The sequence below is a fragment of the Anguilla anguilla genome, chromosome 2 (assembly GCF_013347855.1).
Source record: "Anguilla anguilla isolate fAngAng1 chromosome 2, fAngAng1.pri, whole genome shotgun sequence".
Taxonomy (NCBI): Eukaryota; Metazoa; Chordata; class Actinopteri; order Anguilliformes; family Anguillidae; genus Anguilla; species Anguilla anguilla.
This window is the reverse complement of record NC_049202.1, coordinates 7,719,215-7,845,821: the sequence shown is the minus strand read 5'-3', so window position 1 is coordinate 7,845,821 and position 126,607 is coordinate 7,719,215. Positions and strand designations below refer to the sequence as shown.

General features: G+C 46.9%; 2 protein-coding genes across 7 annotated transcripts in view; both read left to right on the top strand.

Moving 5' to 3' along the window:
* The first annotated feature begins 15,698 nt into the window (after positions 1–15,698).
* On the top strand, positions 15,699–70,482 carry LOC118221605. 3 transcript variants are annotated; one of them, XM_035406825.1, is made up of 33 exons: positions 15,699–16,657; positions 19,071–19,172; positions 23,501–23,662; positions 29,982–30,128; positions 31,533–31,724; positions 32,159–32,245; positions 32,740–32,858; positions 33,161–33,275; positions 33,889–33,966; positions 34,715–34,830; positions 38,550–38,712; positions 43,479–43,615; positions 43,740–43,833; positions 45,185–45,307; positions 45,649–45,789; positions 46,286–46,497; positions 48,247–48,349; positions 49,513–49,689; positions 51,930–52,082; positions 53,482–53,699; positions 55,172–55,355; positions 55,470–55,619; positions 55,906–56,271; positions 59,846–62,023; positions 63,208–63,345; positions 63,847–63,921; positions 64,310–64,396; positions 64,932–65,023; positions 65,365–65,450; positions 65,760–65,796; positions 66,532–66,716; positions 67,243–67,380; positions 68,834–70,482. In XM_035406825.1, exons 1-33 carry the CDS (start codon positions 16,133–16,135, stop codon positions 69,088–69,090), a joined length of 7,137 nt encoding a protein of 2,378 aa, XP_035262716.1. In that variant the 5' UTR covers positions 15,699–16,132; the 3' UTR covers positions 69,091–70,482. The 3 variants fall into 3 exon arrangements, with proteins under 3 accessions (XP_035262716.1, XP_035262715.1, XP_035262714.1); XM_035406824.1 differs by having other exon boundaries at positions 15,700–16,657; positions 32,162–32,245; positions 43,737–43,833; XM_035406823.1 differs by having other exon boundaries at positions 15,700–16,657; positions 43,737–43,833.
* Positions 70,483–109,410: 38,928 nt separating this feature from the next.
* The window catches only part of LOC118221215 (signal-induced proliferation-associated 1-like protein 2), a 110,413-nt gene continuing 93,216 nt past the window's right edge, over positions 109,411–126,607 (top strand). For 2 of the 4 annotated variants that reach the window (XM_035406067.1, XM_035406066.1), the window contains exon 1: positions 109,411–110,219. The gene's annotated coding sequence lies outside the window, so the exon portion shown is untranslated. The remainder of the gene's footprint in view (positions 110,220–126,607) is intronic. The other 2 variants (XM_035406069.1, XM_035406068.1) reach the window with 1 other exon arrangement.

Genomic DNA, 126,607 nt, shown 5'->3' with positions numbered 1-126,607 from the left:
TTTTGTGGGTTGTATATTAGGGGAAATACATCTTTAGCTCACTTCGGAAAAATGTTGACTGTGGCATAGAACAGGGTTTCTCATGAAAAAGTTAAACACATATAATCATAACAGACTCAGGAGGGCTGACATAATTGTTGAAAATGTGTAACAACAAGTACTTCTGTTACGTTTGTATATGTGTAGTAATACAGTATAAAAATGACCTAAATGTCAATGCTTTCCCGCATTCATTACTTGCTAATTCAAAAGCAAAAATCTGATTTTAACTGGTATTGCATGAGCCCAGGTTGCAAAAGTGGCGTAGAAATTTATTGAATTCCCTGGCATCGACCCACCAGAAAACCAACAACCACATTTCATGCTATTTATGAAGTACCTTCACATCGTGAAAATGTCAGAATACATAGGGATGTAAATTCACATCGTGAAAATGTCAGAATTGCCTTGTTTTAGCCCAAAACGATTTGCAATGCCTGTCTTATAATATTGCAAGTACACAAGTACACAGAACCTTGCTGTATAACTACCAAGTCTGAAGTTGTTATTGTCCTACTAAAGAGGAACGCAGCTGAGAGAGGAGCTGAAGTATGATTGACTTTTTGAAAAATGAGTTATTCATTCACACTGTGGGACAGAATGTTCCTTGTGAGGAGGCACATACTTTCCCAAAAAACGAGGAGGAAATTCTTTTTATTACTGCTGAATTATGGTAAATTTTCACCTTCTTACCTTGATGAGATCATGCCCATTGATTTCCAAAACCTTTCTTGTCATGTACTTGATCTGGAATAACCAGTGCCTTAAGTTCAAAATAATATTGCAGGAATTGTTTTTCATGGAATGAACAAAAAGGCCAACCATGATTTTCAGGACAGATGCGCTACAAAAAATGTTCAGGTTAAATTTTTTTCTTCCTGCAGAATAATGTAGGAATCAATTACAGGTACATTTCACCCTGATATCTGGGAATTTAAAAAAAAATTTACACAGTGAGTTGTCAATGCCAGGAACGGTTTGCCCGGTCATGTAGCAGAGTCAGACATCCTCGGGGTGTTCCAGCCCAGGCTTGGTGCAGTGCTGGATGCTCAAAAGTTTGTCGGTAATTGGTGAACCTAGAGGGGCAAAATTGCCCGTTCTCATCATTAAATAGTCTTACGTCCATACGCTCTGACCCACTGTACCAGGAGTGGCCATCCCTGGACCCGGTGAGCCGCAGGGTCGAACGGTATTTGTTTTCACCAAAATACAACAACCACTTTAGAGCCTTGGTAATCCGGTGAGGTGAGGTCACTGAGTAATTGCCCGCTTTAAATGACCAATTAAGTGCTGAGTAACAACAAAAACCAGATGACCTCGGGGCTTTTCCGAGACCCGGGTTGATCTCCTCTGCACCGCAGTATTTCACCTGCGTATAAAACTTATCAAAAACCATTATTATAGTACGAATGTGTTCTGAGCACAGTTTGGGTCCTTACACAAACGTAGCATGCTCAGAAACACAGTCTGAGCGAAGTGAAACGCTGGTCTGAGACTTTTCGCCGGTGGTCCCCAAATGTTCCAATTCGCCAAACATCACAGATTGTTCTTTCCCCCACCATTGCCCTGTGAAACCACAATGGACCGACCGAACTTGCCATTTCACCATTCAGGCCTGCTTTAGATGGACTCATAGTCTCCCTGCAAAAAAAAAAAAAAACAAAACAGTTAATTTACAACAGGATACTGGAGCGATCGGGCCCAGTCCTATGATAAACTTCTGTGTCCCGCAGGAAATTTTTTATAGGTTTTACTGAGTGTGAGGTGAATCATGGATGGGCCTGGTATTAGGGATAAAATAACTTTTCTCCAAACATCCTCTCACACCAAGCAGCAGATGTCTTCGAATCGCTCACACTAACCAGTAGGGCCACGCTTTAAAAAAAAAACGATATATATACTCCTGAGGGCTGGGGGAAATACTGACCTTCAGAAGGTTTATAATAAAAATGTGGTGGCAGCTTGGCGCAGCTCGTAAGTTGAAGAGTTTGCTAATGGAAGGTCCCAGGTTTTACTCGTGGAGGATGCTTAGCCGCTGCACCCCTGAGCAGTGACCTCCCTAAAATAAATATCCAGCTTCAGATGTATAAGTAATATATCATGTGTAAACCGTCTCCATGGATACGGGAACGTTCCATGGAAATATATGACAAAGGTGCATTTTTTTTTCCCACAACCTCGATGTCTGGTTACAATTACTTCCATGATAATTCATATGATTATATTAAAAATTAAATCATTCTAAATTATTTCATTTCGGCTAAAATTCTACTAGCTGAAAAATATTTAAAATAAGTTGTGTGTAAGAGGAAAGTTCCCCTGTTCAGAGGAGGGTAGTGGAAATGTGTACTTGGAAAATCTTTTTTGTTATGTTAAGGATAAAATATTGAATAATAACTATTCCAAGAAATACTGTGTTTTAGACAACGGTTAATACAAGAGTTCATAGACAAAAAATGCAGGGAATTTCAATACGCTGCCTTCCAAAATGGCAATGTGGCGTCCTTGGCTTCATTTTGTGCAAAATGTCTGAACCAATCAGCAGGCCAGTGGGCTGGTTTTCTGAGGATTCAAAAGTTCAGACCATTTAGATCCATACATGGCTGGAATCCCACGCCCCTCAAAATCACCTTTAATACAGAAACCATCTGTGACTCTTGCGATAAGGGCACTTATGATGCCATTTAGTTGTCAGCAGTGAATGAGGGTCACCAAACGAGCACCTCATGTTCACTGAAGATCCCGTAAACACCAATGATTCTCAGAGAAAGCAGATTATAAAACTTACACAGATGGACCCATTTTCACAGATTGAAGGCCTTAGTCAGATGTGCATCTTTTGGCTGTCTACAGTCCGTATTTGGTGCAAGTACAGCTGTGGTTCAGGTCACACTACACCAAGTACGAGTCAGATTTATTGTGTAATAACTTGCACATGTATCACAGCCTCTTGGCTAAAACCAGCCCATATTCTTTGGCCATGGGTCTGTACTATCTTTCTTTTTTAAATGTAGAAAAAATTTCTATTGAATATAAATTCCTTACTCATGGCTTCATGAGTAAACCTATTTTTAAAGATCCTGTGCAATAAAAATCATAACAACCAAGAACCAAAGAAGTGAGTTTTTATTCTGAAAACAACCAACTATCCACTATTGTTTATTTAGAGAACATGTGTTATCATATTGTGAGTAATATGGCTTTTGCATTTGAACCAATCAACAGTGCCTCCATTTAGAGGGCTTCCAATCAGAAGTAGATCAGAAGTGAATATCCATTAAAAAATGGACCTGCCTTGTCAGAACTCTAGCACTGGTGTTTAAAGATGACACATTTTACATCAAAAGGATATTTTATTATTTTCCTGCAAAAGTAAGCATGCACCTCTATCTTGTGGCTTAACGAACGCTTTACATGTTGGAAAAGCGAACGTTTGAATGCAGGAGGTCTGTAATTTCGGATGTATGAGAGGATGACTGGGTGCTGCTGTAATGTATGTGGGCTCAGAGCCACTGGCAGCTGCTGGGTCAGACAGGACGGGGCATAATTCCATCATTGTGTATGTTCTCTGCGGTTGGCATGGAGATGGGATGCCTACCCAGTGAGATGATGACTGACTCCTAGGGCACAAGGTGACATCATCCTGGCACGATCAGACCTGGGTCAAGCACAGCTTTGAAACGGTTTAGGTTTTTAGAAGGGGGCAAAATTTGAAAAGCAGGTCCTAACATTTTTTATTTTATTTTATTGAAACAAGTCATAAACCAAGTATTAATTACAGACATATGAATTGTAAAATAAGAATTTTGTTCTGAATATTGATGAAAATTAATCAATGTTCATTTTTTTTTACAACTGTCAGCATTCTGTGGATGATTCGCCGGTGTGTAAAAGCCTTACAGAATACCACAGCGTGCCTGGATTTGTTGCGGAGTGTAAAGCCTGACCGGCAGGCGCTGTAGGAGGCCTGGTTTTTTGCTTTGATTCCCATCTGACCTCCATCTTGTCTGGCTGGTCTCAGCCTGGGAGCACCCGACCTGACAGGGCGAGACGTTCGCTCCCCTTTGACCACGAGCTCGGGGGGGGGGGGGGGGGGGGGGGGGAATGAAGCCTGCAGCCAAGGCTTGGAATATATGTGTGCCTTCCTCCTAGAACATCATGCAGGCAACACAAGGTCCTACAAAAACCTTCAAGAACAGGTTCTCAAAGTGAGAAAAAGACACACCAACCTAGAAAAACAGTTTTCTGTACAACCAGCTGTAACACAGCAAATATATTTCACCAAATCAAGCGATATACTGGATCTCCATGTATGGTAAAATATGTTTTTTGTTACATAATGGTCTTCTTGTCCAGTGTTCAGTTTTGGTTTGGTGCTTGTGTCTTTCTCATTGTGTCCTTCGTTTCTATGGTGACCCCAATTCCTTTTTCTGCCTGGACAGGAAACATCGTTTATAATAGGAAACAGCTGCTTGGTTTTGCTGCCACTACATGTTACCAAAGGGCTATTTCCCTGGACTGGCCCTCTCTGTCTTTGCAGACTGATATTGAACAGGGATCGGCAAAACACTTCAAATTTTATAAACCACTTGATGTTCACTTACTGCTTGTAAGGATACTTGCAAAGCAGTCATGGCCACATGTAAGACCACACACACTATGGTTAGGGGCTTGATTTACTATGAGCTTTAGCATGTGCTAAACCTTTTTGCACATGCAAAACCAATAGCATGGCCAGCGATTGGTCATGGTATTTGTTTTGCCCCAATCATTTGGTTGTGTTATTAGTTTTGCATGTGCAAAAAGGTTTTTAGTAAATCAGGCCCTAAGAGTTAAATCATGTGTCTGCAGGCCCCCTCCTGGACAGCCAAGAGGGTGTGCTGGTTTTTAATTCTTACTCAGCGTCGTGAGTTAATTGATCTATTAAAGACTTATTTCTGCGGGTAACTCACTTTACCCGGCTTCCTGGATTTGACCACATTGCCGAGATTCTAAGCTGAGAACAAAAACCGGCCCGGTCCTGCGGCTCTCCAGGGCCAGGAGCAGGTGACCCCCTGGTTTTAAACGGAAGGGTGACTTTGGCGTGCGCACATCAAATTCCACCGAGAATAGCACGCTTTTCCCAAATTTGCCAGGGGGGCGAGTGAAAGAGCTACGGCCATGACGGGCAATGTGCGTTGCCGGGCAACTCCCCGCATTCCTGCCCCATGAATGAATCCTGCTTCTGAGTCCTGCCCCTGCTCTGGAAAGGGCCTGTAGTGCTCCCGCCCTCTCACACCTTGTTCCTGGCAAATTCTTAGGAAATGTCATCACCTGACACGATCATGACTATATCTGCAGTATATACTCCTCCATCACTCTCCCCAAGCCTGCGGTCTTTTACATTTACAGGCTTTTAGCGGACGCTAAACGCCTGTAAATATCCAGAGTGACTTACACAACTTTTTTTTTTTTACATAGCATTTACATTGCATCCATTTATACAGCCGGATATATACTGAAGCAAGGCAGGTTAAGCACCTTGCTCAAGGGTACAACAGCAGTACCGGGGAACCTGTGACCTTTAGGTTACAAGCCCATTTCCTTACCCGTTATACTACACTTCCGCCCCTACGCTCTTCTGATTCTGGCAAACTCACTGTCCCTTCTACCAGTCTCCACTCGGTGGGTGTCCCGGCCTTAAGCTCTGTGGCCCCCAGGCTCTCATTGGTCCTTCCTGCAGGTCAGAGGTCAGATCAGCTGACTCTCTACATACCTTTAAGGTGAAACTAAAAACACATCTGTTTTAACGGGCCTATAATGCAGTCTTTCTGTTTTTTTTCTCTTTCATTGTCTGAAATTAACACACTTCTGAATATGTCTTCTTGTCCCATGTTTTGTTTTGCCAATGCATATGGTAATTTTCCAGCATTTGCAGTGCTGTGCAATGCTTTGAGCATGGGAAAAGTGCTTTCTACATAAAATGCATTATTATTTTTTTTAGTATGATTATTATTATTATTATTATTACCTCATCACAACCATCCCATTCATGCACATTGGAGATGAGACGTGTGAGCATGGGAATCAGCGAATAGAGGATGTCCAAAAAACATTTTTTTTAAAAACAGAACAAATTTAATCAGAGAAAAGTTCTTTGTGCTACATAGTCTTACACAGGATCCATGGGGACCTAGGCTGGAATTTATGAGATTAGTTTGTGTCTGGGTCAGTTCAGCTTGATTCATTTAGCTAGGGAGAAATTATTTATATTCTTTTCAAGACAAAATAATTCTATCCCGCTGTAGCCGTGCCAAAAGTTCCCCCTGGGGTTATCAGGAGTTCTGATAAGACCAGAGGACCATCTGCTGTGGAGCTGGCGCAGCGATCCGAGCCCACGGTGAGTTGTACGAAATGGAAAATGGTGTTTGTGTTCCATTCAGCGTATGTATTTTTTAGTTACGCCCCAATATTTTTCCAGCACTTGTTTTTTATTTAACGTGGTATAAATTGACCTCGATGCCCCGTTCCGCGGAAATCGGCACGCTGTCGGCTTGTCCCGATTTGACGCTAGAACAAAAGCGTAACGCTTCCATTTTTGCGAGATTGGCAGGTCGTTGTGGATGAGATCATCTGAGAAAGTTCACTTTGACGTCGAGAAAGCCCGAGGGCGATTTTTAGACGACAATAAAAAAAATAAAAAAAACTGTTATACAAATGACTAATACCGCCAGCGGGTTTCGACGTTATCTCCGACAGTCTGCCACCTGTGTGTTCTTGTTAAGTCGTGTTTTGATGAAGAGCCCTAAGGGCCCTTGTGCAACGAAGCCCGACTTCTGTGTCCAACTAACCGTCCAGTCTCCCGAGAGTGACACTGCAGAGGAGGAGGGACAGCTGCACTCTTAATGGACATCACTCCTGTAATGTCAGGGCGTTGGGTGTGATTGCTGTGGCTCCTCCGCAAGGTAATACCACCGTGTACCAACATCACCAACCGAGACAAAGATGTTCTGGGTGGAGGGGGTGGAGGGAGGGAGCGGATACAATGTCTGGGCCCCTCCACAAGTTAATAGGTGACTGCCTATGTCGCCTAAGGCTAGAACCAGCTCTGTACTCGACTTCCAACTGGCATTTTTCCCCCTAATAGAAATTCAGGTGACAGCTAGTTGTAACAAACCGTCTTTTTCTTTTTGTTCACACGTTATGAAACGTTAAAGCAAGAAAATGGCACCCTGTGTTCCCCTTAGGTCTCATTGGCGTTTGAAGACCTGAGCAAAAGTGCGCTGCCGGTTGGTATGCTTTGTGATGACCAGTTGCACGGTTTCTCATTTCGGTGCACCCAGGATTCATGGGTAAGCATTAACTCACCTTTCGACCTTGAAGGCAGACCCTTATGCATTGTAACTGGCAGGTACGTCATCCTACAAGTTGCAGGCTGGAAGGTGATGGGCCATACACTTACCCCACTGAGATGTCCTGCTTTGAAATTACAGTAGCATCACCAGGCAGGATAATAACAGTAACTGCTTTCATTACACAAAGGGGAAAACAATGATGTCGGCTCAGTGTGGAAAACTGCGGTACTGTGTGCAGGATCAGTAAGCAGAAGCTGAGAAATTAGTTTTGAGTTGGTTGATTTCACTCAGTGTGAAAAGATGAAAACAAGACAATGAATTGTAGCAACGGTCAAGATTCAGTCTGAAGTATTGTGTAACCCGCCAGGGGGTTGTCACTGCAGGTTAATCTCCTTGCTATGTGACTGCAGTTTTTATTACGTATGCCAGACAGTCCCACTGATTCTGAAACTATCGCTTTCCAAGTGAGAATTGGCTCTTGTGTGCAAAACCCTGCAGCCATTTTGACAAAAGAACATCATTACACAACATATTACAAAGTATATGATAAAACACAAATCAACTGGCAGGAAACTTAAGATGCAAACTTCTCCACTTTATAACTGCCTGTTTGGTCGGTTGTTATGATATTTTCCACATTGTATAGAAGAATGGTAAACCACAAGCCTGGCAATTTAGCTGTGCATAATCTAAATATATTCAAGCAACTGATACATGTGTCTCTGTAAAGCATGTATTGTTTTAAAGGGCTAGTAAAAATATTTCTTTCAGCTGATATACACCATTTACTGTAAATAATGTGGTTTCTCTGAGCTATGGAAGAAAATAAATATCAGCATGACGATGGAACTCATTACTTCTGGTATTTCTACAAATAGCAATTTATCATATGGAATTACACCCGCAACGAAAGATTAGAGTCATTTGAAATACTTCTCTGGGAACAAAAAACAATGAAAACGTTGATTTATTTTTCAATCAAATTCTAAAGTCAGAGATCAATGTAGCTGGTGAAACTTCTTGGAAACACAATGACGGAAAAGGTCTCCCAAAACATGTTAATTCACTCCCTTACATCCCCTTCCTGTCCAGTTTGATTTCCCTCAAAAGAGAATTGAAACCTCTGAACTGATTAATTAATCGGTTAAATAAAAAACATTAAACAACAGTGCGGACAGCTGCAGAACTGCTATCTGTGACTATCCTGGAATGTAAATAAACAATGTACACAAATGTATAGCGTAATGAGTGAACATCAGCTGTGAATATAAATCATGTTATGTAAATGATTTCCCCAGTTAAATAAACTTCACACATGCTCACACTTGCTAAGATCATTATCAACTTCTGGAAGAGCATCCAGCATTCTGTCTTTCTTGAAAAGCTCTCTCTTTCTCACTTCATTTTAAAAATGAAAAAATATTTCACACTTAAAGGTCAGTCCTGATGGTTTTTAGAGTGTGCGGTTGTAATGATGGAAGAGAATCCATATAATTATTTTCCACCCAGATATTTTTATTAAATTCTCCCCTTGTCTCTACCAGCATCTTATTTTATAGAGGCATGCTTATGCACTAGACTTTTTCCCTATATACACATAAAATGGATATACTGTAGGCTATATACATATATACTGTATATATACGTCTCCATTAGCACAGTAATACCCATCTCCATTAGCACAGTAATACCCTCCTCCATTAGCACAGTATTACCCTTCTCCATTAGCACAGTAATACCCTTCTCCATTAGCACAGTAATACCCTTCTCCATTAGCACAGTATTACCCATCTCCATTAGCACAGTAATACCATTCTCCATTAGTGCAGTAATACCCTTCTCCATTAGCACAGTAATACCATTCTCCATTAGTGCAGTAATACCCTTCTCCATTAGCACAGTAATACCAATCCCCATTAACGCAGTAATACCCATCTCCATTAGCATAGTAATACCCATCTCCATTAGCGCAGTAATACACATCGCCATTAGCACAGTAATACCAATCCCCATTAACGCAGTAATACCCATCTCCATTAACGCAGTAATACCCATCTCCATTAGCACAGTATTACCCTTCTCCATTAGCACAGTAATACACATCGCCATTAGCACAGTAATACCATTCTCCATTAGCGCAGTAATACCAATCCCCATTAGCACAGTAATACCCATCGCCATTAGCACAGTAATACCCATCTCCTTTAGCATAGTAATACCCATCTCCATTAGCGCAGTAATACCCATCGCCATTAGCACAGTAATACCATTCTCCATTAGCGCAGTAATACCAATCCCCATTAGCACAGTATTACCCATCTCCATTAGCACAGTAATACCATTCTCCATTAGTGCAGTAATACCCTTCTCCATTAGCACAGTAATACCATTCTCCATCAGTACAGTAATACCATTCTCCATTAGCACAGTAATACCCATCTCCATTAGCGCAGTAATACCATTCTCCATTACCGCAGTAATACCAATCCCCATTAGCACAGTAATACCATTCTCCATTAGCACAGTAATACCCATCTCCATTAGCACAGTAATACCATTCTCCATTAGCGCAAAGCACAGCAGGCACAATGAGGGGCTAGAACAACCGCCACCGCCTCTCTAATTTCCTGCCGCCGTTATTCACCGCGGGGTCAGCCTTCTCTCCTTCTCAGCGGCGCGTGTCTAAACAGCCAGGATGACCTGATCGCCGTGGTATTTCCGTGGAGGATGACATCACCGGGCCCCGCTCCTCCGCTCCTCCCGCGGAGATAAGACAAGGAGCCCTTCAGAAGCCGCGAAAGAGGATTCCGCGGCGACGGTTGCCGCGGGCGCGGGCCCGGCGTCGTCGGGGGCTCTGTTCCACCTGCGTTCCTTCACCCCGGCGGCGAGCCGATCGCATTGCACAGGTCTGACAGCATGAGGTAAAGGTGTGACAAAAAAAGGGGGGGGGGGGGTGAACTCAGGCCTCCAGGAGCCCAGAGGGGGGAGGGGTGTGTTCTCTGTAAATCACTGCTGATGGGGAAGGATTGTGTCACATAAATGAATGGGGAATGTGTGTGTGCGCTTTGTTGCTTTCATCCAGGCTCTAAACGTGTGTGTGTGTGTGTGTGTGTGTGTGTGTGTGTGTGTGTCTCTTTTTGGAGACAGATAAGGTTGTGTAATCTGAAGGTGCTTATCCAGGGCAACTTACAGAGCTTCAGTTTTTACGTAATATCTATTTTTACAGCTGGATACTGAAGCAATGTAGGTGAAGCACCTCACTCAAGGGCACACTAGCATTGCCCTAACTGGGAATTGAACCAGCAACCTCTTAGTATAAAGCCCAGTTCACTAACCACTGCACCACACTGCACAGACATATAGTAGGGGAACCGTAAGCGTGAGAGAAGGCAAAGCAGTCACCAGTGCATCACACTCCTTAGAGTAACAGCGATGGAAAAGTAAAAGTTCCTGCTATTTTAAACTGTTGGATGTGCAGTGACAATGCCAAAAGAGCTGTGCAGATACAGCAAGCAAAACCTGACCTTTGACCCTGCTTTAGAACCCTTCCTGTCTATAACCCTGTCTATAAACAAAATGCTATATTATGTGCTTAAAAGATTTATTTATTCTGGATTTTCTACCCTGACAATTGTGGATCTTAGGCTGTGTGCTAACATATGCACTTTCTAACCTATGTGTTAACAAATACTCTTTCTAGCCTGAATGCTAAAATATGGACCTTCAGATTTTTCCTTGATTTCTTGTAAATTTGTTCACAAATGTACCAAGAAATTTGAAGTTATAAAACGCGATCGAGCAAAAATCACTCCGAAGATATTCCTTATAGAGCCTGGATGGGCTGAATGGTCTGCTCTTGTCATCATAAATTCTTGTGTTATTATGTTCATGCTACAAGTTCCCCCATCTTGTCACGCCTACTTTTTGGCTGAGTATGAGAAAGGAGTATTTCATCCAACTGCCAGAATGTCACTTGCTGAGTTCTTTGTTCACACTGTTTAAGAAACTGAAGAGCTGTTGAGGTACAAGCCAAAAGTGATGAGCTAGAGAGATCGGAATTCGAGATTGGCTACATAGGTGCATAAACTACAACTATACGGCTTGACAGTTTCACTCGAGAAGAAAAAAATAAAGAAAACACATCTCCTTTTGTTTGCTTTAGCAGTCATTTTTCACAAGCTTCCACAGACTGCTGTTTCCAACCTTAATGAGCCAGATTATTGTCTTTTTACTAAGTAATACACTGTTAGCATTTAGCTTTTGGTTGGACAGTGCCTTGTTATCCCTTCCATTTATGGAAGATAATGAGAGATCGGGTCCAGCCAATTCTTGCTTTTCATCTTGCTGTCATTGGCCCAGAACTAAAGCTCAGTTGAATTATGAGGATCATGTGTAATATGACACACATATTTTGTTCTTTGTTGGAGTGGCATCCACAGAAGTTTTTCTGGGCTGATACTAATTTGGCAAGTTTGCCCAAACATTTCTGCTGGGTTGAACTTACACTGACATTTCAGGGAAGTTTGTTTATTACACAAGTTAAAATGTCATTTTCCCATAAACTGTAAACCAAGCCAGCAAGCATACAGTACCGACCCGCTGCCCACCGTCGGCCCACGGTCGGCAAAGCCGCCAGTCCACCTGCTTTTTGTAAACCGTGGACACTAGTGAACAGTTAATGCAAAACAGCAGTGATGATCATTAAAAGAATGCCAAAATACATGATGGATGGTCTTGATGCTAACCCTGACCCTAACCTCCCCTAACCCTAACCTCCCCATCTCAACTCAAAGCCCAACACTAGGCTTAAAAAAAAAAGTACATATTAGATATTTGAAAAATGAGCCTGTCTTAATTCGATTGTCGTTAGTCCCCATGCATAGTCACCTTTACTTGACATGGATACCAGAGCCCATCACATGTTCTGATGACTCAGTGGGTTCTACTGTATGTAAACCGTCTGAAGAGAATCTTGTGCACATTCACCGTTAATTTTCGAGAGGTTTCTTCGAAGGTCACGTCGCCGAGAAAGAAAATGAAAAAATCCTTTCAAAAAAATTGGAAGTACCGGTGACATTTAAAATGATTAACGGTAACAAATTTTTGAATTTTATGAGGCTGTTTGTAAAGCGTGTCTGAGATTACTGAAATACCGATCTCCCCTGGAGTTGCCACTGACCTATCGCTCGCACGGTGAGTGATCTGCAACCCTGGCATTATGCACAGGGCCCTCCCAACAGAAGCGTTTCGCAACAATAAATCCTGACATGACCTCACCGCTAAAACAAAAAGCTCCCACCTTTACTTGGTTATGACAGCGCAGGAGGCCAGGAGGGCACAATTAGGGCCAATCCTTTTTGAGATTTCACAGCAGCCTTTGTTCTTAACCGCATGGCCCAATTGGTTCATTTAATGCAAACGGCAACAAGAGGACAACAAAAGACACTCAAACAGCACGTCCTGGGGACACGTGCGAATCTTTGGATCCAGGCAGAATTGATTCAATTTCATGAAATGTTTTTAATAAATTCATGAGCTACAGCAGGAGGCTGGATATGGATCCTCGGTGAACACATTTTACAAAGGTCAGATGTAGGAGTGAACCAGCACTGGCGTATGTAGCCGTTTAAAAAACAAAAATTAAGCCAAGCTGGCCCTCCAGGACTGGAGTACTGCATCCCCGAAGTAGATTAGGAACTTGTTCTTGATTACACCAGTAGGTTTTGAGGGAGACAGTGAGACCCCAAATATTTTCACATGAATTAATTAATTGCTAGGCTAGTTAGTATGCATGTGAGCCCATGTCCTTGATCTTTAGATACGGTGTGAGGAAATCGGGGTACGGCGCCCGACAAAAGAGTTTGCTTATTAAACGTGGCATCGGGACCCGGAATCAACAGGACCGGTTCCTTCGGACATGTCGATTCAAAGACGTTCAATAGAAACCTGTGCTGGTTTTCAGAATAAGGGGGTCATAATGGTGCAAACCCAAAAATTAGCCGCTGCACAGTTTGTGAGGAACCGCATATGGAAGGTGTTACAGTGGCCGAACCAAGGTTCAACAACAGATTGGACACCTGGTTCTAATCAAGCACAGGCTACAGCATCTACAAACTAACACAGTTTAATTTGCTACGTGTTTGTTTGTTTTTTTGTCAAATCTTTATCAAATAATGTATAAATGAGGACCCAATCTTCATAGATAATGATAACATTACACGTTCTATTAAATAATCTGAAACTCAAGAAATGAAGCCAGAGTTGTACATTTTAGGCAATTGCCTTATTCCAGTCTGAATGCGTTTAATTCAGATGCTGAGCTAAAGCTCAGACGATGATGGGTTTTTTGTTTTTTTTGAGGAGAGTCTTCACAGAAATACTGCTTATTTTCTGCAGAACCGTCACCCTCCGCTTACCGTAAGGAATGCTCTAATGATGCTCTCGCTCGAGGGGGGAGTGGGGGGGGGGGGGGCTCGGTAGCCAAAGATATCGATGAGACACCGAACATGTGCCTCTCCGGGCAGCGACATTAAAGCGTTTTTTGATGACCCCAGCCTCCCGAATACCCCGATGACTCTTCCCAGAGTGCAACGGCGCAGCTGGAGGGAGAATATAAAAAACAAGCAGAGATATCTCCATCTCTCTGCGTGTGTGCCAATGCGCAAAAAACAGCAGAACTAACAGAGGAGATACATATTTGACTGCGTTGCAGCTGATTATTTTATGACCCTCAGCCGCGAATGTCTATGTTTTAATAGACGAAAGTAAACAAATGAAACGAATCAGTATCGCGTTATGTAACCGCCTCTTTTTTCTTCTTGCCATGAGCCTCATAAGAAATGAGTTATTAAGCAGATATTTGGATATCAGTCACATTAGTCTCTCTCTCTCGTATATTTCTCTCTTCAGTCACTACTGGGCTGTTGCGGGGGTGTTGTGTGTAGCACAGGAGGGAGATTGGTTTTTTTTTCTTTTCGATGATAAATTTCTGTGTTTTGCATGTATTATAAACTGATCTTTGCACTGGTGGTAGTAGTTTAATAAAATTATCTTTGTCTCTCTCTTTCTCTCTCTGACTCTCTCTCTCTCTCTCTCTCTCTGTCTCTCTCCCGTGGTGAATGCTTGCTGTTCTGCGCTCCTGCAGTCCTACAGCAGTCCCAACTCAGGGACAAACGCAGATGGAAAACAAATCTGGAGCTCTGGGCTGTTTGATTCTTGCGGGTCCTCTCCTGCAATTTACAGTTTTTAACAGCACCGGTCGCAAAATAGGAGAGGTACAGAGAGAAAGAGAAAGAGAGAAGAAAGAGTTGGGGAGAAAGAGGGGAGAAAGACAGGGTGCATTTTACTGCTTTAACAACACAACTCTTGTGATCCACACACAGTAAAATTCTATCTGAAAATTACAGAGAGACGGAGAGAGGAGAAGAGAATGGGAAAGAGATCAATATGTATTAGCAACACTTTTAAGTTTTCTTGCCTCACAACTTGCCTGTAAAGCACATTTATATTTGGAAAATGAGAGAGTGACAGAGAAAGAGAGAGAAAAAGAGAGAGGGAAATAGAGGGAGGGAGCGAGACAGACAGAGACAGAGGAGAGAGATTATGAGGGCAGAGGTAAGTCCCAGCAGTGGTGTGTGTTGTTTATGTTGAAAGGCATTACCTCATTCTCAAACAGCTCCTGCCGAGAACGGCCAAAGAGGAGCCGCTGCCCCTCTCTCTCTCTCTCTCTCTCTCTCTCTCTCCTTCACTTCCAGTCCCTCTCTCTCTCTTTCACACTCTCTCTCCCTCTCTCTCTCCTTCACTTACTTACAATCCCTCTCTCTCTCTCTCTGTCTTTCACACTCTCTCTCCCTCTCTTTCCTTCACTTACTTCCAGTCCCTCTCTCTCTCTCTCTGTCTCACTCTCTCTCACATTCTCTTTTGGTCCCTCTCTTTCTCACTCGCTCTCTTTCTCTTTATCTCTCCTCAACTGAGCCGCACTACTTTTCCCCCTCTGTTTCATTTAGAAAAGGGGGAAGTTTACAGCCCCCTTTTCCCTCTTCGGTCCTGTTTCGCACATGCTCTGACAGAGAGCTGTGACTTCACTCCACTTTTCCTTTTTTACACAAAACTCCCCCCCCCCCCTCCACACCCCCCGCACCCTCCCCCCTCCTCCTTCCCTCCTTTTTGTTTTTTTTTCTTTCTCTCCTACACGCCGTTGTCAGGCAGCGTGCCAGCAGTTAGTCCCTCTCTCTCTCTCTCTCTCTGTCTCTCTCCCTCTCTCTCTCTCTCTCCGCTCCTCCCTGCTTATCGCGGCGCTCGGTAGCGCATTAGCAGCCCTTGGACCTTGCGGCTTGACGCGGGGAATCGCTCCTCGGTCACGTCCCGCACCGCCAGCCCCCCCCCCCCCGACCCCCCACCAGTCTGGGGCCCAGACCGACCGCGGCGTTCCCGGGAGGAGGCCGTCTTATCCCGCCCCGCGTCCGCGTCCGAAGACAGAGTCCGCACCGACGCTGTCCCAGGATGAACGAGACAGAGGACAGCTGAGCTTCACCCGGGCTTTTCATTTTTTAAACATTTTTATTTTCACTCTTTTTAAAAAAAAAAAATACCCTCTTTGGGATGTTTGCAGACAGACAGGGAGGGGAGTGAGAAGGAGGGTTGAGAGACAGGGCAAACACTTCTGCTTGTTTGCTTTTCTGAGGGGTTTTACTGTATGGTATTACCTCAGCTTTCCAAAGCAGAAAAACTGTGATACCCCTCTAAAAAAAAAAGAAATCATGTCAGAGAGCATCGTCAGGAAGATCCAGCCTTTTACCATCGGGACCAAGCTGTCGGTCCCCAACGTACCCAAATGCCCGGATTTCGAGGACGCCTTTTTACCCACGGAGAGCCTGGACAGCTGCAAACTTCAGAACAGCCTGAACGACCAGGTGGGCCTCTACCTGGGCCAGTCCCAAATGCAGACCGACAGCCCCCAGCTCTCCCCCACAGGCGAACCCGCGACCACCAGCAAGGGCCAGACAGACGACCCCACCAAGGAGGACAACCTCAACCGGAATGGGGTCTCTCCTACGTCTTCCTCTCGGTCCATAAAGAAGATAACAATTTCGGCGAGCCTGGAGAGTCCAGGGGACACCCCAGACCTAGGGGGGGACTGTCTGGTCTCCGTGGTTACCTCAAAACCAGAGAGCATCAACATCAATAACAACAACAACAACAACAATAACAACACGGTCGATGCCAAGCCTGTTCCCAGGATTGTTGGAGTTAGCTGTGAGAACACTCCCAACTCCCACCTTAAGGTAACAGTGAATATTTGTATTTTTTTATTATTTCTATCACTGGTTTGAGCTATATAACATTTCAGATCTGTTTCTCTCCCCACAAAGGCTCACATAAATGAAAAGTGCATTCTGAGTCATTAAAGCTTTAAAAACTTCACTTCACTTAAGCATCTGTACACCCAAGACAGACACATCCGTCACCCACTATTGTAATGGACTCTTTTGACAAAATAAAATAAACTGTCGCTAATTAGCGTGGTCCTGTCTATCCGATGCTATTAGTGTAATGGGAAGTAAGCAACACTGGGTATGCCATAAACAATCCATTTCAGGATAATTTTCACTGCCAGGGTTAGGACAATGTATTTACTGCCCTGTCACATTCAGGGGAATGCCAGTAATTTGCAAGCAGGTATGCAATGCATTTGGGCAATTTCTTCAGTTTGACATGGATGTTTTTTTGTTTCTTTTTTTTAAAGAAAAATCCTTTTTAACAGTTAATAATAAACAACGTTGTATTAAATAGCACTTTTTTTCTGCGTTTTCTCCCGAGGCTCCATTTGGTTAAAAAAAAAACCAAACAATGACTTTACATGGAATGCAAATAGCAAATAAATACAGGACAATACTCTCCATTATTAACCCTAAAGTGTTGTTTCCCGTTTCATTGGCGAAATAAAATTACGTCTCATGGAAACAATGGGTTGAGCAAAGTAAGCAGCAATAGTGCATAATGGATTAAACATGGCTGGGACCATCCACGGCGCGAGCAGCGGGAGAAAGAGGAGCGAGGCGTCTGTGGCGCGCGGTCTCTCTCTCTCGCATCCCCAGCCTTTCACGCGCGATTGGATTCCAGGTGGTAGCATTTTTCATTGTTCGCTGCTAGACTCATGTAATTGTAAATCCGCACGTGGCGCTCTAATTCGTTGCTTGTTTAAAATTATCACCAGGATAAACCCCGTTGATAAAGCGTACAGATGGATCTTCCTCGGCAAAAAGTTGTCCCGTTAATCGCTTTCACGTGAAGCCGCCAGGCAAACACCGTGCGCTTCTCGTTGTTCACACAGCCCAGAGCCGTTGTCAGAATAGTCTGTCCGGAGTGCCCGCAACAGAGAACAAGCAGTCTTCCCTACGTTCATCACTCCTTATTGATAATTGTCTAAGCAAAAAATAAAAAAAATAAAATAGAACACTTTCTGGGCTCTTTTTTGGGTCGTAGTTGCGCGTTTAAACGTGTTGTGTAACTACGTTTAATTGAAACTTAGATCTGCTATGAAAAGTAATCATGCATTTTTACACATTAGCCTACATTAGTATACAGCGCAGAAAAAAAATCCGCAATAAAAACAGACTTTCATTTTTTGTTTTTATTTGAGATATTTGAAACTAATACTTTGTTGAATGTATTTCCTGTTAAGTTGAAATCCCACTTGTTGATTTTTACGAGGATTCTAGGGTAGCTTGTTTTCATTAGACAGCTTTGCACACACATTGACATGCACACAAACACACACAGTGCAATGCTGGGTGGTTAGTGCAGCATCTAAACAAGTTTCCTGTGCGATCTGGAAATTAGTCATGTTTGAAAATTAGATCAATATGCTTTGCATTTTATTCATTTATTTATTTATTTTTGCAAGAAAGCGCGTTAATTGGAGTGCCACAACGCAAGTTTGGTCGGAGGGTTGCGTCCCATATTTAATATGTTCTTCACTGCAGTCCATGCATTCTCGATGGCTCTTTAGAGCGGTAATAAATGAACACACGTTTTAACACAGGCGCGCGGAACATCTGCCTGCTGCTGAACCACGGAAGATTATCCGACAGCGTTGCAATTATTCCCACCGTTCCCAGCGATGAGGTCATCGCAAGAGCTTTCATTATGCAAGACAAGGCCACATTTGATGCGAGCTGGCTATATCCAGTTACGCCGTGTCATCCTGCTCGAGTCAGTTTCATAATTAATACGTTTTCAATAATAATAGCCATTCTATGCTGCAGAGCACATCTGTGTGGGGGAGAGATGAATTGAATGTCTGTAATCAGCTCCTTCCTGTCTGCTTGCACGCTTGGTGACTGAATCAATCCAGACACTTCTCATTGTTACTGAAATCACCCCTTTGACTTATATACGCATTTTCCCGTCAGTGAAATGATAAATGTGCATCGAAAAATAGCTTCCTCCAGATTTCATATATAGAGCACTGTAAAAGGTTTGTGAACTGAGAATAATTTACGAATTGTACATCGTTCATGAAATAATTAATTTATGTAGTTTTTATAAAATGTGTTACATTCTTTAGTTTCAATATTGATACGTTGTGTGTATTTAAAGCATAAGTCTTACATACAAAATTGCAAGACTTTTTAATTGAAATGAGTTTTAATCTAATTTGGCATTATATCTGTTAAATTTTATGTTATTATGTAGGTTTTGCTCAGAAAAGACATCACTGCAGAGGACAAAAGAAAGGACATAGAAGAAGGACCAGAATTAAAAAATTTTGGGGACACGACCACTTCCATTTGTGAGGTATTTATTCTGCCCTCCCTTATCGCATCAAATGTATTCACTGTTTTGACTGTATGGTCCCTAATGGGGCATTCTATCTTTGCTTTGTCCCTTTGTCATAAAAATGTGTGCAAGTGCACAACAAGTTTTTCACTGCAAAATAATTCATATAAACCTTTTTGAAGCTGTTGAATTATTTGGTGTATTGTTTTGCCAATTTTTGCAGAATATTTCAAGTTTGGTGGCTGTCAAAAGTGACAAAAATGTTATGTAGCACACAACCAAAGTAAAACAAAACACGGAAAGCACTATCTATGCCTAAAATGTGGTCCTTCGAGTTCAGAAAAAAAGCCTATTGCAGCTAGATTGAAATAAGCCCTTTATCCACATTTGTCCAGACTGTCTTTTTGTAATTATAGAGTGGCCACTGAGTTAATGCCTGATGTAAAAAATGAGACGACAAATGAGGATCAGATCAGAAGTTTTCGTTTGGTTGTTTCGTGTTGGGTCAGCCCTGGATTCGGCCCAACGCAAATGCGGAAATATTTTGGCCAAATATGAACACACTGCGTTTCGAGCCAAGAAAGCTTCTCATGGAAAGTCTAGTGTTGCCAGTGGCTGTAAACTGGGGCCAGTGCTGTGGTGCCACCATTCAGTGGACTGCTTTGTACTTCCAGAAGGTTCTGGAAGACTGATTTCATCTCCCAGAACTCTCCTTCTGTCTGTAGGGTTGCCACATGCCCGGTTTTTGACCAGAACAGTCAGTTTTTCTAATTATTGTGGTCCCGATCACACAAAGCAATGTCCGGTCTGAGTAACTGATCACAAGAATTTACTGTTAGTTTGTAGTGAATTTTGGTCAATAATCTGTTCCTATAGCTACCTCCCCCTAATCCCCCCCCCCCCCCCACAGCAGCACCCCCCACCCCCCGACTATCATCAGTCCCAAACCTGCACGCTGTCCTATTTTTTTTTTTTTTTTACAAATTTTCAATCTGGCAACCCTATTTGTCAGCACTGAAGGGGTTTCTGCTCACAGATACTGTAGACCCACCGGATGCTCAGCTGCACATTCTTAACATCGAGAGTTCTGTCTCTCTCTACCATTGAAGCGGAAACCATCCCATGATGCAACCATAGAAAAATTTATTAACAGGCGTGACCAGGCACAGTACTGTGGAAATGGATGCTATGTCCTGTAACGCTACGTCAGAAACTCCAGTTACCCACAAGAGCCTCCTGTAGTTAAGAAGCAGAGAGGACAGAACTGACACAGGAGTTGAATATCTAGTGAGTGTAAAGAATCTGTGGTTGAGCTTTTTGACTACGTGGATGAAAGGCACCATATCTCGCTGGCTCTTGACCCACCCAAGGAAGCATCAGGTATAATAGATACTACACTGATGTTGGTCACTACACAGCAAAATACTCAGTGTTAAATCAACTCTTACAGAGTACATGTTGTCCCTATTGGACTCATATGTGTTCTGTGAGAGTTGAATTATCGCTGGACGTTTTACTGTGCACTTATTCTTGTGACAGGTGTGCTAATGAGTCCATCGGTGTTCCAGTGGCAGTTAATTTTGAAAACCTTCTCTCAGGCCACTTATTCTACATAATTCTGCCAGTTAGGCACGCGGGGCCCTCTGTGGAGGTTTAGCGGGGACGTGAAAACCGTATAAATACGTCAAAATGACCTCGAGGAATCCTAGCAGGCAAATGCGAGGCCAGACAGCTCGCATGCGTCTGAGCCCTGGAAAGCCCCCGAGTGATTTGTGAGCTGGCGAACCTTCTTGCTTCGGAAGCTTTGAGTTTTTGGAAAGGTTCCGGTGTCTTCCAGGTAGGCTCGGCATCTGTGGGTATGATGTCATTTTAGGACCTGTTTTATTTATTTCCTTTCCTCCCCTGATTAAGGTCTTGTTTACAAACTTTTCTTGAAAATTTCAGAAAATGCATAAAAGTCTTTCTGCTTATATCCGCCCTCATTAGACTTTTAGATACAGCCATGAATCACTGTGTGTGTGTGCGTGTGTGTATGTGTGCATGCGTCTTTTAGATACACCCATGAATCACTGTGTGTGCGTGTGCATGTGTGTGTGTGGTTGTGTGTGTGTGTGCATGTGTATGCGTGTGTGCATGTGTGTGCATGCTTGTGTGTGTGTGGTGTGTGTGTGTGTGTGTGTGTGTATGTGCATGCCTGTGTGTGTGTGTGTGCACGTGCGTGTGTGTGCGTGCATGTGCACAAGTTCAGCTATAGCCAGCTGTGTATATGATAATGGTCTCTCGGAATTTAGGAAGTGATGTCATGTCCGTGGCCGCCAAAACCTAACTGGCCAATTATTTTAAGTCCTGAATGCAGTTACACAGAAATAAAAGAAGTCCAGCAGTGTGGTTTTTGTGGAGGTCCAGGGCTAATTTAGCACAAATAAGTGCTGAACTTTGATCTCATTTAATGGTAATTTAGCCAATCATAGTGTTGTGCCAGGGTGCTCGCATGATACAGAGAGCATTTCTTTCTTCGTATTGGCTGCTCGGTGAACTGCCGTCTGAACTCTGCGTTTCACTGGCTCTGAGGTTTGAGGCGTTCGTTCGGGCCGCCCCTCCAGAGGGAGCGATGTGTTCCCTCCTCGTGGAAAACAGGAGGTCGGGGAGTACGCAAGTGTGTGTCAGACACCCCCGAGGGATTCAAAAGGAAGCCAGTGATACCCCCTTGCAGAAGCCAGTGATACCCCCTTGCAGAAGCCAGTAATACCCCCTTGCAGAAGCCAGTGATACCCCCTTGCAGTACCTGCGAGTCAAAGTGAACTGTGGGGGGGGGGGGGAAAAGCTGGGAAATGATTGTTTAACGTGTTCCTGTTTTCTTCACCCTTTGAAATAACTTTGAAATAACCATTTTCCTTACAATACTAAAAGTTCAGTCGTTACTGGGACTAATGAAGAGCCTCGTGTGGTAGTAACAGGTAGAACACTTGGCTCAGCCAAATGTGTTGCGTTGGATTTCATTTTATTTTTGTTGATTAAAAATATGCATTGTATAAAAGATTGCATGCAAATTTGAGGCCAGAGGAAAGCATTTTAAAGCAATACTGAAAACACTTACTTCTAGTGTGGTTCTCCATGGAGAAAAATACATCAATACAGAACTGAAAACCCTAAACGCTAACTCAGGTTACACACTGGGTTCCCGAGGCACTGTCATTGTACCCTTGAGGAAGGTACTTACCCTGAACTATTTCCATAAATGTCCAGTTTAAATGTCCGGAGAAATGTAAAATGTAAAAATGCGACCTGTATAAGTCACTCTGAACAGCAGCATCTGCTAAATTTAGGTGTTTTCTCTCTCCCTCTCTCTCTCTCTCTCTCTCTCACAGACACACACATACACACACATACACACACACACACACACACACACACACACACACATACACACACACACACACACACACTGCTCAGAAGAGTCAGAAATTGCTTGTGGGTGCCCACAGTGGAGATGATGTCATTCACACATTTAAAGACGTTGTTATTTATGCCCCAGTAATTCGCTCCACATGCTATGTTTTTATTTGTTTGTTTTTGATCATCATTTTTACATCAACATCGTTTTATTTTCAGAATGTCCACAGGAGTAGCAGACTAATTAACCGTGTGTAGTGTGAGCACATCAAACTCAGATCTTCAGATCTCAAACTTCAGATCTTCACCGTTCATCAGGGAAGGGGGTGGGGGGGGGGATGGGGGGTGGGGGTTTGCACATTTTGCGCTAAAGATCAGAGTTAATCAAATTTCACACTGACATGACACAACCCGCTGCAGAAACACGTTCTTCAAATGGAAACTCCCCAAAATGTTCCTTCCCCCAAATTACTCCTGAATATTTTGGGACAGATGATCTGGGCCCATGTTCATAAAGCGTCTGAAAAAACTGATCATAGAAAAGCGCTCCAACTTTCAAATGCTTTATGAATACGTGTCCTGATCATCATACCTCTTGTTAATAATAATAATAATAATAATTATTATTATTATAATTGCATTTATATAGCACTTTTCTCACACTCAAAGCGCTTTACAATGATGAGGGGGAAACTCGCCCAATATCTCCCATTCAAGTGCTAACCAAGCCCATGCTGGCTAAGCTTCAGCCATTCGGCAGGAGCCGGGCGCATGGTGGCGTCATTGGAAAAACCCCTTGTGGACGACATTGCTGATCCATTGAAACTCCAGCAATCAGAATACTCAAGCTCCTCACACAAAGCCTGTCATGGGTAACTGAAGGACACATCTGAAAGTGAGAACACAGACACTGAACCAGTGTTTTTTTTTTTTTTTTTTTTTTTTTTGGACAGACGTCTCCGCCCAGAGTCCCGTCGCCGATAAAAGACCTGCTGTCGAAAGAGCGCCCGCCCTGTGGAACCTCGGAGGCCCCGCCCAGCTCACGGCCCATCCCCGCCAACACCGACTGCAGCTACACCCAATGCAACACCCTCTTCAACAGGGAGGTCCAGCAGGTATTGATTGACATCACTTTCGGGCCAGTTAGAAGCCAGCACTGCAATTAAACTTTCATTTCCCCAGCCTTGGGGTCCTGGGGAGCTGCAGGGCATTCTGGTTTTTGTTGTTGCTCAGAACTTAATTGATCAGTTAAGGCAATTTATTGCATGGCTTACTCACCTCACCTGAGTTTCTTGGGTTTGAACTGGTTGCTAATTTCAAGGGTGAAAACAAAATCCAGCGCATCATGCAGCTCTCCAAGTCCAGGGTTAGGTAATGAAATAATATATCTTTTGGTACACCCCTGTCAAATGTTCCTTGAAGGCGAGAGTAAAATATAGCTTTTAAACATTTATGGATGCCAGATTGTTTTATGGACAAATATACTGACTATAAAGTGCATGAGTGCATCTCATAATTTGATGTTTGTGGTACAATAGATGGATGCATAATGGTACATTTGTTTTCATTTATGATTATTTGTGCACAGAATCACAAACTGTACCTTTGAAGATTATGATGTAAATAGGAGTTGTAATGGGAAACACATACAGTCTCTGAGCATCCAGCTGGCAGCCTATCCAGTAGCTTGCATCAGCTCCCTTTGACTACGAATGAGTCATTCACTTTAACCCTTTGAAGGGAAGGTTTTTCGGAATGTTTTTGGAAAGTTAGTGTTCTAGAACTCCATTGACTTCAGTAACCGGTAGTGATTGCTACATCAGCATTAGAATTTTCGGTTAAGAAGATTCTAATCACATATTTGTGACCTCGCGCATTAAAGGTTCGAAGTGTATCAGGCTGAGGTAAAGAACAGACCTCGCTGCTTGTGCACTGCGAGTCGGAGACGAAGCGCCTTTCTGCACTTCTGCCACAAAAACTGGCAGTGGGGAGACAGCCGTTCCGCGAAAAGCAGCCGCGCTCCGTTTCGAGTCCGCGACAAACGCGGGAGCTTTGTGCACACGGAGAGACGTGTGAGGAAACAGGCCGTGCGCCTTCCCTGGCCCAAGACAGGAAGGGCTTCTTCGTTTTTTTAAACGCTTTTAAAAAAAAAAAAAAAGAAGAAAACTTCACACTGAGCATGTAGGCAGCACAGGGGTGTGGGAGGGGAGGGGAAGGGAAGGGAAGGGAACAGCCACAAGAGAAGCAATTATTTGGGGGTGAGGTCATTGTTTGGCTCATTCTCCGCACGCCGCTGGCCCACAGGGACCAGCCTGGGGCCGCACAGAGCTCACGTTATCTCATCACCAGCGGTCTGACTTCAGCCTGCCGGCGTGGAGTCTGTCAGTCAGGATGGAGTGATTTTCCTCTCTCTCTCTCCTTGCTTATTTCTCCCTCTTTCTCGCTCCCTACGTCTCTATGTTTCTCTCTCATTTTTTCTTTCTCTCTCTCATTCTCTCTCTCTCTCTCTCTCTCCTTACTTCTCTGTTTCTCTCATTCTTTCTCACTCTCTCTCCTTCTCTCATTTCCCCAACTGATGGATTGAGTGAGACCAAACGTTTTACGTTAGCAGTTTGTAAAATAAGCGCAGCCGTTCTTCAGCAGTGCGGACTGTCAGTGCACGCGGAAAGAGCCGCCTCATGGTGCGCTGTGCTAACTGTGCTAAGCGGTGCATGGGGAACCATTCTGCATTGAGCGGGAGTGTGTGTGTGTGTCCCGGCTAGCAAACAGCGCCTGCAAACTGCCTGTGAGTCTGAGCAGCTGTAAGGTCCAGCCGTGTTTTGGGAATCGCCATGACAGCGTTCTGCCACTGCAAACTTTTCCAGTCAGGCCTCTCCTTTGGTAATCGGTCATTTTTTAATCCCCCCCACCCCCCCCCACCCCCCGCCCGGACAGTTTTGGTTACACCACTTGGATGCTATTTTCCTTTTGGTTTCTAATGGACTTATTCCCCCCCTCCCCACCACCACCCCCTACTTTGGGAACCACTGCACTAGCGGACAGCTGATGTGGAGCAGTGGAGATGAGTGTCAGCTTTAAAATGAACACAGAACTGCCTGTGGATGGTCCTGTCGCTAACAGACCACTGCAGAGCTGAACTGTAAAATGGCGGCGGGCCGGTCGGTGGCCATGACGATGACGGTCCAGTAGAAACATGCTTTTCCAGGACGTGTACTGAGTTAAAGTGGGAAGTAAAGGTGCTTTCACACTCCAAATTCCTTGGAGACCGAAGGATGCCCCCCATATTTTCTTAAACCATTCCGAATAATCATGAACGACTCACGCGCACCATCTCTGGCGGGAATCTCTTGAGCCATTTTTACGCTTATTCGGGATTCATCTCTTCATCCAGGCAACCAGGTGTGCGCTCCCAACCTCCGCCGTCTTTGCTTCAATCCCACAATGCCTCGTCGATGACTCACGGAGTCGCTTCCGTGGCGCCAGCCGGTTACTGGATCCGCAGCCGATAGTGTCACCGCGGTGAATCATAAGTGCTCCGCGCGCGGCTCCAGCGCCTGCAGCTGACGGACTTGGAGGATTCATCTGTTCTGCATTGCGTTTGATAAAAACCTTTTTTTATTTTTTCTTCTTTTTGACTTCCACGCAAGAATTCCCGAGCGTCGCCCTCAGCAGGATATCTGATGCGCTTCCTCTTTGCTCGGCCTTGTGGGTCATACAGTAAGGGGGAACTCTGGATGTCGTTTTGGAACACCGCCATTGTAGAAAGGGGCTTTATGGCTCCAAACGAGAATTCTGAACATGTCCCTCGTGTAAATTATTGACCCAATGTGGAGCCAGTTTATGAACTTGTATAGTTGGTGGGTGGGTATGTCAGTGTGCAGAACATTATAAAATCATGAAAGAATGTAATGTGGAGCGTTTTTTCAAACCCACCAGATTGCAACTTCTCATTTAGGCTCAGTGGTTTTTATTTTTCATGTGTGCATTTATTTATTTATTTATTTTACACATTTCAGTCTGACATTACGACAAGCTCGTGGAAAATGGATGTGCTGATGGAAATCCGTGGGAAAAGTTTTATAGCGCAACTTCTGTTTTTTTAAATATAGTGCACATCCTGGGAAAGTAAGTAAGCTGGATGAAGACAGGCCTTGCACTCTGATACACAATGTAAGCCCTAACTCTATACTTAACACAGGATGGCGGGAACCATAGCAATGTAGCGAGATTCAGTGACTCCAGACATTCCACGTAAGGTGTGCAGTATTTTTTAAATGAGCCCATTGTTTCAGAAGGGCCGGGGAAACAATGGCATTTGGAGCTTTTACTACATGGTTGTTATGACGGCGATCAGCACCATTGTAATGTGAGCCTGTGTGGAGAGATTGGAGAGGCCTTAAAAATTAAAACATCAACAGATGTTATTGACATTACTGGCAGGTTTCTGGACTGGTTTTTAAAAAGAAGGTCATGTTCACAGTAGTGTGCTGTTGTGAAACATTGCGTGGGGTGGAGTGTCATTTCTGTTTTTAAAGAAAATTGTGAATTTTGTTGTCTGGTTTTGCTGTGATTATTGCTGTTCAACCACCCACGATATTGCTGTACTTCCTGAAATAAACCTTTTTGGAAAACGTTGTTGAATCTGTTAACTGGTGACAAGAGCCATTTTTTATGTAAAGACACACAACAAAGCTCGACAACGCGGATATTAGCGTTAGCATTCCACGTGAAGCCAGTTTCCTCTGTTCTTGCTCACCTCTGAAAGGGTCACCTCCTTCTTTTCTTCTCCTGCATCTTGTCGAACCCAAAAGCTTATTAACATGTAGCTGTGGCCTATCTACAAAACTTGGGCCCACTTAATTCGTTCTTTACTGCTTCCCCCCCAAGCTGTTTTGGTTAACGTCTATGTGTATAAACGGTTAATAGCGACCGTGCCCGTTACCCTTAAAGGTCTCTGCTAAGCACACGAGTGATGTAATGGACTGGAATATTAAAAACATGACAACCTACGAAGCCGTCACGATCAGAGCGGGACGTTGAGCTCGTCCAGGCATGTCAGATCTTTCGTCAGAAAATGACTTGCTAATGACACGCTAATCTCGCCGTCACTCCTCTCACACTCAACGTTGACATGAAGCTAAGTTCTCAGGGAGTTCACGCTTGGAGGAAATCCAGTTCTTTGCTACCTTCGGTCTCCTTTCACTTATGTAATTGTCTGCTTTGATATTTTTAGTCTTGAAGGCTTGGGTGCACGGCCAAATTTTCTTCATAGCACATTTTCAGACAAAGATACATTAACTCTTTGAAGAACAGGCTTTTTGGAATGCCAAAAGGTCAATGTTTTGGAAACTCCATTTCTTTCAATTACCAGTGGTGATTGTTACATCAGCGTCAGAGTGTTTAGTTAAGAACATTCTAATCCCATATTTGGGATCTCATACTTTAAAGGGTTAACTTACATAGCATGGTGTGGCAGAAACCCGAAGAAATGAACTTCAATATAACTGTCACACATTTTGCAATTTTATCGTATATAATATTTTGATTCTTGAATGGATCTTTAAAAAGGTCACACTGTCCATATTTTTGTTGTTGCATCGCTTTTTGTAAAAGAGACATGTTGCATGTGTTTGTTTTGTGAGAATCATTTTTAAAATTTACTTGCATAATGTTGTGAGCGTGACAGTCAATGAAATTTATTCAAACTTTTTTTTTTTATTAAAAAGAACAAAAAAGGAAAAAGGTTATGTAATGCTTCCCTAAATGTAGTACTGCAGGAGCCAAAACCCATTAGAGTCAGAATGTTGGCTCAATTCTCCTCTGAGTTAAAGACCATGTACAATGTTTGTACCAAAAGAAAGGAGAAAGAAATATATATATATACACATATACATATGTGGGTGTGATTTGTGTGAGTTTTGCCACCTGTACTTCGTCCTTTTCGTGCGGCGAAGGCCAGAAACGAGTTTGAAAAGAAGCAGTTGTGTGTATTAGCCTCGGTGCACTTGCCAAAAAAAGCCTTAACCCTTCAAAGTGTACATTAAAATGGCTTTGAAAAATGGGAGAGAGTTTTGAACTAACATGTTTCCGAGAGTGTTACTCCTTTTTAAAAAAAAAAAATCCTCAGAAAACAGATGATAGATTACGCTGTCCAGGATTTTGGCCTTTTCGGCTCTTGGCAGAAGAAATTACGACGCAAGCTTACGGTTCGCACGTAGCATGCTCAAAAAAAAGGCCTGGTGTATGTTTAACCTTCCTCACATTCTGCAAAAGGCATATTCCACGCTGTTTGGGCAATTCAATATTTCCAGAGGACAGTCTGCAGCTGAAAGAAACACAGGAAGGTTTCTTTCTTGACCTCTTAACTGGACTGAAATGTTGCAGTGTCGTTAAAAATACGGCATCGATGGGAAAAAAAAATAATGGAGAGTTTCCAGCTTTAGAGTCAAAAAGTGAAAGAGAAATAGTCACACTTGGTCTGTCTGTTAGATGCTTGGAATTTGCTTCAGACAGCCTGTCTTGGTTACTCTGCAGGAGCTGGCAGATGTTGTCATGTACATGTCACGTAAGTTCCACCGGCTGTTGCTAACAAAATGCAATGTTTATTTATTCAAATTGACTTTTGGAAAAGCATTGCGTGACCCAGTCATTTGGTTCTACGATAGTTGAGGTCTTGGTGCCAATAGCATTAGATGGACTATGTTTATTGGAATATTCCTGCTTGGATGGAGAGCCTTGTAGCACAGTGCACTCTGTTGGATGTGCATCATTGTTTTTACATTAAACTGCATTACTGGATTTTGGCAGACGCCGTTACCCTGAGTGAATTACAATGAAAATACAAGCGCATAAATCAGGGTTAAGGTAAACAGTAACCCTAGAGGTGGGAGGTAAATACTTAAAAAACCGCAAATGTGAAAAGCTAGGATCAACTGGAAAGTAATTAAGCCTGTAAGGGAAAATACAAGAGGGTCACACAATATCGAGATGTGCAGCTTAGCAAAATAACAAGATCGCAATGCAGAAAATATCAATACGAATCAATCCATCCATCCTTTTTCTAACTGCTTAGTCAAAGTCAGGGATGCGGTGGCAACAGGGCAAGCAGAGCAGCCCAGACGTCCCTCTCCCACAGCGAGTTCCTCCAACCCATCCTGGGGGATTCCCAAGGCGATCACAGCCCAGCCGGGAGATGTAATCTGTCCGGCATGTCCCTGGTCTGCCCCTGGGTCTCCTCCCAGCTGGACGTGCCTGGAACGCCTCCAAAGGGAGGCGCCCAGGGGGCATCCTTATCAAGAGCCCGAACCTCCTCAACGGACTCCCCTCAATGTGGAGGAGCAGCGGCTGAGCTGAAGCATGCTCTGCAGGAGCGTGATTCATCGCGGCTGTTTTCCGCCGCCCGTTCACCTGTCGTCTTCTCCTCTCCCCTGTTAGGCCGAAGCCTGGATCAAAGGTAAACTGCAGGACCTGAAAGACGGCTGGGACGTCCAGCGCTCCCCCCTCCAGGACTGGGGGGAGGTCTCGCAGACCCTCCAGAGAGATCTGAAGGATTTCGAGAACACCCTCATACAGCTTAACCAGGTGAGGCTGCTGTTCGGAAACCGCCCCTAACGTCCAGATGTAAATCACTGCTTCCCAAATCATGTGTTGGGACCCACTGGAGGGTCCTAGTTCTGAAGGGCTATGAGCAGCCTAGTCAAGCTCATAATACCGTGAGGTTATGAGCAGCCAAATCAGGCTCATAGTGCCTTATGGTTATGAGCAACCTGGTCAGGCTCATTCTATCGTAAGGTTATGAGCAGCCTGGTCAAGCTCATACAACCATAAGGTTATGAGTAGCCTGGTGTGGCTCATAGTACTGCAAGGTTATGAGCAGCCTGGTTGGGCTCATAGTACCCTATGGTTATGAGTAGCCAAGTAAGGCTCATAGTACCGAAAGTTATGAATTGTCAGGTCAGGCTCATAGGTTTTGAACCTGGAAAGTAAGGCTGGGGAAACTCCACCAATGTCAAATTTATCACATTAGCTTCGCAGCTGTGCATGAGTCAACGGGGTGTCGTAATGCTCCTCTCAGAGCGAAGCGAGTGTATTATTTGGGGCTTTTTTTTTGCAAGCCGACAAAACCCAAAACCGTAGCCTTAGTTATAAGCTCCATAGCACACCAGGCATGTGTTTGTTTGAAAGCAAGCGATGCATGGCAACAACAATGAGAACACCTAGAAATCTCATCCTTTCCCCTCTTCGTTCAGCTGCGGGCGAAATCAGACAGCTGTCCTCGTTTTTTGTCCCCCCCCCCCCCCCCCCCCCCCCCGCCCTTCGTAGAAATGACGCTAGCTTTTTTTTGCAGCTTCCCAGGTTCCATGGAGAAAACGTCAGGGCTGTGTGTATTCCTCACCTCCCAGCGGGGTCTTTTGGAAAGAGCACATTGGCCATAATTAACCTTCTGTGACACTGGGGCCTGACGCAAATCTACAATATTTTTGTTTTCATTCTGCCGTCTGTCCATCGAGCAGTATTCGTAATGCGTCTTGGCTCGAGCAGGAGTGCTGGTCTAGGATCAGGTTCCTCTTGTCCAGCGGCGTCCAGTTTTCTGTGAAAAGGGCCGGTGTGGGCAAAGACGATCATGACGTGATTGACGACCATGATTTGCTGTTTATTTGAATCATAGTGCTGAGCTGAAACAAAAAAACTGCACCTACAGTGGACCTAGCCTTATCCACTATGAGATGAAAGGTCAAAACTAATCCAAAATCAGCCCTGCTTACTCTGAATCCTAGGATCATGTTTATAAAGCAGGGCTACCCAAACCTGTTCCTGCTGATCTACCATCCTGTAGGTTTTCATTCCAATCCCATGAAAATTAGGTACTCCTGATTCTACTAATTAGCAGCTCAGCAAGGTCTCTAGCTGTTGAATGAGGTGTGCGTTGTTAGGGTTGGAGTCCACATCCTAATCTTATATATTTTTCTCACATCCTATCTTGAGATGGGGGAGCAACTTGTCTGTGCGCAGAACCCGAACTCGGACCTGGTGAAAAAGCAGCTCAGTCGGCTCGAAGACCAGTGGCATGCCCTCAAGCAGATGGCGGCCAATCAGTCGAAGGCACTAGGCGGAGCCAGGAATCTGCAGCAGTTCAACAGGAAAGCTGATAGGCTGGAGACCTGGATAAAGGAGAAGGTAAGCTCCGCCCCTCCACAGGGAGCCAATGCACCACTATCAACTTTTGCTGTGTCCGAGGTCAAAGTCTTTTGGCCAAATTCTTTGTCCCAAGCTCTAATGTTAGAGACTGCACCTCGCTATATTTCGCTATATACTATATACCTATATATAGTGGTATATTCCACTATGTACCTCACTCTATTTCGCATCTTGAATGCTCGCTACAAGAGGTGACATCACCATGTGACAACATTCTCCATTATAGGAGAGGCAATTAGTTCCCTTAGCTGAAGACCTTCATCTTTATCCCGGCGAGATAATTGCGTCTCTTGTGGTGCGGAGCAACCGACAAAAGTCATAGTTTCCAAACCCGCAGCAGACCTGAGTCCATTATTCTAATGAAGGCTAGCTGTGCACAGGAACTCACAGGAACTCACTTTCGTTTGCGTCAGCAGGAAGAGGAGCGGTCGCTGGCGGGGGTTCTCGGGGAGAACGTCGACAAAATTCAGCTGACACGGAGAATCCTGGATCTGAAAGAGGTGAGCATCATAAAAAAAAGAGGGAAAGACAAACACCGGAAAGTTCTGTCTTGAGTGCCCTCGTTTCATTTAACTGTCTCTCCTTATGTCTCGCACTGTTATGGACGTTATCCAGAGGAAGCCAAGTCGGCATTCAGAGTGGCCTTCAAACATTTGTTTGACCTTACAACTGCTTTATCTTTTCAACAGCAACAATCTCGACCGTAAGCATGAAGGCCGTTAAAAAAAAAGGATAAAACATATAGGACAGTTTAAAAGAAATAACAATACAAGCTAGTTATGAGCTCTGGGGGCTTGCAAGTACAATGCAAACGGGATCTCTTGACAATTGATGCAAGAGTTTGCGAGAATTCATTTCAGGAATGCAAACAAGCTTCTTGAAGTGGATAAGAGGGAATTCACAAGGGCCCTGTTTACCCAAACCCTCCTCTAACACAGGAAATGTACCCAGAACGCAGCTACAACGATGCCTGTCTCTTGTGATTATCCTTTAGGACGAGCAGCAGTACCAGACCCTCCATGAAGAAATCAACCACCTGGCACTGAAGCTGGAGAAGCAGGGAAAGATGGAAGGAAAGAACATCTCCGTCAGAAGGAAGCACATCAACAAAATGTACGCCCTGCCAGACACTCATTAGCAGAGCTCTTGGGGGTGGGGGTGGGGGTGGGTGGCAGGGCTAGGTTGGCAGATTAACTGTAATGGACGAGCACAGTTAAATAATTTGTATGTTTTCGATCATCCAAAATTGTACTTGTGCAGTACTGGTTGCTTACCAGAGCGTGTGGATTGTCGACCGGGGCGGGGTTACATTTGGGACTCGGGGGGTGGGGGGGTTGCGGATTGCGTCCGTATATTGGACTGAATCATGCAGTGACCTGGTTGTCATGACAGCAGGCTTTGGTGTCTGTGTACAGGTGGCTGAAGGTCCAGTCACTTTTGAAGGACTACCATGAAAACCTCCAGCTAGCTCTAGAAGTTTCCTCCTTCTACCAGCAAGCAGACAACCTCATCTCTGCTATCAACCACAAGGTAAAAATATAAACCTCTTGCTAATATGTCTAGAATGTACCAATTATATCCCATCCAGCAAAACATACTGTGACCCCCAAGCAGTCTGCCATCACCACAGCAGATGACGGTTCGCCAGTGTCTGGGAAATCAGCAACTGCAGTGGCCCACTAGTGGCCATTTTAGAAAAGACGTGGGTCTCCAGATGTGGGTCAGCTGCAGTCAGCTGTTAAAATGATGCGAAATGGATGGCGAACGTCCTTGTCGCTAGCGGACTGACGTAGCGCTGGCTTGCAGAGCACTGGCGGGCCGACAGCTGGCTCTGACGGAGGTCTGATAGGTGTTTGCTTTCTGGCAATTCTCTTTTTATGAGATATTTAAAACCCAGAAAAGGCGACTGGTTGGATGTAACAAGCGCTTATAAATCAGCATTACGAGGGTGATTTATTTTGGGCGTTCTTGGTATGTGCTCTCTTAAAAAATTTTTCCCTTCAGTTCGTTTTCAAATACTTACAGACATTTTTTTTTTCTTTCTTTTTTTACACAACCGTGTACACAACAACATTAAATAAGATTTGGACGCAGTTCCTGTGACTTCTTTGGTGATTCACTTCCTCCATTTTGTTCCTTTTAGAAGAAAAGTGCTCCCTGGACACATGAACAAGAGAACTGTGGAGACAGAGAAATCAGGGAGATAGCCAGCCAGATCGCGGTGAGCAACAGTAATGCAACTAAACAACTTTAATCCCTTTATTTAAACTTTTTTTTAAAAACATATTTTATTGTTAGTTGTGTTTGGGAGCAACGTCTCATCAACCTAACTTCGGTCGACAGAATGAAAAAGTAAGCAAATGATCTAAGGACTGCGTTTTAGAAAAGTGTTCCTATTAATGTAATAATAGCTGGTTCTGTCTAGTAGCCAGTTTGGACTTCAGCTCTCAAAACTGTTTAAAATATGTCTGTTCCTCTGCCCCATTAGTAATTTGTGTTTGTTCGAACAGAGCTTGATGCCAGTTTATATACTTTTGTGTATTCTTATTCGAACAATAACTAATTATTCATTATACATGCATTTAAAAAGGGACTGACAGACCCATTGGAACACAGTGCTGCAGAATGCTTATATGTATTCACAGAAATGGAAAGGTTTATAAAGGACCAGAAAGCTGTCTGGAGAGAAACTCTGACAGGCCATTAGCAGTTCTGTCGGACCTGGATTTTGAATCAAGATAGTGTACGTGGTGCTTGGAGTCTAATCTTAGGGGGGGTCTCATGGGGGGGGGGGTCTCCCTGCTAGCCCAGCAATTCACTGAAAAGTAATTATTTTCCATCTTCATAACAACCGCGTATGGTTGACCTAATGTTTTAAGAGCATAAAGTGTATCTTGTTCCAAGCGTATAAATTCACTCCAAACATGTTGAGTAATTTCCTTCCCCCAAACCCCACCTCTCTTTCCCAGATGCTGGATGTGACTGCTTCCCAGTTGTCGAACCTCCACCCAACCCTGGCATGCCGAGTCAGTTTGAAGCAGTGTGAGGTGAAGGACACCTGGGCAACCATTCAGAGGGCTGACAGGTAAGGTTTGGGGGGGGGGCGGGGTTGTGACAGGGTCAAGGGAGGGGGAGGTCAAGAGAGTGAGGGTGTGGGACACATCCTGGTTGTGTCCACACAAGGCCGAATAAGAATCCTAAGTACTGTGTCCTCAAATCACGTACTGTCTACTGAGCACTGACTGCTAAAACCTATGCACTGAAGTACTGTTTAGTGCATAGGTTTTAGTATGCAATGGGGAGTATTCAAAAAATATCCTCCATGCTGTTTTCCGACCGTACTGCGGAAGTGTCGTGAGAAGGTCTGCCCTTGAGGTTACACTCATGTGTCATTTTTATTGTTGTTGTTGAAGGAAAACATCGGCGAAGGTGTGCCTCATTTTTAAAGGGAAGCTGTATATCATGTTTATGGGACCAAAATGGTCTTTTGCTTCTTGAAAGGTATGCTCCCGAATACACTCAGCAAAACCCCAGAAATGAGTACATCATCCTGGGATTTTAAGTGCACTAGATTTAGAGAAATGTTTACCTACCTTCTCGTCCAGTGTACTCAACAGCTATGCTCAATGGCAGGGACGTGCTCTGATTCAGCCATGGCCATGGGCTCCAGAACTAATTCATTGCTTAATGAGAGAGCTGTCTTTTTTTTTTGCTACTTTCAATTATTCAGTTATTTTGTTATACGGCAGGATTTCTAATGTTAGATCACCTGTAACAGCGTACAGTTTGGACAACAGAGTTAAAGAGTTAAGAGTTTAGAGTTAAAAGTGCTCTATCACAGTTTATTTTACACGGTTTTTTCTGAGTAAATTTTCTCCCAGTAGGAGCACCAAAAATGACGAAGGAGATCGACCCCTTCTCCAAATTACAATTGGACCATAAAAGTAGTGATTCATGTGCAGTACTATTTTTGGTATTTTGATTTTTTTGTTGAAAAGAAAACCCTGACAAATAATGAACTGGTGATTGTGAGTTATGCAAAAGAGTCCTTGAAACACACAAAAAAATGTTTTGAGGCACTTACCACATGTTTAAAGTTATGAAAGATCAACTGGATAGACCTTGTGGGTGACTTCAGTCCCTTAAGCCTACTTTGTTTGATTAATCAAAGTGAAAGCTGCTGTCTTGCTTATATAAGAAATGTTACATCACATAACAAACAGCACTTACAGTAAACTGCAGGGAATACGACTCTTTTCTTTGGACGTTTCACTGCATCTGAGAGGAACGCGCGCTCGTATTAAGTGTTAGCGCAGTTGTGCGAATTATTAAATTATTGCCTCGGTTGAATATGGGAGAGTTTATTTAGGAAAGCGAAGCAGACGGCGCTGATCGTGGTGAATTCATGGAAAAGTACGGTCACGCGGTATGATGAGACCGCGCCGGAGGGGCACCGAGGCTCGCATTGGACTGGACAGGCCCTAAGCCGCGTGTGGCGCTATACAGCACGTTCGGGCAATGTAAGGGAAATTAAATATGACAGCGAAATTATATTTCTTCCCATGAGTAAACCGTTAACATTCTTAATATTCAAAAACAAGGCACCACTAACCACAGTCAAATGAGTCAACCTGAACGATTTCCAAGGGGTTGGTCGGCAGTTTTTGCGGTTCGAATTTGTTTTACCATGTTTCGGCCGTTCAACAGAGGCACCGGCCCACTTTACAACTTTACAAACCTTATTTGCACTTTCACAGAGCGTCCGTTTATACATTTTATGGTGGACGTGTACTGAAGGCATTTAGATTAGGCAGCTTGTGGCACAGACCTGGGAATGAAACGGGCAATGTTTTGGTTGCAAGCCTAGCTGCCCAAACCATTAAACTGCAGGCTGGTCACGGCATGGCCAAGCTTTGCAGGCAGCGGAGACAACCGGGCTCCCAGAAACCACTGGGAGTGGAGAACTGTCATTAGCGGGCGCACGGTACGCAGTGTCCTTCGGGGATGAGAGAGGACCCGTTTTTTTCGTGGGGGGGGGGGGGGGGGGGGGGGGGGGGGGGGCGGTTTATCGGATGCGTCTGCTCAGGGAGTTCCACAGCGCGTTTCCTACCCTGCCCTGTTCTGCAGAAGCTTGGGCAGGCCATGGGAAATGTGCTCAGCGCCAGGGTCTGGGGTCAAAGAAATATTTTAAGTACTGTAACTGTTACTTCAGGCGCGGATGAAATTTCAAAACACTCCCGCGGATCCCCCAGAAATTATATATACACTGTCATATGAAATAATCATTTAGTTCCTGAAAACTGGTGAAAGAACAGCGGATGTTTCTTTTAAAAAATTTTGGTAAAAATGTACCCAGATCTGGTTGGGAACATTTCTTCTTCTTCTTCTTCTCAATTATGATAATAACAATAAGAAGAAGAAAAAGAAGAAGGTGTTGAGGCACACTGACAACCAGCAGACACTGTGTCTCTCCAGGACTGGATTCTAACACATGTGCCATAAAATGTGCCGTTTAGGTTTTTGGGGCTTTTTTTCGCGGCTTTGGGAAGCCGGGTCGGTTTCGTGCGGGCCCCAGGTTCTGTTTTCCGCTCCCTGCCACGGCCTCGCCCGAGCAGAATCACCTTCGTCGCGGTCGAGGATGTGTAGACTTACTCAGCCCTTCCTCAGCGAACCGGCTCCAAGAACAACAGGCGGCCCGCAGCGACGATGAGCTCACCGCTACGGGCGGATGACATCATGCTTTCTCTAGCCGACCCGATGTTCCGTTCTGGCGAGTCCCTGCTTCTCCCCCTCGCGGGGACGTTAGGGGTACCTAACCGACCGGTGGCCGTCGCCTTTAGCACTGCACCCCTGTGGGACCTTTAAACTGACTGGCCACCGTACCCCATATATGTTTGGGGCAGGCTCATAGTGCTGTCATTATTTTTCAGAAGCTTCTTTTTTTTCTTTTCTTTTTTTGTGTAGATCAAATGAAAGGTGTGACATTTCCCTGTGAGGAAATGTGCATTCATTATTTTTAAAATGTGACCTCTCCACCAGCCTTGGTCATAATCAGAGAAGCAGTGTTAATCTGATGAAGATGAGGGTCAAGTTGAAAAGCCAATTATTTAGTAATAAAGTAATCTTACATAAATTAAAGGTCACACCTTTCATCCAGTCTCCATGCAATGCTATTCTTAAGGCAGCATATTGGCTTGGTTGTTTGGACACAAGCTTTCCCATGTATTAAAAAAAAAAAAAAAAAGTTTTCTCTCAGTTTGGCATGCACAATTAATTATGCCTGTGCTTATTGTCCTGAAACCTACTCTGTCCCAGACCTTCTAAAGGGGGACATTTTGACATGCTTGCTTCTGCTCTGTCACATGGTTGCATAAAATAATCGCTTTGCCATTGGAGCATAAGTTTGTGTGCGAGTTTTCATAATGTATTTCTGAATGGGATGGTTTGACTCCGCACCTCAAGCTAATAACTTATAAATAGCTAATACATTTGGAATGTCAATGTTTACGGCTGCTGTCATGGAAACTGAGGCTGTGTTGAGGTTATGAAATATCAGCTTTCTGATTCCCGTAAGTATATTCTCACCGCGGTTCTCGAATCCCGCCGCTAAAATGCTGAAATGCGAGATTTTCTCGTCTCATCTCAGTCCTTTTTGGCTTCCGAGGCTGTTTTGAGACAGCGCATACACACGGCGCGTATCTGTGGCTCGGTCCCAGCAGAGCATGTGACTCGTTATTCTGGCCTCGGGTTTTAGATCGCGATCACAATCACATTCCCCCCCCCCCCCCCCCCCCCCCCCCACAGGAATGAGAGGTCGGGGCTACTCTCCGCAGACCCCGATTTCACGAGAGAAGATGCCGACCCCAAGACCCCCTCCTGGGACGCGCCCTTCACCCTGGACAAGGAAACGCACAGGATCATGGGAAAGGAAGTTAAGGAAGAACAAAATCGACTGAAGGGATGCACGGTGAGTAATAATAATAATAATAATAATAATAATAATTTACACAGTGCTTGTCAGTACATGGTATTCAAAGCGTCTCCAAACAATTTAAATATTATAAAATTAACAAAGGGAAGGCTAAATTAGCACAGAAACAAAAAAAAAGAAGAAACGTGAACATAAAAACGGGGTAAAACAATTTTAACTGTAAAACAAAAAAAAATTAATAAAATTCAATAAAAAGTTATTCTAAAACAACTTGCTTTAAAAGAGACATAGAGCTGGAAATGGACCGTGCTCTTCTAATGGAGCTCGTCCGTAAGCTCGGGGACCCTCACGGTAGACCGGCTGCCAATAAAATGGTGTTGCGGTGCACGTTTTTGGCGTGCAGCGGATGTTTTTGCACTTCTGGGTGAACCGGGGAGGACGATAAAGGAAAGCCTACCCCTTTATGACTCCCCGAAAACCCTGGCCGCCTCCGCGGTCGATGTTCAGGCCAGCGGGTAGAGGCTTTAAAAAGGTGATATTTACCCTGGCGAGGATAAAAAAATCTGCGAGTTTCCACGGAAATGTCAATTGGCGGTTGTAAAGTGGGCCCCAGCGCTGCGCCAGGAGAAATACCCCTTTTCTTTCAAGCCTGAAATCGAACCGTTTAATACCCCTTCTGCTCAAATAAGCGGCGTGCCCGCAATTACGTTTGCGTGTAATGACGGCGATGACAAAATGAAATGGCGGATTAATGTTACGTTTATTCTGATTGCCTTTCAAAAGGAGACTGTGTGGATCTGTGAAGTAGAGAGAATTCTGATACGTGACCATGTCTCTTAGCTTTACATCATCCCTCGTCTAATTTGAATATTCTGCAGTATTTTGTAAATTTGTGGACCTTTTTGGAAAGTATTATGATAAATATGATAACCATTTGTGTATTTTTAAACGTATTGCAACATGTAAAAGTATCAAGTCACTCACTCAGGAGATTTACTGAGGGGTTTTTTTTTAAACACCAGACTCTGAACAAAAAGACCTTGAAGTTATGACTCTGTTCTTGGCACCCAGGTATGTCCACCAGCTATACCAGTATGACAAATTTGGCTGTGAGATTTCCCAACGACTTGTTCCGCTTTGGAGATTTGGAATTGTTACGGCACAGTCAGAGACGGTGGTACCGTTGGGAGAACAGCTCAGCGACTGACCGTTGCCATGGAGATCATTATGAGACCTGGCCAGTGGCTAACTGTGGTGTTGAGCTCACTGACATCATCACAGGTTCTGTAGACTCACCAGATGCTCAGCTCTGCTGTGTAACTATGGGATTTCCTGTGTTGGTAAAGTTAAGTTATTCCCTGGGTTGCTATAGAGCAAGGATCATCACCTCTGGCCCTCGAATCCAAATCCAGCCCTGGTTTTCTTTTCTCCTGGGTAATTAGTGCTACTGATTGGCCAGACTGTCTTCACACCTGACTCCCAGGCAAAGGGAGGGTGGAAAACCAGTAGTTCTGGGCCCTTGAGGACCATGAGTTGTTGATCCCTGCTATAGAGCCTCTTGTGCTTGTTTACTGGGGTCCATACCACAGATTTGACAAGATATTGGTGTGGTGCGAGTCATTATTGTGGATTTATCAAATCATTTGTGAAATATCTGCCCTGTTGAACGCTTCTGTGGGTGGTTCAAGAGCCAGGGAGATATGGTATCTTTCATCTACCCTGTCGAAAGGCTCAAGCACAGATTCTTTATGCTCACTAGATACTCAGCTCCTGTGTTGCTTCTGTCCTCTCTTCTTCTACTACAGGAGGTTCTGGGTGGTAACAGGAGCTTACAATACTGTACAGAACGTCTATCGTTGTAGCATTGCCCTTGGCCACACCCACTTAATGAATTTTCAGGAGCCAATCAAATTATTTTTTCAGCCTCACTGGTGGGGAAACTGAACTTTTTCACGTTAAGAAAATGGCCGTAGTACCTGGCCTGTCTACCGGGTCTGCGTCGGTGTTCGGCGCGTTGCCGGGGGCGACGGCGGCAGGCGGGCTACTCGTTGGCGGTGCTGAGAGAACGTGACGCAGGGCTGTTTTTCGGGGCTAATGTTCTGCAGATGTGCGTGTGGGCCGTGGGTCCAGATGGGCACGCCGGCAGTGATAGTTCTTGGCTGACATCACCCCTCAGCACGACGCTGGGGAATATAAACAGGACCTGTAATAATCCGCTGGGAAGGCTCGGTCTCCGAGACGCAGCAAGCCATTGAACCGGGATTCCGTTGCCCCCGGTAACGTTTTTTTCCCTCCTTCACAGTTTATGCGTTGAGCAGATGCTCTTAACCAGAGCAGGTTGCACAGCAGGGCATTTTAGTGAAGCAATCCCCGTTAAGTACCTTTGCTCAAGGGTTACGGCAGCAGTGCCCTACCTGGGAATCGAACCTGCAACCTTTACAAGCCTACACTTCTCCAACCGTGATTCCGTACTTCCGTCCTGTTGCCGTGGGGGCAGAAACGCTGGAGGAGGAGGAGCCTAGTTAAGTCTCTGTATTTGTTTACAGTGGCCCATGCAAAGACAGATTAAAGACGGAATGGGATATCTGGGGACCAGATGCCCTCTATGTCAGCCTTAGGCTGCAGACCTTTTTAAGTCTGCTTGTTATTTTTACCATCAGGATACATAAACATCCCAACATGAGTAAGTGGAGGCTATTTATTGAATGGCATGTTTAAAAATCGTTTTAGACTTCGGAAATGTACTGTTCAGTGTTTTTATTTCCCCCACGTTGTCACAAAAGACAAAATATCACTTGGCTTGGAATGCGATTGGCTGCTGAGGTTGCTGACGTTCCTTTGGACAATAATTCAGACTAGCTGGCGATTGGGTTGTGATTCAGTTGAAATGACCACATATGGTTCTGAGCTGGCAGAAGCAAATGCAGGACTGTCTGTTAGGGTCAGGGGCCTGTCAGACTGGTCCTGGAGGTCCACACGGGTCTGCATTTCATCAACATTTGTCCTTAACTTCGACTTGCACGTGAGAACGTCATAGCATGTCTTCAGATTTTTCTTCACAAGCTCAGTTTGGTGAATCAGTTTCAGTCGTTGTTGAACTCGGCAAAACTGTTTGTAATGGATGAAAATAATCATTCTTGCTCTTGAAGTTAAGGACAAACATTACTGATTGAATCCCCATCCAAGATCTGTTGGTTTTTTTACAATGACCACCAGCTGTGTGCAGTTTATAAAGCTAATGGCCTCTGGGTGTCCAGCGCAGGCTCATCTCAACCCCCAGAGTCACCATATTGACCAAACAGTCAGTAACTGGTCACCCTACGACCACACCTCTGTAGGACGGGCCTGTTTTATAGTGGAATCTGGTGGGCTGATTGGGCGGCAGCTGATGGCTAATAAAATCCTCTCAGCCTCTATGGGCTGTGAGTGGGAGGACTGGGGTCACTGTATGAGTTTCAGTCTCAGTGGCTCGGTATGCAGCTGTGTGTGGGAGCAATGGGGCTCGTCCATATCCTTTTCAATGAGCTGCACTGGGGGGGGGGGGGCTTATGGGAAATGTAGTCCAGGTCATACAATTACAACCTTGGCAGCTCAGGCAATGGACTACACCTTTCATGATCCTTGCTGGCTGGATATGGATTTTTGTTGGCCCCCTGCCCATTGAATATTGGGTGGCCTAGAACATTCCGTGGAGGAGAAGGGGGGTGGGGGTGGGGGGGTGATGGAGGTCCCACTGGAAACCCAGCGCGGGAACCTCTGGTGACCCTCTCTGCCACATTAAAAACAGAGAGAAATGGCAATGTCTGATTACTCCTTAATAGCTTTGCCTGTACAGACAGGAGTGGGTAACGGTCCACACCTCCCACCACCTCCCGTCTCACCGCTCCATCTCTCCACACAATGAGCTGATCTCAGCGCTGTAAACTGGCAACCACCACCACCTCCAGCAAGAGGGACAAAGCAGAGAGCTCTTTCACATTACGTCATTCAACGGACGTTGACAGCCTAAAGTTTTCACATTCAATGTTACAATTTGTATAAATATGGATATTTTTAATGAAGCGCTTCAGGTAAAGTACCTTGCTTAAGGGCACAATGGCTCTGCCCCAGCATGGAATCAAACTTGCAACCTTTCGATTTCACTCCAAGTTCCCTGACCATTGTACTACACAGCGTTTTTTGTCATGCAGTGACATATGAAGGTACTTGTGTGGTAATAATTACACAGTAAGAAGTCTGAAGTCTGCTGCCCTTCATAGTGGGGCTGTTTTAAATGATTCTTAATTAATGGTGTAATGTTGTACAATCAGCATGAGGTGTTTTTATCCTTGGGAGGTGGGGGGAGTGAGCCGTCTGCCTTGCTGCCTGTATTAAAAAAATTCACAGCCAATCCATCATGCTTATGACAGGTCTACACAGCAAAAATTCAGGCAGAACACAGGCCACCCATGCTCTGTAATGGATAACTGCAGAACCAGAATTTCCACAGGTTATATGTGTTCTGCTAACTATTATAATGACGATGATGATGAGGATGTTTCTTCTTCTTCTTTTTCTTCTTCTTCTTCTTCTTATTATTATTATTATTATATATCTACAGATGTCCATGAAGTCCTTCTAGACTGTTCTTTCTGCAACACAGTGTCCAATACTATGACACTACTGTACTGTAATGTGATGGAATGTTCCAGAACAATTCCCATGTATTCCCGAGACAGAAAATTCCTATGTCTACAAATGGCAAATAAATAAACTTTGCTAATTTGAAACTTTGGGCTTTTTTTTTTTTTTTTGGATAATAGAGCGTGAGAGATCCTGGGATTCTGACCAACTGCCAAGACGAAGAACAGCCGTTAAAGAGCAGTGCGCCAGTCAAGGAAAACTGCGCTGGCATTGCAGATGATGATGTCATCGAGAGACATCAGTCGGAGGGGAAGAGGTGACATTCCACTCTGTACTCCCCCCCCCCCACCGCTGCTCCCCCCGGGCCCCAAGGTAGCATAAATATTGGGCCAATGAGATGCCGTAAATCTAAAGTCACATGTCTGCGCTCGTTTCAGCAGCGAGGAGAGGGCGATCAAACCCGAGGCCGGTGTCTCAGGAGGCGACGCAACGTTCTGCGTGCAGCTACAGGAGTCTGCCGCGTCCGCGGAGAAGGTATGAGCCCCTCCACCCCCCACCCCCCCACCCCCCCATGAAGCTACTGTCTGCTCTGCTTCAGCAGAAGGGATAAAAGTCCTCCTGGGAAAAAAGGGCCAGTAGGAGGCAAGAAAACGAAAACACAAATGCAGCGATGGGGACACTGTGCTGCAGGAGCCCACCATCTTTTGCAACAAACCTGAGGTCCTGGCTTAACTGGTTCAATAACTCCCAGCCCCCCCCCATAGACTGATGTGTCCTGAATGTTCTGTTACAAAATGGCTGCTATTCAACATCCAGTTGAGGGGTTCGCATTGGTGGCGGTTGATGTTGAGTTCTTTCCCCCTTCGCTGTAAAGAACTTTGAAATTGTAAGATGAGGCTCTGTGTAAACGCAATATGTCATCTGTTGTTATAAAGATGGCTGCCGTTTTTCCTCCCCTGTGTACGTGACTCTGTGTCGTTCCGTGAATGGCAGCGTTTCCCAGTTGTGCTGCGTTTGGGGAGGCGGGGCTGGGCAGTCCAGAGCCCACGGCCGCCCCTGCTTTATTAGGGTGTGTTTAAGTCTGCACTGCATGTCTGAGCGATGATGTAATGCCAGCCAAATACACTGGAGGCCTATTCTAATTAGAGTGGTGTGTGTCTGTGTGTGTCTGCGTATGTGCAGTATATACATCTGTGTGGGTGCGCATTTGTGTCTGTGCTTGCGTCTGTGTGTGTTTGTGTGTGTCTGTGTGTGTGTCTGTGAATGTGTGTGCAGTATATACATCTGTGTGAGAGCGCATTTGTGTCTGTGCTTGCATCTGTGTGTGTTTGTGTGTGTCTGTGAATGTGTGTGTACAGTATATACGTCTGTGTGAGTGTGCATTTGTGTCTGTGCATGTGTTTGTGTGTGTCGGTGTGTGTGCGTGTGCGTGTGTGTGTGTGTGCCTGTGTGAATTTGTATGTGTGTGTGACTGTGTACAGTATATACGTCTGTGTGAGTGTGCATTTGTGTCTGTGCATGCATGTGTGTGTGTTTGTGAGTCTGTGTGTGTGCGTGCGTCAGTGCTTGCATTTGTGTGTGTGTGTGTGTGTGTGTGTGTGCGTGCGCGCATGTGTGTCCACACTCGGGAGTGTGAACATGAAGCTTTGTGCTGGCTGGACCCGTTGTCCAATTTCCAGGAATTGTCCTGGTGCCCCAGGACCTGGTTTCCAAGTGGGGCTCAGGTCAGGGATCAGGAGGGCAGGAACCAGGCGGGGAACGCCAGAGCTCGGCCTTGTGTGCGTTTCCCAGCATGCCAAACGATCGCTTCCTGTTTACGGAGAGTGGCACCTAACCTCCAACCCTATCCCCCCCCAACCCACCCCCCACCCCCCAAACCCGCCAGACACTCCTGTGGCTGAAGGACAGCGTTGCCATGACGACACAGGTCCGGCCCACTCCAGGGCTGGAGGGGTCTAGATTGTTGTCCCAGGAAGAGATCCTGTCCTGCAGACCCAAGGCCAAAAGGGTGAGGAGGACCGATGACCTCTAGATCCGGGTCAAATCATTGCTTTAAAGCAGTGGTAACCAATCCTGTTCCTGGAGATCTGCTGACCTGTAGGTTTTCATTCCAACCCTAACAAAGCACGCATCATTCAACAGCTGGAAATCTCATAGAGCTGCTAATTAGTAGAGTCCGGTGTGCCAAATTAGGGTTAAAAGTGAAAACCTACAGGATGGTAGATCTCCAGGAACGGAGAGTCTCACAAAGGTTCGCAATCAGACTTGTGCGCAGAGTAGCTTTCAGGCAGTGATAAATGTTAATAAAGTTTGATTGATTGAATGCCGGAGTCTACCATCATTGCACAGGAGGGGAAAAGCTCGCTGTGTCCAGAGAACGTGAGGGTCGATGACTTCCTGTATCAGCTGGAGCACCTGTGGGAGGAGTTACAGAGGAGGCATCAGCCAACGGGGGCGGAGCTTCAGCACTCCAGGAAACTGAACCAAAAGGTAAAGGAACTGGGGAGTTCAGTTCTCTTCATATGGGCCTGTGCAAGCACCTGGTTTCCCTAAACACCTGGTCCGACCACCCGGTAATGGGGGAGGGGGGGGGGGGTTAGGGTGCGGTTGCCAAATGACTCACCTCGTCTAACAGTTCACTGTTCGGCATTGTGCTCTGCAAGGTGTTGCTTCCTCCCCTGAATTCTCTGTGCAGCACCGGGGCCGTGAACACACTCTGAATGTGACGCCAGGTTTATGAGCGTGCAGTGAGGCAGGAGTGGGAACAGGCACAATTATGGCTGCTTGGGGTTTTATTTTTTAATGCGGTGGAGAAGGAAGAATTACTCACCCAGAATTCCCACAGAGAGCTGCAGGGCCGAGGTGCGGCACGGCGGCAGGCCCGCTGCCTTGCCGACGCTGGGCCGCTGCGTGTTTGCTGGTTGGGCAGGAAAGAACCGCTTTTTTTCTGGTCAGTGGCCTGATTGCGATCCCTTTCCTTGCACAGGGTACGGGGGCCCTGATGGAACTGCGCCCCCTGGAGGCCTGGCTCCAGATGGCGGGGGCGTCCCATCGGCAGTCTCCGCCAGGGGGGGTGCCTGAAACCTTGTGCCAGCCGGAGGGGGGTGTGTCGCCACCGGACCTGGAGCTGGACGTCCCGCGACAGGAGGGGGTGGCGTTGCAGGAGGGGCAGCACCTCCAGGAAGAGGTGGAGGAGAAGTGAGTGCCAATGGGCGGGGCCTGGGCTTGTCAATCAATGTATTGACCAATCAATCAAGCATACACTGAAACAAATGGGTGGTATCAGTGACTCTTAAACAATCACTCAGTTAGTCAACCAAACATGTGAGACCAGCAAATGTCAATCGATCATTCAAGCAAACAAATGGGTATGACCAGGTCAATCAGTAAATCAACCAAACCAATTAATCAATAAAGCTGTTTGTCTTTCTTAGGCCACGCTCCCAAGCTTAGAGTGACACATTTTTACAGTGTATTCTAACCTAGTGTTTATTTAACTCACTTTAGGGTCCATAGGAAATGGCTACTATACACTTAAGGAACCCCTCCCACAGAGTACCTGAAAATTTAAACGCTAATTCCTGGCGCTAGGATAGAGAGGAAGGAAGTTTGCTCGTACCAAAGCTGACTGTTCTGGATTCAGTCAGTTGTGACAGTTTATTAGACCTTTGCCTTCATTCAGCATTGTTATACAGTGTTTTCTCGATGGTGGGTCATGTTACCATGGAAACTAATGGTGGTTGGCGCATTTCGTTGAAGGAACTGACTGTGAAATAATCATTTGTTAGAAAGTACTTTTTAAAAAATCTTTAAATATTTATTTGGACCAGATGAATATTGATATTCGTTTGGATCACTCCCACAAGCTTAGGAAAATACACAGTCAGACGCAACTTTGTGAAACATTCCATAATTTAGAGCACGTGCCATTAGAGCAATGAGCTGGAGGTTTGGCATCACTTTGAGTGTTCCAAACCATATTCTGAATGAAACTAGTGTCTTTGCTGACTGTAGACTCTAGTGATCAAACATAAAAACCTTTCATGAAGCAATTTTTCAGAACATCTTAGCTCACTAACTCAGTTACCATGTGCGTGATGGCTTTCAAATGACTTTCCAACCACAAATACATTCAATAATCCATTCAGAATTTCCAGTTTTCAGTGTGGACACTAACAGTGTGGTGTAATGGTTAGGGCCATGTAGGAACTTGTGACCAAAAGTTATAGGATTCAATGCCCAGGTAGGACACTGATGTTGAGCAAACTACCTGGCCTGCATTGCGTCAGTATATATCCAGCTGTATTAATGGTCAGTATACCATGTAAATATTGTAAAGTTGTGTAAAATGATGAAAAGCTATGCGATGTCAGCTACCTAATTAGACGAGACTATGTCTCTGTTAAAAACAACACATTTACCATAAAAAATACAGATTCCCTTTGTAACTATTTGTTCGGGGAGAGGTGTTTACATTGAGCTGCAGACATCTTGACGTTCATCAGAATTTGTTATAAGGGTCTTTATGACTCTCACGAGCAGTCACTGAAAAGACCTATTGTGTGGAACCGACATACAGTGGTTTCCCTGCATGCTTTTGACTTGCATTAGAGAATGTGTACCTGAAGAACTGTTTATACAGGCTGACCTCACGTAAGATAAAGGTGCTCTATCAGCCATTAATCAAATGAAAACAATTCGGAACAAAAAAAAACCCACCCACATATCGTAAATTACAAGCCAGAGCTTCGAGGCTGGCATTCCTCAAAGGGTATGTAAGGGGACAGGAATTCTAATTTGCACTGTGGTTTGTGATAGGTAAAAGAGGGGGATGGGGGGGGGGGGGGGGGTGATAGGTCTGATGTGATGCGATTTGAAAGTGGGGACCCCTCCCCACCCCCCTCTGACTGGGAGTTGTGTTTTGTTTGTGTTGTGGCCGTTGCCTAGGTATCGCAGAGGAGTGCAGAGGGGGCGTGGTCAGGAGCTGCAGCATCCAACCAGACTGACTGGGATCCTGGGGGCTTCGGTGCTGGACGAGGGCCCAGGACAGGTAGGCGCTGACCAATTACATCCAGGGGGCGGGGCTAATGTGCCCCCTGGTGGGCGGGACTATTATCCTTGTGCCGGTTCCCCTGGTCCGCAATTGCCGACAATCTCCCCCCACCCCCCACCGGTCCACAACTGATTGGTCCGCAGTCGGGTCCACCCGGTTCATTCTTGTTTAGGGCCGCCAAAATCGTGGAGTCGACTAAAGTGGGCATTGCATTTCTTAAGTATGCTTTTTATGTTTTTACTTTTCTTGCCAACATTTTATTTCTTCCTTATAGAACTATTATAGCTTTTGTTTCAGCAATTATGGCAAATCATGTTTTTTTGAGGAGCATTTGTTTTGCGTCTTGAATTGCAGAAAGCTTTATATTACTCACAAATTTCCTTGTTTATTTCTGAAGCTATGCCAAGTTATGTGGTTTGAGGAACAAACAAAAGAAAATGTAGTGTCATTGATACTCATGATTAAGGACAGAATGCAGACTTTGAACATGCAGGCTTTAGAGTGGATGCAAAGTCTGTTCTGACCGTCTCCAAGAGCTGTTTCTGGATCTCTTTCTGCTTAACTCATATTTGAATCTCAGATAATTAGTTATGTAATAAATCTCAAACTGAAAAATAACATGATTACTCTGGAACATGAGAGGGATGTGGATGCCTATAAGATCTACCATGAGAAAGTCCCAAATGTGAAAACAAAGTTCACCACATTTAACTAAGTCTGTGTGACTCTGGGGCAATGTTCTCTCTTGCAGTTTTTTATAGTTGCTGTTTTGGGATTTCGCATTTGTGACCAAACCAGTAAACTATGCTAATTTACTGCCCCTGTAGAGAGTCACAGGATTGACAAGAAAAACAGAACGTTTCCCCCCGCCTGTCAGACCCCTGATGAATCGTCTTTCACCTTTGACCTTGTGGGAATTCAAATCTGACTAAAACTCAGAGGGACGCTTACATCTTACTGTACAGAATCTGGAAAGTCACATGGGAGCCAGAATCTGATCTGATTGGTCAAGGTTACCTCCGTATTGGATTCAGGGCACAGAACTGTATTTAGGGTATGCAGGATATTATTTTAATCTAGTGCAAGAGACTGGTAGTGAAATTACCTGGTTTTGTGTGTGTGTGTGTGTGTGTGTGTGTGTGTGTGTATGCGTGCATCAGTCTCTCCCCAGCGAGATGGCCCTCGATGATTGCCTGCGGAATGTTCCGGAGGTCAGGGGTGAGGTTGTTCCCATGGGGATCGGGGAGCCCCTGGAGGAGCTGAGGGTGGCGGTGGAGATTCTGAAAGACACGGCGTTCGAGAGGGTGATCCAGCCAATCAGAGAGCTGCTCAGCCAGGTAAGCTGCATTCTGAGCATGCCTAAATGACACAGGGTTGAGGCAGGGGTCAGTTACATTTAAGTTCAGTACACAAATTAAAAGTTCAGTCCATGAATTAACATTCAATTCATGAATTGAAAAAATGCTCGTAATTCTTCATAGGGGATTTTCCAACAAATGTATTGCATTTCAGTCCATTTCATGAATCGACTGAAAGATCAGGCACTTCGGAATGAATAATCTTATCATTACTGTGAAAGACACTGGTGAAGGATTGGATTTGAAAAGTTTTTTCCCTTTATTTTTGCTTTTTATGACCTCATACACAAACTTACGCAAGCTGTACCCTTTCAGTGAATCGACTGTGCTGAAAAGGCAAAGCCCTCCTCGGGGTCACTCCCCCAATTAAAAACAACTCCCACTGAAAATGTATCATGTGACTAAGCCTGGAAAGCCAGGTCAGGCACTGTGGGACAGATCGGACACACGCGGGGTTGCCAGTTTGATACCCAAAACCGAACGACCTGCATAGCTGGACGCTTCATCGCAAGGTGGAGAGCTGTCTGAACCAATGGCGGACCGGCGGGTGGGTTGCTGTCACCGGGTGTCTGCCAACTGCGGACAGATGCGCGGTACGCTTATAGTGCGCCACGCATCATTAAAATGCCGCTGCCGCCTAAAGGGATTGTGGGTATTTTACACCCAGCATTCTGTCTGAGGTGTCAGAGGACGGGTGCCTCACATGACTCATGTTGACAATGAAATGGCCCCATAAACCCCTGAAGTACAATAGTAATAATTGTGTTTATGTAACACTCTTCTTAAAACAAAGTTTTACAAAGTGATTTGCAGAAAGTTGGCTTAAGAGGAAAACTTTTAAAACATACAAATTAAATCCAACAATAGACACCCAATGTACATGATATGACTATAGAAGTATTTAAAAAAAGGATTAAATTAATAGAAAATGCATTTGAAACCAGAGGACGAATGAATAGATAAAGGAAAAAAGATGTCAGAAAAAAAAAAAAAAATTTAAAAATTGCAGAGTCGAAATGTGCTCTGCTATTGGCTGTGCCAGAAGAGAGAGCTGTAGACCGTGGCTGTTGTCCTCTTAAAGCCAGCAGCCCCCTCCAGATCCAGGGAACCAGGAAAGCTGATTTAACGAGGTTAATCAGTTGCTGTAATTGATCGATCCGGCGCTGTGTAACAGACGCAGATGGCCGTAGTTCCTCAGGAATGCGCGCATCGGTGCGCTGTGCGCTGCCAACGCCACGGCGCTCTCGTTTGGTTGTTACGCAACCGAACCCCAACGCCGAGCGTCCCGGACAGCTTTTACCCAAACCCGCGCCCCAAATGATCCCATTAGCCAAAATCTCTAATTCCCGCCTGTCCCCCCCCCCCCGCCCCCTCTGCAAATCACGGTGACATAATAATAAGGAGAAGGAGGCTAATGCCCGCCGACGGCGCCGTCCCGAGCTCGGCGGGGCTTAAGTGATAACAGGTGGCCCGCCGTTAATTCGCCGTGTCCCGCTCGCCAGCTGCGGGGGCTGCGGAACAGCTGTGTAAACATCTGGATCGGAACTGCCCGTACCCCCTGGTCGTGGCCCGTGCGCGTTTTCACTCGGTGCGTCGAAAATAAACCGTTGCTTCATCGGGTTGGACCGGGCCGAAAAACTCCAGCCGGGACACGTAGCTGATTGCACCGGGCTCCCATCGCGCACGCACTGCCTGAGACGGTCTCATAAAAAGGCTGTCGCTGCGTCACTCAACGTTGTCGAATCGGAAACCGCTAACTGACGAAAGAGCGAGCGTTTTGTAGACACTGTACTGTTGGGAGCTGACTGTGAGGTGGTTGTTTTACACTGAAGTAGGGGGGAATGTTACTGTTACTGTGAAACAGTTACTGTTTGAATAAACCACGCCTCTCCCTATGCTCCTCCCCCTCTATAGTCCTCATCACTGATGATGCATACAACCCCTGCCCTCTCTCTCTGTCCCTCCCCCTCTGCAGTGCTCGTCACTTATGATGCGTATAAACCCCGCTCTCTCTATCTGTCCCTCCCACTCTGCAGTGCTTTTCGCTGATGATGCGTATAAACCACGCCCTCTCTCTCTGTCCCTCCCACTCTGCAGTGCTCGTCGCTGATGATGCGTATAAACCCCGCCCTCTCTCTCTGTCCCTCCCACTCTGCAGTGCTCGTCGCTGATGATGCGTATAAACCCCGCCCTCTCTCTCTGTCCCTCCCACTCTGCAGTGCTCGTCGCTGATGATGCGTATAAACCACGCCCTCTCTCTTGGCGCTGAGCTCTCCATGGACATCATGGACGCTGAGACTGACATGGCGGTTAAATGTGAACCGGACCGCAGCGGCCTGCAGGGCCTGCAGGAGCAGCAGGACCAGATGGAGGTGAGTGATCCCCTGACCTCTGACCCTCTGACCCGCAGCAAAGCATGCATGTCAGGACTGGAATCTTTCCGCCGTGTATCAGAAGCAGAGAGATGTAATTGAAATCAAAATGATAAAACAGACAGACATGTACGCACAGGCATATAAACACGTGCATGTGTTTATGTGTGTGTGATGTTTGCATAGTATGTGCATGTTTGTGTGTGTCTTTGTGCATGTGCATGTGCATGCATGTTCGTGCATGTGTGTCTGTATGTACATGCGTGTGTGTGTGTGTGCTTGTGTGTGTGTGTGTGTCAAGGGGGAGAGGGGGCGGAGTTTAGCTGTATGACTCATATTTGGGCCAGAGTATTGCAGATCACATGCTAGCGCAGCTGCCTGGGTATGATACCATGAAAGAACAAAAATGACCTAATCTGTCATACCAAAATAGCAGCGGAGGTCATGGAACAGTCGTTCCGCGTATCTCACGGCAACGCGAGCGGCTTTCCGCGGCGCAAGTTCGCCGAGGCTAACGCCATTAATTACCGACTCCAGAACCCGCCGTAAAAAGGCAGACAATGGCTGTACGTAACGGCATCTGGTTCCGTTTAGCGGGAAGGGTTCCGCTAAATCTCCTGGGTCGGCAGACACCCCGGCGGGGTGGGTATTAGCAGTCCTGAGCACCGTGAAAAAAGACCAAAACGTGAGGACTTTAGCAGGAGGGCCAGCAGCTGTGCTGAAGATAAGGGAAACATGGCTAACCGTTTCATGCACTCAGACGGTTTGGTTTTGAGTGTCCAGTTACAGAGCTGTCACCGTGGCTGCTGATACAGTGTTTGTGTATGACGTGATTTTTTGGTGCTTTTTTTAAAGTCTGCCCTAAGTTTGTGGTTTTACACTTTGTTCAAACTGGGGGAAACAGAGAGGGTTACACACAGAGATGGGATCACAGTACAGGAAGTGTCACGCTGGGGCATAGAGCCCCCAGTAGGGGGGATATGTATGTTGGTATATGCTCTGCATGGTCTTCCCAGCGTTACTGATTCATGAACATACCTCGCTGCCTCTGGGAACACCCCCAGAACATCCCCAAACAGGGGTGCACACGTCTCAAAGATTGTCCTAACCCAGGGCTGCCCAACCCTGCTCTCAGAGATCTACCATCCTGCAGGTTTTCACTCCGCAACTTCAACACGAGCACGCCTCATTGAACAGCTAGAGATCTCGTTGAGCTGCTAATTGGTAGAACGAGGTGTGCCAAATTAGGGTTGGACGGTAGATCTTCAATGAACAGGTTGGGCCATTTTCTTATCCATTTAGCATGAACCTAAAGTTCTAGGCGGAACCCTTAGCACCCCTGTCCAACGCACCCTTGGTCTCATGCGAGTCGTTCGGGCCGGGTTTCGTTCCGCTGCAGGTAGAGTACGAGGCCCTGAAGGACGAGGTGGCAGAGATGGAGAAGCAGGGGCCTCGCCTGGAGGCCCTCTGCCCAGAGAAGTGGCCGATCCTGGGGGAGGAGGTCCAGGCCACCCTGCAGGCCTGGGAGGAACTAGGCCGGAGCATGGCGGAGAACCGAGGCCGTCTGCAGCAGTTTGGACGCCTTCAGGACTTCTTCAGGGACTATCTGGCCATGATGTAAGGCTGGCACACACACACACACACACAATACAAAAACACATAGCAGCAGCAGACTCAAGAGCTATGAGTGACATAAATATTCTGTCATGTGACGTGTGTGTTCCAAGAGAGACTGCATACTAGCTTAGGTCATACTTTCTTTCACTTTCCGCTGCTATTTTGACTCTCCCAGTGAACGCCACTTATTTCATTAGTCATCTATATAGATCTGACCATCAGTCGAACAAGTGACACATTTCACTGAAAAAAAAAATGATTATAACGTACAATGTCACACAAGCCCTGAACTTATGCTGGATTAATGCGTAGTATTCAGACTGGTTCGTGTTCTGAAGTAGCCATGTTTTAAACAGAGACGCTGTAACAGTCTCCAGCTCATTTTGGAAATGTAGTTAATATGGCAGAGCACTTAATCGCTCGGGCTGAATTATGAAATCCAGAATCAAACGTGGCCCTTGGCTGGAGGTGAACGGCAAGCCTGGATTAAGCCGCGCTGCTCTTCTTCATTTTCCGTCTTCCCATGACAGTAAAATCTGCAGATCCATATGACTTTTTCACCGAAGCCTGTGCCCAAAGCCATACAGTCGTATGAGAGGGTTTTGTCTCGAATGCTGATGAAACTAGATGATGTTTCTTGTCGGTAATCTGTGAGATAGTTTTTTTTTTTTTTTTCCCGCTGGTATCCAGCAGAGTGAAGTGCTTAAAATAAAGCATTTTGACCCCGGTCTGATGATGTAAGGGTAACTCTCTGAAGTGCTTATGTTCTAACTCTGTGGAACATGTGTGCCCCCCTACCCCCCCCCCCCCCCCCCCCCGCCCCCTCCCGTACCCCCTCACCCTGTGATCTCATCCTGCTGTAAACCTGTTACCCATAATCCTAGAGAACACGATATGCTTTAAAAGAGACCATGACTTCTGTATTACAGAGGATGGGATCTGCACTCATTTCGTCTTTTGATATGGGTTGTTTTGTTTTTTTCTCCCACGCGCAGCAGTAGATGGCCTTGAGAAATGCCACGTCAATTTAGCTTAACCGCAGTTTGGTTTGGCCAACTGCGTCTTGGCGCGTTTCCCGTCTGATGTAATCGACAGCTCGGGATTGAACTATTTTTTTCAGCAACATGTTAAAACAAAGCATGCAATGCAAAACAATGCCTTGACATTGGACTTGAAAATTCTACAAAACTTTACGACCTACACGTAAAGCCCAATATGTTCTTGTCAGAGGTGGACAATCCAGGTTCAGAAAGTCCGCCTCAGTGTTTTGTTCTGATCACCCGGATTTGCTAATTAGCACAATTCATCAGCCAGGAGCTAGAACTAATTAGTGAAATCAGCTGGCTGAGTTCATGGGTGGAAGAAACACACAACAGGACTTTCTGACGCCTGGACTTTCCACCTCTGGTTGTTGTAATAATCAGGTAATCATAAACCGGTTATTTCTTGTCTCCAATCTCCGCCCCTCCTAGTTCCTGGACAGAGGACACCCGGGCCTGCATCTTCTCTGAGAGCGCAAGGCATCGTGGGAAAGGTAACGAGGTACCGGTGACCTCCGAACTGGACCTAAAAATCGAGAGGAAGTTTGAGGAGTTTGACGAACTGGCCGCGGCAGGACAGAAGCTGATGGAGGAGGAGCACCACTTAGCGGAATTGGCGAGTCCCCGTTCTATTTTTAGCGCTGGGAGTGGGGGTTTGGGGGGGACATCCTCGGGGTGTGGTTGTGATTTAAAAGGCAGCTGAATTAATGCCTGCGGTCTTGATCCCCAGATCAAGGAGAGGACGGAGGAGCTGCAAAGCATGCTGGGATGGATCCTGGTGCACTGGAGGGCTCAGAAACACCAGCGGAGCCGTGGAAAGAGGAAAGAGGGCGACGTCGTCTGCTCAGAGGCTACAGTTCCCACGGCAACGGGGCAGAAGGTAGGAAAATGGCACTTTGTTATTGTTGTGGTAGCAGCTTGAACCAGGCGGTGTACTATAACGTGTAAGGAACTGGGCTTGTGACCTAAAGGTTGCAGATTGGATCCCCAGGTAGGTCACCACCATTGTACCCATGAGCAACGTACTTAATCTGCATTGCTTCAGTATATCTGATATATAAATAAGTTGTGTAAGTTCTCTGCTAAAATAGAAGTAATGTAATGTTAACCCATCAAGGGATTAATCTGAGGAAATCTTGCCTTGTTCCTGTGTTTCTCCTGTACAGAGCGGATCTCCACACTGCCAGCGACCGTCACAACAACGGTCAGCGTCTGAAGGCGGGTCTCGGTCGCCTGGCAGTCAGCTGACCTCAAAGCCTGGTTGTCATGACGACCGGCAGGACGGGCAGCCATCGGAAGAGGGTGATGGTGGGGCGGGGATTGGCGGCTCTGGGCGGAAAGACAGCGACTCAGGGTCAGCCAAGGGACCCCCGGAATCGAGGGAGCCCCCCTTCTTGGTCCTGAAGGAGCCCGGCGCCCCGTCTCTGGGGGGGACAGTGAACCTCATCCTCAGTTTCGGAAAAGTGGGGGACAGCCTTCTACAGGTGCAGAAGCCAGAGGAGGACGCTGAGGTCCCCGAACCCGTGCACAGGGTGAGTGGCCATCTGTTTTGGAAACACCACACCCCCCACCATCCGCCCCACCACCTTTCTGACACACAGGAAATGACATCACTCCAGCCCTGCATCAAATTCACTCCAACACCTTCCACAGTTTCGGAAGTGTACGCGCACCACATCCACCATACAGTGCAGGTGCAAGGTGGAAAAAAGAATAATCTAGAATTACTGCGCGATTTAACAGTGACGTCGCCAGACAGAATGGCGGAAATATTGTCGCCGCTCGCAGATTTCATTAAATTGAGCACCTGGGAGCGATATAGAAGCGTGTCGCTGCTTTCTTTTTGTGTGTAGCACGGTTTGAGAGGTTCTCATGGGGATTTGCTAACAACCCAGAAGTGGCGCACCACCTTGCTTTCCACTGAGCAGGCCAGGCCAGGCCGGGCCTTTTCATTTCGCTAAATAGATGGAGCATATGTGCGTACAGCTGTCATCATAGAATCCCGAACACCCGTAAAAACACACGAGAGACATCAGCTCATCAATGAAATCAAGCCTTTTCACCATCCAATATATTACAATATCCTGCAATATATTGTGAATATGTGCACTTTATGATTAATGTAATGATATGTTTATTTAAAAATATCATAGCGTATATGTTAAACCTGCTGTGCCTTTGTGGTAGTCTTTGTAGATGTATAGGTCAGTGTTGATAAACTATATATTACTTCAATATATATAATATATTGAAGTAATGTATAGTAAATATAATATGTAGAAAACACATCAGCTAAGGTGGAGAGGCCTGGATTTCTGAGGATGATAAACTGGGGGATGATAAGGTGGCCGCTGTGTACAAAAAAAAATCATCCATGTACAAGATGGCTTCCTCCTCCACTCCTCTCCTCTGTCCCAAAACCATCCCTCTCAACGCTTTGGTCCATGTGCTCATTGCAATGAAATGATGTTTTTTTTTAAGGGGGGGGGGGGGGGGGGCAAATTAAAACCACTGCTCCCACCCCCTCGCAAAACTGCAAATTAGAAATGCAGATGGCGAACTCCCTTTGGGTCGATTCTGCAAAACCTCTTTTGAAATCTCCTCTTGCAGCACGTTGTGCAATTCGAGATTATTCCCGGGTTCCCTGTATGGATTTACGCCCCCACTTTTTTGTTTGGGGATCGAGGGTTAACTAGTTTAGCAAAAAAAAAAAAAAACAGAAAGTGTGCGTCGAGCGGCAAAAATACCTCAGGCGTAGTACTCTGTTCCGCAGTTCAGCCTCGCTAAGCTTGCTCTAATAAACAAGCGCTCGCCGTTCGCGGGGAAGCGTGTTTTCGATTTTGACAGTTTTCCTTAGCTCGGTACTTTTGAAAAGCACATGTTTTGATTGCCTTTTAAGGATTAAACGTTACAAAAACACAAAGATTAATTGAGTCAATTTGTTGGAAAATGTCCTTTCATAAATCCTTATCCCCCGACGTGTAGTTAAAAACGTAACTGTTTTTCCCCCTTCACGCTGACATCAGTGTCAGAGCAAACGAGGCGACCTTATAAGTACAAACGGCTGACTAACCCCAGGGGCGGCAGTGTAGCCTTGTGGGTAAGGAACTGGGCTTGCAACCGCTGCCGTTGTACTTAACCTGCATTGCTTCAGTATGTATCCAGCTGTATAAATGGACACTATGTAAAACGTTGTGTACATCGCTCTGGATAAGAGCATCTGCTAAATGCCTGTAATGTAATGTAATGTAATGTAATGGATGTGGAGTGCGCTAGTGGAAATGTTAGAGTGGTGGTCATGAAACGGTCGGAGGAGAAATGAAATTCAACAAAGAGTGACGTCAAGCAGGTTTGAGTGTGTAATGGAAAGACACGGGAGAGCAGCTGTAATTTTTTAAAAGACCCAGTTTTAGCTTCCATGATACAACAGACCTGGCAAGGGCCCATTAGGTAAGAAGGTCCATAGAGCAAACCCAAAAGAAACAGAGTCTGGGTTTCAGTTGATGGGATCGTTCACTAAAGCTTTTCTGGATTGTAAATGGTCAAAGTGGTAGTGATGTCACATTTGCGGTTACCCCAGAACACAGTGTTTTAGCACCTATAAAACCAGTCCAAATAAGCAGTTTATAGAAACGTCTGTGAATGTTTTTGGAAGTCATCATAAGATGAGCAGGAAGTAAATATTTAATAGCATTTTTAAGGGAGAAGTTGATATATTGTCCAATGCAGGCCATTTCATTTGACATAAAGTGAATTACAGTACATTCTCATCACACTCTCTGTACCTATAAAATACATTCAGAGGGTTCACTTTCAGCCTACAGAGAAAGAGGAAGAGAAAGAGAAAGAAGCCAGGGTTATTATTTTGGCTAACAACGTACAGGGCCCGGATCAGACCAAAAGCAGACAGGCAGAAGTTTGGCTAGGGGCCTGTCAGAATTAGGACCCCCCCGCCCCCAGGGGGATGGGGGGTGTTTTGGGGATCGGGGAGAAACGTCTGCTCTCTGTCGTCTGTCCGCGCTGTCAGAGCGCCGCTCTCAGGTCCCTCTCTTACGTAACGGCGACGCTGACGTCGGCCATTTTGGCGGCCTTCTCCTCCGCCGTCGCGTCGCAGTCGGAGTCGGAGCGCGACCTCGCCCTTTTTCCCCGTTTCCCATGACACCCCCTGGAGCCGCTTTGAAAAAGGGCCGCGCCCCGGCAACAGAGGGCGGGGCCCCCGAGGCCGAGTTTGCGTGGTGATCGCTGCAGGAAGAACGTACCGCGAAACTTCCACCAAGGGCCCCCAGACCGCCAAGTATGATTTATGAAAGTGGCAACATAGGATTAGTCATAGGGTCGGAGGTCACGCCGTCACAGCTGTGTAAGAATGCTATTTCCAACCGCATGTGTTTTTGATCTTTTTTGTTTTGGGGTGGGGTGGGGGTAGGGGGTGGTTAGTTGATGAGAATGGGGGGTACCTGGCTCCACCTGTATCTCTCCACTTGTTTCCTGTTGTTGTTTCTTAATGAGCTCATTTTTGTCGAGGCTGAGCTCACTGAGGTTATGTTTGACGCTACAAAAATACACACTGACATACTGTACTCAGGAAATGGAATGGAATGGAAACTGAGGTCTGGCTCACTTCTGGTCCATCGGTTAATTTTTTGTCGTCTTGCTTTTTTTAGTTGACGTACGCTACAAAGGTCCTGGTATGTGGCATCGCAAATTAGCGGGCTATTTCTTTCCATAATTAATGTCATGATGTCATAATAAGTATTTACAGCGTTACTAGTCGCGTGTAATGCATGAATTGTCTCGTTTTTCCAGCGAAAGTGGGACCACAACTATAAACACTGAGATTATTGGATGACCGTGAATAATTATATCTGCAGTGTTTACATCAACAAGAGCCCATTGACTGAAAGAAAATTAGTTGCACAAGCAAATAAATGACTTTTTCAAGATGTACATTAATTAACATCAAAACTTTAACCAACTCGAAATTTTGGCAGATGAATTCCCTAGGAAAGCTGGTAACGTGGTAACGTGTGGTTACTTGGTGTGGGGACTCTCACTTCGCTGGGATGGACCTATTTCTCACACCGCTTTCTTCTTGTTTTATTTTAGGTGAGCACATACTTGCACGTTAAGGACAATCACAAAACCGTGGCGCCTGTGGATGAGGTCGGTTCTCCACCCCACCTTGACAGCAAGACTCAGGAACCCGCCCAAACCTCCATCTCCTCTCCTTCCTCCTCCTCCTCTATCTCCGTTTCCCCAACGCAAGTTAGCAGCGTCGCCTTCCATACCCTGCCCAAGAGGGGCTCCGCCTCCAACTCCGCCCTCAATCCTGCCCCCTCCTCCACTGTTAGCTCCGCCCCCTCCTCTACCATCAGCTCCGCCTCCTGCTCCACCACCAGCACTGGCGCCTCCTCTTACAAAATCTCCGCCCCCTGCTCCACCATAAGCTCCAACCCCTGCTCTGCCATCAGCTTCGTCCCCTCCTCTACCATAAGCTCCGCCCCCTGCTCCACCATAAGCTCCTCCCCCTGCTCTGCCATCAGCTCCGCCCCCTGCTTCACTTTCAACTCCGCCCCCTGCTGCACCTCCAGCAGTCAGAAGGGCCGGAGCAAAAACAGGAAGAGGGTCGTGGCCCAGAGGGTCATGGCAGTAGCGCGGCAGGAAGTTCAGTCCCCCTCCCGCGATCCCGTCACCCAGGGCACCAGCACCTGGCCCCTAAAGGAGAGGAAGAAGAGGTGCACCTCGTCGACCCAATTGACCACCGCGGAGCCCCTAGACCTCGCTAAAAGACCACTGGTGGAGACTGTGAGTGCGCAATGTGTCAGCCAATCAAAATTCACCCCTTCCGTGTTGCCAGGCAGCTTAGCTTCAAGCAGAGGGGCTTCAGCCAGTCAGGTAAAGAACCACTGCAGGCACCTGTCTCTGGGATCGGTGCTGAGTTTTGACCTGCCCAAAGACCTGAGCCTTATCCCTAGCATCCATGATGTCATCACCATCAGTCCTCCCGGATCAGCAGGGGCTGACCTCCCTAGTCCGATTAGCCCATGTTCACCAGCCGACCCACAACCAGCCACAATCTCCTCCAATCAAATGCGCTCACCACTGAAAGGTGGAGATATAATCAAACTCAGCCCCCAAGGACAAACCACTGTCCAATCAGACTGCGTCGCATCACACAGGATCAACCTGCAGGCAACTTTAGTTTCAGCCAATAGGCAGGACCCCTCTCTGAACCCCAAACAGACCCTACCAAGCGATGACCTATCAGACCCTCAGATGAAAGGTCATTCAGATATCCGCAGTCTGAATGAGGACACTAGCCAGAAGTGGGACCAGCGGGAAGCCACTGCGCCTAACTCAAGACTTCACGAAGGTAACAGTCAAAAGGCCGGCCCACCAAAAGAGGACAGCTGCAAAACCTTCACCTGTTCCCATGGCACCACCTCCCTGTCAGTCGCACACGTGTGCCCGAGCGTTCACACTAAAATACAGGACCTTGCCGGGCACATATACCACCCTCCTATGAGGAGGCAGAATGCTCACATAGGAGACCGACCAGCCAATCAGAGCGCAGTCTCTCACTCTGTCGTGGCGCCTGCAAGCTGTGTGATTGGTCAGCAGCGTTCTGAGGGCAAGGCCGCTTTTGGGTCCGGACACGCAAGGCTCAGTGGCACAGAAGGAGGTGAAACTGCACCCCCGGACGCACCCCTGCCCAGGAGAACTGTGGGACGGGTGCTGTCCCTAGAGAGGGCGGAGCCTGCACCTCGTGGCAGGAAGGGCGTCGCCATGGTATCTATGGCACCGGACACCATCCGTCCCGACCACCGGCAGTTTGAGGAGGAAGAGGAGGAGCTAGAAGACATCTGGAACCAGACTAATGGATACAGGCAGGGCGATGCCTGTCAGCAGACCAATCACGGTGAAGCAGAGGCCACGCCCACTACAGAACCCAGGGTATCCTCCCCCTCCCCCACCCCCCGAAGTCAGGACGTGCTCTACACGACCGTAGAGGCCGCTAACTCCGCGGCCTCCGCCTCCAACCTCCTGGTGGCGGAGTTCAGGCTTCCCGCCGAAGTGCAGGCCCTGCTCGGATACAGCGCCCCCTGCAGGAGCCCCACGGAGCAGCCCGGCAGACGGAAAGTTCCGGAAACCCAGACGGCAGCCCCGGATCTGCTGAACCCTCCCGACGTAGAGCGCCCCCAAAAACACCCCGCCCACGACAGAGGCAGAGGCTCGGAGAGAGAGAGGGAGGACGCGGATGGAGAGTCTGAAGTCTGTACAAAGGTGAGACCCACAGGTCCGGTTTGGCTCAGACTGTCCCACATGGACCGTCACCTCATTCCTTTTGCATTTGCACACTTACATTGCAGACCAGGGTTGGGCAATTTATGAACATCTTTTTCAGTTACACCACTCGCAGGCTGAAAAACTGACACATGGACTACGGCAATCAGTTTACTTCTGCCCCACCTAGTGGTGGCAGCAGCTCAGGCAGGGGTCCTGGAGAGCGTATGCGGTGTGTATGCGGGTTTTTGTTTACACCAGTTATCCTGGATAAACGAGGCTAACTGGCTGTACAAGCATGGACTGAAGTAAAAAGAGCCGCTCTGGGTTTTCACTCCAGCTAACTCCGTAATCCGGCTCCATGAAACGCCCCTCCCCAGTCTGAGACCTTCCATCCCTCAGAGAGGAAACTGTGATTCACAGCTTGTACACAGATAAATAGGGGGGGGGGGGGAGGCCGGGAAAGGTTGGAGTGAGGCAGAGACCAGGGGGACGGAAAAAGAGACGCATCGCAGCTGGAGTGAGACGTCGGGAAACTCCGCCGCAGCTGCTCGATTCGGAGCGCTTGGAGGCGATCTGTACGAGGAACCGAGCCGCCTCCTCGCTCGTCTCTGCGGGCTGTTGCGTTGCTCCGGTCCGGTTTGACCCGGTCCCACTTTGAGAATAAATGAGTCTTTATAAGTATAGGAAATACAATATGTATCGAGAGGTATTAAACACGTGGGTACTGTGAAAGTGAAATTTACACTTCTGCATTTCTTGATATATAATTTCTGCTTTAGTGTAATAATTTGGCAATGGAGGATATCTGAGATATTTCCAGAAGTTTCTGATGACCGGCCAGCTTTACAATGGCTAGTATCGGTGCAATTGGTGTTTGTAGTCTACAGCCAGGAAGTATACTTGAAGCAACTCCAAAGCATCCTGTAGAATGATTGACTGCCTTCAGGGGTGGCACGTGTGTATACGACCTAATAATCTTCTAATTGTATTACAGAAGAAGCCAGTTCTAAGTTCATTGTGATGACAAAGAGATGTTTTACCCACAAATCAATGTTTCAGGATGTGATTTTTGGAAAAGCCCATTCTCATTTCATTCTGATTAAGGAGAGATAGTTGATGACCAAATTGGTGAAGAACACTGTGGTATAATACTGTAAATTAACTTGACTAATGGTCCTCAGGTCCAATCAGTGAGCTGGCTGCCAGTTTGCATGGGGGCTGGAGAGAAGAGCCAGCAGCCAATGGGCTCGGGCACATCTAGCAGTGATATACAGCTGCAGGGACATGTCACTACCACTAGAGGGCACTGCAGCTCTATGGTAATTCCTGCGTGTGTGTGCATGCGTGTGTATATGTGTATGCGTGTGCCTGCGCATATCTGAGTAAGCACATGTGCATGTGCATATTTGAGTATGAGCGCATTTACAAATGTGCTTTATGGAGAACATTTTCAACATTCTCTAATGTTAATGCATTTTACGAATACATTACATTTTTTCTTCCTAATATTTATATCCACAACACAATGCTCACTAGTTACACTGATATCCTTACTTTCGAGACAAGGTTGTTTTTACATTGCATTATACATTGTTTTACTTTTCCAAGAATCAATTGCTAGGTGTTATCACCAACACAGATAAATCCTCACCACAAGCTCAGCTCTGAATTAGAGAAGACAGCTTTATGATGTCAGAGGGCTGCAGTGAATTCCGTCAGTAGATCATTCTGGTGTGTAAAGGCACCGGTATCGATCGGAGATTAGTGATTGTGCTCACTGCCGTGTGTGTGTGTGTGTGTGTGTCCTCTGCCTTTTACAGAATGGGAACCGGTCTGAGGTCCAGTCAATGGAAGGAACTCTAGAGAGAAAACACCTGCTGGAGAAGGGAAAGAAGGTGAGAGAGAAGAGCGGGAGAGGGAGAGAGAGAGGGAAGGAGGGAGAGGGGAGCGAAAGAAAGACACTTGTGTCTATCTTGTGTATTGTTTCAGTGTTATCCTTTCGCGACATCGTCATGTTCAGGAAGCGCTATTGGATTACAGAGAGGGAGCGAGGTACTTGATCCAATCAGAGACAGAACTGTGTGTGTGTGTGTTTGTGTCCATCTTTGTGTGCGTGAGATTAGATTTTTGCTCCGTTATCCACTAAAATAAACTCTAGTTCTGCCGTCCTCTCAGGAGGACACAGTTCAGTTCAGGTGAGCGCGGTGGTGATTCGGTACCTGCGCTCGGTGTGCCTGTGTGACGCTGGCGCAGGGTCTCTCTGACGCAGTGCTTCTCCCGCAGGCCCCGCGCTGCGCCTGGGACGCCGGCCACGCCCTCCTGTTCAAACGCTCGCTGCGCTTCTGCGGGGAGAGAGAGGACGGGCTGCAGGTAACCGCGGCGATGCTCGACGCCGACGTACGCGGGAAGCAGAAATATGTATTTTTAAACACTCTTTAGATTTAGAGTCTTCGGATGCTTGTGTTTGGAAATTTTTAAACATTTCTCTGGATCCTTGTGGATTTTCACTGAAATGTTTTACTGAACAAATTGCAAATGTAAAAATGGTATGAAAGGAGCCTGTGACTATATGAGTGTGTGTGTGTGCGCGCATTTGTGAACACGTTTGGGTGCGTATCTGAGTAAGCGTGTGTGTGCCTATGTGAGCGCGTGCGCATATATGTGAATGCACATGTGCGTGTGCATGTGTGAGTGCATTTACAAAGGAGAAAGGTTATTGTATTTGACTGAGTTCAGGTAGGACAGTGTATCATGTCGTGACCCTTGTATGGTGAGGTATCATATTCTGAACTCTGTGATACTGTTCGTGTCATATCGTGGCCCTTGTATTGCGATAGGCATCCGACATTGAGGAAGTTGTAGGCACACAGCCTGCTGACGTGCCCCTGTGCTGTGTCTCACTCAGAGCGGGGAGCCTGTGCTGACTCTGGACCTGACTGGAGCTCAGTGCACGCCGGACCCAGACTGCGGGGAGAGGCCCAACTGCTTCAGCCTGCGGTGAGCGCTGGACCCCACAAACCGCCACACACAGAACAGCCTGTTTTACACCAGGGATGCCAGACTATGAGGGTTGAACAGCCGTGGTGACCTATTCTCTCTCTCTCTCTCTTTCCCTCTCCCCCCTTTCTCTCTCTCTCGCTCTCTTTCCCTCTCCCCCCTTTCTCTCTCTCTCGCTCTCTTTCCCTCTCCCCCTTTCTCTCTCTCTCTCTCTCTGTCCCTCTCCCCCCCCTTTTCTCCCCCTCTCTCTCTCTCTGTCCCTCTCCCCCCCCTTTTCTCTCCCTCTCTCTCTCTTCCCTCTCTGTCTCTCTCTCTCGCTCTCTCTCTCTCTGTAACTCTAGGCTCTGTGATGGCTCAGAGTACCTGCTCAGCTCCTCCTCCAGCTCTCTGATGAAGGAGTGGGTGCTCAGGATCCAGGCTATCGCAGGTACAGAGCGGCTGAAGATCATCCCTGTACAGTTACTACCCATTACTACCAGCCAGTGGCTCGCTGTTGTGATTGTGTCTCCAGGCCCAGATAATCTTTGACTGGGCCATTCCTGTTAGTCTTTTAATTAGTTTTGGACCTATCAGAAAAATGTTTTTGGAAGCTGCTGACGTGTGTGTCTGTGTGTGTGTGTGCCATGCATAAGTGTGTGTACGTGTTTGTGTGTTCGTGTGTAAGCGTGTGTTCCTGTGCATGTGTGCATACATGTGTATGTGCGTGTGTGTATTCATGTGTGTGTCTTATTCGCAGGTTTGAGTGAGGTGGACTCCTCTGGTTACCTCTCCTCGTAAGTGCTGCCCCCCCCCCCCCCCTTCCCCCCCACACACACTCACACACACATAGAATGCCCCTCCCCCATATCAGGTCTTAATCTCCCCCCAATGCTACATCGTCACAACATTATTCATCTCATCTGTTTCTTCTGTTCTGCCCAGCAACAGAGGGAATGTGAGGTCATAAGATTCAGTGCTAGATTATACAGACAGTCAAACAGCAGAAGACGATGCCAGACTTGCATAATGAAATCTTATATATCGACGTTTGGTTAGTTATTTGGTGTGCTTGTTCAACAAACTGATTGAACAACCATGCCAAATTTAAAGGAATATCGTTTTTTCATTATTATTTCATGAATCAGCCTGATGTCCAATCGGTTTCAATATTAATAGGTTGAATAAAAAGGCTGGCTCAGCTGAAGCTTGCTGGTAACCAATACAGGTTGCAGTTCACTCTGTGCCCACAAGAGGGAAGAAGAGGTCTGTCTCTTCAATAATTTGGGGCCCTTTTATTTTTTCCAAATTTCAGGAGGTCATGAGAGAGGGAAGAGTAGAATTTTGAGCACTCTCGCACACACACACACACACACACACAGACACACACACACACACAAACATACTGGCACACTGTCTTTTTCAGGGGCTGTAATAGAAAGAATGGAAAACCTGGCAATTTTGTTGTTTTGTACCAGAATTCGTCCTGTCGTGTCCTCACACACTTTCCTGCTTTCTGTTCCTCTCCTCAGTACTCTCGGTCCCACAAGCCACTGCACTGCTGGGGATGACATCACTTCCTCTCACTCGGGCCCCTTTCAGTCCTGTGGTGCCAGAGCCAAAGAGCTCGTCATCCTGACGGGCGACACCTCCCATGGTTCACAGAGGAATCATGGGATCTTGGAGGACAATTCACCACCCTTGTCTTCAGATGCAGGTTAGGGAGTCGTGCCGTGACAGGAACACAACATCAGTATTGTACGTACTGTATTTGTGCCATGCTACACAAGGGGTCACTTCCACTAATTCAGGGGTCCTCTAAACAGGGGACCCCCAAACAAGGGTCCCCCAGCCCTGGCTCAGGGAAGCTGTGGGGTTTGGCTGGTTTTTATTGTTGCTCTTCACTTAACGGTCAGTTAAAGCAGCTGATTACACTGGCAACTCTCCTGGTTTCTTGGGGCTGAATTGGTTGCAGATTTTAAGCTGTTTCAGACCCTGCAGCTCTCCAGGACCAGTTCCAATTCATTTACATTACCATGGAAATGTATCTTTTTTTCCAATACCAATAACTTAATGATTCTTTCGAACAAAATTCTGTTCAATCCCATTCACAAGCTAGTCCCCAAGCTTTTCATGAGATTTGAATTTGGAGCAGTTAGGTGTATTTATGTTCAATTTGCCATTGACCCTTGACCCTTGACGCTTAAGCCTTCTCATTGGCCCATTTTTGTTCTTCTCTGCAGGGGGTCACCCCGGGCCCCTTAGCCAAGCCGGGACACAGCCGTCGCCCCTCGGACCCCTGGACCCCCAGCCCGGCATCTCCTTCTCTAACAGCCAGGAGTGTCCCAGCGTCAAGCAGCGATCTCACTCCTTTACCTCAGGTGACCCCTCAAACCCTACTGTGTACCCCAATATTTCATATGGACACTGTGTACCCCATTACTCTCTATATGGAGACTGTGTTCTCCACGAATCTGTATATAGACACTGTGTACCCCATTACTCTCTATATGGAGACTGTGTACACCATTAATCTGTATATGGACCCTGTGTACCCCATTAATCTCGATATGGATTCTGTGTACCCCATTAATGAGTGATGCACATGGATTGCACAGAGCAAGTTCGGTCAGGAAACACTTGCTGCAGCCAATCAATGGTCGCCCTAAGCAATCTCATACTCCTGCGTTTCCATAATCAACCAATCACATACCACCAATAGAACGCCTTCTTAAACAGTCTGACCTCTCCAGTTCTGCTTATTGCCTGCGCTGCTTTTGCATCCTTCATTTGCTACTGCACAGAATTGTGTTCACCCTCCACTATCCCAGCTACCACCTGTTTGTTGGATCTGCTTCTAGGTATCGGGAGGGATTCTTGTATACCTTCTGTTTGGGAGGGGAAATGTATTGTTCTCAGAGTTCTTAGAACAGTTGGTTAATTAAAAACTTTTTAAATCAGCAACCGGTTCAGACCCTCTAAACAAAGTGTAATTACCCATTTAACTCTTCGTTTAAGTGAAAAGAAAGAAAAAACAGTCAACCCTGTGGCTCTCCAGGGGCAAGAGCTGTTTGTTGTTGCCCCAGCACTCTACATGGAGTCTGTTCATTCCCTTTTCGCTCGAGTGGGAGCACTGCAATAACGAGCCGAGGGACATTCAGAAAAAGTTTAGTGAAATATACTTTTAATTGTCTTGAGTTACTTCATGTTCCTTGCAAGTAGAGAAAGGTCAATTGCATTTTTAATGGAAATGCTTATTACAGGGAAATGAGTGCCAAAGTCAAACAATACTGAGCTTTAACAGGGGGGTGGGGAGAGAACAAGCTATCTGTTATCAGGGCTGTTATTGTGTTCTTTAAAAATCCATACTCCATTACAAACGCCGCCCCAGCTCAAAAAATATCTTTGATTCACACCTCTGGGGAACAGAAGGCTTTTGTGTACATGTCCGCTGGCAAATTGCGTTCAGTGCGCTCGCTTCCACTGCTATTGCCTTTACCAAGGTAAGCCACAGATCCTGTAGACTCACCAGATATTCAGCTCCTGCGTTCCTGCCGTCTTCTCTGGTTTAGTAGAGCAGGTTCTTGTTGGTAACAGGGGCTTCTGGTGCTACGCTACAGTATGAAACCACCGGTGCCACAGTATTGTACTTGGTCACGTCCCACTTACTCAATTTTATGATGATGCACCAGATTGGAATGTTTTGGCTTCAACGGGCAGGAGAAAGAGCCTCCACTGGTAAGAATGCAGAGTTGAATATCTGGTGAGGCCACAGGATCTGTGGCTATACACGCAGTGGATCCTAAGTGCAGTGTTCTTCTCTGTCTCTTTCAGCCACCTATCAGAAGATAACCCCTGCCCCACTGCCCCATGGGATACGCGAGGGGGGGTCCAGCTACTCAGTGACTCTATTCATTGGAGACCAGCAAACGGGGGCCCCGCCCCCCGAACACAGGGTGGAATCGCCTGCTCTGATTGGCCAGCAGTGGGAGGCCTTGCAGGACTCGCCCTCCGACAACAGCTGCGGCACCCCCACTAAGTCGCAGAAGAAGTCTGTCTTCAAGAAGTTTTTTGGGAAGGAGAGGTTTTAGAGCGATGACCTCTGATCTTGGAGGAGATCGTTGACTATTTTTATCTTCCTGTGTACAGAGCGCATTTGTCCTCCTGCCTCTTCTGGCTAAGAATCTGACAGCAATAACAGCCATCATGGGACCAATAAATCCTTATTTTTAGTGTTTTTTTTTTCTTTTTCTCAATACCGTGGCCGAATCTCCACAGAAATGTCACCGCGTCCTCAAACTCCTTTTTCATCCAAATCAGTCTGAAAAACTCAATCACTGTGACCTTCAAGACATAAAGGTCAGATTGCTCTATGGCTGTCCTCTCTCTGCTGTGGAGATGTTCAGCATTCCTCCTGGACGCCGTCTGTGGGAAGCCATTAAAAAGCGAATGCACGTAAATAACAGATTTGAATCTTTTTTTTTTTTTTGAAGTGTGGCTTTTAAATGTTGGTCTGCTGTTCATCAAACAGCTGATGAGAGAGTTGACCAGATTATGAGACCATGTATGTATTTCAGTTCCGCACAGACTGTCTCTGGTTGAGTAGCTGAAGTAGTCAAATTATAGGTTGTGATCTTTAATACGGTCTATACTTGCAATGTCCTTTCAAAATATAGGTTCTAGAACTTTCTGTACCAAGCATTCTCCGAAATATTCAGACTTGAAGCATCTGTTCACTTTTTTTTATGACAAAGTCGAGCACTGAACACAAATGTCACTGCAGAATCTGGGGGGATTTAAGAATTAGCTGTAGTTTTACTTGACATTTTGTTGCCTTAAAACTGACGTCCTTTTCGCTAGATTGTAGAACACCCTGGAAATCAAATGTTAACCTGCACATATTAATGATAGGGAGTGTGATGGTATGGGATCCAACGGCTTTGAAGTGTGGTTTTAAATCTGTGTTTTACAGAGTCCTTTTAATTCTGCCTTCCCAAGATATGAGTGGAAAGATGGTTATTTTCTGTGGGAGCACAAAATCCAGTCGTCCTGTCTATTTGAATATATTTCTGAGGGCCGTTTATGGTATTGATATTTATTGGCTGCAGTCCTTCATGTTATCATAAGGGTTATGGCTGTGGATGACAAACAGATCTCTTCATATCTATCCATTATTCAGCCTTTCTTTCCGACCTGTCGATTTTCTCCATTTTAATGTTCAGTACCTGGTTCACTGTTGTAATTCCAGCAGTTTGAAACTGCTTATCTTTTTTTGTCTTTTTTTTTTTTTTTTAACATTTTTTGTTAATCAATAGCTGACAACAAGCTACTTTTTAATCCCGTAACATTAAAAACAACCTATTGTTTTTATTTTTTATTATTTAATTAAACTGCTTAAAGTTCTTTCTTATCTTCAAACCACCCGTTACACAGAACTGTTTTCAGAGTGACGTTTAATAAAGGGAAGTACTTTTTTAACCACTCTCCGTTAAATGGGCTCTTTGATTGCTGTTGGCATGCACTGTAGACCGAACTTGATGATCTGTTTTGGCAGCTCTCTCTCTCTCTCTTTCTCTCGCACCCAGCAGCAGAAGTTGTCCGGGTCGCAGAGGTGAATAAAGTGACGTATTCCCAGATGGGATTTCAGAGAGAGGCGCTTCCGCGCGTCTCCATTGTCTTCGCACGAATGAAAAATGTCAGCTTTGTCGGGATAAGAAGAACCCCGCGGCCTATTGGCTGTTGCCGGGAGATTACAGCAGGATTCCAAACACTGGCAGAAACGCGTCTGTTAAAAGTCTGTTTCAGGCACGCACGTTTATGATCCAGGGGTCCTAATGGCAGCCTGTCTGTTAAGGTAATAAGAACAAAAAAAAAACAACACATCGGACTATTTGAGACGCAGCGAGACCACGAGACACGTCTTGTATTGTCAGGTGCAGAACAATTGCGAGGAGATCGTGTTGGATGAAATAAATAGACGCGAGATCGTCTCAGGAGCTGAAAGGAGTTTGTTACACACGGCAGACACCGCTAACACGGGGGATAAACGCGGCGCTGCCGCGGACTATAAACAAGGGCTTTGGGTTCATTTGTGTCGATAAAAGATTAAAACTACATTAAATGCTTAAGAGTGACTTGCGGACACTGGGTCAGACTCCAGTGCTGTGCCTTACCGCCATTAGGCCTGGCGCCGAGCCAGCCGCCAGAAACAGTCCGCTATGCCTCTCAGGCGATCAATATCTTCTTGTTTTTCTCATCTACTGCAAATATTAACACAATCGCCTGAAGAGGCGAAAGGGAAAGAAAAAAAAAAGATTGCCGTTGCCTTGGGAGAGGAAGTTTTATGTGTTGCCCTTATCGAAAGTAAGCCTGGCCCTACGTCGCTTTAACAAAAAGTTGCTTTTATCTTGGGCACTTTTGAGAAGCCGTGAGTCACCGCGGGTCGTCCATATTTGGCCGTCCCTGATTCACTCAAGTGCACCAGATGAGACGTGAATCCAACAGGCGAAAATCTCAACATCAAGGATCTACGTCTGCAAGTAGGGTCGTGACTACCTTTGAGGACACCGAGGTCTTGTCCTTGCTATTTTTTTCCACGTCCATTTCCAGAGCCTGTATTTAATTCTATTCTTTAGTGAGGACATCAGTTGCAATTAATTTAGGAGGGGAACGAATGGCCTTTAATATTTTCTCAAATCTGGAGTCATACTGCATGTACAGCATTTCCACCCTCAAATCCATCCTCAATTAAATGGCTGAAAGGAATTAAATTAAATTAAAGGGAACAAAATGTATTTAAAGGGAACGAAAAAGCATACCCTGGCCTAACCCCCCCACCCAACCCCTGCCGAGTCACATGATGTAAGGCAAGATGCTTGACCTGAACTGCTTCAGAAAACATCCAGCGGCACAAATGAATTACACGCAGTAAAAACTGTAAATCTGTGTCACTAAGTCACCCCGGTCATAAGACTGTCCGCTAATGTAAAACCATGCTATCGGTGCTCAGTTTTACGGTGAGGGCCGGTGGTGTCGGTGCTGGTACCGCGCGCGCGGTACGGTAATGTGGATTTCACACCGGGGCCGTGCCGTCTCCGGTACCGTGAGCGTGACCGTCTGCGACTCCTCCCGGTGTAAAACCGGTACGCGCCGAACCTGACGCGACACCGACGACGCCCTCAGTGCGTCGAGACCTCCGTCACACGCTCCGCTGCGGCCGAGTTTTAAAAACACCGTTGCAGGCATAACCGTTTGAGTGGAGGGGATTATTACACAGATCTTTCCCTGTGCGGAGATGGGCACTATTTCTAACACACATATTTAAATGTGTGTCTGATTGTGTGCATTTCAGTATGTAATGTGGGTTGCTGGCCTCTTTTTTAAGGTTTATACCACTGTTATTAGCCTTGTGTGATACACACACACACACACACACACACGCACACAGATGACCATATTTAGCGGAACTGTTCCTTGGTGAACAGGAGCACACATACACAAACACACACATATGACCATATTTACCTTACCTGTTCCAAGGGGAGCAGGACTCGCAAATACACTGCATGCACACACACACACACACACACACATACAGAGGATCATATTTAGCTTAGTTGTTCCTTGGGGAGCAGGAGCATGTGTGGAAGACGCGCACGTGTGCACACACACACGCGCACACACACACCGCCCATTCCTCAGGGCCCAGGAGCACAGGAAGTGCATAAATATGAAACCGAGTGGCTCTATGGGAAAAAATGAGCCCCCCGATTGATTTACAATAGAGCCAGAAGCTTACAGTACCTACCACTTCCTCTCCGTGGAAACAGCTCGAGATATTTCACCATGATGACTGTAATGCAGAGCCGTAGGCAACATCTATCAGAGACATTATTCATGAGAATGTACACATCGGCTGTCCCTGAACTATCAACTGAACTGTGAGTCGGAGCCACAATTTCAAAAGATGACAAAACCCACTCTTATTACCCTTACAGCAAAATAATATACAGAAATGTATGTGTTTGTAAATATAATGATGAATGTATTTGCCCTCTCTATGTGAACTAACTGGCTGTATAAACCAGCACTGCTTCACTCATAGATTAGATTACAGTAAAACGTCTCGTATAGGTACACACGAGCAGTCTTGGGCTGCCATTCATACGCTTAATCAAGAAATGTAGCTAAAAATGTCAGATGGTGTAAATGTTCGGGCTAATTCAGTAATTAAGGCCAGAAGTTGGTACAAAAACCAAAAACAGACACGACCCTCTTTGCCCACCTCTGAGGTAGAATCTCATAGGTTGAGAACCCTGCTATCTGTCTGAGTCAGTCAGTCTCATTGCTTTTGAAGCTGAGATTGAGAAATTGAGTAGAGGCACGGCCCTCCCCCCGTATCTGGACGACACTCAACCGCACAATGTGACCCCAACCCCCCTTTCTTTCCTCCCCCCCCCCCCAACCCCTCCAAAAAAAAAAGTCTCCATCACAAAAAAAAAACAGCCCTGGGCCAGAGGTTGCCAAAGCCTTTTCTCACCTGTCACAGGTGTGCGTCATTTCAGAGTTCGGATGGTGGCGGGTGATGGGGGGGACACACAAAGGAGTTTTCTGGGGGGAGGGATTGGGACTCTATGCCCGGAGTGCACAGACTCACTCACCCACAGGTGCGCGTGGGCGGGGAGGAGGACCAGGTCCTTTCACAGGGCCGAGAGAAACATCCGTCAGGTCACTGGGAGCTGTCAGCACCAATCAGAGATGACCGGAGAAGATTACAGCACAAAAGAGCGGGAAAAGGAGGGGCTTACCGAGGCCTGAGGTCATGTCTCTCCATGACTAACCCTTGGCACCGCACCGGTATCCTTTTTGTTAGCTTGATAGCCAGTTTGTATGTTTTTTTAAGCGTACAACAAATTGGAAATCATCTTCAGTATTTTTTGTTGAGGGTGCAACAGTACCAATCAATACAATATGATAATAATGGAGGGGACCATTTAATGTTTTCCCAAATTTGGGTGGCCCAAATGTCTGACAGGAATTTGATTTGATTTAATAACAGACTGACAGCTTTTATTTATGTTAAGTGCAAGCGCCTGGTCTCACCTGGATAAACAGAGAAAGCTGAAAAATGAGAGGTGTTTCAATACCTGAGAAAGAGTCATTTGTTTTAAGCTGCTTACAGATCAGCTTTTTAAAATGGGTTGTTGGAATGCCCTGGTGTGTTTTAATCTGAGAGGGTAACCAGAAATCCCATTCGCCGGAGTTATTAGAATTCAGGGTCAACTCGCATGAAATTTGCCGGGCAGACCTCCTCGGGACGAAGTCACAGGACACTTGTCACTTTTGACGTTCCACCTGGATAAACAGAGAATGCCGAAAATGTTGACCACATGTTGCCAGTGGACATGTTGGGAGAACAGGGTGTATATATGAGAATATGTGTATTGTTTTTAATTTAATGAAATAGAAATACTGAAAAATAAAAAGCAACGCTGGCCGTGTACACATATGTATATACATACATATATATATATATATATATATATATATATATATACACACACACACAGTCCCGTACTGCTCCTTAACCCTATCCTTAACCTTAATCCTCTAACCCTAACCCTAAGTCCTAACCCTAAAACAGCCTCTTGACCTTGTGGGGACCAGCAAAAGGTCCCCACAAAGCATAATTTCCCTCATCTTTCTATCCTTGTGGGGACATTTGGTCCCCACAAAGATAGTATTACAAGTTCACACACACACACACACACACACACATATATACCTTACTGTTCCTGCCCTGAAGCAGCATTCCTCTTTAACTGAACCCCCAACACCATTTGCTTCCACATAATACCACAGTCTATCTTTTCCTCTTGCGGTATCTATTATGGCATATATTTCTATGTTGCATGATGATGTATTGGCTAATGCTATCAGTTGTGACCCCGGTGAATTAACCTCAGCATCAGATTGTTGACTAAACCTGTGTGCACGCTGTATGCGCATATTTAAATTGCTCTGGATAAGTGTGCCGGCTAAATCCCTGCATGCAGATGTGTATGGGATTAAGGATTTGCGCATATGTGTGTTGTTCGGTATCCGTTTGCCCTGTGTGGTGAATGTGCTGTTTTTAAACCAATTTTTGGCTGGAATACAGGACATCGTGGCGATTATGGGATGGATTGAAACCCTTGTTTGGGCCCCTTGGGATTACAGGGTCAAACATATTTGGGTTAATCGTAGCATCGGCGCAGAAGGGTTACTGTGCTAGCAAACACATCGTAAAAACACATAACATAGGGGTGACAGGCATTCCCAAATCTCTCGCTAGCTGGTACCTCCTCCCACTCTTCATCAGAAGATGAATACGGGCGTCTGAACCTCGATGGAAACGAGGAAGATTACGACGAACAAGCTTTAATTAGCAGGAACGCAAACACGTTTCACAGATGAGGAGCCCTCAAATCTCACTTCAAACGAGCTCTATAACTCTAACACTTCCACTTCATCCCATGATGAATATGAATCCTTATGAAAATCTGGAAGATTGAGGTGGACAAAGCTGTAATTAGAATAGGCATCTCTAAATCACCTAGATACCGTTATCCTCCTCTTCTGCAGCTCACTCATGTTTTGAATGCTTCCTTCAAAGACGATTTTTTAAATCTGTCACATTATTCAGTCTTAACTTCAGGTTAAACATGATCACCTTCACTTGGTGGTGGAACCTGATGTGTAAATCACAAGGTGATTCACAAGATGATTCACACAGCACAGGATTTGTTGTAGCCAACCGATTGAGCCGTCAGTCAGTTCGGATTTTAAAATGAACGATCAGACGTTGGGAATGACAGAGCCCTAGGCGGGCTTTGATATCACATATCATTGTTGTCAAGCTGTGCCTTAAAGCTGTGTAGCGTATGTTAGACAAAATGGCATTCCTAGAACACAATCCATCTGGTGATTAAACCTCAATCTCCGCTCCCCTATTGTGTCCAGAGCTTACACACAGGATGTTATTTAACCCAAGGTCTGTTATCCTCCTTAGACCCGGCAACTCATTTCTGTCCCCTACAGAAGACATGAGTCTCTGGTCTTAATCTCAAGAACCGTATATTTTACTGTGCTGAAACCTACAGTACAAGGCACATTCAATATAAATTAAATAAATAATAATATTTATTTTTCTCATCCAAGACACCAGTATTATGTCAAAAAATGTAATATTTAAACTTTTTTCCTTCCTGGTCTTAGATGGATATCTCAGCAACCTATTTTCTGAAGCAGCTCAGAGTAAGCACCTTGCATAATGGTGTGGCAACAATACCCCACCTGGGAATCAAACCTGCAACCTCTCAGTCTAAAGCAATTTGTGCACTTGCTCTCTCTTCCCAAGTGTGTCTGACTTCTGAAGGAAATGCGAGGAGGACCAGGCAGTCCTCCTCTGTCCCACAAAGCCTTGCAGAATGGCCTGCGCACACAGAGCCTTCCGAAAGATTCTTGACATTGTGGTGTCCCAGACGCAGACCTTTCTGGGGTAAGGTGTCCCAGTGCTGTAGCCAGCTCATCTGCCGGTCAGGGGTTTCTGCATGCATGGGGGTGCTCTGTGTCAGGGGATCCTGCATTTTAGGGGAGTGGGGGAGGGGGGGGGGGGGCACGCTACCCATGAGGAGGTCCCATTCATGCCTGTGCCTGCTGCTATATCTCAACACCATTTCTCTCCCGACACCCTCCCGCACCCATCCTGTCAGAACAAAGCAGGCCTTGTCCCCCCCCGGTCGGCAGCGCACTGAGAGCGAATTGGACCCAGATGTGAGGCCTGTGCTTGACTCCCCCCTCCCTCGATCCCCTCCCCCCCATCAATCTTTCATGGATCCCACACAGGTACTGGCAACCCCCCCATTTTCAGCTTACAGAATTTGCCAAAAACAGAGCGGGGTCTCTAAAACCCAGAGGGCCACTTCTTATAGAACCTGGTTAAGTCTTCCATCCAATGAAACGCACCTCAAATTTGACCCATGACCCCTGACCACTGACCTATGTCTAATTGCATAAGGACATACTTCTAGTGTCACCAGATGCCCCTGGGACCAGTTCTGAGAGAGAGAGAGAGGGAGAGAGAGAGAGCGGTTGTTTTGTTGGGATGTGTGAAGGATGGATTTTCCTCCTCTGATAGGGAGACAGCATGACAGGTAGGACGTGAGGCAGCATGAGAGAGGGGGAGTGAGAGAGAGAGAGAGATAGAGAGAGAAAAAGAGAGAGAGAGATGGTGACTCTCACTCAGCCGGGGCCCCTGTTCCTCACGTGGTTGATGGTGCTCGACGGTGCACAGACCGGGGCGGGTCAGGTAATCAGGGGAGTTCCTGGCCGTTTGAGTTCTGCGCAATTTATCAACTTATCGCCCATGTCCTCCTCCGGCTAACCCCGGGAGGGAGAGCGGAGAACGAGAGGCACCGCACGGTCGTTCTACAGAGGGGGGGGGGGGAAAAAACATTTTTAATCCTATCAATGAAGGACTGTCGGACATGTTTCCAATCACTGTCAAAGCCCAGAGGGCCGCTGGGCTCAACCGACTTCGCTATCAGTAGCTCGTCCTCCCACCAACCGTAAACAAACGTTCTGTTAGCCGCCTCGTCTCATCGCGCCTCGAAAGTATGCCTGCGCCCGTTACGACCCAAACTGCACCTCTGTAGCTGTAGGTGAGTAAATCCCACCCCCATAACCCAGCAACCGAGCTCCCTATTGTACAGCCATCAGAACCAGCATTTACCAACTGCCATTACAGCAATATGCTAGCGGTAGGACCGTTCAACAACCGTTTTGCATTCTCTCCTGTTAGCAAAATGCTAGTTTGTGTCAAAATGGTGGACCGGCAGTGGGGACTGAGTGGGGATTCTGTGCTTGTTGGCTCAAGGTCCTCAACTCACAAAAGTGAAAAGTCCAGGGGTCAGAAAGTAAAAGTGCTGCCATATGTTTCTTTTACCTATGAAGTCAGCGAGCCATTTTCACTAATTCGTTCTACCTCTTGACGGAAGAATAGTGCCTAATTAGCAAAGCTCAGTGCCGTCCGTGGGGCACAGCCAGGGACGCTGCCAGACAGTTTGGGCCTCATGAAAAGATCTCACATTGGGCCCCACCACCCCAGGCCTCCTCGCCCCTTGCACTGTCACTGTAACCACACCATATTTTTGAGGGCCCCTCCCAGTCAGGACCCATGGAATCACTCTGACTTCCCCGTCCCATACGGTGCCCTGGGGTACAGCTGTCGGTCCACCAGGGTTTCGCAAATCACCGCCATAGCGGTCGTGAAGCGGACCTTGGCGACAAGGTGCGGAAGATGAGGACCGGCTGGCAAGAACGGGCAAGGATAGTCGATAAAACGATCTCACGGCTAGCAGACCGCTCTAGTTTCTGATTCGTTCTGATTCGTAAAAAAAAAAAAGCCGCCGTGACAATAGCAGTTGCCGACGGCGGTTTTGATACGCGCTCGCTCGCCGGGGAAACGCCGCCTCGAAATGGCGCCTCGAAATGCCGTGTGTGTGGGCAGTATCGGGCCGTCGCCCACGCCGCTGACCGAAAGGATTATCCGCTCCCCGCATCTCCCATTCGGTGAGTCTGAACCTTTCCTTCCTTACAGCGGGACTTCCGACCATCTGGTAGGTCTGACCGCACGCCCGTTAAATGGGACTAAAAGCCCGTGCGCGCGCCTCTCTCTGAGCGTGGTTATTACCGGACGCTAAACGTTCGGAGCTGCGCCATTGTGCCCGGTAAAACGCTAAGCGGCAGACTCGGTGATGAAGCCCACTGTTCTATTGTGATTAAGTATAAAACAGCGCCCTGTCTGAGACCTGAGTCAGATGCTTTAACCCTTTAGGACTCCAACAGCGTTCCCACACTTTTCTGAATGTAAATCTTTTTTTCACCACTGTCCAGAGCAATAAATAAATAAAGACTAAATAAATTATATTTTTGAAAATATTTTCACTGCAACATTTTTTTTTTGTCATCCAAGATACTTGTATTATTTCAAAAAAGTTAAATACTTTAAACTTTTATTTCTGACGAGTGTTGGGAGGACATACACCTGTCATGTGCTCCATTTCTGAACCAGTAATGACCATTAAGTCTTTGCTTCAATCAGCATTAATGCTGCTTTGTTGCACAAAAGCACTACAGACTGAGCGTAAGGTTTTCCCACAGGAGAGAAGACTATAGTCTGGCTTCAGGCACAGTGCTGTTTAAGGTCTTTGTAGAGACAAAGAAAACATAAGAAAATGATTTATTTTCTCTTTTTTTAATCAGTTGGAATGAAGGTAGAAGCCCGCCCCTCCTCCCACGCAGGGCACCGGGTTCGACTTGCTGGCGGCAGCCCTGTGGTGGAGCCGCGTTTCTGTTTCCCAAAGCAGGGAAAGACGGAGCGATAGTGGCTCGACGTAATTTAACGAGGGAGACTGAAGCCACAGCTCATTTCTTGGGTGGACTCCATTTCCCACGTGCCTCAGCTGAAAACCAGCTCTGAGGATTATGGGATTCTGAGCACCTGCTCCCCTAATCATCCTCTGCTTTTGTCATCTTTCTCTGTCACATGATCCCTAAGAAATTAAAATAAATGACTGAGGTCATTTTAACCAGCATGGTTTCCAGGTCCAATCGACAAGCTGTCTAGCTGTCTGCAAACCATTTGGACGACACATCGCATTATGAGCTTTGGTTTAATGGGTGAATGGTATTAGTATTTTGGACATTGGAAAAAAAAATTGGACTTTGAGTGAACTCCTGCTGCAAAACTTGTACAGGAAATAGCTCTCATTTCAACTTTGGAAGGGGAAAGAATTATACTGAACATTCTAATTAGCATTAGAGTGTTCAGTTAAGAACATTCTAATCGCACACTTGTGATCTCACACCTTAGAGGGTGAAGTCACTGCAATGAGATGAGTGGCCCAGTTCACAGGTTGGCAGGCTTTATCCCACAAAGTTTTGGGATTTGATCACCTGCCCTGGCACCTTCTGAGCTGTGATCCCTTCTCTATCCGTTCACCTCTCTGCACCCCAAGACATTTAGCCGTCTGACGCCACATAAATATTTGGGAATACCTCTGTACTCTTTTATGTAATATTACATTTTTATTTCTCCACACATGTTCACATTTCACGATATGATGCACGAGCGGTCCGGGAAGTGCAAAAGGAAAACACATAAAACAGGATCTGGAGTGAAGAGCTACGCATTAGGCAACGCTGGCTGTCTGTCGAAATGGATTAGTCGGAGCGTAGATTCCGCCCGTGGCCATCCACACACGCATCTATGAATTATGGCTTCACTTATCATAAATTCTTTATGCATTCTATAAAGTTCACGTGCAGTTGAACGTAGTGCGGTGGGTCAACATGTCGAACGTGGAGCAGTGTGAACTGAGTTAAATTGCAATAGGATTTTGTTTTTATTTATTTTATTTTTTTTTGCAAACAGCTGTGCTTTAGTGGTACTATTTTTGTATTCGACAGGACCTGATGTGCAACCGTGTCACAAATTCATTTCTTTAAAACAGAGCTTGTAAAATCCAATTAAAGGTGATCTGTATTCCGGGGGTGTTGTTCGGGTTCAGTATTTGTGTGTGTGTCTGCGTTTTTTTTTTACTTAATCGTTCCAAGACAAATGTTATTGTTCCTGTAAAAGAGTATGATAAATTGTTTCCATTTGTGTGAATGCATTCACTTCATTACAATGCAATTTGGGTTATGCTTCACAATGAACATCAGTTCCGTTCACTTACCGGTAAACACCACAAATAATGAACGCTATTATGAAAAGGTAATGCCATAAAAAGAAAAAACAACCTCCAATAAATAATAGCATACTGAACAGAGGTAAGTTGAGGAAACTCTGGGGACACGTGTTTAAAATGAGGGTTTTTATTTTCGCAGTCAAATCTCAGCTGGGCTACTGGGTGGCTCATTCGGTTAAGGCCCCGCACTGTGGTGCATGGATGAGCCTCACGGCCTGGGATTGAATCCAGGACTGGCCAGTAGCTCGATAGGGCCATGCACAATTGATGTCTGCATTGCCCAGGGTTTGGGAGGATCCAGTCGTTTGGTGATCTGCGTTTTATTGCTCTCTAGTAGTGACCCCCCATTGACCAATTAGGGCATCCACAGACTGCAGTGAAAGCCACATGTGACAGGTTTTCCTCTGACTCCACTCTATGGGGGCTTAAGTGTCTGCACTGTCTGTGGTGTGGCAAGAAGTAAGAGAGACACCATGTGTTTCGGTGGAGAACCGCGGAAGTCTACGCTTTCACAAGTTGGCTGTGGGGTTCGCCTATGAACACGGCTACGGTTGCAGATAATTGGACATTACAAATTGGGGTGGAAATTGGACACATCCAGCCCCACATTGGGTGCCAAAATATTTTTAAAAATCTAAACTGAGCTCACAAAAGTTTCCTCAGAATATCACACATAGCCCGTGCCCTCACCCAGAGAGATTTGCGTGGTTTCAATCTTGATCGTTTTCTGCTGCATTAAAAGCTGCTCCTGTAAAACTGCGCTTAAGGTGCTACCAAGTAGGTTGTGTGAACCAAAGGTATGAGGTCAAAGGTCAAAGCCCTGAAGGAAACCCCCAAAAATAACTGAAGAGCAGATACTCCAACTGAAATCTACAGCCCATGTTATCATGCAATCAATTATTCATCATCTAACACAAATAGAAGTTGTGTTTTAAAAAATAACAACACTGAATGTCAAACATAATGGGCAAAGTAATATTTCAAACACAGTAATAGCATTTATATTCTTAAAAGCATGCAAAAAGCTTCCAGTTTTGAGTCACTAACAGATCAAGGGAGATGCACCAACGGTGTTTGTTGATTTCAGAAAAATAAAAGAATCTAAAAACAAATCCAAGTAAAACAATTCTTGCTTGTGAATTAACGATGTGCAGACAACTTTTTTTCCTAAATTTTCCACAAAGTATTCTTACATTAAAGAACTTATTTCACAAAGGCACATTTGGTGAATCTCCATAAAATAATGATATCAAGTCAGAAAGCATGTGTGTAAGTGGCCTTTATTTTAAGTTATCATAGAATTTCTGTCCCACAGGATTGGTGTGAATAAATTATCTATTGTATATTCATGAAACATCCCCCTACGTGCGTTCTATTTTTATGTATGAAAGAGGACGGTACAGACCAAGGAATGTCTTGAAGGAATTGTAAAATGCCGTACTTGTCTTCGTTTTAATTTTTTTGGATTACCCAGAGGACGTTCAAAGCAAGTTTTCCCGTTTTTTTCCGCGCGTGGAGGAACCGCCCGCACCAGAACCCGGAGCACCTGTCCCCAGAGTCTCCGAGTCGGAGGCGTCCGACAGATGGTCAGAACCAGCCAGGAGCGCAGAGGAGTGACCTTTCCAACGCTCAGGCAGATGTAATGGGCGCAGAGGAAGGGATGAAACAGCTTCATTACGGAGAGCTGAATTTACAGTGGGACCGAATTTGCTGCGTCTCAGGCATTCTGAGATTTACGACGCCCCCTAGGATTGCTAAATCTTAACAGGTACTTTATTATAGACTCGCCGGATACTCGACTCCTGGATTCTTTCCATCTCCTCTGTTTCTCAACTGCAAGAGATTCTGTGTTGGTAAGAGGAGATTTTTTTAAAAACTGTATTACATTACAGTGTCCGTTGCTACTTAATTAAAAAATTTTTTTTTATAGCAGACTCATGAAACTGGAATGTTTTTGCATCAATGGAAGGGAAGACAGACTTTTCGATGGTAACACTGCAAGAGGTGAACGTGTGGACGGTCTATATAGAGTCTGTGATCGTACAGGGTCGCATTAACAAAACATGATGCTGTGCCCCGTTGGTGCTGTTAGCCGTTTCCTTGACCCGATAGCTAGGACTCTCAGTGGTATGTGTTCACACATCAGCACACGCGTGTAGCGATGAAACACGCCGCGTAACACCCCCGTGACCCCGGGTATTAACGCCGCACGTGCTCAACGAACCAATCGAGCGTGACCGCACCTTAAAGTCGGCTTCGCACGCGCGAGCATCGGCACCCCCCCCCCCCCCCCGCCGTCTCGCGTAGCGCCGCGCCGTACCGGGATGTCAGCGCCAAACACTGATCCTGAATGCTGATGAGCTTATTACTCAACACTATCCATGGTTAGGGGGGGAGGGGTGGTCAACTGTCATTAAGATTTAAAAATGGTGAGATGTTGCAAACTCCAGATGCTTTGTCAACCGTGGGGAAGGGGGATTAATTACAACTCTGTACACTAGGAGGAGAGGATGGGGTGGACAAAATACATTCAGTCAGAAATATATAGCATACCTTCACATTTAAATCTGCCTAAATGCTAATGCTGCATGCTGAAACTCAATAGAAGCGCAAATATACACGAATGACCCCGAAGACCCCTGCAGTTAGTTCTGAATATTTTCAGCAATATTTGGAACAAATATCATTCTTTCATGAGATAATTTAACTAGAAACCATTTTATGTAAAAAAAAAATATTTCTCAGGATTTATCTTGGGGTTTGTCCAACTTTATCTAATTAAACTTTTTAAAATATGCAGTTGATGCAGTTCTGGATCTCAGATGTGCCAAAAAGCAATAAAGCTACATGAGAAATCGTTGCAAGAGAAAAAATAAATAACACGTTGGAAAAGCCATTTCACAGTTTAGCTGAACAGAGAGGCAAGTTGACCATTTTCTTTAATTTCAACATTATGCTTCACAAATGGAAGTCAAATGGCTTAGACATTTAAAACTTTCAAAAATTTTAAAGTGTTTTAACTTTTAAGTGTGAATGACGTTGGCTGTTAAACCCGAGACCACCATGTCGATTAAACATTCGGGAGGTTGTAAATGCCTGGGTGATATCTTTGTCAGAGCCTTAGATGTGTAAAACTTTCAAATTGTCTTTCAGGTGCGAATGACTCAATGGGTTCTGAATGTGCAGATCTTCCAAGGCGCCGTCTCTGTCTCTGGCGGTAATGGCGGTTCGAAGCGCGTGCGACCGCCAGGCTGATTAAACATCAAGAGGTCGTAAATACTGGGGGGGGTGACGTCTTTAGGGGGACGGTGGTTATTGGCCGGCTGTCACCAGCCCCTTGATGAATCTCCGCGCAATTAGACAGCTCCGGTGTCTGAGGGTGTCCGGACTGTTCCGGAACATCGTTTTCCGCAGTCAGCCGTCTGAATTTAATCTGCAACCTCGACTGGATATCTGTCCTAGTCACGCAATTACAGGTCTCTCTCTGCTGGACACGCAATTACTGCCATTGAAGTGCGCTGATGAACACCTTTCGATGACTGTTTTTTTTTGTCTGTGTCATTGACGGCAGCCCAAAGTGGATTGTCATCTTGGACACTCATTCAGCTCTGGCCCATATAATACAATTTATCAAGAATTCATTCAGTTTTTTTGTATATAGAGTCAGTTTATCCTCCAATGACCTGGCAATTCATTTTTGTCCAGTGTAGGGGACAAAAATATCTGGTCTTAATTTCAAGAACCATATATTCTGCTATACTGAAACCTATACTACAAGGGACAATCAGTAAAAATTAAATAAATATTTTCACCACAACATATTTTTGTCAGCCAAGACACTTGTATTATGTCAGAGAAAATGTGAATAAGTACTTTTTCTGCCTCAGAAGGACATACAGCAGCATATTTACTGAAGCAGATCAGGCTAAGCACTTTGCTGAAGGGTGTCACAGCAATACCCCACCTGGGATTTAAACCTGCAACCTCTGAGTTTAAAGCAATATGAGCACTTGGAGTGACTGACTTCAGAAGGAAACATTGTTTAAAATCTGTTTCTGCCTTTCTGACCGATTCTAAATGTTTATGATTCAAAATGCAGCATTTTCATCAGATCAAGATCAGTTTCGTTCATTCATCAAGAATTTCCTGAATTTAAATTGAACTGACCCCCACCTATTCCACACAGATAGTGTGGAATAAGGGTGACCCTCATTTTCAGTTGAAGATGAAGGTCTGTTGTGTGACAAGATGGCAGCGAGGTCTCAAAGGACTGAAGGTATAATTCAGTCACATCCTTTCAGCTCCGTCCAGCTCTAAAATAGCTCTGATGCATATTTCCTCTAGCCCCTGTCCCTGTTAATTTCTCAAAAAGCAGGCTTAACATAAAATGAGGATTTACTCGTGGTGCAGCAAGAGCCACTTCCCCAACAATCCAGTCACCATAAATCCAGATTGCATTTTCTTGCATTTTGTGTCCTAGATACAGCACGTACCCCGAAGTGGATTTTCTTTTGTAGGGTGCGCAGCTGTATTTTGAGAAATACAAAGAGAAACATTTTCTTTCTTTCTGTCCTAGATCAATAAGCCACACAGTAAATAAATCAACTTGAGACATGTGGAAGATTTTTCCATTCTGAGAAATTTTCAAGTTTCTCGAAAAGCTGTACAGTGAGTCACCATTCAGGGTTTAAAAAAAATCAGAATACAGCCCGCCATGAACATACATTTTGGCACTTTGATCTTTACGGAGAGAAAAAGTATGACTCAGCTACATGACTAATTGTGACCAGGCACCAGCGATGCCACCCTATACCTTTGTCCTTTTCAAAAGACTAGGGGTATTAATTCAGGTGTCCTGGCCAAATTCCAACTGGGCTGGCAGTCAACATCCTGGCCACCTAATCACCCTCTACATCTGATTGGCTACACAGTCCCTCGCATTCCCCGCCCACTTTGGTAACCCAGGGCATCACAAGCAAAAGAGAACTTTTGAGAGTTCTCAGTTGACCAATCTTGTTAAATAAAGATCAAATTTTTTTTTAAACTATGCCCAAGGGCTACATTCATGAAGCGTCTCAGAGTAGGAGTGATGATTAAAGATCAGTTTCCCTGGTTCATAGCCTGTCTGTAATCCATTATGAGCTCAAAAAAAACCAAAACTCTACACAGGTCGGAACGCCACCCATCCATGCATCCATTTTCTTAAACTTAAATTTATTCCTGGTCAGGGAAGGGGGGCAGCCTATATCCCAGCATGCATTGGGCGAGAGGCAGAAAATACACTCTAAACTGGTCGCAAATTCATCACAGGGAACACACACTCACCGTTCACTCACACACTCATACCTACGGGCAATTCAGACTTCCTAATTAGCCTAGCCTGCATGTCTGTGGCCTGTGGGAGGAAACCAGAGTACCCAGGGGAAGCAGTAGTGCTGCTCACTGCACCACCGCAGTGCCCCTGTCTGTATCCACTATGAGCTAAAAGGAAAATCTCATCCTAGATCAGCCCTCTTAATGTAAAATTCTTCAAGAATATGCACACAGGTCTGCACAGTGTCGACATGCTTTTCACCAATAAAAGAACAAAGAGCAACGACTGTGTAATAAGAATGCATCAGGAATCTACATTAAAAAAGAAAATCGAACAAGAGTTTTTCTTTTTAAAGTACACATAAAAAACGAATATAGAAATTTAATGGGAAAATATTTCAACTGCAAAATGTTTTTGTCATCCAAGACACCTGTATTATGTTTCAGGAGGTTATTGGTTTGTGAGACCCAGACAAAGCTTTCTGGAAAATCCAATAACTTCATAGCACGGATGACAGGAAAATGCAGTCTTTTCCAGCACTACCCGCCCCTCACACCAGCGAAATAAATGCACTCCCAAAAAGTTTCAAACACTTACAAAATCAGAATAACACTTTCCAAATATATACATCACTCACACTTTGTCTCTTTGTCACAAGGTGTGCTGTTTTGCTGAAACTATGCTTCCCATCTTATCAGACTGTTGACAGCAGGTAGAGTGGGGCATAAGTAAAGCACATTATACTGTATTAATGGGCAACTGGCGGGGGTGCTCTCAATATTAATTTATAGAACAGCTCATTTAATTTCTTCTAATATCTCGCTGAACACTTTCTCATTTGTCCTGTATGTGGAGAAAGTACCCTGGACTAACTCTCCTTTTTGTCAGGGTTTTCATGCAAGCCTTTTTCTATGGGAGTTGGGTAATAACCACACACACACACACACACGCTCACATATACGCACACACACACACATACACACACACACACACATGCACACATAAATGTTAATTGGTCTGCAACTCCCCAGAAAATGATCGATTCCTCACTATTTCTCTTATCAGTCATTGTGCAAGAAAATGCTTATGAATTTCAACTCACTGTGTTCCTAGGGAATTCTGAGGAAGACAATTTGTTGTAACATTAACTTTGTTAACTAAAATGTCAAAAATGCAACCTGCTGGGACAGTATATATGTCTGTGATATTGCCAACTCTCAGTGTGAACGTTTCACAGTCCATTGCTATTTTGACACATTGAAATGGATCCTGAATTATACATGTTGCCATTTCAGTTTTCATTTCAGGGGCTACTCACCTTGTTCGTGGCACATACGCATATGGCCTCCAATAATAAAAATAAATAAATATAATCCAAAAAAAGCTAAACGGTACAGGTAATGAGCTATATTATAACAATATAATATATAGATGCAATTGGTCAGGGACAAAGCTTAAATAAGTAATCATTTTATTTTCCTAAATAAATAGGTTCCAAGCCCTGTTTGCAGTATTTTGTACTGACTTATCCATCCATTTTTCACTCATGAGTCACACAAACCGGGTTAAATCTGCGTTTGATCCTTTCGTTCGGCTGGTTAAGATTTATTGTCGTCACTCGACCACGTTTGCTATCAAAAGAGCGATGTGTTGTCAATACCGGGCAGTGCGTGTTATCAATAATAGACCCGGTAGGGTTCACAGAATACGCGCTGCATGCTTCTATTGCCGTGAATAGATATTACCTATTGTATTACGCACGCACCTCGCCTAGTTATGTATGAAATGACTAAGCTGGAGTATAAAACATCTTCATTCACTCATTGTTCACGTCCATTTTGTAATTGCGTTCAATGGGAATCAAATTATCCTTGTTACACTCTGGCAGAGGTGGAAAAAAAAAAAGAAAGAAATAAAGTCCATTGTTATTTTGGAACGGGCCTATCAGCATCTCCGTTTGAACAGGAAGTGGAAGGTCGCAAAGGAGCCCGGCCGTATTCAGGCCGTGTTCTCTATGACTGGAGAGAGGAGAGATAAACGGTAGGAGAGATGCTGACCCCTAAACTGTTGCCGCGGCAGCTGTTTTGTCTGCGGGCCTTCAATGAAAGAATAAAAGCACATCAAAACCCCCACCCCTGCACCACCCCCCCCCCCCCCCAGTGACCCTGATCTGAGTCGGCATGTGATTTACATTAATAAACCTGAAAAGAACCTGCCAGTGTTTTTCAGGATGCATGACTGATAGGTATTCCGAGTGGAACTGAATAACAGAATATATTCAAAATAAATGTGTCATTCAATTTGTGTGTGTGTGCTTATGTGTGCGTGTGTGTGTCTGAGTGCGTGTGTGTGGGTGTGTGTGTATATGCGTGTGTCCTTAGGTTTGTACCCTCTGAAATCTATCACTATCTTTGAGTGGTGATGGTATTCCATATGTTAGGAAAGCATACACGATCCTCTTGTGCATTCTCATCGCCATGATGGTAGCAGGAGGACACCTTTGCAGGGTAGAGCCAGTCATTAAGTGAATATTAGCCAGCTGAAGAACCCTTAACCAAAGGGCTGCAATCAAACTGAAGAGGTGAGTTCATTGACCCTTCAGAGAGCAGCTTTAGCACCTTGAGAAGGCCCAAGTCTCCGGAGAAATTAAAAAAAAAAAAAAACGTTTTTTAACCTTATTCTTTTATTCTCCAGTTTGGAATGCCTAGTCAGAATTGTAAAGCCTGTGTGATTGTATTGAGAAATATTACCAGTTTTTGGACAGTGGAAACTAACACATGCTTCCAGTGAAACATAGGCTAACAGCATCCCCTTACTGGAATATGGGAAACCAGACGGTGTGAGTTACTCATCTGCTTTAATTGATTAATTGTTGACTAAGAACAAAAACCCAGCACATCCTGCGGCTCTCCGGGGCCAGGGTTGAGGACGACCTGGTTAGCCGCTGAAGATCAAGGTGCCGCTGAGAGACCGTTAGGCACCAAACACCTGCATTGACAAGAGCGGCTATGCTGCTCCATCTTTAAAGAGCTGCCCTTTGACCCTTGACCCTTCTGGGAAACTGAACACCCTCAATGCTGGAGGGGCCATGAAGACCCTGCACTCTGAACTGCTGTGGAAGTCTAAAGAGTTTCTCTTCTATGCCCTGGGGCAACTGGGAGCATTTTATCTTTCTTTCATCTTTGCTGTGCCCCAAGGATAATTACACAAAGATAAGTCAGTTGCAATGTCACCTTGATAAGCGAAAACCAACCAGCCAAACCAATACAACAACACGGGTGGTGATTGGTTGAATATTTTCTGGCTATTTTCCCTGAGGTTGGTGTAGTTCCATCTTAACCGTCTTATAAAATTACTCCTATTTTTGGTCTCCATTTGGTCTATGTGCGATATGTTTTCGCATCAAACTGTTAAAGCATTCAATTTTGATAAATCTTCCGAAAATTCATTAAGCGGAACGATCAAGTACAATACCGTGGCAGTGGCATTCGGCGCTGTAATATAGCACAGGAAGCTCCTGTTACCAACCAGAACCTCTTGTGGTCAAGGATCAGCAGAGGTGACAGAAGCAATGCAGTTGAGTATCTGTCGAGACTAAAGAATCTGTGCTACAGCTTAATACCTCTGCATCTTCTTATTTGCACCTATCCTGTAATGGGGGTATTCGGGCTAAGAACGGAATGACTGGACACTTTTATTTAATATGAGACTCCTTTAAAAAAAATATTGACCACTTATGAGGGGGAAATTTGTTTTTCTTTTTCTGATTTCACTTGTCCTCAGCATTTGAATTCTTGGGCCCTTTCTTTTCTTGACCACATTCCTAAATACCAACATAAGTCAAGTGATAATTGAATGTGATTTAAACATTAAAGAGTTAATACAAGAAAAAGATCTATTCCGTTCTATCCACCGTTCGAAGCACAAAACCTACCGTGCCAAGTCAATGCTCCCCCTCTCCATCAACGTCTAAAAATAGCATGACATTTTGTTCAAGCGTGCAAAATTGCACAGAGAGATAAGTTGGAATAATAATCTGAGCACTGACACTACATTCCGTAGTTATCTCTATCCTCTCTCTCTCTCCCAGTCTCTCACAATTTTACACTAGCTATATGTACCAGGGTCTTTATAAATGCCTCTGTCGGCAGGTTAAAGGCATAGTAGCCTAAGTGTAGCCTAATGTGTACTATTAACAGTAAAAAATCCCAAAACATTACAATCAATACAGCTATATTCCCATTTTCAGAAAATGACGTTTTACACAACCCTCCAGATGGTGCCGCTAGAAGTCCAGTTGTGTGTTCCAAGAGTTTTTATCGGCGTTTGATGCAATTCGTCGCCGGGAGCTCCGATGTTACGCAATGCACTGAGAACTTATTAAGGAGCATTTGGTAAAGTACTCAGAAAATACACGCACCGTGCCGTATTTCAATATACTTTGGTTGTGACACTTGTGCTCAGTTCAGATTTGCATTTTTATTGTTATTATTATTAGTCAATGACTGACATTTCTCAAGACAAGTGAACTGGTACGTCACGGGAGGTCCGTCTGCCGGTCCGCAAATCAGCGCGTTACGAGGGAGGGGCTCCAAGCCGTTGCTGTCAGCTCCGCCGGAGCTACCGCTTAGTTCTGAGTTGTGTCAGCTGGAGAAAGCCGAGACGCTGGCGAAAGCGATTCAAATAGTGACAGAGACCTAATTTCAGCAAGGATGTTAACCGTCACACAGATTCGTATTGCGGGATAACGCTGGGATTTTCTGCGGCTGGTATAAAAGGTAAGGGTGGCTGCGGACCTACGCTTTTGTTGTTTGCGCTTCCAGTGGAGCTGACTAGCTGGTCTTTTGTGTGCTTCAAATTGAGACTGATCTGAAGTTTGCCTTGCGTGCAAACTGTGTCGCTGCCCCAGCCAGCAGATAGATGCGTGCTAGATTTAGTCTGAAATAGGCTTAGATTGCTAGCCGAACTGGTTATTATTGGATTCGAAGTTCCGTGCATGCAAACTGGTCATCTTAGAAAAAAAATCTGGAACTTTTCTCAGCAAGAAGTCAGCTCAAACATAAGACTGCTAACCACCAAAGCGTTCGCAAATCACTAGAGCTTGCTGTCTAGCGTAACGATAGCTATCAAGCTAAGGACACAGTATATTTAGGTAGCTAGAGAGCAATGGGATGCACTTGTACTGTTACATTTTGCGGCTCTTTGTGTTTTAATGGTTAACTAATTAGACCTCGCTGGTTGGCTAAATTAGGGGTCCCAGATTAGTTCTGATATTCAGTTGTGTGATAAAGGAATCTAAAAACAATGCTATGCATTGGATATTATACTAATTGATATAATAATGGTGTGAAACTGTAAACTGTATGTGCTTTATTTTTCAATACATTTTCAAACGAGCGCTTGCTTGCTTTGTGTGGTAAATATACGAGTTCGGAAGGGCAACGTGAAATTCAGTTGTAATGGTTTGGAACACTAGGGGGCTTTATTTTATTGTCTAGAAACACCCCCCTTCATTTGGTCAAATAAATCCTTTAGGTCAGGTTATGGTGGGCAACACAGTTTAAGGCTATATGACGGGAAGGGATTTTTTGTTTTAAATGAGATTAGCTTATTGTCTGTTATGTGAGTGCGTGTGTATGTGTGCGAAATTTCCAAACGTGTAAACATCAACAAGTGGTCTTTAAAGCTTTCGGTTGCGGTGAAAACCGCTTTAATGCCAGCAATGCATTCGCCTCAATGTGAGACGCTTATAGAATCGTGTGTCGGGTTTAATGTAGGCTAACCTTGACCGAACAGCTGCTTGGGCCATCAACCTGTGTCGTCTGTCAGCTTAAAGCTTTGTGGCACTTTCCTACTTTTAAGTCGGTGCGTTTGAAGTTTAATTTCCCTCTGGGGATCTCCGGTTCCCACTTCCAAACCATACCAAATACAGTCGCGGTGCCCGTTGCCTAATGTCGCAACATGGGATAGCACCTTTCACTTTTCCTTTTGAAATATGAGCAAATAACACCATAAATTATATTCTGAAATATGTTATCATGTTTGGCTTTGATTTTAACAGCTTATGGTCATAAACCATTCTTCCGTGTTTGTGTTTTTGAGCAGAGAGTTCAGGTACGGAATTCTGAGGAATTTGGCTGATTTTTACAGATAAAATAGTATTCATATTTTAGATGTGCTTTGTGTCCATAACAAAGAGCGAATAGCTTTATGAAACATTGGGGTCTTTTGTTAATTCTCTCAAAACTCTTGAGTCATGGATCATGCTGTTCAGCGAACGCTTGGGTATGGCTAGGGCAGGCTATTTGCTGAAAGTCGTTGCTCAGAGGTAAAGCCGAAACAATGAGCGTTAGATGGGATCTGTGCCAAGGCATTTGAAATTAATTCGGGCTAATTAATCTCTGCATTTCCTCGGAGCAACTGAAGACGTTCCCTTCACATATCGCACCTAAGCATGCCCATTAAACGGAGGACTTGTGTAAACAGGTCTGCGGTGTCAACGTTAGACCGCGCGCAATAAACCCAGAATCTGCATAAACAAACATGCAATTAATCCTGCTGTTGACCTGCCAAGTCATGACTTGTGACTCTCACCATTCATGCTCGTTCTTGACAGAAAACGGCGTTCAGAGTAGAGGTTATAGCCCACATTTTATTATTAGTTTCTGTGAAAAGACGCGCGATTTATCTCGTTCCCAGGAAACAAAGTTCGGGAAGGTCTAATGCATTATGCATTCTGCGGCGAGCGCGGTGTGATATTTCAGGTTACTCAAAGAGTGGAATTATCATCTTGAACAGGGATCTAAATGCTCATTAAAAATGAATGAACTGTTTCATTGATCACGAGGTCAGGATGTCCTTCTCGTGGTATGCATGAAATATGGGGGGCAAGTTCTGGTCTAGCCGAGTATTCAGTGCGCCTCGCAGAAGGGTTTTTTTTTTTTTTTTTTTGGTTACAGTGTAGGCCTATGTTTATGGTTATTATGGAGCAAGGAGCTCGTAAACATATTCCGGTTAAAATGCTAAAAATTAGCTCTCTGGGACCTTAAACCAATCTACACGGCCGCTAAAGCGGCATTTGGGGATAGTGAGATGTTTTTGTTAAGAGTCCGGTGTTTTCACTGCATTTTGTTAACGGCGGAGAAAAGAACGAGGGGGCAGATTTTCTGGCACGCTGCCTGGAATCACAGTTGCGGTAGAGTGAATGACTTGCCGAGGGCAGCCGCGGGAGAAACGCTGAGCGTAAGGCGATCCGAGCGATCGCAGACGTGTCCGTGGCATCGGAGACCTTGGATCTGCGCCTCGCGCCTCGCGCCTCGGTGGAAAGGCATCGTTCGCATTAGCGTGGGACAAGTGTAGTGAGTCTTCTGCTCAACGATGCCGGCTCCTTTGTTTTCGCGCACAAGTCGGATTTGGCGGTGTGTGACGTCGGGTGATCGTTGAATGGCGCAGAAACAGATGTCCCTTCCACAGTCTGGAGTGGAGAATAGTAGGGCGGGAGGAAAGCAACTGGGCCCTATTCATAAGCTTCATAGAGTATGAGCACTGTCGAATGCTCAGTTTTTTTTTTTTGGCTTTTATCTCACAATGGTTGGGCTTAGACAATGGACAAGAGAAAGCTGGTAATAGATCAGTAGCCTGCTCCTCCTCTGATAGGCTGATGCAGTAAGACACAGGTCCCCTCACTAGGAGTTTCCTGGAGTTTAGCACTGCAGCATTAAGCTACATGGAGATTTCAGTGTGGGCTCTTTGTCAAGGTTGGGGTCAATGCCATGTCAGTTCAGTCAATTCAGGAAACGACCTGAAATTGAATTCACGATTTCAAATACACCGTTCCTGATCTTCTGATCTTCTCGGAGCATGTTTCAGTTCACAGAATTTAAATTAATCTCCTGAATTGAGTGAATTAAATGAGATTTGATCAGTCTTTATTGTCCCAAGTTTGTCTTTGGCCTCCCCAGGATGCAGGCCTACATTCAAGACACCAAGACAATGGGCGTACATAATTCAGGAAAGTACATCTGTAAAATGCATTATAGCTGTAATACAATCCAAAAATTTGAACTCCCCCCCCCCCCCCCCCCCCCCCCCCACACACTCCGGTATTTACAGCCCTTGTTGAGAAACTGGTTTGGACGCTGATCCATCGCATCATTGGCAAGCGTAGCTGTAGAAAGAAGGAAGGGGATTTTTACAGAAGTCCCCTGTCACTCTCCCCCCCCCCCCTCCCCCCGCATCAACGTTTGGTGACAGTTGCTATGCGGCATTCCGGACACGCCCCCGGGATCTGGCGTTCCGGTTTCGGGAACGCTCGGCTAAGCCGGATATCCCTCCGCGGCCACGCGGTGTACGCCGCTAGCTAGCTAGCACGGCTGCATTATCCCGCAGGTGTCCGAGTAGAGTAACCGCATTTAAAGGGTGTGCTCTTTGTGTTCCAGGGGATGGCCCGTTCACCATCCAACGCTCTGATGGCATGAAATGAGATAACGTAAGGTGGGGTGGTGGGGTGGTGGGGTGGGGGGGCTAGGCATAATTCATCAGCCCCCCTCAGGAACGCCCCCTCAGGGGATGCAGTAGGAAGTGTGACTGTGCCGACAGGTGTCCTTCTAGCCTCCCACCCCCCCCCCCCCCCAATGAATAAATAAATAAAAAAAGTAACGCTGACAGCCAGGGGGGAATCCAAAACATACGACAGCAGTCTCATACCTCAGCCCCTCCTCAAGATGGTTCAGATCAATATGCCTTTGTAATCCCCCCCCCCCCCCCCCCCCCCCCCCAGCCCAGGGAGGATTGAGCTTAAGGAGCGTTTTGTTTGGGCAGATAATTCTTTTTCATCCAGAGCAGAAAGCGGGGGGGAAGGCACCTGTCGGCATTGTCACACATCCTACTGCATCCCTGTGGACCCCTCCCCTCCCCCCTCCACCCCCCTGCCGTCCCTCCTCCCCTCCCCCCAAATCGTGGGACCAGAGGCGGATAATTAAAACCGGTGGCTGGCTTTTGTTTTCCGCCTCGATTTTAATCCAAATCCTCAGAGGCTCTGCAATGGAGACAATGGAGACTTTGAACCCTGGGGGGGGGGGGGGGGGGGGGAGAGGGAAGGGTGGTGTTTTCAGCCAGTACAGCACAGTGCAGTGGAATAGACCATCTGTGGATGGCCCTGTTTGAAAACTCGCCTGTGATGTGTTTATCAACAGCCAACCAAAATACCCCCCCCCCCCCCAAAAAACAAAAATAAAAAAAATGATATTTCATTTTTCTTGTTTATTGTGGCAGTTTACTATTATTATTGTTATTACTATTAACAATGCCCCTGTATTTCAAGGCCAACGTTGTTTTGAAAACACTGGTAGTGTCTGCGTCTGGTTTTTGTCGCGGACTTGCCGAACCAGAGCTTCCTCCATGCACCGTTGCCCCCCCCCCCCACCACTTCGGGAGAATAAACGAGCGAAACGCGGCTCGCTTCCTAGACTGCACCCCCGACTTCCCTCCTCGCCCCAAGCTCTGACGATTTCTGAAAGGAAGTTACGAGATGTTTTGTGTATCAGAAATAATGGACAGGAAATAAACTTGCGACGTGTTGCAAATTCCTTGAAACAATGTTCAGATAAGCGGCCAGCTGGAGGACTCCAACGCGACATTATCCTGCAGACTAAACAAGCTCTTGTGCTCTGAGCATTACTTAGATTTTCAATGCTTACAATAAATTTTACGATTTACTTATTATTTTATTTTTTGAAATTGTTATTATTTTAGTGTCAATGTTCCAGTTTTTTTTCCACGATTCTTTTTTTGGAATGCTGCTGAGCAAGCAGGGCTGTGCTCCTTTTTGTGCAGAGCAAGTGAAGTGCGGTTGAGACGTTTCACTCCACCGGAGTGTGTGTTTGTCGGTCGGGCTGATCTCGCCCTGCGTGCGCGCATGTCCCTGAACGCCAGAGCGACGAAGACGTCGGTCGTTCTCGTCTTCCTCAGTTTCACGGAGTCGGGTGAATCTCATGGTTGTCCAGATTCGGTTCGTTACCTCCAGGTGCGGAAGCGGCCGTCGCCACTGAAGGAGCTTGTGTCCCTCAGGCCTTGGAGAGACCGCACAGCATGGCTGAGCTGTCTGGCCCCGGGCTCCTATCTTTAGCAAATCTGCTTCCATTGTTGGTCTGAAGAGCTGAATGAGGTGGGTGAGGGGGGTGTGTGTGTGGGGGGGTGGGGGGGGGGTCCAAAGACCCTGCACTCTTGGCCTTAGCGTGTTGGTGTGAGGTGGATGGGGCAGAGGGGGGAGGGAGGGATTGGGGGGGATTGGGGGGGACACAGGTCTTTTGGCGGCCTGTTGCGTGGTCCCCGAGGGTTACCATGGAAACGGTTTACCGCTGTTATCCCGCGTGTCAGCTGAGGGGCGGGAGTGGGCATGTTGGGGGTGAAGGGGGAAGGGAAATGAGGAGGTTCTGCTTTTGGCCATGGAGTGTAGATAGATGTTTTAGAATAGCCCACTGTGCCGCTGGGCATCTTCATGGCCTTGTCCACCCTCTGGCCACGCCCTCTGGATGGAAGTTGCTCTTTCGGGAGATGGAAAGGTTCATTCATGCGTCTGTTTATTTGTTATAATGTTTGGGCTTTGTGCTTTTTTTTTTTTTGTTGTTTTTTGGTTTGTTGCTCGTTCATCAGGTGGATGATGCTGAGGCAGACTTTGCTCATTGGCTGAGGCTGGTTGAAGGATAGACAGCTGTGCTGGAGGGCATGCCCAGGGATGGGTGGACATGCCCAGGGTCGGGAGGCATGCCCAGGGACAGGTGAACGTGTGTACCCAGAGTTGAAAGGGCGTGCCCAGGAACAGGCAGACGTGCCCAGGGACTGGCAGACATGCCCAGGGTTTGGGCATGAGTGCGGGCCCCGGTGCCGGGTTCACCTGGAGGGGCAGCGGAGAGGGGTGGGCGTAGGGGTGCAGGGGAAGTGCGGTCCTACGTGTGCCCGCGCGTGTAATCGCTTCTGCCGGACGCCGCGGGCAGGAACGGAACCGCTCCGCTGGCCAGGAATGACCGTTATCAGGCCGGGAGGAAGCGGACGGCCTTTCAGAAAAATGGCCGTTTTCCTCTGCGGGAAGGACCCGGCTGATGGAGGAGGCTGATAACGGAACTACGGAATTCTTGCTTTATTTATTTATTTATTTATTTATTTACTTTCAGTTCTCTTCTTTTGTTGCCTCTCCCTGACTGTAGCGCTGCAGGCCCCTGAACTTGTGCTCTCATGCGTCGTTTTGAAGATTTTCTTTCGTCTTCGTCTTCGTCCGTCCGATCGTGTCTGAACGCCGAGCGGTTTCACAGACTCGGCCTGAGGAAGCCCTATTTGCGGTCGGGGAAAGCCCGACAGCGCTTTCTCCCACTCCTCTGGCTTCGTTAAGAAGTTCATTTGCTGAAATTAAACCCTTCAGTCAAAAGGCATTTGCCCCTTAATGGAAGCCGGCCGTAACAAGATCCCCGATGCCATGGCAACCAGCAGCGCTGGCTGTTGGCGATTCAGTAGAACTGTGCAAAACCACTTGTACGTGTGCTTGTGCGTGTTTTTGTCTTTTGGTAGTTAGTAGACAGTAGCTCAATATCATTTGACGAACGCGTGAAGCTTACTTTTATGATTTAGGCCAAGCCTTATCTTTCTTAGAGTTTGGGGATATTGTTTAGTTTTTTTTTATCTTTCTGTTTATTGTGTAGAGTTATTGTGGTTCCTGAGTCTGTTTTGACCCTTTTGTTTTACTGAGTACGGGTATTATTGAGCATCTCAAAGGGTTCAAAAACTGTGAGAGCGAGAGAGCCCGTAATAAACGTTGGATTGCTTTGAGAGAGATTTGAAATGGAGTGCTTTGAGATTTCAAACGGGGACATGCTCTGATTGGCTAGACAGCGTGTCAGAACTGGAGCGCTGTTCTACTTTCCGCCGTTGCCGAGGTCGCCGCGGCGATCAGTTCCGCGCGGCTGGGCAGAGTGGCATGGCAGTGAAAATATTCCCCTGGTAGCCGATGGCGGGTGAACGCTTTCGTAAGGGTGATGGGGACGTTTTTCCGCTGATGTGCGGGAAGCAGAGTCATAGTTTTTTATTTTTTTAAGTTTGGAGAATGAGGAGGAGGGTGAAGTCATGATTATGGACGTGCTGCTGATAATTCATAAGGAATAAGGAATGAGAATAAGGAAATCCTCAGATATTTGATCACAAATTTGGGATTAGAATGTTCTTAACTGAACATTCTAATGCTGAGGTAACAGTCACCACTGGTAACTGAAAGCCGTGGAGTTCTAGAACACTGACCTAGAACTTTGAACAAAACATTCCAAAAAAAAATCTGCCCTTCGAAGGGTTAAGAAGGTGTTACATAAACGGTCTGTGACCTTCGCAGAGGTCGGGGGAGTTCTCAGCAGAGCCATTCCGGCAGGCGCTGTACGACAGTGGGTCCAGGGAGCCCTGTATTTATGACCGTGTTATAGCTAATGGCCCTTAAGTCCTTTAACAATGACCACAGTGTGCCTAATAATTGCAACGTTCCCCCATCCGTTTGGGTCCTTTTGTTCACGTTCAGTGCGTTATCACCCCTCTGTCGGACAGGAACGCACGCAGGAGATCCCGTAATTATTCCGTTTATTGCTCGTTCCTGTCCGCGGAACTGCAGCGTCCTCTTTGAGCGTGCTGTGAGGTGTGTCAGTGGCCACCGTTTAGCTACATTTTGTTCTGAAGTGTAGATAATGTCTCATAGGGGCAATGGAATGCCCAAAAATACTAAAGAAAAACAATGTACTCCCTGCCCCCAGAACTGTGCTCCTAGTTTCAATGGGATCTTTAAAATTATCAGTGTTAGACACAAGAGATCATAACGCAACTATAATCCGGAGTATTAACTGTTATTAAAGCTGATGATTGTTACTATTCTCTTAGTACTGAGTAAAATGGAAACCTTCCTGATGTTAGCCTAGCCTAAAGCTGCTTGATTTGCCTTTCCCTAACGTATCTGTACTCCGTGTCTGTCGTTACCTGAAGTATCTGTGCTAGATACCTGTCCTCCATTTTCACTCAATGGACTGAGTTCTTTATTACATTTAATTATTTTTGCAAACTTGTTTATTAGTGAAGAAGCTTATAAAAAACTTTCCTGAGGTCTATTTTATGTGCAAAATGTTTTGCGTGGTTTTCCCAATGAATCGCCCTGTAGCATAAGGCAATGCTATAGTATTCACTGGTGTACTGTAAATACCCCCCGCCCCCCCCCCCCCCCCCCCCCCCCCCCCCCCGCCCCCCCCGCACCCACCCCCCCGCCCCACCAGCCTGAGGCTCGGAGGCATGAAGACTCTGAGACACTCAACCATCTGTCAGTGTCACCAGACACCGCAGTCCAGACCGCCGCTCAGTGGGATGCCTTCCCTCCCCAGCTGCTGGCCCGGTTCTGATTACAGACCCGGTTCTGATTACAGACTCTCTACAGACCTGGTTCTGATTACAGACTCTCTACAGATCTGGTTCTGATTGCACACCCGGTTCTGATTAGTCCGTCCACAGACCTGGTTCTGATTACAGACTCTCTACAGACCTGGTTCTGATTACAGACTCTCTGTAGACCTGGTTCTGATTACAGACTCTCTACAGACTTGGTTCTGATTACAGACTCTCTACAGACCCGGTTCTGATTACAGACGCGCTGTACAGACCCGGTTCTGATTACAGACTCTCTACAGACCCGGTTCTGATTACAGACGCGCTGTGCAGACCCGGTTCTGATTACAGACTCTCTGCAGACCCGGTTCTGATTACAGACGCGCTGTGCAGACCCGGTTCTGATTACAGACGCGCTATACAGACCCGCGCGCTCAGGTCTTGCGGGCCGGTGAGCTTCGGCCTCTCTTTGGCGGCTCGTTTCTGCGGAATGTTCTTTCACCCTCTCGCTCCGCGCCTCGTAAAAAATAAATAAATAATGACCTTCTGCTGGGCGACCCGGTACAGCAATTAAAATGCTAATGCAGGTGTGGGACAGCTCTGGGGTTTGGCTCCTTTCTGCCACTGTTAACATCCCCCCCCCCCCCCCCCCCCCCCCCCGGCTGCACACGCCGCACGCTAATGAGGCGGTCTGCTCGGCGCGTTTCCGCGGAGACGGGTCTGACCGCCGGGGCTCCGACACCCTCTGCTGCAGGCCCCCCGTTCGTGCCGAAGAAGAAGAGCGGGAGAAACAGCCGCTGTGGCCGCGTCGTACATCACAAAGACCCCCCCGCTCCCCCCTTCTCCCTGAAACGCTGAGCTTTGAAATCGCTAAATCCCTCACGTGGGTGGGGTGGGGTGGGGTGGGGTGGGGTGGGGTGGGGCGGGGGGGGGGGGGGGTGCGGTGGGGGGGGGGCCGTGCTTTGGCGGGTTTTAGAGTCTCTTGGCTGCCTCGCTCTGAAGAGCGATCGTCAAACATCGAGAGAGAGGGAGAGAGAGGGGGGCAGACGCCGTCCCGTCTCCTCCTGTTCCCACGCCGTTGGTGCGCGTGCACCTGTTGATAAAAGCCCAAATCGCCGCGGCCCTGAGACTGAGTCACGCTTTTAAAAATGGGGGAAAAAAAATATTTAAATCGTCGCCTCGTCTCCCCGGGGCTCTGGGAGTCGGCCGTCGGGACACGTCGGGAAAACTCCGCAGGGGCGGGGACGGGGAAGTGAGGAACGGGCGTTTCATCGAGCGCCCCCCTCCCCTGTTCGCGCGGCGGGGCGGGCGGGCCTGAATCGGGCCGGACGGGCACGCCGCTCTCTCGGCCGTGAGCTACGCGTGTGACCACCACGTAACCATGACAGCCTGCCAGCCGGAGGAGCGATGCCACCCGCCGCTGCCTCTGTCTGTTGTCACGGTAGCGCTGCCCTTAGAGGAGCGGGAGAAGAACCTGACCCGCAGGGCCCGGCTAAAACGGATGTTGCCGTGTTTTTGTGACCAAGCATGGACGCGGAGTTTAGCTTCTTTTGCTGAGGATAGAAACGTCAGATTCTTTACACCAGTGGTTCCCAATCCTTTTCCTGGAGATCTACCGTTCTGTAGCTTTTCACTCCAACCCTAACAAAGCACACATCATTCAACAGCTAGAGATCTCATTGAGTAGTATCAGGGGTACCAAATTAGGGCTGAAATGAAAACCTGCAGGACCGTAGATCTCCAGGAACAGGGTTGGGAACCCCTACTTCAGCCACTCAAGAAACTCCACTGTGTTTCGTAATGTCCTCCTGTCTGCCTCTTGGCTAAAGACGGTTCTGGTTTGGTTGCAGGACTCTCTCCAGTGTTGTGTTACAGTACATAGCATCCATCATCGCACCGCAGTTGTCCTTGCTCACGCCCCCCTTAATGATTTAGCAGAATTTCAATGCCGTCTTCTTCAGTGGCGTGGAGGAAGAGCTTACAGTGCTTAAAAAAAAAACTCTTAGGGCTGACTATCTTGCGAGTCTGGAACAATCCGTGGGAAACGGCGGCTGTGTTTCGCAAGTAGTCCGGTCGGTTTTCCACGCTGTTGCATGCAGCCACATTTTTTCCTTTGGCGCTTGCAGCTGTAGGCTGTTATCACCTCCCCGCTTCCCCCTTCCCAGTTGGACCGGCCCAGATCTGGTTCCCACGCTGTTATCATCAGATTTCCTGGCCCGGCCCATTGCCAGGTCGGACGGGGGGGTTATCGGGGGGTTACATGCAGCATCTCTGTGTCCTACTTGTTATTACCGTCTTCACCTGTTACTTTCTCTCATCCCAGACGGCTGCATAACTCACTTTCATCACTCCCCGCCTTTTACGCATTATCAGTTTATCTAGCCTGTTAAATTTACAGAAGCTCTAAAGGTTAAAGGTCGAACACCTTGCCAACGTTGGTCGGGCGGGCCAACACGAAATTCAAAACCTGCAGCCTCTTCTTGGCTGCCTGTTCAGTACGTTTCCTCAACCACTGTGGAACGCTTTGACACTGACTCAGACCGCCATATTGGAGAAAGACTGCAAGAAGAAACAGACCCACTGTCCGTAAATACCTCCCTGTGTGTGACGTTGTCCCTGTTTATGTAAAGGTGTGGCAGACTCCATACAGGTGTGGCAGAGCCCCATACAGGTGTGGCCAACTCCATACAGGTGTGGCAGACCCCCATACAGGTGTGGTAGACCTTTGAGAATTGTCAGCAATCCAAAAGGTTAAAGTATCAACCTGGTTCCTCTCTGCTCCTACACTCATGAAGAAACGTCTTCCTCTTCCTCCTCTTCCTCTGTGGCACATTGAGGAAAGAACATGGCCGCTGCGAAGCCTCGTTTCCGGTCCTGTCTGGCCCAGCTCACGGGCCCCAGAGCTCCTCTGCTCTGCTGATGTCACGGCTGCAGAAGGGCCAGCCCTGCTCTCTGTCGGCTGCAGAAGGCCCAGCCCTGCTCTCTGACGGCTGCAGACGGCCCGGCCCTGCTCTCCGTCGGCTGCAGAAGGCCCAGCCCTGCTCTCTGACGGCTGCAGAAGGGCCAGCTCTGCTCTCTGCCGGCTGCAGAAGGGCCAGCCCTGCTCTCTGCCGGCTGCCCCGGTCTCTGCCGCGGCGGTAAGCGGTGCCGGCGGCTGAGCGGCTCTTGATGTATGGCGGTGGGGCGGCTCAAACGGGTGTGCCCGCGCCGGGCAGGGGGTGATGTATGGCCTCGCTCCGAGCTTTTACACTCCCACTTATCGCCGGATTACATATTTATCTGCAGCCTGTCCGGCGCGCTGATGTACTTTTTTATGAAGTCGCAATCCGTCTTCAGCGCACTGAAAATTTAATTTCTCAGATCTGTCTTCTCTGCAGGCGTGCCTGACATGACCTACTCTGTGTACGTGTGCCTGTGCGTGCGTGTGTGTGTGTGTGTGTGTGTGTCTGTGTGTGTGTATGCATGTGCGCATGTGTATGTGTGTGTGTGCATGTGTGTACGTGTGCCTACATGTGCATGTGTGTGTGTGTGTGTGTGTGTGTGTGCAATATGTGCTTGTGCTTTTTGTGTGTGCATGTGCATGTCTGTGCATGTGTGTGTGCGTGTGGCATTCTGGGTGAAGGATCCGCGTCCCCCGCCTCCTGCAGCATGTGGTTGTGCAGACGTGCTTTTGAATGCGCTGTGCAGTGCTGCGTGCCCCGTCGCATCTGGGACTAACGAGTAAATAACCTTCTTTTTATAGCCGACATGTTGCGTACAGCACCGAGCATCATTATAGTCCTGTTAGCCTCTGCTGTTTTCGCTTTGGCCAGTCATGCGTGTGTGTGTGTGTGTGTGTGTGTGAGTATGAGGGTATGACTACGCTTGTGGAAGCACGTGTGTGCGTGTGTGTATGTGTGTGCGCGTGCGTGCGTGCGTGCGTGCCTGCGTGCGTGCGTGCGTGCGTGCGTGCGTGCGTGTGTGTGTGTTCGGGGGTTGATTAAACCGGGTTAATCCCCGTCGCTCCTCTGTGACCGTGTTGAGTCCGGAGCGCTGACCCGCAGACGAACGGGGAAATTACTGGATGCAGATCGCTCGTTTCGGCAATAAACTCTCACGCCGTCCCACGACCTTTCCCGTACGCCACCCCCCCCCCCACCAAATCCCCCCCCCCCCCCCCCACCACCCCTCACTACCCCTCACCACCCTCCTGACATGGGTCTAATGGCCCAGTTCACAAGACAGGGGGTTTATGGGTAATATGACCCTGCAGGGTGGCCACGCCAGGGAAGACAGATGGTACCGGGCGGGCTTGGGGTCAGATCCCAAAACGGCTCCCTCTGTCCCACAGTCTCAATGGGGGGGTGGGGGTCAGGGTCGGGGTGACCCAATTATCTGCAGTCTGAAGTAGCGTAAGAGCCCCAGGGGGAAACCCCAGATTCTGCCGTGTTTTGTCTGGGGGGGGACTGACCAGTCCAGATAGATTTATTGTCCCCGGTGACGAAATACTTTTTCGCAATCGGTGCCAAAACATGACGCACTGAATCATACTCTAAACAGCCAACATTGACATTGACATAAGTACACAACAACATAAACAGGAGTTACAGTGAAAGGGGAGTGTTGCTGAGTTTCTGTATGGCAGAGGGTACTTTGTTTTTGCTGAAGTGAGTCCTCCTGCTCATGGGTATCCTTATCCAAGGTGATAAGTTTATGGGGATGAGTTTACAGCAAAATGTTTATGGAGATGAGTTTATAGGAATATGTTTATGGAGATGAGTTTACAGCAACATACGTTTATGGGGATGAGTTTACTGCAATACGTTTATCAAGATCAGTTTACAGCATTGAGTTTTCATTGATGAGTTTTTGCTGATGAGTTTAACGTGATGAACAACATTTCCTTTACACCAAGTCTTCAGTGAAGGGTTCACATAACGACGTAAAGCTCAACAGAGTTTACAGCGATGTGTTCATTTAATATTTCATGCAGATCCTGCACAGACGGGAGAGAAGCATATCGCTTTATGGATCCCATGCCGAGGAGTTTTATGAGCTGCACGAGGAGAGACTGAGCGGTCCTGGTTATTGGCCTAAACGGCGGAAATGGTAGCGGGAAACGGCAAGTTCGAACAGCCGAATCCGGCGTTCAGTGAGGCTGGGCTTACCGACTGCCAAAATAAAGCTTGGGAACTCTGTGGGATTCCGGCTTCAGATTCTTGGAATAATGGGTGCAAAAGACAGGATTTTCCTCCTGGATTATTGGGGCGGGGATGGTGGTGAAGTTTGGGGGAGGGGAGATGATGGGGGTGGGGCTAACACTTTGGAGATGTTGGAAAAAATGTGCCAGACAGAAAAATGGCGGGTTTTTTTTTTTTTTTTTTTGTCTCGCAGATCGCTAGGCAACGTGTTTGGGTATTTGCCGTTTCTCGCAGCTTGAGGAGAAGACAAAGGTTTGCTCGTTAGCGCTGTTGACACCCTGTTCTGCCTGTGAAAAGCGGCTTTTCACGTTGTCACAACGTTGCGTGAACGTTGCGAGGCGGCTACAGCTTTGTTGGGGTGGAAGTGAGTTTGGGAAAAATAAAAATGGCGATCTACCGCAAGGCAGTGGTCCATCTAAGCAAGCCACGTGCAGGCCCCTTATGGGGGGTTTAAGCCTCAGTTTCCCAAACTTGGTAAAAACCCACTGATGGGTCCTGAGACTGAGGTGGGCCACTTGATGCCTGTGCAAAAATAACTTGCATATTTTACACTTACCGTGAGTGATCACAGCAGTGAAATGAAACACCTCAATAGTTATACACACTGCACTGTAGGTGCAGTGTACATGGAGTTTGGCCTGTGTTTAAAAACACCTGATAATGAATTAATTTCAGAAGTGGGACAGTGGTGAACGTGTTTTCTCGTGAAAAGGGGTTTTTGGCGTCGGAAAGTTCTGGAATCGCCTGTCTGTACGGTAAAGCTCTGCACAGAACAGAATCTCTTCAGAACACCAAAGTGTAGTTCTCTCTGAGGTCTGCCTGCACGGACGGCGTGTGTGTCTGTGACTGTGTGTGCCTGGACCTCCTGGCGAGCGTGACGTCCGTGTGCAGTTAAATTACTGGGTGCCTCAGTCAGTGGCCTTTGATTTATGATTCATACCAGTACATTAGACAAGTATCCCAACTCTCGTGTTGACAGAGCATGTTTCCCTGTGATCTTTCTGACCGCGCTTCGGTCAAGTCCGGTTCAAGTGGCGGAATGCGGGGCGTCTGGGGTCGAAGGTCACGTGGAGGAAGGGTGGAAAAAAGGCTTTTAAGGAGGGGTGAGAAGTTGAGGCGATTTATTCCGGTTTTCTTAACGCCGTCTGTGCTTGACGCCGAAACCGCGGCGCTGATGTTCCTGTCGCCAGTGCTTTCTCAAGTTTTTTTTTTGTTGTTTTTTTTGGCGCGTAGCGCAGCTGATTTCAAAGGGATCCACCTTGAACGCTCTGTTCTGCAGCGTCTGACAGATTTTTGTTCCCCCCCCCCCCTTCTCATATATCACCGGGAGCAAAACTGAAGAATGAAAACGTTTGCCGCTACGCTTCAGGCAAAGAGTTAAAATCTTGTGTGGAGCCGAGCTGAGTTGATTTATAGCCTTTCAATAGTATTTTCAGCTTTGTGAACTAGGATATGCAGAGACAAAGTGGAATTTGCATGACGATGATGAGGATGATGGAGGTCATAATACAAATGAATAGGGAAATCCGACGGTCACTTTGCATGCTAACAAAACTATTGTTTCATTGAATTAATCCCCCATAAACTGAAACCATGGCCGCTAGATTACATCCTGATCGCACGCAACCACAGTGCTGGGCTGTTCCGTGCAAACATGCTGCTCATTGCATAGTTTTTAAAACGCAACATTCACTGTACCCACATAGCAACAACCTTGTTCAAGGGGGTTCCCCAAATTTTTGAGGAGTCTTACAGGTGTGAAAAGTAGCCAGCTAGGTGGCAGGGAGACTAATTGCATTGCAATACAGCCACGTATAGCTGGGCTGTTATGATCACTGTTCCAAGACCAAATATGTCTTGCAAACTCTCCATACCTGTGTTTGACTGGCATTATTTTGAGTAATCTTGTTGCGTCCTCTTCAGACTATGCGCATAGCAGTAGTTGATGGAAACACACCCTGATTCGCATTTTCATTTTCCAACTTTTCGGAAATTCACTAAACATTTGCCAAACATATGGACGGAAACTTAAGTTATTGTGTTCATTTCCCTGCCTGCTTCGGATGACGAGGTCAGAGAGTAACATTAGTTAATGTTTAGCCCTGAGTAATTAACAATAACAAAAGAAATTGGCCACACATGCTTTAATTGATGAGCAATTAAAGTTAATATTTACAAACCACACACCGAGTTAGAAAAAAAAACAAAAAAAAAAAACAATGGCTCTCTTATGCTATCTCCAGCTGTCGAGGTGAACTCAGCCATTTCATGCAGAGTGTGTGGATTTAGCCTAGCCTTCCTTCAAACTTTGTTTTGTTACTGGCAATTCCATAACTCACCGTCTCAGGGCACGTGTTCTAGAACTCCCAGTTGTTATAGTTTATTTATTCTTGATTCTGGCCCTTTGATTCCCCCCTGGGGAATGTCCATGGGGAAACGCTGCTTCACAGCCGTGTTTGTAAATTGCAGTTTATAGACATATGAGGAGCGATTGTCTGTTACGGTGAAAGAATGTGACAAAGAGGAGATTTGTGTGGGGGACAAAGAAAGCCATGGCTCCAAAGCCACTCCTCATTGGTTGAAGCACCACACAGCAGCAACACAAACAAATTTTGCTGACTGCGGTTTCGGGGAGTGGGAGGGTGCTGGGGGGGGGGGGGGGGGGGGGGGGGGGGGGGGGGGGGCGTAGGGTTCAGCCACCCCCTCTTTGTTTTTAAGGTGGGTTAAGAAAGGTTTGCGGATTATCGACCGGAGTGGCGATAACCCCTGATGACCCCCCCCGATAACCTCCGCTGACCCGCGGGCTAACGCGCCGGTAGCGCCGGGAGCGGAGGGCGGCGGCCCGACCCAAGCCCCGCCTCCCTCAGGCCCAAGCCCCGCCCCCCGTCGGCCCGGGGACAATGGGACAGGGGCGACCTCGTGAGCCGCGAGCGTTCTGATCGGGGACCAGGCGGGACTAGCGGCTGCCGCATTCCGCCGTCCCGCTGGAGCGGAAGGGGACGCGGGGGGGGGGGGGGAAATCGGGAGAGTGCACGGGCGGTCCGGGGGGGGGGGGGGGGGGGGGGTTCTGCCCGGCACTGTCGCCGTGACGACCACGTCTCCTTTCCATTCGTCGTCTGCCGATAAAGGAAAAACTTTGTCGGCAAGTGGCAATAAACAGTATTTTCACAATCTGCAGACAGTGACGCAAAAACACCCAGATCATCATAATAATAATAATGATTATGATTATGATGGTAATAATAATAATCATAATAATAATAAACTTTATTTGTATAGTGCCTTTCATTGTAAGGAGAGGCACTATACAAAGTTACAGAGCACTTTACAGCAATCTTACTAACAAAGATCAACAATAGCAGCTTTAGTTTAAAAAAAAATGTAAAAGCAAAAAAAAAAAAATGCGTGTAATATCCAATTTAACAAGCTAGTGCCCCTAAAACCTATACACATTACTCCTCATGACACAGGTAGAAAGAAATCCACTCTGTTTAATGTGAAAGGTATAATTTCCTCAGCCTGCTTGTCATTATCTTGGTGATTTCTGTGTCAATCTTTTATTCATTCGCTGGTACTATTTTGTGTTTTTTTTAATATACTTCTATATTAGTTCCAGAATGCATGTCAGTAACAGCGTGCGAGTTCAACAAAACGGGCGAAGTCTTTCCTTTAATGAATGGAGAAGATAGATCTCAGAGGGAATCGAGAGAATGGCTCTGTATTAAGGGGGGGTGGGGGGGGGGGGGGGTGAGGGTGTGGGTTAGGGGGGTGAGACCAGGAAGGGACTGAAGAGCAAATAACACACGGGCGGCAGAGAGGCAGGAAGTGGTTGCGAGAGTTCAAACGATGAGACGCCGCCGCCGCCGCCGCGTTGACCTTTTCAGCCGGGCCTGCAAATTAGCGTCGCGGAAACCGGCGCCCGCCGGCCCCCCCTCCGCCGTCGCTCGCCGAGCTTCGTCTCGCCTTTAGAATTTTACCAGCCGAAATTTTTAAGCTGGAAAAGACACCCAGGGGGGGTAAGGGTTTTTTCTTTTTTTTTCCCGGAGACAAACAAAACGGATGGAGGAACGGGGCCCGGTCGGACGTGCGCGGAGTGCGGATTAGCATCGCGGCGGCCCGAAGACGAGAGCCGTCCCCCCCGAGGTCGGCTCTCCAGTCGCCAACTTTTTCCTTTTCAGAGAAACGGTATAAATTTAAATAGACCGTCGAGGGGCCGCGTTTTGAAATGGTAATCACAAAGGTAGGCCGCTTTCTTTTTTTCGGCGGGCAAAGGTGCCCTTGAAATCGAGCGGGGGGGCGTAGCGTAGACGCGTCTGGTGACCTGCTCCCTCAACGCGTGCCCCCAGGGCCTGTGGGAGAATATCGCCTAGCAACCTTCATTTCAGTTTAATTTCCTGAGTATTGCAGTATCATGCTTTATGGTTTCATATGAACGTGAGTACGTGATTTGTATTATGGTTCTAGTTATGTCATTGGTCAGCTTGCATTTAATGCTCGATTGACGTCTCACTTGCTGTTCTGGAACTTTTCCGCACACGACTCGGGTGAATGCACTAACGTTGTCCCTCTGTGTACGTCGTTCTGCGAGAGAGCGTCTGCTGAATGAAGGCGGAGTAGTTCCAGGCCGTCTCGAAGTAAAGTCCAATTTGGCGGCATTCCGAAAGAATGATTTTATCTTGCTACTCCATACGAGACTCTCCTGGTAGGAACATTTCGGTTTTTTTTTTTAGTCCCTACATTAAATAGGCCTACATCTAATTATATATTCATGAATTATCCATCTTATTTTTCACCCCCAAACCATCTTTGTGCAAATGAGGTTGGAACGGGAGCCAGTTCTCTCCTCAAAACAATGGGACCTGTGTTTCACAGGGAGGGTTCTGCGATGATCTCATTGAGTTGAGGCCAGGTTTCATGTATCAGGCTATAGGTAGGCTTTCATGTGCCCTACTGTACGATCGATCCTACCTTAGCTTTGATACGTTTTCTTAAATAAAAGCCATTTTAGATGGCTAACCTGTTGTGCAGAGATAAATGCATTTCTGTGTTAATCTCATTTTTGAACAAACGAAATATCAGAAAACCTACGAACCTGCGTTAGCTTTGATATTTTTTCGTAAATAAAAAGCCATTTCAGATTGTTGATCCGTTGTAGAGGGGGAAAAAAAGACAAGAAAAAGCAAACTCAGTTTTCACTAAAAAATAAAAATATCAGAAAAGGGTCAATCGAAGGGATATTTCAGATGTGCTCTGAAGAGGCAGAGAAACACGTGACCGTTCGGAGCAGTTTGTGTGTGTCGCTCTGTCTAATAAAAAGTACTTAGCAGGTTTGTGCAGTGAGCGTGCTCAGACATGCCCGACTCCAAAAAAAAAACAAAAAAAAAAAACTTGCAGATATAAATACCCGGGCGCATGTAAACAGGCAAACAGAGCGGAGGCAGTGTGTTATCAGTCCTCTGTGCCCCGAAAACCAAAAAACAGACTTTACACTCCTTCATCGATCTGTTGCCTTCTTCCCCATGCACCTGTTCTACACGGTGAGTGCTGTGGGCTGGGAGCAGGGGTGCTGGGGGGGGTGGGGTGATGCATTGAGAGAAAGGTAAGACCTGGGGGTTCCAGACACACCGCGGATCTTGGCAGGCACCGCATGGTGGGGGTAGGGGGGGTAGGTGGGTTGGGGGGGTGGATAAAAAATAAATAAAATGGCCGCGAGTCTTTCCGGGCCCGATTATGCAGCGAGCGGAGTAGCGCAGATGCTCGCAGGATACTCGCTGTGAGACAGGAAGGAACCAGGGGCTCGCTCCACTGCTGCTGTACCCATCGTGAGAAAGAGACGCTTTTTTTCCACCTTCTTCCTTTCACAGGGTATTCACAGACTGTACAGAGAGACACACACACACACGCACACACACACACAAACACACACACACATACAACCACGCGTACAATCTCAGACGCAACACACGCACACACACACACACACACAGACTGGCACACACACTCAGAAACACTCAGGCACAAACACGCACATACTGTCAGACGCAAACACACATACACACACACACACCCAGAAACGCTCAGACGCAAACATGCATAACACTCTCAGACACATACACACACACACAGACACAAACACGCAGACATACTCACAATCCCGGCTCGTGACGCGAGTGGCGGTGTGTGCGTCGAGCGACATTGTCTCGTTTTTTAATCCCAGGAAACACGAGGAAGCAATTCACAGACTTGGCTCGCCATCTCAGCATTGTTTTCCCAATCAGTATATCTGAGGCTGGGACGGAACCTGCATTTGAATTTCAGTGACCTTTTTTCGTCCTCCTCCTCCTCCTCCTCCTCCTTCTTCTTCTTCTTCTTCCTCTTCTTCTTCTTCTTCTTCTGGCATTGCTATGGCATTGATCCTGTCCAATCACACGCGAGCGGGGGCCCGGGAGGAGGGACGAGCGCCGATCTCCCGTCACCCCCCGGCTCAAACGACCATAAAATCATACCGATGTTTTCACAGAAGCCCCCTCGTCATGACCCTGACGGGTTGTTTACGGCCATTTTGGCTCTGACGCGTGGGTTTCCACTCCACGCAAAAGGCGGCCCCGATTAGCTCGGAGATGACCTGCGCCATTCAAGGTTAATTGTAATTATGATTGCTCCGCCGCGGTCTCCGCGCATGATTTACAATTTACTTTTTTCGAGGGACTTAATGAGGAAGAGTATCGCTGGTGAGAGAGAGACAGTGATTGAATAACATGACCTGTACCGTAATGGCTCTAGATTCAGTTTTTCTATAAGTCAGACCAGTTGTCCTCAGTCCTGGTCCTGGGGAAGCCATTGGGCCTGCTGATTCCAAACATATACCTGGGTTTCTTTGTCCAGTAGGCTACGTTGTGTTCGAATGTTCTTCTGTTGAGAAGTATTTTGTGAAAGATAAAGTTCTTGAAGTCTCGATTTGACACTATATAACAGTAGGTTAAATCGCAGATCGGGTCGTGGTGGGGTGGGGGCGCCAATCTGGATTATTTTAAAGGGGAAGAGTTGGGGCGGAGTCGGGGGTGGGGGTTTGTGGATTTCAAGTACCGCTTGCGTTCCAGCGACAGAAAGACAGATAAGGCATGAAAAGATGCCTCGCTTCTTGCAGATCGCTCTGGGCTAGCGCTTATAAATAGACCATTGTGGGATTTTCAGTGGCTTTTATTCAGTTGCTGATGTCACCGCTGCTCTCTGTCCTACAAAGGAGATTGTCCATCAATAATTGAAGCATCAGTGCGTATCTTTCTTCGATCTGAATATTCATGATACTGGTTCATTAAACATGGGTGTTTCCCTTATTCCCCCAAACCAGTAACCTGGTTTGTCCACTCTTGGGTACTGCCCAGTCAAGTGATCGGCCAGTTTGTTGGGAGATTAACAGTGTTAATATACTGTGCATATTTGCATCACCATCTTTTTTTCTGTAATTTAATCAAATGTCTAATGCACGTCTTACATTTTTTGAAGAGTAGGTTTTTTGAAAAAGTTTCAAAAGTCAGTGTTCCGGAACTCCATCGCTCCATCAATCAGCACTTGTGATTGTTACATCAGCATTAGAATGTTCAGTTAAGAACACTCTGTTCACTTATTAATGATCTTAAACCATAAAGGGTGTGACCAATCTGGACCTCCTGGTTTGTGCATGGGACGACATCCAAGCATAACGTACAACGCAAGGTTAGAAGGAGTAAAAAAACAAACAAACAAGAAAACCTAACTAAATAACAGTGATGTAAAAAAAAAAAATACATGGACAGATCTAATCACGTGCTTGCTCTGAGTTGTCCCCACATCAATCCGCATTCATCGCTGAAAAAAAACTGGCTTTCCTTTGACGGTTTTTTTTTTCTTTTTTTTTTTTTTTTACAAGGAGAAGAGCTTTTGGCATTACCGCCAAATACGCTGTGGCGTACTAGTCTCTGAATATGTTAGCCTTATTAAGCGCACGTGGAGTGGAAGGGCTTTCTTTTATACAAAAGGGGCGCCCTGGCCCGGGCTGAATGCCGAATGGCTTTATGCTAGGCCGTTAGCGGGACTTGCGGCGTACCCATCCATGCAGACCAAATTCGACGCGAGGTAGCCCGTCTGTCTCCCAGCCTTGTTGTTTTTTCTCCGATGCCGTTCAAAATAACCTTCCTTTTATCTAATTTAGAAAGGCTGCCGGCTTCAGATAGTGATCTGTACTGACAGCGACCTGATTTGTGTCCTTTTTTTACCCCCGTGAATTCCTTAGATTTTCCTTTCTCAATAAATACTGGAAAGCGCAGTTTGCTCCCACGTGACTGTGTCCCAATGTCGTTGGGTTCAGCGGTGAAGAGTGGGACAGAGCGTGTCTTCTTCAAGTTCATGTGATGGCAGTGTTTTTTCAAACTTCTAAGATCAGTGTTCTGCAACTGCATTCATTCCTTTCTGTTACCAGCAGCGATTGTGACATCAGCATTGGAATGTTCAGTTAAGAACGTTCTAATCGCATATCTGTGACCTCACACCTTAAAGGTTTGAGTCTTTTTCTGTGGGGAAAGTTGGGACAAAAGGAAGTAGAAGTTACCTGGCAAGGAGCCCGGAGCATCACGCCTCCCTGCCCACCCTATTCATGCGATCACGTCCGAGCTCTGGCAGCGGTGCTCTTTGTAGCTTTTCGAGTCCGCGAGTGCCGTCTAAATTTTATCTATGAATTTTTTTTTTTTCTTGCCTGAATGACCCAGAACCCTTTCATCCGAGGACAGTGAAAGGAGAGAGTCTCGCGGGGGGGGGGGGGGCTTTGGCTGGATTTCGGCCATTGCTCATTCCCGGTGCCATCTGGATGATTGGGCAGCCACGGTCGCCTCAGCTCGCCACATGTCCGTTTTCAAAGGGGGGTGTATGGGGGGGTGGGGGGGGGGGGGAGTGGGCATAGAATCCGAAAGCCAGCTGAACCACAGCAGCGATTCGCTGAACAACTGCTCCTCACAAGGAGTTATTTAGGAGAATCAGGTGGAAAGGGAGGTTGTGGGGGGGGGGTTTGTCCAAAAGATGGCTTCTATAGAACACTGTCCCTATGCCTGATTTGGGATACCTTCTATTAGTCTTATGACTAGAATGCAAATCTCAAGGGTGAAGGATGTTCCAGCCCCACCAGTCTACCTCTTAACCCTTTGAAGAGTTCAGTAGGTCTTTTGGAATGTTTTTTTGTTGTTGTCAGAATTCCATTTCATTGTTCTAGAACTCAGTTGGTAACAGTTGCTTTCAGTTACCAGCAGTGACTGTTACATCTGCATTAGAATGTTCAGTTAAGAACATTCTAATCCCATATTTGCGATTTTGAACCTTAAAAGGGTTAACCAGTTGTTATCCTGCTCCTGCGCATTCGGCCCGCCACCCTAAGGCAGAGGACTTGAGAGGTCAGAGTTCAGAGGTCACTAAGTCAGCCAGCGGCTCTGCCTCACAGTTATTTATTTAATTCATCCAGGAGTCCACATCCCATCTAATAATAATGTTTTTTTCTCTCCAGTAAAGGTCTCAACCCTCTCAACTGGCAGATTCCGTACAGTACTAACAGTGCCCCAAGGCCAAGGTCATTGTGTTCCAAGCATGGGGTCCAGTTTAGCAATCACTGCCTGCCTGCTGTAACCAGGGCGATAACCTGCAGGAAAGAGACCATTGATTTTTCTTGTGCTTGTAGTAGTTGTTCTTTTCTTTTTTATTTCTATTTTTATGCATTTTAGTGAGTAAATGTGTTTTTGTCTTTCCCATGGTGTTCCTGTGGATCCTTGTGCAAAAAGGGGGGAGAGTACAGTATAATGTAAGAATAGACCTCTTCAAATCTCCTCATTTCAGGATGAATTTGAGAAGTTTTTTTCCAACCGTTTCCAAACTGAAATATTGTTTAAACTGTGGTTAAGGACTGGACCATCATGCAGAACGACCATCTGTGCCCCGTAGTCCCCCCCCCCACACCCCCCACCGCCCACTCTACCTTTTCATCCTCACCCTCTTCAGAAGAGCACTACCGTGACCCACGGAATCCATGTCTCAGGCGGCTTTTCTGAGAACAGAGGCTCCTGACCCCACCCCTCCCCCGCCCCTGCCCCGCCTCCAGTGACCTCCCTTCTTCCCAAAGCTCAGACCCTGAGAGCCCCCCCCCCCCACCCCCTCCCCCTGGCTAGCGTCCCGTGGCTAGTGCCAGTGTGGAGTTATAGCGTGGGTACCTCTTGATCTTCGTCTCTGCAGGCCTCGATGCCCCCTGTAAAATATAATAGCAGTGTGACGAATGGGGAAAAACTATTGAGGCTGAACGACCATATAGCCAAATGTAGCCATTAGGAGGAATGGACTCTTATTTCACTAAGGTGTTCTTTGAACGTCTGGACCTTCGAACGTGTATAAGGTCTGGATGAAGTCGGATTAACCAATAGCACTTCATACCCGGCGTGTTACAAAATGTAGTATTTTTTAATCAGCAGAAGCATTAACACTGCAGCATTAGTCAAAATTCATTGCAGGCTGAACGGGCCTCCAAAATTGGCAGGGTTAGCGTTATCGCGCTACTTTAGCGCAAAGTGCTTCATTTGTTTACGACACGTCGGCTTGGGACAAACGCGGAACCTTCCAGAACTTGTTGGCCGGAGAGGGGACGTGGATATGAGCCGGAAAGCTTCGTGAGGGAGCAGGGGATGGGTTGGCCGTCTGCGTACGCTTCACGGTCAGACGTTACCGTGAGAGCTTGGGGGGGAAAAAAAAAAAAGTGTGATAGCCAACAGACAAGTTCAATTAGGCGACGTTGTGCTGCGCTGGTGCATCTGGTTGTTCTTATTCCTTTGAAACTGTGCAGTGAAGGGTCTGGTGTGCGTTGAGAGGGCTGTGTAAAAGCTACTGAACCCCGACCAGACCTGGCTGCCAAACAGAGGCCTTCTGGAAGCCCATCAGTCTTGTTTGATTCTGGGATCCTCTCTTCATCCGTCGATCCTGTCAGGTTTTTTTCCCCCCTCTGGACATTTTTAGCTAGCGTAACATAGACAGCATAGCATGGTAGTGTAGCGTAGCATAGCGTCCTGAAGCATAGCGTAGCATAGCATATCGTGGCTGGCAGTGTAGCGTAGCATAGCGTAGCTAGCGGTGTAGCACTGTAGCAGTCCCAGTGAGATGGCCTCTTAGTGTTTCCCCTGCGTATGCACTTTAAAGGTCCCCAGTCAAACGGATAATCATAACCAGTCAAAGGGCAGAGGCAGAGCCAGAGGCAGGGGCAGGGGCAGAGGCAGAGCCAGAGGCAGGGGCAGGGACAGGGACAGAGACCGTGTCAGTGGCAGGGGCAGGGAGAGAGGCATAGGCAGGGGCAGTGGCAGTGGCAGGGGTAGAGGCAGGGGCAGGGGCAGGGGCAGGGGCAGTGGCAGGCCTTTTGTGTATCCGCGATGGCGGCCGCACCGCAGGGCAGACTTCATCGATTAGCGGAAATGCTGAATGTGGGCGGGTCCTGTCATAGCAGCTCGTGCCATAAACCAGCCTGTCATTACACCACCTCCTCTCCTCTCCCGCTCTCCTCTCCTCTTTCTCTCTCTCTCTCTCTCTCTCTCTCTCTCTCGCTCTGCACGAGTGCCACCAGCAGCTGTTCTGTCTCAGAGCAGAGAAATAGTAATTAGAGCTGGTGATGGTTAAATTGCTGACATTATTAGAATTGCCTACAATTAAGCTCTGTGCATGGATATGTGTGTGTGTATGTGTGTGTGTGTGTGCGCGCGCACGTGTGCGGGTGTGTTTGCATGTGTTTGTTTTCACCACCAGAAAGGGTCTGCTACGTTAAATGTGTGTGTGAGGAGGGTGGGGGCGCGGGGGGGGGGGGGGGGGTATATAAATGCCTCGTCTCCCTTGGTGACAGAATATCATTTGTAACCTAACATGTTATTGTGGTCTTGTGGTTTGTAGCTGCTTCTAGGTCTGAAAATTATGTGTTCCTGTCTTCAGAGTGGATTAGAGATTTTACCAACAGCATAGTACAAATACAAAAAGCCTGGGCAGACGAGGAATTTTTTTTATTTTTGTGGATTTTATTTGGACTTGACCGCTGCACAGAGCTGCAGTTTTTAGGGAGGGAGATGCCGTGGGACTCCCCTCTGTTGGATGTGGGGGCGTTTTTATTTTAAGTTTTTTTTGTATTGATTTACATCCAAAGTGGAGATACAAAATTACACAATACAATAAGAGAGGGAGTCTGTGTGTGTGTGTGTGTGTGGGGGGGGGGGGTGTTGACCAGGGTGCTCCACTATGTGGGCTGGGGGGTTCGTTTTTAAAGGGAGAATAATCTCTACGTAGCCGTCAGAAGCATTTCTCGTGCAAAGTGATGCACACACAGAGCTGGCCTATTTTTGCAGGATCCCAGCCTCCCCTAAATGGGCTGGCCTATTTTCTATAAAACTGCATGTGGTTGTGTTTGCTGAACCATTTTGTTCTGCTCCTCATTCTGCTTCTCTGATTTCCTAAGCTTGATCACCTGTTAAGGGCTTGGAGAGTAAAGTTCTGCTTTCCCCCAAAGTTAGTTCAAGTTTGTTTTGCTGGCTTCTTGAATTCCCTTGAGACACTGTACATCAAGCCTGTTTTGAAGTGCCATGTGACATCCTGTTTGCAAATGGTGCAAAAATAAAGAATGATTGATTGATTGGTTGGTAATTGATTGGTAAATGGGCAGTGTTTTAAAGAGAGGGGATATGGAGAGAGAGAGAGAGAGACAGACAGACAGACAGAGAGACAGAACAGCACTGAACCCACTCCCTCCTCGCACTTGTTCACAAAGGGATGAACAGAACATGCAAAAACGTGACATGGCCTTTTTCTGAGGCCCGCTGCTTTTTAAAATGTTGCCTACCATCATCCTTTATGAAGAAACATCAGTGTCAGTGTACAGTCTGTAACGTATATCGGTTTGCGTTCCTCAAAACAACTGTATGTACTGTCTATCTATAGTGCCAAGCATGTCACGCATGCTGATGTGGGTGTTAATGGGAAATGCATATTACAGGCCACAGCAAGCTACTTTCTCACGTCCGTCCTGCAAGTGGTGACCTTCTTTAACCCCTGTCATGTCCCACCAGGGAGTCCCGATCTCCCTCATTTTGGGGGTGATGGGTTGCTTGCTTTGGAAGGTCATGGGCAAGGAGGGAGGGAGGGAGGAATGGAATGCTCAAGTTGGCATTCTGGTGAGACTTCCTGTTCCCGGGGAGGGGTAACTATGGACATACGACACCCCACCCTCCCCCCCCGGAGAGATCACAGGCTTCGCCGCCCGGGTCAGAGTTCACCCGCGGGTATCCGTTCGCCATGGCCGCGATCTTTGCATAGCGGTCCAGTCCCGGAGTCACATGCATCGCAAGTTATTCTGGGGAGTGTCCGTGAGGTTGGCCGTGGGGGTGGGGAAGGGGGTGGTGTAGAACTATTTAGAAGGGTGGGAGTGGCACTTTGGAGGGGGGGGGGGCAAGCTGGGGGGTCGCACAGTGTGTGGGAGGAAGAGCGCTAACTGTTGAACTGCGAGAGGTGTGAAAAATGGCACCGTCCCCCTCCAGCCAGCGGAAATGATTTCCCATGAGTCTGTGGGGCTGCGTCCAGGACCCCAGAGCCCTCTGTAGGAAGCAGCCGTTACGTTTCATTCGAATTCAACCTCTGATTGATGCTAATGTCGCTTCGTGAAGCTACGTGTACAGAAATAAACCACGTAACCATGGCGATGTAAGTTCCGTATCCTGGTGTCTAAGGAGCAGGGCGGCGCGACCTCCCAGTCACGGTCTGCAGGAGGTTTTTTAAACGGAGCGAGAGTAACTCCCAACAACCGTGATGCTTCCAGTCGCTATTCTCTCTTTCCATCCCTCCCTCGTTCCCCCTTGCCCCCCCACCCCCCACCCCCACACTCTGCCCCCCCACCCGCCCCCTCCCGCTGCAGAGGAGGTCTGCAGTTGCTTGTTGACTTTGGCGCGCTGCGTAGAATAACAGTCGCCGCGTCGGTCACGGTTTAACATTTGTGTGTCATTTGAGTACATCTGCTGGCTACCCTCAAAAGCAGCAGTCCTCCCGGTTCCCATGGGCCTTTCAGGGGGCCCAGATGTCCCCGTGCCGCACACTCAGAAGAGCCTGGAGAAAAGTGACTCTAAAAACACTGAATAGAGCTCTAACTCAAACTTTATCTCGCCGCTGTCAGGGGAAGAGGCCTGCAGACTTTAAAAAAAAAAAAAAAAAAAAACAACAAAAAAAAAGAAAAGAAAAAACGGCTTTTTCAGGCAGTCAAACATCTGCAAATCTTTTTCCTAGACTTCTGAATTTTTTTTAATTACAGGGTGAAGCCGTCTTTAAATAACAGATGGTTCTACGGCTCTTTATTATTTTTTTTCCCTCCCGAAACGTTTTTTCTGTTTTTTTTTTTTTTTTCTTGTTGCTGTCAGTTTTATGGTGTTGAATCTTCCTGTAAACTGTGACTGCAGACAGGTTTCCTATCGGGGGGCCAAGGGCCTTCAATACAGCAACAGCACAGAGAGTCAGCCGTCCAGCAGAGACTGCACAGCAACAGAGACTACAGCGCAGAGAGTGCACAGCATAGAGACTGCACTGCAACAGAGACTACAGCGCAGAGAGTGCACAGCACAAAGACTGTACAGCAGAGACTGTACAGCAGAGACTGCACAGCAACAGAGACTGCATAGCACAAAGACTGCACAGAACAGATACTGCACAGCAACAGAGACTACAGCGCAGAGAGTGCACAGCACAAAGACCGTACAGCAGAGACTGCACAGCAACAGAGACTACAGCGCAACACAGAGACTGCACAGCAACAGAGACTGCACAGAACAGGGACTACCCAGCACAGAGACTGCACAGCACAGAGACTGCACAGAACAGGGACTACCCAGCACAGAGACTACCCAGCACAGAGACTGCACAGAACAGGGACTACCCAGCACAGGGACTACCCAGCACAGAGACTGCACAGCACAGAGACTGCATAGCACAGAGACTACGCAGAACAGAGACTATGCAGAACAGAGACTGCATAGCAACAGAGCCTACTCTGCACAGAGACTACCATCTCCATCGTGATCATCATTGGATGATTAGGCGCATGTAATTATCCGTTATCTCGCTACCTTTGGTTAGCCATCTCTATGGTGATCATTGTTTCAATGTTTGGCCTGTGTAATGGTGTGTTATCTGGCTCCTCTTGGTTAGTGTTTGCACACTGGCACAGCAGCTCGCTAACGTGCTAGGAGCCGTATCCAGGAAGGTAATTTCACGTGGGAGTAGAACTAAGATCCGGTTGACTTTGTCCACGGGCCCAACCCGACCCCCAGCTGGTCCTGGATCAGCACCTCTGCTCTTGACTACTTTGTGAGTGCAGGCCGGGCTGTTTGAAAGAGAGGTAAGCGCGTGTGTAATCGCCATTGGATACGGGCCTGGCTGTCTAAACGGAGAGATAGGAGAGCGTGGGCAATCGCCGTGGGATACGGACCTGTAGATGGGTGCGCGCGTGTGGCTCTGTAATAAAGGGGGGTGGGCCAAAAAAAAAACGTTATTTCATAGGGGTTGGGGTCAAATCCCTTTTCAATTCTTTCAAATCAGGAAATGAGTTGCATTGAATTCATTAAACTGGAAATATCCCTGGGACAAAGGGGTCTTTTATTCTAAAGAGATTAATTCAATTTCATTTGATTTCCTGCGCCGACTGAACCAAAGTGGAATTGATGTCAGGCCCGGTCGTGGGTCGTGGGCTCAGAAAGTTCTGGAACCACTGGCCCTATGTAGATATCAATGTGAATTTTCATCAAGAGTTCACCTGCGTCTGCTGGTGGGGCGTCTGCTGGTGGGGCGAGCAGGTGATCAGTGAACCCCCCCCCCCCGGTTCACTGATCACCTGCTCGCCCCACCAGCAGACGCAGGTGGTTTCTATTACGTCTCCGCGCTCTTGCTGGGTTTCCCCCGCGTCCGTCACACAGCTCTGTCCTCTGTCTGTGCCTCGCTCTGACAGACGCTGTTTTACTGCCGGTGCGAGTGCGTGTCTGCTGAATGACGTGTGCCAGCAGAGGATCCTGCTGAAAGCACTTACAGGAAGTGGATTCCGTTAAATTAAAAGGTAGCGGGCCGGGGGGGGGGTGGAGAACGTGGTGGGGGGGGGGCTGTTGCTTTGTTCACTCGGAGCACTGTCAGCTGGTTTGGGGGTGGGGGGGTTGTGGGGGGGGGGTGTTTTCGGCTGTGAAAGTGTTCCTGTTACCTGCAGGAGGGCGGTGAAGCAGACAGCTCGGAGCTCCCCCCCCTCCCCCCCCCCCCCCCCCCCCACGCTACGCTACCCTGCCCCATTAGATCGTTTCCTCTCTTTTCTTTCCTTCCCTTTTCTCCGCCGCCGTAACTTGGTGGAGACGTTCCCTCCTTTCCTCGCCACACGGGAGACTCCGCCGCTCGCCGGGGCCGTTGCCTAGCGACGGGGCAGAGTGGCGTGGCGTGACAGGCCGTCTGGCGGGAGAGCTCTCTCTCCCCGGTGGAATGGAGTGGGGGGGGGGTTGAGGAGGGGGGCAGAAAATTCACTGACACAGTGCCCGCTGACGGGAGACATAGAACGCATGCGCCGAGCGGCAAGAAGAAAAAGAAAGAAAGGGAGGAGAGAAAGAGGGAGAGAGAGTGAGAGAGAAAGAGAGAGTACTCTCAGAGCTGACTGCCTTTCCGTACGCTTGCTTCCCAGACCTGCTGAACGGATAAACAGCGCACAAACTCTTCCACATTTTTTGATGCTTTTATACAGGTGGATATATGCAGAAGGAGACTGGGTGTGATGCCCCTTCGGGGATTTGAACTTGCAACCTCTGCGTTACAAGCCCGGTTCCCTAGCCGCTGCACTGCTCTGGCGTCTCCTTTACTGCTCAGTAGGGGGCGGTAGCTGCACCCCATACCGCCACAGATTTATGATTATTAGTTTTGGACGGATGACCCCGCCCCCGCCGCGGGCGAAGATCCGGCCCCTGCTCACTCTCCAGACCCGGCCCACGTCACTACGCCTGTCTCCCCCGACGACAGCTGATGTTTCCCTGGGGCTGCTGGGGGATGTGGGGAGTAAAAGGGGGGTAATTAACTTGGCTTTAGCCTGTGTTTAAGGAGAGCCGTTCACACCCCCTAAATGACAGGCGCCGGGCTCCAAAACTCCGCCCCCTTCCGAGACTGCGTATGCCCCCCCCCCCCATCCCCCCCGCCCGCCCGCCCGCCCCGTCTGCCCCGCCCTACCGGACCCCTTCAGATCCCACCGCACGCCGCTTCAGAAATGTCCCCCCAGGCGGGACCCGGGCAGACGTCCCGTCTGCGCGGGGGAGGGAGGGCGGGATTTGGGAGGGGGGGGGGGCGGAGATTTACTGTTTCCAGCGGCCTCTGGTTGCCTCACAGCCTCTTTGCGAAGGTGAGAGATGCCCCACGTCACGGCAGGTTTCCAAACAGGCGAGCTGGGGGACTGATGCAGGGGTAATCACCTCCAAAGTGCAGGCTGGCCCCCTGCTTAGTAACAGGAGTGGGGGGCCACGTGGAGACAGGGGCCGGACCCTGGTGGTCATTGTCTCCCCGCACCGGTGTGGCCACCACGCGGGATGGCAGGATGGCGGAATTCGAGGGACGGCCTCTCCTGCCATCAGTAGGAGTTGGCAATCCCCAGCCCCGCCCCCCCCCCCCCCATTCCCTATCCCCTCAGAGCCTCCTGCTCTGCTTCCTGTCCGTTTCAGACACAGGGATGCTTGTTGAGCGTTTGGCCTTGGAGCCTGTGAAGCGCTGCCAGTGAACCCTGAGAGTTTACACACTGCTGCAGGGGGTTTTAGACCAGAGCAGCCCTGCCACAGGGGGAGACAGGGTACACCCCCCCACAGCGCGCGGTGCCATGAGGAGGAGGTGGAAGAGGGGGAAAGATGAAGGGAGGGAAGGAGTGAAACAGGGAGAGGGGGGCTGGGAGGAGAAATGTACATAAAGACAGTAGCGATGTACAGAGGAGGAATGAAAGAGAGACATGAGAGAGAGAAAGAGAGAGACGGTGAGAGAGGGGAGCAATGGTGAGAGCAGGAGATGAAAAAGGAAAGAGGAGAGAAGGGAGAGAGAAGGAGAGAGGGTTAGTAAAAGAGGAAAGTTCCCAGCGTGTGAGAAATCCGGTCAGAGTCTCGACGGAGTAGAAGGAGGTGGGGGTGGGGATTTGGGGGGGGGGGGCGGGGTGGACGGAGCTGAACCCAGGCCCCGCGGAGCGTGCCCATTTTAGGGAATGCCTGCCCGGGCCTGGGAGCGTTCTCCTGAGCGGTCCTCCACTCCCATTTATCTCACCCCCGCACAGAGCCAGCCAGCCAGCCCGCCCCGGGGCGATTCTGGCCCCGGCTGGGACCTGGGGCGCGTCCAACATGCCAACGGCCCCTCCTGCGGTTCTCCCGAAACTCGTTTGCAACATTCAACGGCAATCTCTGAGATAGGAGAACAAAGATGGCTGCCGCCGTGTAAACAGTGTAAAAACTGGGCTCACTTTAATTAATGTTCCAGGCGCTGTCGCTGGAGGAGGGAGGAAGTTAAAAGGCCTTTGGCACGTCGGTGAGACACGTTAAAAACCGGTCGCACGCCATCGCGTTTCGGCCTCATCGGCCCCCATCGGGGCGCCATAAAGCTGTCTGCACGAGTTCCTCTTTATTAGATTGACAGAGAGGTAATGCTTAATGCAAATAATCAGCTACCCAAGTCAAATTGCCCACAGTCCAAGGGAACTGTGTCAGAGGCGAGCCCAGAAACGGCAGGTGACACTTTTTGAGAATCGCTGTGCAGACAGTTTGTTGAAGGCCCTTTGCAACTGGAACTTCGGTCCAGGCTCTGTTCAGTTTGTGAAGGAGTTTTGCATCATTTTTCTCATCTGGCCTTTCTTGAGTGTGCAGGAACATACGCAGATCCAGATGATCCTGTGTGAAGGCCACACTGTATCTGCTGCCTGCTGTATGAGCAGAAAGGCTGATGATGTCTTGCCTTTCTCCAAAATGCCTGTTTGAGACACAAATTTCAGACCCAACGCACACTGTTTGGGTCTGTATTCTTCTGCTGGGGAATTAACATTTACATTATAGCCTTAACTAATGCATTTTATTCACAATTCGTTCTGGCTCATCTTGAATTGAATCAGAACAACTGTATATTTTCTTTCCAGTATCCTAGTAACAGAATTGCTGTGTCCTCACCAGCTTAATGGTATATGGTGGACTGAAGTGCCTGCACCCGTAGATGGGTTCTTCAAGCAAGCTAGGCCTTCCCATAGTCTCAAAAATAAACAATCAATTCATCCAAAAGAGCTTCTTCAAATATTGATAAAAGTTCACCACAGTTAACTAAAGTTCAACCGTCATATTTACAAAATCCTAATTTGCCTTCTGAATTCCCGTCTCTGCTTAGTCAGCAGTGGCCAAGTTTATAACAAGTTCAACGGGGTATGAGGATGACTCAGAGCTTCATCGTGTTTTTATAGTGACTCTGAGTGTCACAATGCAAAACACAGACTCTGAGCTGGAGGCCGTGAAGCTTCTGCACTGGGAAGGCAATGGAACGGGAACTGTTTCTAGAGCAGTAGTTGGACTGTAATTGAGAGAACAGCAACGATGTGACTAGAACAGTATCTAGAACAGTAGGAGTGTAATGGAACAGCAACAATGTAACAGGATCAGAATCCAAGGAGTGCAATAGAACAACAACAATGTAACAGGAACTGAATCCAGAATATGAGGAGTGTAATAGAACAGCAACAATGTAACAGGAACAGAATCCAGAACATGAGCAGTGTAATAGAACAGCAGCAATGTAACAGGAACAGAATCCAGAACATGAGCAGTGTAATAGAACAGCAGCAACGTAACAGGAACAGAATCTAGATTAAATGTAAACTGTATTACGCTTGTGAAGAAGAGAAACCCTCTCCTGCACACACACACAGGCACGCATGCACTCACACAGGCACGCACGCACTCACACACATGCTGCACATGCACACACACACACACACAAAGGCTGACTTGATTTGGCCATGCTAGGCTGGGTTTAGTGAAGCTGCTGATGGTGGCAATTAGCATTCATTACCCTCCACAGTGGAGCGGGGGGGAAGGGAGGGGGACGGTACCCCCCCCCCCCCCCAACCCTGAACTCTGTGCTCCGCCGCGCCGGGGTGGGGGGGGTTGTTTGGGTAAGCACAGACAGCTGTCCTCTGTGCAGGGGTTAGGGGGAGGGCGGGGGGGAATTCCTCAGTCCTGGGATGGGGCTGGGTGAGGGGGGGGGGGGATGCTGATACTGGCGTTTGTCAAGGTGGCGGAACAGTCGCTTGTCTCAGCTAAAAAAGGCAATCTGTCTGTTAATGTGCTGTGCGCTCTCTGTTCCCCCCCCACTAAGTCATCCCCCTTCTCATTCTTCCTCCTCCTCCTCCTCCTCCTCCTCCCTGTCTTCCACACCTCTCCTCGGCTCTTTAAGAGCTCTGCTGTAGAGTAACCCATTACAGCCAGCGGCTGTGTGTGCGTTTCTCTCTTTTCTTCCGTCTTCCTGAAGAGGGCTGTTTTCTTTCCCCCCCCACCCCATCTGAGAAAGCCAGGGGTGGTGGGGGTGGTGGGGGGGGTGCAGAGGAGCTTTGTTCCTGACGTACTGCGGAATCGCTCAGGCCCCCCGAGCTGTCCTCATCGCCATGGCAATTACCGGGACCTCCGGTTGCCGCGGCGATAATGGTTCGGCCGGGGAGGCCTCTGTCCCCTCTCCTCGCTAGGACAGAGGCCCACGGCCTCAAACCGCTCCGCTTCGCTCCGTCCCGCTCCGGTTCGGCTCACCTCCGCTCGCTCCCCCCCCCCCCCCCCCCCCCCCCCCCCCCCCCCCCCCCCCCTTCCTTCGCCGGGAAGCACACTAGCCTCGTCCAATCAAAGCACACGCTCGCGTGAGCGCGCCACGTCGGTCCAATCGAAGCGCACCATCTCGTTTTAAGTATCGGGCTGTAATTAGGGGCCGTCACCTCGTGTCACGACCCGCGTTCTACGCCGGCCTCCTCCGCGGCGTCGTTCTGTCGGAGTGAGATCCGCGGCGATAACGCGCGGCAGAGTCGTCTCACCCGTTTCACGTTCTCCCGGTAATCCTCTGATCCCACAATCCCGCTGAGAAAATGGAGGCCAAGGAAAGATGATCTCTAGTGCTTTCTTCTGCTGACTCCAACAGGCCATTGGGATTTAATGCCAATCTACCTGTCCAAGAAAGCAACAGGTCATTTCTATGGTACATTCTACCTGTCTTAGAAAGCAACGAGCCATTTCTATGGTCTTCTGTACTTGTCTAAGAAAGCTACGAGCCATTTCTATGGTATTTTCTACCTGTCTAAGTAAAGCAACAAGCCATTTTTGTGGTATATTCTGTCTGTCTAAGAAAGCAACAACTACTTTCTATGGTCTATCTTGTTGGAATTTTTATATTTTATATAATTTTTTTAAGTTCTGATAAAAAAAAGAGAGGTGTGTGATGCTGGAAAGGCTTTGTGTGCCACACTGGCTAGCAGGTTGGGAAGCTGAAGGACTTGTGCAACATCAGGCTACCTTGAACTTCGAGACTCCGCCTTGAACTTTTCTGTGCGTCTCAAACTCATCTCATTGACCTCAGCGATGAATAGAGAGAAGCACATGCAACACAACTGGTGCTTGTAAGCACAGCGCTTGAAGTGTGAAAGCAAAACTCATCATCATAAACTGACGGATAAACAAAACAATTGTCAGGATTAACGGAAGGAATATTTCTAGATGTCTGTGTATTTCAAATTGCCTCTGTGGGTGTGTTTTTTTTTTTGGCTTCCCTTTTCAGAGGACACCCCATAATAAGTACTTTTTAAAAAAATTCCACCAATCCCGCAGTCCAAACGGCCTCGGGCGGCTCG

Excerpts from the sequence above, each read along its gene's own strand:
- LOC118221605 (XM_035406823.1), top strand. The coding sequence starts at position 16,133 with ATGTCAGAGAGCATCGTCAGGAAGATCCAGCCTTTTACCATCGGGACC. Across the intron at positions 43,834-45,184 it reads CTGCCGCGTCCGCGGAGAAG|ACACTCCTGTGGCTGAAGGA; the intron begins GTATGAGCCCCT and ends CAAACCCGCCAG. Across the intron at positions 53,700-55,171 it reads AGGGACTATCTGGCCATGAT|TTCCTGGACAGAGGACACCC; the intron begins GTAAGGCTGGCA and ends CGCCCCTCCTAG.